Source organism: Pongo abelii, chromosome 14, assembly GCF_028885655.2.
Source record: "Pongo abelii isolate AG06213 chromosome 14, NHGRI_mPonAbe1-v2.0_pri, whole genome shotgun sequence".
In the NCBI taxonomy this organism is placed as follows: Eukaryota; Metazoa; Chordata; class Mammalia; order Primates; family Hominidae; genus Pongo; species Pongo abelii.
Window position 1 is genome coordinate 22,733,424 of NC_071999.2, and position 144,179 is coordinate 22,877,602.

General features: G+C 45.2%; 2 protein-coding genes, 1 long non-coding RNA gene and 1 other non-coding gene across 5 annotated transcripts; 1 reads left to right on the top strand and 3 right to left on the bottom strand.

Annotated features, from left to right (window-relative positions):
* Positions 1–1,278: 1,278 nt before the first annotated feature.
* LATS2 (large tumor suppressor kinase 2) lies at positions 1,279–89,023 on the bottom strand. Of its 2 annotated transcripts, XM_009248477.3 has the most exons (8): positions 88,854–89,023; positions 73,157–73,709; positions 19,527–19,659; positions 16,141–17,594; positions 11,447–12,029; positions 9,641–9,823; positions 7,851–7,957; positions 1,279–3,621 (listed from the first exon to the last, which is right to left on the bottom strand). In XM_009248477.3, the coding sequence occupies exons 2-8, from the start codon at positions 73,496–73,498 to the stop codon at positions 3,127–3,129; spliced, it is 3,297 nt and encodes a 1,098-aa protein (XP_009246752.3). In that variant the 5' UTR covers positions 73,499–73,709; positions 88,854–89,023; the 3' UTR covers positions 1,279–3,126. The 2 variants fall into 2 exon arrangements, with proteins under 2 accessions (XP_009246752.3, XP_063571181.1); XM_063715111.1 differs by lacking the exons at positions 73,157–73,709; positions 88,854–89,023 and adding an exon at positions 23,232–23,342.
* Positions 65,793–65,931, bottom strand: LOC112128686 (U4 spliceosomal RNA). Its single transcript, XR_002911163.1, has one exon. It is a non-coding gene; the product is annotated as a U4 spliceosomal RNA (small nuclear RNA).
* Positions 89,024–96,375: 7,352 nt separating the features above from the next.
* Positions 96,376–102,536, top strand: LOC134759845 (uncharacterized). Its single transcript, XR_010136689.1, has 3 exons — positions 96,376–97,546; positions 99,793–99,829; positions 102,189–102,536. It is a non-coding gene; the product is annotated as an uncharacterized LOC134759845 (long non-coding RNA).
* A 21,185-nt stretch (positions 102,537–123,721) lies between these two features.
* LOC134759920 (small ribosomal subunit protein eS12-like) lies at positions 123,722–124,173 on the bottom strand. Its single transcript, XM_063715073.1, has one exon. It carries the CDS (start codon positions 124,145–124,147, stop codon positions 123,722–123,724), a length of 426 nt encoding a protein of 141 aa, XP_063571143.1. The 5' UTR covers positions 124,148–124,173.
* Between the last annotated feature and the right edge of the window lie 20,006 nt (positions 124,174–144,179).

Sequence of the window (144,179 nt, forward strand, 5' to 3'; positions counted from 1 at the left end):
GGGTTCAAGCGATTTTCCTGCCTCAGCCTCCTGAGCAGCTGGGATTACAGGGGCACACCACCATGTGCAGCTAATCTTTGTATTTTTAGTAGACATGAGGTTTCACCATTTTGGCCAGGCTGATCTGGAACTCCTGACTTCAGGTGATCTGCCCACTTTGGCCTCCCAAAGTGCTGGGATTACAGGTGTGTGCCACCGTGCCCAGCCAGTATGTTTTGATTTCTAAACCATGTGACTGTACCTATTTAAAGTATACAAACTCTTATATTTTCCAGATTTTTAATACCATCAATCTTTATCATCTATCTTCTTTGAGACAGAGTTTGTCTCTTCTTGCCCAGGCTGGAGTTCAGTGGCACGATCTCAGCTCACTGTAACTTCCGCCTCCTGGGTTCAAGTGATTCTCCTGCCTCAGCCTCCCAAGTAGCTGGGACTACAGGCGTACACCACCCACAACCGGTGGGTGTTATTTTTAGTAGAGACAGTTTCACCATGTTGGTCAGGCTGTCTCGAACTCCTGACCTGATGATCCACCCGCCTTGGCCTCTGAAAGTACTGGGATTACAGGCATGAGCCACTGCACCTAAGTCTATTTTTTTAGACGGAGTCTTGCTCTGTGGCCCAGGCTGGGGTGCAGTGGTGCAATCTCAGCTCACTGCAACCTCTGCCTCCCAAGTTCAAGCAATTCTCCCTGCCTCGGCCTCCCGAGTAGCTGGGATTACAGGTACCCACCACCCTACCCAGCTAAGTTTTGTATATTTAGTTATTTAGTAAAGACACGGTTTTGCCATGTTGGCCAGGTTGGTCTTGAACTCCTGACCTCAGGTGATCTGCCAGCCTCAGCTTCCCAAAGTGCTGGGATTACAGGTGTGAGCCACCGCACCGGGCCTCATCAACAATTTAAAATGAAAGGTCAGGAGCTAAAACTGTCCTCTCAGTTTAACATATTATGCTGGGGAATTAGCTCTTATTCATGATTTATTTGATCACCTACCATATTTATTTGATATCCCACTTAAGCCACTCAGTAATCCTACTGAGGCATATTTTGTTCCCATTTTACATAAGTTGGTCACAGAACCACAGCCTGATTTGGACTTCACGTGTCTACCTGGAAAGCCTGCTTTTCCACACCCCAAGCCATTCCTGAGACAGCCCTGTCTGTGCTGTGCAACCCTGGCTCATGTGTCACAGGGGAAGCATGGGGGAGTTACAACATGCTGAGAGGCAAGGACTTACAAACTCCAGAGAGGCAAAGACATGACACCAACTACGGGATTTGGATTCAAAATTTTAATAATAAATTGTGCCAGTAGAAGCTTTTCAAAGGTAATGATATATCAATAAATAATAGTTAAACTGAGTTCCTGAGAAAGAACCTACCACATGAAAGTATGTCAGAGCGCTGTGAGTAACAACATGGCACGACTATAAAATAGCGAGAATACTGACAGTCACGACGGACAGGCACAGCAGACTTCAGAGTATGCCACTCACACAAATGTAAACCAGTACACAGGAATCTTTATTTTTTTAGTTTAAACAATGATAAACTTCTAAGTGTTGTTGCCTAGATATATACTAAGTAATGGATACATTATGCTAAGAACTTCAAGGAAAAATATGTGGAATAATATAATGAAAATTATGAAGCATCAGATTTTTTAAAAAGCAAAAAAGATTGAACTTTTTACTCAAATATAAATCACTTTAAATAGGAATCATACTAATTTGAAATAAGGAATATTGTGTTTATCTGTGTGTGTCTGTGTGTGTGTGTGTACACGCACATACATCTATACTTCTAAGAAAATACGTATGGCTTACTTTTTATTCCAATGTCATTTTGAAGAATCTTTGCTTTTTTACAAAGGTTAGAAATATGTATTGTTTAAACCGAGTTAAGATTTGACACTTCAAAGTACACTAAAAGAACAAAAAAAAAAGTGAGAGAACCATTAGATCACTCAGTTTCCTGACGGTAACAGAAGAAAACAGGACTAAGAACGTTCACTGAAGCTTTCAGTGTGGGCAGTCTGTCAGTAAAAAGGTAAGTAGTAGGGTCAGAGGTATGGCATTCCACATACCAGCTCTACCAAGAATGAAAGAGCATACGGACTAGAGAAACGGACGTGTGTCCGTGATTCAACATTTTTGGCATAGCTGTATTAATCCCTTTTGATGTACATAAGTTCAGTATATGACAAATGTTTCAGGTCCCCCCCCCCCCCGAAGAATCCAATCACACCCAAGACACACACACAAATCACTTCTCAGTTACACGTCTGCATTTCTTTAACAAAACAGTAAGAGATACAATCATAGCAAAGAGGTCACCCGCACAATACATTATCAGCACACTGTCTAGAACACCTCATTTAAAGACACTCCGTAAAAACGTATTCACAGGACCTGCTGTGAATGGCAAGATACGGTAACTTTATAATAGAAAAACTCTGCTCATGCAGTACTCTCCACACACCAGATATCGGAAATCACAGCCACATCATCACCTTGCTCACACTTCCTATTATACTAGATATGCAAAAAGCCAAAAAAAGCAGCTTTTAACATTGTATCATTGTATCACAATTTTGAAATGTGGGAAAAAATAAAAAACAAAAACCATTGTGTGGATAAAATGGTCTCCGTGACATTGAGCAGAGTGTTATCTTTTTTTTTTTTTTTTTTAACATTATTGCACAGAGATTTCTCATCAAATGTTCTTCAGTTTTTATGTCTTTTCCTAAACGTGAATAAGTGCTATGGATAAAATACAAATGTAGAAAATAACAGCAGCATGATTTGTCAAAGTTAATCCCTATAATTTAGTAAGAAAAAATGGATATAAACAAAATAAGTGCTCTTTCTAAACTGTACTAAATTTTCAAAAATATTGTTTTAATGCAGTGAAGGTCCTGAAAAGCCTATTGAAAGCGATGCTGAGTCCTGTTTTCAAAAGTGTCCTGTTTGGGTTTTCTTGGTGAAGAGCAGAATTTCAAGTGAAGCAATCGACGGACTAATTTAAAACAAAACAGCCCTCGGCTTCCCTATTGGCCTGTGAGGGCACCGGCTCCGGGACCCTGACCTGGGAGGCAGCGAGTGGTGGGGGTGCCTGGCCCCCATCTACACGTACACAGGCTGGCAGCCTTCAGTCTGATCCACCAGATCAGAGGTTTCTAAATCTGAGTTCTCAGCCTGTGAAGCTTCTGTTCCTGAAGGCTTTGGGCATCGAAAGGGGTAGCCATTGTCATCAAAGAACCTTCGGAAGGTGAATTCGTAAAATGCGTGCTCAGGATGCTTGTTATTGGGCGAGGTGAGTGTGTCCCAGGCCTTGGCGCTACCTTCGCTGGCATCGTTCCAAGGGCTTTCTTCATCTACGGGGTCGAAATTCGAGGTGTCCATGGGGTGGCTGATGGTGGGAACGTAGGGGGCTGGCTGCTTCCGGATGTCACCGGAGAAGTCAATGGCGCTGAAGAAGGGGTGGGCCTTCAGGTCATCGGCCCCATTCCGCCCCAGGCGGTGGTCTGCGGAGCAGCACAGCTTCGTGATGAGGTCCCTGGCCTCAGGGCTCAGCTTCACCTGGGCTGGAATGTGGAGCGTGTTCTCCCAGTTGATCACCTGAGGAAACAACAGAACCAACAGGTTAGCTCCTCCTCACATCTTGGGCAGTTCTGGGACAGCATGTGATGACGTGACTTTCAAATAAGTTTAGTTTCACAATAGGAGAGGAGTTAGAATAGACACAAGCAGCAGTTGTTGATCTCAGCAGCTATAAAGTCAGTGTCATTTCAGTCAATGGCTCACAGCCTGAGGCCAGGATGACCAGTCAAATATAGACAAAAAGATACTGATTTTCTTCTATCAGAAATACTGTTTAGTCAAAGAATTTTGTGCTTTTCACAAAAATGAAGAGAATGATGGTCTACAAGTTATTTCTTTCTTTCTTTCTTTTTATCTTTTTGAGATGGAGTCTCGCTCTGTTGCCCAGGCTGGAGTGCAGTGGTGCGATCTTGGCTCACTGCAACCTCCACCTCCTGGGTTCAAGCGATTCTCCTGCCTCAGCCTCCCGAGTAGCTGGGATTACAGGTGCCCACCACCACACCCGGCTGATTTTTGTATTTTTAGTAGAGACAAGGTTTCACCACGTTGGCCAGGCTAGTCTCAAACTCCTGACCTCAGGTGATCAGCTAAAGTTATTTCTTTAGCTATGGCAATGGCTTTCTGTCAAACCATCATGGCACTCATTCAAATACTTATTGTGGTCAAAAAACGGCCAACTGGGGTTTTGAAAAACAAAAAGGAAAAACTTCATAGAGAAGAATAAAGCTGACTGACCCCATGTGACCTTACATGCTCAACTGCACAAACCAGCCATCTGGACATTCAGTAAAAGCATTTGTTGTAGAGATGTGTCTACTGTGAAGACAAAACCTAGGGGACTTCTTTATTGTTTACACTTAGAATCAGGAGGAAACAAGGCCAACATGACTGGCTACCAGCTGCGGTAATGGGACAGCAGATAAGGCATGGAAGTTTGTGGGTGTATGGGTGGGAGGCTTGGTTTGAACCTAAGTAGTTGTTTTCATAGAGCTAAAACTGTAGAGCTCCTAGAAGAAAACATACGGTGAAATCTTCATGATACTGAGTTTGGCAATGATTTCTTAGACATGCCACCAAAAGCACAGGGAATAAAAGAAAAAATAAATTGGACTGCATAAAAATTTAAAACTTTTGTGCATCAAAGGACATTACTGATAGCAAAAAGGCAACAAAATGGGAGAACAGATTTCAAAACATTTATTTGAAAAGGGGTTAGTACCCAGAGAAAATACAGAACTCCTACAACTCAACAACAATAACAAAACCAAATAACTTGATTTAAAAAGGGTAATGGACTTGAGGAGATATATCCAAAGATATACAAATGACCAATAAGGACATGAAAATAAGCTCAATATAATTAATCACTAGGGAAATACAACTCAAAACCACATACCACCTTACATCCCCTAGGGTGGCTACTACTTAAAAAAAACAAAAACAGGAAAATACTTATTGAGGATGTAGGGAAACTGAACACTCAGCCACTGTTGGTGGGAATGTAAAATGGTGCAGCCATTATGGCAAACAGTTTGGGAGTTCCTCAAAAAGTTAAACACGGAACGACCATATAATCCAGCAATCCCACTTTCTGGTTTAGATCCAAAAGAATCGGAAGCAGGGACTCATACAGTGGAATATTATTCCACCTTAAAAAGGAAGCTACAACATGGATGAACCCTGAGGACATTACGCTAAGTGAAATAAACTAGACACAAAAAGACAAATACTGCATGACTCCACTTACAAGAAGTCCTGAGGCCAGGCACAGTGGCTCACACCTATAATCCCAACATTTTGGGAGGCCGAGGTGGGTGGATAACTTGAGGTCAGGCGTTTAAACCAGCCTGACCAACATGATGAAGCTGCATCTCTATTAAAAATACAAAAATTAGCTGGTGTTGTGGCAGACACCTGTAATCCCAGCTGCTTGGGAGGCTGAGGCATGAGAACCCGGAAGGCAGAGGTTGCAATGAGCCAAGATTGTGCCACTGCACTGCAGCCTGGGATACAGAGCAAAACTCTGTCTCAAAAAAAAAAAAAAAAAAAAAAAGTCCTGAGCATAACCAAACTCACAGAGACAGGAAGCAGAAGAGAGGTAAGCAGGGGCTGAAAAGGAGAGTGGGGAGTTTCTGTTTAATGGGTTTGGGATGATTAACACATTTGAAAATAGAGGGTGGTGATGGTTGCACAATATTGTGAATGTACTTAAATGTCACTGAATTATACACTAAAATAATTAAAAATAATTAAGATAATTATTAATCAAATAGTAATTAAAATAATTTAAATGGTAAATTTTAATTTACTATTAAAATAATTAAATGGTAAATTTTATGTTATATATATTTTACCAGAATAAAAAAATCTGAATTATCATGTGGGCAATTTAGTGAGTAGCTCAGCAATTCAATTAGGGTGCAGATAATGCCAGATTCCAATTTTACTGTTCCTAGAGTGAAACTAAGCCTTACTTTAGGATTTTTCTATTTTTCTTTTTTTGAAACAGAGTCTCGCTCTGTCATCCAGGTTGGAGTGCAGTGGCATGATCTCAGCTCACTGCAACCTCTGCCTCCTGGGTTCAAGCGATTCTCCTGCCTCAGCCTCCCAAGTAGCTGGGACTACAGGCGCCTGCCCCCATGCCAGGCTAATTTTTTGTATTTCCAGTAGAGATGGGGTTTCACTATGTTGGCCAGGCTAGTCTCGATCTCCTGACCTCGTAATCTGCCCGCCTCCACCTCCCAAAGTGCTGGGATTACAGGCATGATGCACCGCGCCCAGCCTTACTAGACAGTTTTTCTAATTAAAATCATTAATTTAGGCTCCCTGGTGGTCATGGCCACCAGGGCATGTGAAAACTCCAAGGATTCTGTGTCAATTGCTATGTCCACAGAAGACTGCAGATTCTTAATTCCAATTCTCAATTCAATCCTTAGTAACTCATTTCAGAAAGCAAATGGCTGTCATTTTAAAACTAATAATTTAGTATTAAATGACTGACAGAATTATTTAACTACTTTGAATGAATATTAGGAATATGCACAACTAGCCTGACCACATAGCTGACAGTTTGCGAGCAACGATATAATATCCAAATAAAGAAACTGATTTCTTTAGATACAGTTGACCCTTGAACAATACAGTTTGAGGGTCACTTACGCTAGCATTTTCTTCCACCTTTGCCACCCCTGAGACAGCAAGGCCAATGCCTCCCCTTCCTCAGTCCACTCTACATGAAGATGACAAAGATGGAGACCTTCATGATGATCCAATTTCAATTATTAAAATAGTAAACCTATTTTCTTTCTCTTCTTTATGATTTTTTTTCTTTAGACAGAGTCTCACTCTGTCACCCAGGCTGGACTGCAGTGGTGTGATCTCGGCTCACCGCAAGCTCTGCTTCCTGGGTTCAAGTGATTCTCTTGCCTCAGCCTCCTGAGTAGCTGGGATTACAGGTGCACACCACCATGATGGACTAATTTTTTGTATTTTCAGTAGAGATGGATTTCGCCATGTTGTCCAGGCTGGTCTTTAACTCTTGACCTCAGGTAATCTGCCCACCTTGGCCTTCCAAAGTGGTGGGATTATAGGCATGAGCCACTGCGCCCAGCCTATGATCCTCCCAAAGTAGTGAGATTACAGGCATGAGCCACTGCGCCTGGCCAACATTTTCTGTTCTCTAGCTTACTTTATTGTAAGAATACAGGATCTAATACATATAACATACAAAATATGTGCTCATTGACGCTATGTTACTGGTAAGGCTTCCAGTCAACAGGCTATTAGTAAAGTTTTTGGGGAGCTGAAAGTTATATGCAGATTTTTGACTGTGCAGGGGGGTTGGCACCCCAAACCCCTTCATTGCTGAGGGGTCAACTGTAGTTCCTGGAGTTCCGTGTGTTCTCTGCAGCGCAGGTGTGGGTGGGGGAGACAGTGGATCTGCAGCACACCTTTGCTGATCCTCACTGTTCTTGCCTGGAAATAACAAGGTGGCAGATGGCCAAGGGTTTAATAGAATTTCAGATATTAAAATGGGTCCAATTCCACGGCTTTGCTTATCAAAATAGAAAATTTAAAAATAGATAATAATTTAAAAAATAATGAGATTACTTTTAAAAATCCCATCCTATACAACTGCCATTCCTACCCTAGTCAGAATAAGAGGGCAAATGCTGACCAAAGATTCATGGGTACATGAGAAAATCAGGTGTCTACAGCAAGCAGATGCTTAGTTCCTCTCACATTACCTTCAGCTGGGTTTCTGTGGGAGTAGGTGCCAAAAAGGGCGGCTGCCCCACCAGCATCTCGAAGAGAATCACTCCAACACTCCACCAGTCACAGAGTTGAGTGTACCCTGCAAGATAAAGTTCACTCAATCCCTACACAGGCATGAATTCTCCTCCGAGGTGAATTTCATTAAGATGCTGAACATACACATTTCCTGTTAAGTGGGAAAGTGCGTTGAAGCATCGCACTGTACAGAAGATGGACCTATGTAAGTACCTGGATACTACTCGGTGGGGTGGTGCGGGGCGGTGGCCATGGCCGCTTAGGTTTTCGTATTTTTAATCATTGTAATAAAATACTTTTTAATTTAAAAAGATTATTTTTATTGTTAGCAAATAGTTACTAGCCAGAATTTTATATTCTTAAAGATCACAAACAGAGGCACCAATTAAAATAACAGAAACTGAAAAACATAAAGTGCTATAACCCGTGAATAATCAGGTGAGGGTCGAGGAAGGCTTCTAAGTCAGTTTTGGATGAAGCTGAAGAATATGGAGATGAGGAGGAGGTGGGCAAAACCCACCAGACAATTCCCTGTAAGCCAAACTCTCCTTGTGTGAGGCCCCTACGGAGCCGGGCCTTCCTCACAGGGCTCCCAGCTGTGCTGGGTCAGGGCTGGCCTCTGGGAGGCTGTAGGCTAGGCTCGTTTACCTTTCATTTTCTCCCACTTTTCCTTCAAAGCCTCATGACCCATCAAGCCAGGCTCGTCTTCATGTCACCTAATCCTTGCTAAGTATAAACTGGGATGTTAAGAGGTCAGTCTGGGGGTGCCTGCAGCTGCATATGCCAGGGTAGCCCCCTCAGGCCCCTCTGTTATCTCTCCGTCCCACCTCTGCCTGTCCAAGTTTGGCAACAGAGGCTGCAGAAAAACCCCAAGCAATGGTTTCTTGAGAATGCTGCACGTGGCAGAGGGAAGTAGACCTTCACTGGGCACCAAGGTTATTCACAACCTCTCAAGGTCGTTATTGCTATGTCTGTGGTCTGAGTAGTTAAGTAACTTGTGCTCGATTACCACAGCTAGCAAAGAAAACCCAGACTTGAACTGGGTCTGGCTGGCTCCAAAGACTTTAAACAATATGTGATGGCAGGGGTTGCCTGTCTCTGGATTAATTACACAGAATCAGATCAACACCCCACCGTCACTGGGGACCATGCAGGATCACTGAAAGATTCCTCCTATACTGAACCAGATGTTGTATTTGATAGAATGAAGCATCCATCCAGGAGGCAAATGTTATGAGCACTAGTCATTTTACACAACTGGCACCTGCCACTTTTGCTTATGGTCTAGCAGGGAGAATGAGAGAAAAAGGATCTTCCAATGCTGTCACATAAGCACCCAGCTGCACACGGCACAACTCAGCCAGGAGCCTGAGACAGAAGTGAAAGCTAGAGCCCAGAAATGTGTGGTCTGGGCAGACTGAGCAGAGGTCCTGTGGCCCTCAGAGTGGTTTCCATCATTTGACTGTGAGAATCAGGGCTGGAGTCATTCCCTTGGGTCTAGGTAGAGCCCGAGGGCCAGCAGACACTGGTCTAATGGTGCATGTCTTCCAACCACCTGAAGCAAGAGCACTTCCGGGACAGGAGGGAGGCTTGTATGTTGCGGAAATTAGTAGCTTTCAGGCTTCCATGAGGACAAAAATGTGACTGGAAGCATTAGATCCTTGGAAAGCTAGAGCCAGGGAGACTCAGCTCACAGGTCTGAAGGGAAGGAGACCTCCCGCGGGGTGGCTGGCCGTGGCGCATGTACCTTTGCGGAGGAGCACCTCGGGTGCGATGTAGTTTGGAGTCCCCACCAGTGAATGTGCCAGGCACCTCTGGTGCTGCTTCCGCGCCCTCTGCTCTAGGGTCTTCAGCCTGTCCCCACACCGACAGTTAGACACATCGTCCCAGAGGTCGCTGGGCTCCATGCTGTCCTGTCTGACATGGCTCCCTTCGCCCAGGAATCAGGGGTGGTGAAAGAAGAGAACAAAATACAAAGTGAATTTTCACTCTTCAATAACTCAACATATATTCACTCAACATATTTCACTCTTCAATAACTCAACATATCCACAGCTTAAAACAGCAAAGTCATTCCAATCAGCTCCTGACATATCAGGACAGAGAATCCCCGCTGAGCTGCTCCGTAGGGGCAGCCTGCTGTTCCTAGTTCGGAAACACGTGGTGAGGTTGGCACTAGCACCAAGGTAGAAATGACGGTGAAGAATCATAGGACACCACGCACCGTGCTGAGCTGGCAGGAAGGCAGTGCAGGCAGGAGAGGCTGGAAGAACTGTGGGGACAGCACCCCTAGCACTTAGGCCATAATCAAAAGGTAACAACTGCCTGACACGTTTTAAGATGAGCATGGAAAACTTAGGAGGATTTAAACAACACGAACAAAGGTTACTTCAATGCCAGAAAATGAGAATGAATTAAATGATTTAGAGTTAGTTTTGAGTTAGAGAAAAAAGACTAAGTGATGATATTAAAATAACTATTTCAAGAATCTGAGCCATAAAGAAGATAATAACCAGCTGTTTTTGGCTTTTCCAAATGGTAGAACTATAGGAAATGGAGTTCAATAATACACTACATAGATTCAGGTTGGCTATAAGAGAGGACTTCTTGGGAGGCTGTGACTCTTTTATTTATTTATTTTATTTTATTTTATTTGAGACGGAGTTTCACTCTTGTTGCCCAGGCTGGGGTGCAATGGCGCGATCTCGGCTCACCGCAACCTCCACCTCCCGGGTTCAAGCGATTCTCATGCTTCAGCCTCCCAGTAGCTGGGACTACTGGCATGCATCACCACGCCCGGCTAATCTTGTTATTTTTAGTAGAGACGGGGCTTCTCCATGTTGGTCAGGCTGGTCTCGAACTCCTGACCTCAGGTGATCCGCCCGCCTTGGGCTTCCAAAGTGCTAGGATTACAGGCGTGAGCCACCATGCCCAGCCTAATCTTTTATTTTTTAAGGCTTGCTTTAATGAGGGAGGTGATGGTTCCCCACAAAGGCTCTGTGACACCTTGTAGCCTACTGTCTTAAAAATATAGTAGGCCAGGCATGGTGGCTCACACCTGTAATCCCAGCACTTTGGGAGGCGGAGGCAGGCGGATCACCTGAGGTTGGGAGTTTGAGACCAGCCTGACCAACATGGAGAAACCCCGTCTCTACTAAAAATACAAAATTAGCCAGAGGTGGTGGCGCGTGACTGTAATCCCAGCTACTCGGGAGGCTGGAGGCAGGAGAATCACTTGAACCCAGGAGGCAGAGGTTGCGGTGAGCTGAGATCACGCCACATTGCACTCCAGCCTGGGCAACAAGAGCGAAACTGTCTCAAAAAAAAAAAAAAAAAAAAAAAAAAGTAAACCTGAAATCCACTACCTTAAAAAAAAATGCATATATCATACTATTCCTTTTGGAAGGGAAGAATGTCACACCAATTTATAAAATAATGGAGTGACAGATAAAAATTTCAAAATGATTAGGAGCCACTAGGACGGGAAATTTAGTTGCTTACAATGAGGTTAGTGACATCTACACATAGAAATGTGACACACTTCAGACAATACCTTTCTGGTAATATTTGGAATTGTGAGTCCACCTGAACCCAGTGCAGAGGCCGAAATCTGTGAGTTTAATGTGACCATCCAGATCTATCAAAATGTTATCAGGCTTGATGTCTCGGTGGATGAAGCCCATTTTGTGTACACTCTCAATGGCCAAAGTCAGCTCTGCGATGTAGAACCGGGCCAGGTGCTCGGGGAAGACCTCCATCCGGATCAGCAGGCTCATCATGTCCCCGCCAGGGATGTAGTCCATCACAAAGTACAGGCTGTCTTTGTCTTGGAAGGAGTAGTAGAGTTTGACCACCCACTCATTGTCTGCCTCCGCCAGGATGTCCCTCTCGGCCTTGACGTGGGCCACCTGATTCCGGTTCAGGACATCCTTTTTCCTTAGGGTCTTCATGGCGTACAGGGCATGAGTGTCCACCTTACAAGCAAGGCACACTTCTCCAAAGGCACCGATCCCCAGGGTTTTGATTTTCACAAACATAGACTTGTCCATCTTGGCCCTCTTTAACCTGTTGTAATTAGACTCTTTCTGGTAGAGGATCTTCCGCATCTGCTCCTGCTCAGCTTCACAGAGTCCAGCCTGCGTAGAAGGAAAGGAAGGAGGAAGAATCACATGAGAGAAGTCCCATGATAACAAATGACTGGGATGGGGATGCCCTGGAACTGAGAGGAACCTAGCTCATCTTACAGAAAGGAGAACAGAGAAGAATGGGTCTCACATACTACAAAGCAAGGTAACAATTGGTTTTGTTTTGTTTTGTTTTTGAGACAGAGTCTCGCTCTGTCGCCTAGGCTGGAGTGCAGTGGCACAATCTCAGCTCATTGCAGCCTCCGCCTCCCGGGTTCCAGCGATTCTCCTGTCTCAGCCTCCCGAGTAGCTGGGACTACACGTGCCCGCCACCACGCCTGGCTAATTTTTGTATTTTTAGTAGAGACGGTGTTTCATCATGTTGGCCAGGCTGGTCTCGAACTCCTGACCTCAGGTGATCTGCCCGCCTTGGCCTCCCAAAGTGCAGGGATTACAGGCGTGAGCCACTGTGCCTGGCCAGTTTTGTTTTTTTATATCCATATATAGACATGAATATGGAATGAAAAGTTAAGATAAAAAAGAGAGCTCTTTCTCTAGGAGACTTTTGGCTCTAAGAACTAAGGGAAACTTCTATTAACAAAAATCTGTGGAAAAGGGGACCACAGCATTCCTAGAACTCCAAGAGCCATCTAGTCTTTCAGTAACTCAGGGAAAATGGGAAAGCAGGAAGAAAAGTCAATGATCAGCATACAAAAATCAGTAGCATGCATTAGATAGACTTGTATATGGTGAGAGACAGGGCCTAGTTTCATTCTTCTGCATATGGATATCTGGATTTCTGTACACCAATAATGAATGCCGTTTACAAAAGCTATAAAAAAAATCTAGGAGTAAATTTAAATAAAAAGTGAAAGAGCTCTACAAAGAAAACTACAAACCACTGAAGAAAGAAACTGAAGAGGACACAAACAAGAGATCCCATGTTCACCGACAGAAAGATTTAATATTGTTAAGAATGACCATACTACCCAAAGCAATCTACCAATTAAATGCAATCCCTATCAAAATACCAATGATATTTTTCACATTACTAGAAAAAACAATACTAAAATTCACAGGGAGCCCAAATACTCAAAGCAATCCTAGGCAAAATGAACAAAGTTGTTATCTGACTTCAAAATATATTACAAGCCTAGAGTAACCGAAACTGCATGGTATTAGTATAAAAACAGACACACATAGACCAATGGAACAGAACAGAGAACCCAGAAATAAGTCCACGTATTTACAGCCACCTGATTTTTGACAACGGTGCCAAGAACGTACATTGAAAAAGAGACATGCTGGGAAAACCAGATATCCATATGCAGAAGAATGAAACTAGACCCCTATCTCTCACCATATAGGAATGTCAACTTAAAACAGATTAAAGACCTAGAAATAAGACCAGAGGCTATGAAAATATACTCCAGAACATTGGTTTGAGCAAAGATTTTTATGGCTAAAATCTCAAAAACACAGGCAAAAAACCCCCCAAATTAGACAAATGGGACTATATTAAGCTAAAAAGCTTCTGCAGAGCAAAGGAAACAAAGAGTAAAGAGGATGCCTGTGTTGAACAGGAGAAAATATTCACAAACTATTCATCTGACAAAAGGCAAACTATTCATCTGACAAAAGTTCCAGAATATACAAGGAACTCAAACAACTCAACAGCAAAAAAAAAAATCAAATAATCCCATTAAAAAGTGAGCCAAAAGGCTAGGCACGGTGGCTCATGCCTGTAATCCCAGCCCTTTGGGAGGCTGAGGGAGGCGGATTACTTGAGGTCAGGAGTTTGAGACCAGCCTGACTAACATGGTGAAACCCCATCTCTACTAAACATACAAAAGTTAGCTGAGCATGGTGTTGCACACCTGTAGTCCCAGCTCTCAGGAGGCTGAGGCAGGAGAATAGCTTGGATCCAGAAGGCAGAGGTTGCAGTGAGCCGAGATTTCACCACTGCACTCCAGCCTGGGCGATAGAGCAAGACTCCGTCTTAATTTAAAAAAAATAAATAAATAAGGCCAGGCGTGGTGGCTCACACCTGTAATCCCAGCACTTTGGGAGGCTGAGACAGGTGGATCATCTGAGGTCGGGAGTTCAAGACCAGCCTGACCAACATGGTGAAACCCTGTCTCTACTAAAAACATAAAACTAGCTGGGCGTGGTGGCGCATGCCTGTAATCCCAGCTGCTCGGTAGGCTGAGGCAGGAGAATCACTTGAACCCAGGAGGCGGAGGTTGTGGTGAGCTGAGATCGTGCCATTGCACTCCAGCCTGGGCAACAAGAGCGAAACTCTGTCTCAAAAAGAAGAAAAAGTGAGCTAATGACCTGAATAGACACTTGTCAAAAGAAGATACACAAATGGCTAAGAGGTGCACGGAAAGATGCTCATTAACCATCAGGGAAATGCAAATGAAAACCACAATGAGATATAATCTCTCCCCAGTTAGAACGACTATTATCAAAAAGGAAAAAAAAGAAACTAAAAATAGAACTACCATACAATCTACCGATCCCACTATTGGGTATTTATCTAAAGGAAAGGAAATCAGTATATCAAAGTGATACCTGCACCCCATGTTTATTGCAGCACTATTCACAACAGTAAAAATATGGAATCAACTTAAGTGTCCATCAACTGATGAATGGATAAAGAAAATGTGGTCTGTGTACACCATGGGATATTATTCAGCCATAAAAAAGAATGAAATCCTGTCACTTGGAGCAACATGAATGGAACTGGAAGTCATTATGTTAAGTGAAATAAGCCAGGAACAGAAAGTTCAGTAAGAACACCACATGTTGTTACTGATATGTGGGAGCTAAAATAATTGATCTCATAGAGGTAGAGAGTAGAATGAGGTGGGAAAAGGTGTCTGTGTGTTGAGGGGAGATGAGAGGTTAATTGGTGCAAACATACAGCTGGATAGAAGGAACAAACTCTAACTAGCATGACTATGGTTAGTAAAAATGTATTCAGTATTTCAAAATAGCTAGAAGAGAGGACTTAAAATGTTTCCAACACAGAAATGATAAATACACCAGGCAATGGATACTCTAAATACCTTGACTTGATCATTACATATCCTATGCATGTAACAAAATATCACATGTTCCCCACAAATATACAAATACTATGTATAAATAAAAAATAAATGGCTGGGTGTGGTGGCTCACGTGTGTAATTCCAGCACTTTGGGAGGCCGAGGTGGGCAGATCACCTGAGGTCAAGAGTTTGAGACCAGTCTGACCAACATGGCGAAACCCTGTCTCTACTAAAAATACAAAAAAATGGCCAGGCGTGGTGGTAGGCACCTGTAATCCCAACTACTCGGGAGGCTGAGGAAGGAGAATCGCTTGAACCCAGAAGGCGGAGGTTGCAGCGAGCCAAGATTGCGCCATTGCACTCCAGTCTGGGTGACAGAGCAAGACTCCGCCTCAAAAAAAAAACCTAAAAAATAAAAAAAAAAAAAAACAAATGAAAAGTATATCTTTAAAAAAATCAGTGAATACGGGACACTGAAAAGAACACAAATCTGGTTTTTAGGCTTTGGAATTATTGGCTTTGTGTAATTTAAATGTTACATTTTAATTTAAATAATTTCATGAATAATTACCTTCTTCAGCACTTCAGTGTCAACTAAGTATATTTAAATCATTAGTTACTAATTAAACACTTAAAAGAATAAATGGAATCACTACTAGATACATTTTTCTTCCAAAATCCCACAATATCAATTTACAAAACCTTAAACTTTGTTTCTACTCATTCGAATGCTCTATTATTAATCCGTGATGAATCCTGTTAAGCGAGGACACACCCTAAAACTTAACCTGTTAATTTACCTACAACGTAAGCTGTAGATTCCCTACATTGCGCTGGCTACATTATGCACGGCTCTCTCTGGTTCTTCAGAAGAGTCAAGGGGAAAGGAGAAAGGCAGGTCACACCATCTGCAACTTCTCCAAGTTGTCGGCCCCAGAACCAGACTGTCGCCCGTTAGCCGTGTTGATTATAAGGGGTATACAGTCGAAACAGAAAAGGGATTGTACGTGCTTCCTATTGCCAGTAGAGGGAAGAGCCGGGAACAAATAGAAAAACGAAGTGGGAAATTACTTTGGCCATTTCTTGCTCCAGCTGCAGCCTCCGGTTAACCTTCTGCTGGTAGGTTTTGATGACATTCTCCACGTGCTGCTCCATGAAGAACTTAAAGGCGTATGGCGAGTAGCTCTTGATGCGTGACTCTCTCTTCTCTTCGTCTCTGCTGTTTTTGCGGACGGGAACGGGAGAGGTCTGAATCTGCTTTTTATCCTTTCCGCCTTTGTCCCCCTTGGCGCTTTTGCGGCTCTTGTCGCCGCCCTCGGGCTCGCTGGGGCCCGCACGGAGGCTCTGCTCCATGCCTGTGCACAGGCTGTCCAGGTCGTACTGCTCGGACTTGCTGCGCAGTAGCAGGTGCTTCGGGTAGGGCGGAGGCGGGCACCTCCGGTCTGGGCCTCCGTACTCCACGTCCAGCGGGTAGGCGCCTGCGCCGCCCAGCGCCAGGGCATGCTCCTCCTTGGTGTCCAGGCCCTCCGCGGCCGAGGTGGGGGCGGGGGCGGGGGCGGGGGCGGGGGCGGGGGCCGGGGCAGGCGCGGGCACCCAGGCGGGGTGCGAGGGCCCCACAGCCGTCTGCGGCTCCGGCCTCAGCACACGCACGCTCTTCACCGGGTGCAGGATGTGCGCGGCCGTGACAGCCGTCACGGTGTTGGGGGCGGGCAGGGAGGGCTCGGCCTTGCCGGGCGCACCCGGCCGCGGCTGGTGGCTGTTGAAGGAGTTGGTCCTGCTGGGCACTGGGCAGTCAGGCCGGAAGGCCACGTGCACGCGCGGCGGCGCCTCCAGGCCCGGCTTCTGCAGGGAATCCCGGCGGGCCAGGGTGGCAGCCGGCCACTGCTGGACGGAGGTGCTGCTCAATTCATACAGGTCCACGTTGAGGCTGTTCCGCGAGGGAGTGAGCAGGCTCTGCGGGGGGCTGTCGCTGGCGAACACCTGGCTGCGGGAGCCCAGCACATGCAGCTGGTGGGCCGCGGGGCCGGCCTGCTTGTGGTGTGGGTGCGGCACGTAGAGCCCGGCGGCAGGGGGTGGGAAAGCGAGGCTGGCGCCTGGCGGTCCTCCCTGGCCCTTCGCGGGCAGGCTGGCGTAGCCCCCGGTCTCCGGCGGCGTCTTGCTCTGGAAGGAGGGGCTGCGCTGCACTCCGTAGCCCCGGGGTTCCCCAGGCACCAGCAGGTGCGGCCGGCCGTAGTGCGCGCCCTGCAGCGGGAAGTGTGTCCCTGCTGCTTCTACGCTGGCACCGTAGCCCTTGGGTGGGTGCTGGTGCTGGTGCTGGTGCTGGTGGCCGGGCCCGTGGGGGCCGACTCCGGGGAAGAGGTAGTCCACGTACGGCCGCGGCACCTCCTCCAGCGCCGTGGGGCCGTCGGCGCCGAAGCTTGGGCCCTCGTAGGGGGCACCGCTCAGCTGGTGGTAGGACGCGAACGAATCGCCGGTTCCTTCGAAGCTGGGCCTCCGCGTCACTGGGGTTGGCATGAGCCCCTTTCCTGCAGTGGAAAAAACAGGAAGACAGCATCAGAGTGGGTGTGATCAGTAGGTTCTGGCACTTTCAGGCTGGTCCCCACTCTAGCACTGGCCTCGGGGCTGAGGGTCTTGAACCCTGGGCTCTGACGTGCTGCATTCTGCCCAGCACAGGGTCCCTGCCAGCAGGACCAGTTGTCCTAATGTGTTAGCAGAGTGGAGACAAGCTGGAGGGCACATGGGAGGGCCAAGGGCAGAAGAGAAGACCGCGTCCACATCCTGAGGTGCATCCTTGCCCCCTGGGGACCCCACTGGGGTCACTCTCCTGTCAGGCTAGGGAGCCGTCTGCATAGCCAGTTTTGTTTTCAAAACCCTATCATGCCCAAATTGCGGGGGGCTGAGTTTACCACCGCAGGGTTCCCAAATCGCTGCTCCCTCACAGAAAGGGCAGAACTGTATCCACTGTGCAGCAACTGCTCCACTTCTCTTTCACCTCTTTTCCAAATTAAAAGATTTTCTAGTTTTTTTGTCTATATTAAAACAAAGCAGTATATACACAATAATAAAAACCACACAAAACCCCTCTACAAATATCCAGATTGATTTCATCTGCTGCTACCTTAACCCTGACCTCCATTTTGAACATCTCATCTGAAACAGACACCGGAAGGAAGGACAAAGGCTCCTTTCATTTCTTTAGGCCAACTGCTCCACTTGGCTCGACTTAGCAGAGGGTGCCGAAGGGTGGAAAGGCTGTGCCTTGCCCACAGGAAGACCACCCCGATACCTGGCAGAGTGAAGGTCCTGACAGCCTGGCACTGAGCAAAGGTCACAGGCACACCAAGGCTTTGTTTTCCCTGGGCCCAGAAGACGTCAGTGAAGAGACACACCAAAGGCAAGTGCAGAGAGAAATCAGCACGGAACATGGGCCTGGCCTTCCCTTTGAGCTGTGCTCTAAGGCCTCAAAACTGGAAGAATTCTGACATGGATGGCCAGCTGGGGGCTATTTAAGGAAGTTCCTTCTCTTAAGAAGAAAACAAAAATGTGTGTCCTTTTAACAAGGGAGATATAACTTACAAAGGTTGAGATTTTTCTCACCCACCACATGAAGTAGGTTTTATCCAAGGTCTTCCACAAAATAGGGAAAACTCTTGCTAATTACTAGGATTTTTTTTTTTTTTTTTTAAATACAGACGAGGTCTCCCTCTGTTGCCCAGGCTGGTCTCCAACTCCTGCCTCCATCCTCTGGCCTCAGCCTCCCAAAGAGTTGGGATTACACAAAACAAAACAAAACAAAACAAAAGCCAGACAGTGTTGGGATTACAGGCTTGAGCCACTGCGCCTGGCCATGAATCCTTTATCACAACCCAGGGACCTCAGGTACCAATCACAGGGCCCATGTGCTCCATATCTTGGGAAAGTAACATTCATCCACAGCCAGTAAACAGCAGGGGTGCCTCAGGCCCTTCACAGGGGATGCTGAAGGGGGCCCAGCGCTCTGCCCACACTGCCTGCCATTGAACCCCCACTCTCAGAGGCTACGATGTGAGAGAGGGGTGTTTTAGAATTGAGGAAAGAAGCCACCCTTGTCAAAGATCCCTCCACAGGCCCCAAGAGAAAGTGAAAAGACCATTTTTATGCCCACTTTGCTGACTTTTTTGATCTTTCATAAAACAAGCACACACCTTCCCCTAGGTAGGAATTACTAAGGTAATTTCAGACAAGGCTGGATAGGGCAAGCGCCAGGCGTGTCCCATGGTCTACCACTTGGGGCTGCTCCCGCCAGGGCCTGACTCTGTCAGGGCAGGGCAGGCTCAGCTTGCCTGTTAACTGAACGAGGCAATGTGCCAGGAGACTGGCTCTGGCCAGGCCAGGCCAGCTTGGACCCCTCTGCACATGGTTTTGTGTCCTTAAGCCACAAACCATCTTTGCCCACCATGCTACAGGCCTGGGCTCACCTGGGGAGGTTTGCTTAATGACCCGCACGATCTGCTCATTCCTTGGGTCCAGGTAGCCCATCTTGCTGATGTACTCCAGGGCGGCCTCGATGCTCCTGCTGCCAGTCTGCTTGAGAGCTCGGCCAGCCATCTCCTGGGAGGGAAGTAAGGGAGAGGTAAGTGCACGTCATCCTAAAACAAAGCCACCAAGGTCTCCCATCCCCGCTCTGTGCTTCTGTGCTGGGACACTTCGCCTCTGTACTGCTAAGAACCTGCGATACACTGCAGGAGACCCTCAGAATGAGTACAGGTGGCTGTGTGCTCTGCAGGTGCCTGATAGCACAAGCCACACCATAGACTATTTAGCCTTATGTCAAGGACATATGGGAATTTTAATGATGGGCCTGAAAGAAACTTAAATTCTGCTTCTCCTCAGAAAACTTTTGTGGTTGGACTGGTGAGTTCAGGATGAACCTAAAACTAGAAGCGTTTAAGGGGAAGAACTGTGGGAGTCAGGGAGCCTGGCTTTAACCTCAGCTCACCTCCAGGCTAACTTTGGGACTGGGAAACCTGTCCCCAGGGAGAGGGTGCAGCTGTTGAAGAGTCATATATTACACACCTACTGTTTACAACACCTCGTGCTGGCTATAGCAGCACAGGACTGGCCCTTAGAGATCTGACTCGTAGAAGAAAAGAAACAAAACAGGAGCCCATGGAGCCACACCGGCCCAGGACAGGTCCCTCAAACTGCTTGTGGGAAGAACACAGAGACTGGTGGCCACCACAGGAGAGGGCACAGGGCAGGTAAAATGGATGAGGGCCACAGGAGAAAGCCCCCTTCCACCCGAAAGATGAGGTGGTGGCATGGCTAGCTGTTCCAGACTGTGGGCAGGTGGAGAGCCCTGGGAGAGAAAAGGCATTCCTGGCAGATGGGACAGCCAGAGCAGAAGCCTGGGGAAAGATGGGCCCATGGCAGCAGCATGCAAGGGTAGGTGGAGATGGGGGGATGGACCCACAGATGGGGGCCAGGCTCTCCGGGGTTTTGCTCCTGTCTGCAGACATTCGAGGAAGCTTTCGAACTGGGACATACGGCATCAGCAGGTCAGGCTGGGGGCGGCTGTGGGTGCAGAGCTGGAGGCACTCAGATGGGGGAGACAGAATAGGCAGGAGGGTGCAGAAGAGATGCAGCCCAGTGGGGCGGGGCGGTGAGGCTCTGATGAAGGCGCCCCCTTCACCTTTCAGGACAGCTCCATAGAGCTGTAGGCAAACAGGGAGGGTGAGCAGAGAGAAAAGAACACCATTGAGGCTGGCTCTGGGACAAGGGTGAAACAGGCAAAGGCCACAAAAAGGGCTTCGGCAGGAGAAGGGAAGGCTGACCACTCTGAAGGTCAACGAGGAGGACAACCAGGCAGGAGGAAACTGAAAATGTAGAACGGGGAGCTCCAGAAAGGAGTCCACAGTTACCCAGACAGCAGAGAAGAAAGGGGTGGAGATGGCTGGGCGTGGTGGCTCACACCTGTAATCCCAGCACTTTGGGAGGCCGAGGCAGGTGGATCAAGAGGTCAAGAGATCGAGACCATCCTGGCCAACATGGTGAAATCCCATCTCGACTAAAAATACAAAAATTAGCTGGGTGTGGTGGTGCGTGCCTGTAGTTCAGCTACTTGGGAGGCTGAGGCAGGTGAACTGCTTGAAACCTGGGAGGTGGAGGCTGCAGTGAGCCGAGATCACGCCACTGCACTCCAGCCTGGTGACAAAGTGTGACTCCATCTCAAAAAAAAGAGAAAGGGGTGGAGATGCAGAAAGACCCCGGACAGCGGGGGAGGCCATGCAGGGCTGCTCTGCAGCAGGAAGCCTGGCCATGGTCACAGAGCCACTCTGCAGAGAGAGACGCAGCACTGAGTGTTCCCCACCTCTGGACAGGGCACTGTGGTGCCCATGATCTGAATCACACTCAGCTGTGTGTTTGTGGTTCCCTTAGGACAAGAAGAACCTGGCAGGGCCTGAAACCATGTTACTCATGGTTGCATCTGCCCACTTAACACAGTGCCTAGAACAAATTAAGCACTTATTGTCCACATATGATGGTCTAATACTGAATCAAGCTTTCCAGTCCTGGCCATACGCCAGCAGAATGGCAGCACAAAAAACACGGGCTGTAAACTGTGCCTGTGTTCTTAGCGATGCAAGCGTGGGTATGGCAAGATGGCAGGGACAGGGAAGGGGCTGCAGAGGAGCACGAGGTAGAAGTTTTGGGGAGGTGCTGCCACATGGGCAGGCCACATTGCAGTGGAGGGACATGAAGTGACAGATTGGAAAATGGTAATAACAACAGACCTGTTTGTTAAAGTGGCACCTGGATTACCAGAAAGGGCAAGTGTTTACAACTTGGAAGAGTTGCAGAGAGAAGGCAGCGGCGGTTCAGAAGGGAAGTCCTTCCTGGCCTCACCTGGGACGGGAGATAAGACTCCCACCACTGCCTACTTCACAGCTGTGCTATGCGATGAGATCACGTCTGCGAAGACTCAACAGCTTGGAGGAAGACACGATATAAGACCACATCTTTGTGGGATCACCCTGGAGCTTTTGGCGCCCATTAAAAAAATGTGCCAATTGGGGCCGACTCTAACCACAAGCCTTTCCATCGGCACTAACCGTTCAATTGCTTCGTCTGAAACGTGACCAACGCTGTCTCCTGCAGGGTGAATCATCAGCCTGTGCTCATTAACCCAGTACCTGCTGACTGCCAAGGAAGGGACACCTCCAGGACAGACTAGGTCAATGTGGATGTTCTCAAATTCTCTCCCTGTTTATGGAGCACCCACTACTCAAGATGTGTATGTTTACTGTGCATCAAATCTAGGAACTCAGAAAAATCAGCAAGGAGACCACAAGTGAAGACTCATGTTCAGAAGGGAGTTTCAAGTCCTAAAAGTGAACCGTACTCATGAGCCAGCTTGTTTATAAATAAACCCTTCAATAACCCACGTCCTTTGAGGCTTGCCCTTGTTATCTGTCCATCAACCCTTCTTTAGCAAGTAAGTAGTTCCTATCTGTACATTAACTCTCAGAAGATGCTACTGTACATATACATAGAGCTATGTTTTAAACACTGAAGGAAATGGGAATCCACTTCTAAATCCATCAGAAATACATGACCTCTGGGCACAAAGTACATGCAGAGTCACAGAGTGAAGACAAGCGCACAGTCTGGGGAATGGCAAGAGGTCGGAGCCAGGACGCGGGAGGAGTGTGTCAGAGAGATGCAGCTGAAGCCCAGCCGAGGAGCTTGGCCACCCACCTTCCTTTCTTAAGAATGTATGGAGACCAAGCTGGATGTGGTGGCTCACGCCTATAATCCCAACACTTTGGGAGACTGAGGCGGGAAGACTGCTTGAGCCCGGGAGTTTGAGGCCAGACTGGGCAACACAGTGAGACCCCGTCTCTACAAAAAAATAGCTGGGTGTTGGTGGCGCATGCCTGTAATCCCAGCTACTCAAGAGGTTGAGGCAGGAGGATTGCTTGAGCCCAGGAAGTAGGGCAGGCTGGGCAACAAAGTAAGAATATGTCTCAAAAAAGAAAAAAAAAAATAGAATAAAATATTTTTTAAAAGAAGAATGTACAAAGATCATCATTTAAGGGTCCTTATCTAGAATCGTAGGTGGCTATTCCAAAAGATGGCAGGATGGTGCAGTGGTACAGGGCGCAAATAGGGAGGCCACACACCTGGGTTCACCCCTCCTCTCTGCCGCTTAGCAGCTGTGTAACCTTCAGCAAATCATTTCCTTCCTTCGAGTGCCCGTTTCCTCATCTGGGAAATAAGGCTAATAGGTTGCTCTAGGGATGAAAGGAGATGTCATGCTTTGGCATCAGCATCACTTAAGGGTTAGCTGTTACAGTTCACAAAGGTATCTTATGTGTTTCTGGGAAAAAAAACATAAAAACTGTAATTGTAGATTTTATGCATGTTTGATATTTAATGGCTGTAATGTTTTACTGTGTATTATTCTTACAATAATTATACAAAGAAATGTAATGAGTTCTTTTCACCAAGCCTCAATAGACACCTCCAATCTCTTCCAGCTTACCTCAGGCTGCTGTGTAAACATTATCCACGTCTATGCATGCCAAGATGTGGAAAGGCTGAGCAGCCCTGCCCCAAAGCAAGAGTGAAGCTGCAAGCCAGCTGAAGGTGAGGACAGTTCAAGTATGTGTTCCGGTGTCTAGCGTGTAGAAAGAGATCAGCAGATATCTGTTCAATGAATGACTGAGTGACTGACTGAGTTAGATTGTGACATAGGATAGATGAAAGGAAGAAAGAGCTGCAAGCAGGGAGTGAGAAGATACTGCCTGTTCCACTGGGCAGGCTGCCCTGGTGTGTGGAAGATGAAGATGAGGTACACAGCAGAGATGCACCAAGGCACAGACTAAAGGGAATTTCAAATCAACATTAACAACAGCGGCAACCTCCAAGTTTTACTCCATTATCTAGTTTGCACACGTGCCATTCTTCAGCACAGCCTCTTCTACACAAGTTCACAAAATCTTAATACTCTTTGAATGTGTGTGTCATGCACTATTTACCAATTACTAATTACTTACAGAGTAATGTAGTAGGCTAACAAGACTTTGATGACTTTGTGTCACTTAGCCACGTGCAACAAGAAAATCCCTCACACACTAAATTTTTCTCCTAAAACCCTCAAGAAAGCTTAATTTAGGAAAGCTTAATTTAGGATTGGGCTAATGTCTCATAGAAAAAGGATGCTAATCCACTGAACTTGGTTACCATGCCCATAAATTAAGCCTTCTCTTCTAGACAGATATCAATGCTGGAGTTGAAGCCATCAGATGAGCACCAGATTTGGCATAAGATACCTGCAGTGTTCAACACTTGCTTCATCAGTGACCACTCCATGCCACCTGCTGCAAGAGTAAGATGACTCAACATGTGTAAAACCCAATCTCCTGCCTCTAACTTACCTGTTCTCTCAGGGCTCCCAACCTTGGAAGCATCTTGACTTTGAGATTTCATTCACATCTCACATCCAGTCCAGAAGCATTTTTTTTCTACCTACATTAGAGTGGTAGAAGATTCTTTTTTCTTTTTTCTTTCTTTTTTTTTTTTTGAGACAGAGTCTTGCTCTGTCCCCCAGGCTGGAGTACAGTGGTGTAATATTGGCTCACTGAAATTTCATCTCCCAGGTTCAAACAATTCTCCTGCCTCAGCTTCCCAAATAGCTGGGATTACACGCATGAACCACCATACCTGGCTAATTTTTGTATTTTTAGTAGAGATGGGGTTTTGCCATGTTGGCCAGGCTGGTCTCGAACTCTTGACCTCAGGTGATCCACCTGCTTCAGCTTCCCAAGGTGCTGGGATTATAGGTGTGAGCCACCGCGTCTGGGCTGATAGAAGATTCTGGATACTTTGAAGGCAGAACTGATACTATTATTCACACTCCATATCAAATTCAGCAAAACCTAACATGGCATAAACTATATGCCTCACAGTTTGGGGAGCCACAACGGTTACAAAATAAGAGTCTGACAGGCTCTTACCCAGAGCCCTTATCTGCTACCCTGTGGGCTATTCTTGCAGATTCATAAATATTAAATGAAAAATTATTTTGTCAGACTTGCTGTAGAATAGAAGCTAGTAGGGCTAAATACTATGGCATAAAGGACAGACACCCCGAGGGGCCTGGCAGCCTCATCTCTTCTGGAGAGCAGTGACATGCACTGCAGTGGGCTATTCTCAGCTTGGGTTGGTGGCCCTGGACCAGATAGAAGGAATTCTTCCCACTCCATTAAAGCAGAGCTCCTGAAGAGGTTTTCTGCCTCATGGCTAAAACTAAGAGATTGGGGAGGGATTGAGAAGGGCAAGACAAACTGAGGTTTCACTGGTTTACTGCTGCTACTGACAGCTCTTGTAAAACTCCACTTTAGGTGTGTGAATTACATACGAATAAAGCAGTTTTGAACATCTGTACCTTAGGTATCTTTCCCAAGAGATTTTTCCTCTTACATTTTGTCAACAAATTGGTGTTCACTTAAAACTGGACCTAACCACTACGAAGCCTGGAAAATGTGAGATTTGCCCATATGCTATCTGATATAGAAAGGACGGCAAAAGAGGCACTTTAACAAAATGGCGAGATGGCTGAGGGGTGGGACACCTGCCAGTATCAGGCCCTGCCAGTATCTTGAGGCTGGTCCTCTCAATTGCAAGGACCACACCCCAGCTCCAAACCTCCCCATGGGATGGTCCAGGCCTCTGTTGCAGGTACATCACTGTTTAATGATCTTCTCTGCTGTCCCTCGGGGAAGCTGGCCTCACCCAGCTCTCCAGCTGCTGACCAGCTGCCAGACAGCCTGGCATGGGCTCCTGACACACCCTCTGCTCTCTTGGCTTGGTCCCCCTCTACTAGGCACAGGGCTTACGAGAATGGGTGGGAACTGGAAGACACTCCTTCAATCTACCGCTCAGCTCCTAGCAAGGCAGGAGCTGGGCTTGCAATGTCTAAGCAACAGAAGTATTTCACGTGCATTGCCATGTGAATGCAAGTAATTTAAATGCAGTGAAAATTATTATGTGTGAGGGAAGGAATTTCCTATGGAGATCCTCCCCCACTCAGCCCTTCCTGGTAAGGAAGCATTTTTCAAGCCTTAGCAAAACCATATCCTACAGTTTTAACATTCCAACTATGAGGTTTGGCTGAAAAAGAAACAGAGCACTCTGGCCCTATCGTGTCTGCGTGGGCCTCTGTCTGTGTCTGCCTGTTTCTCAGGCTTCCTCAGGTGACTTCCACTTCAGCTGTAGCTGACGCCTGTAATCCCAGTGCTTTGGGAGGCCAAGGTAGGATTGCTTGAGGCCAGGAGTTCAAGACCAGCCTGGGCAAGACCCGCATGTTTGTAAAGAGTAAGAAAATTAGCTGGGCATGGTGGTGGGTGCCTGTAGTTCCAGCTTCATGGGAGGCTGAGGCAGGAATCACTTGAACCTGGGAGGTGGAGGCTGCAGTGAGCTGAGATCATGCCACTGCACTCCAGCCTGGGAGACAGAGCAAGAGAGCCTCTCTCAAACAAACAAACAAAAATTAATTAATTAATTAAATTAAGAAAAAACAAAGACTGAGGGAGAGAAGAGGAAGAGAGGGGCCAGTTGGCTGGCAGAGGAGGCTGCACTGTCTCTGGCAGGATCCTGTGCTTGCTTGGAGGATTGCCAGCGGGCTGGTCTTTCAAAAGAATCTCTGACCGAAAGGCCTAGATTTTTTGACGAGAACATAGGAGCCGAGGAGCTAGAATTTCCAAAGGGCGTTCCAACCCCACCCCTACGGAAAGGCGCCTGGAAGAATGAGGTCCCTCCGGGCCCAGGGCTCCTCTAACGGCCCCACCACTGCGTGCCTCTCCCCTGAGCGCGGCGCTCCCGGTGATCTTGGGCAGGTGGGGCCGCATGACCTTGTCAATGCAAGGCGAGGCGGGGCAGGGCCCGACAACCTTGGGCTGGTGGGGCAGAGCCCCGTGACCTTGTCCACACGGGGCGGGGGCCGCAGCGACATTGTGCACGCGAGGTGGGGGCCCCGCAACATTGTCCACAACCTTGTGCACACGGGGCGGGGGCCCTGGCGACGCTGTCCACGCAGGGCAGGGGTCCCGGTGACCTTGCGCACACGGCGCAGGGGCCCTGGCGACCTTTTCCACGACCTTGTCCACGCAGGACAGGGATCCCCGCGACCTTGTGCACGCAAGGCGGGGGTTCTGGCGACCTGGTCCACAACCTTGTCCACGCGAGGCAGGGGTCCCGGCGACCGTGGGCAGGCACAGCACGTGCCGTGTGCGAGCCAATTGTGACTGGAAAACAGGTGGAGGACAAATGGAAGAAGTGGCCTTTGGAGTTTAAATGTGTGCTTGAAGAAAATGAGTCGCCACCTTGCGCGGATGCAGCGGAAGCTCCAGCCCCAGCCGTGGCCGCCTCCGAACCTTGGTACACCAGACACGCGCCCGGAGGACACCTGCTCGGCACATACAGGTATAAACCATACGTCTTTTCGAAACGAATGAATAAGAAATTTGGCATAATGTTTTGTTTTTGTTTTGTGTATTTTTAAGGGCCACGCTAATCTCTGTATCGTTCCAATTTTCGTATTTGCTGCGGAAGCGAGCACTTTTTTTCTTTCTTTTTTTTTTGACAGGGTCTTGCTCTGTCACCCAAGCTGGAGTTCAGTGGCTTGATCAGGGCTCATTGCAGCCTGGCACTGCCGGGCTTAAGCAATCCTCCCATCTCAGCCTCCCATCTCAGCTAATTTTTTTTAAAAAATTTTTGTAGAGATGGGCTCTCACTGTAACCCAGGCTGGTCTCAAACTCCAGAGGCCAAGCCATCCTCCCGCCTCAGCCTCCTAAAATGCTAGGATTACGGACATGAGCCAGGGTGCCTGGCCTTAAATTTGTTCTAAAATAAAATGAACATGAAAAATCCTTGGCCTTGCCAATGATCACAAGACCAGCCTGGACAATGTGGTGAAACCTCATCTCTACTAAACATACAAAAAAAAAAAAAAATTAGCCGGGCGTGGCAGCACACACCTATATAGTCCCAGCTACTAGGGAGGCTGAGGCAGGAGAATGACTTGAACCTGGGAGGTGGAGGTTGCAGTGAGTCAAGATCACCCAACAGAGCAAGTTTCCATCAAAAACAAAACAAAACAAAGAAACACTGATAAAATAAAGAGCATTTTATAACTATTGTTAGCACCAAAATAAAATAAAAAATTATAAAGATAGGCTGGGCGTGGTGGCTCACGCCTGTAATCCCAATGCTTTGGGAGGCCGAGGCGGGCAGATCACAAAGTTAGGAGATTGAGATCATCCTGGCTAACACGGTGAAACCCTGTCTCTACCAAAAATATACAAAATTTATATTTTAGCCGGGAGTGGTAGCATGTGCCTGTAGTCCCAGCTACTCGGGAGGCTGAGGCAGGAGAATCACTTGAACCCGGGAGGTGGAAGTTGCAATGAGCCGAGATTGCGCCACTGTACTCCAGCCTGGGTGACAGAGCAAGACTCTGTCTTAATAATAATAATAATAATAATAATAATAATAATAATAATAATAAAGATAAACGGGCTGGTAAAACTATTCTTGGTCATGTATAAACCAAAAATATTCAGGGGTGAATATTTATTATCAAAAGTTATTAAAATTTTTGTATCCCGATTTAATGATTTTACTTCTTGAAATTTATCCTCAGGCTAAAATAATTCAGTTTTAAAAAACTGATTTCCATAATGATGTCTGTCAGATTTAGGTATAATATATTAGTCCCTCAAATAGGAAAGTGTGGATGGGAGTTAGAGGCCACATGGCCACTACTAAACTATAATTATAATTAATATAGTCCTTAGAATACACTTACCACAGCCAGAAATAATACTTTCTATAAGTAAAACTTTAACAAATCTACGGCTGTTCTAGATGCTGAGTATGTAGCAAAAATAAGCAAAAACAAAATAGGCAACTTTCAATAGTGTAAACAACATGAAAAAAATGCTGATTGTATAAAATGTTATGTCTCTTAGTAACTATGTACACAAATCAGTTATGCCTATGAACAAGGGCTTAACTAGAACATGAAAAAAATTAAAGTATGACTTAATTTTATGTTGAAAGAACAGTAATTTCTTTTTGTTAAAGAGAGCATGACAATAAGATGCTTACACATATATCAGATTCCATTATAACAAAACTGCCTGTACTATCTAGCTACATAATTGTGGACAGATCACAACAATTCCCCAGATCACAGTTGTGTCCAATAAAATGGCAAGGTAAGAATATACAAGCTAATCTCAAAGTTCCTTTTATCTGTAAAATTCCAGGATTTTGAGGGATGTTTGCTAAAATAAGACTTTTGTCACAATTGAGATAGGTGAACAGAGGTGAGCACATTCCACAGAAACTTAATATACCCAAAATTCCCTATTAGTACACACACATGGCATGGTTTCAGGGGTCCTGGATCCTATATTTCTATTCATGTGTAACAGTGCTACCAAAAAATGGGCACTAAAAAATTTCTCCCATCCCTGTATGTATGGGCTGCAGCTCCCAGTGCGAAGCAGAATCTACTTCCCCTCCCCTTGAATACTGGCTGGCCTGTGATTTTCTCTAATCAATGGAATGAAGCAGAAGTGCTGCTGTGCCAGTTCTGAGCCTCACCCTCAAGAAGCCTGGCTGCTTCCATTTTCAGTCCTCAGATCCCACCATGGCTGGAGACAGATCCAGTTAACTGTGTTGCAGTTCTAACCCATGAGTGAAGCCCTCTTGGGTATTCAGCCCCAGCTGAGTTCCCAGTGGAATGAGCTACATGGAACCCCAGCAGATACCACATGGAGCAGAAGAACTGCCCAGCTGAGCACAGCCAACCCACAGAGCCATAAGAAATAATAAGCCATTATTTCACTGGCATGTGCCTGTAGTCCCAGTTACTCTGGAGGCTGAGGCAGAAGAATTGCTTGAACCTGGCAGATGGAGGTTGCAATGAGCCGAGATAGCGCCACTGCACTCCAGCCTGGGTGACAGAGTGAGACTCTGTCTCAAAAAAATAGTAATAATAAAATAATAACAAATTTTAAAAAGTCATTTTTTTTTTGAGGCGGAGTCTCGCTCTGTTGCCCAGGCTGGAGTGCAGTGGCACTATCTCGGCTCACCGCAAGCTCCGCCTCCCGGGTTCACGCCATTCTCCTGCCTCAGCCTCCTGAGTAGCTGGGACTACAGGCGCCCACCACCATGCCCAGCTAATTTTTTGTATTTTTAGTAGAGACGGGGTTTCACCATGTTAGCTAAGATGGTCTCAATCTCCTGACCTCATGATCCGCCCACCTTGGCCTCCCAAAGTGCTGGGATTACAGGTGTGAGCCACTGTGCCCGGCCAAAAAGCCATTATTTTTAAGTCACTAAAAATTCTGGGATGGTCTGAGATGGTTGGTTACACAACAGTAGATAATTGATTACTGGTTCTACTTTGCTCTCTGCTATGTATAATCTGGAGAAATATGCCCATCTTTTTAAAAATTAACTAATTAATTAACTTTTTTTTTTTTTTTTTTTTGAGACAAGGTCTCACTCTTGTTGCACAGGCTAGAGTGCAGTGGTGTGAAAACAGCTCACTGCTGCCTTGACTTCCCAGGCTCAGGTGATTCTCCCACTTCAGCCTCCAGAGTAGTTGGGACTACAGGTGCGTACCACCACACCCAGCTAATTTTCTGTATTTTTTAGTAGAGATGGGGTTTTGCCATGTTGCCCAGGATGGTCTGGAACTCCTGAGCTCAAGCAATCTGCCTGCCTCAGCCTCCCAAACTGCTGGGATTACAGGTGTGAGCCATGGTGCCTGGCTATTTTTTTTTTTAATTTATAATTTATTTTTTAGAGACAGGGTCTTGCTCTGTCATCCAGGCTGAAGTACAGTGGTGCAATCAAAGCTCACTCTAGCCTCTAACTCCTGGGCTCAGACTTCCTGCCTTGGCCTCCCAAGTAGCTAGGATTACAGGTGCAGGCAATCACACCTGGCTAACTTTATTCTTTAATTTCTTTTTCATTTTTAGAGAAGGGGTCCCACTATATTGCCTAGGCTGGTCTCAAACTCCTGGCCTCAAGCAAACCTCCCCACCTTGGCCTCCCAAAGTGTTGGGATTATAGGCATGAGCCACTGCACCCGGCCTATTTTATCTTAAACTTTTAATGGTTTGGCCTCCTCAGTTTTTGTCCAAATAGACTCAATTGCTGTTCAGATCATCAAGTTTTCTGAAAAGGTAAATTTTCAAATAGGTAAGATGACAATTATTAACACAAAGATGTAACAAAATGCTTAGAAATAATATTTCTTCAAAAAATGAGACTGTTCCATTATTGATTGCTGGTGTGATCAGTGAATTTTGAGAACCTAAATAAATATGTATTTTAAAATTTATTATTATTATTTTTGAGAGAGGTCTTGCTCTATCGCTCAGAGTTTGGGCTGGAGTGCAGTGGCCCAATCTCTGGTCACTGCAAACCCTGCCTCCTAGGTCCAAGCGATCCTCCTACCTCAGCCTCCTGAGTAGCTGGGACTACAGGTGCACCACCACACACAACTAATTTTTGTCTTTCTTTTTTTTTTCCTTTTTTTTTAAAGACAGAGTCTTGCTCTGTCGCCAAGGCTGGAGTGCAGTGGCGCGATCTTGGCTCAATCCAACTTCCACCTCCTGGGCTCAAGCAGTCCTCCTGCCTCAGCCTCTCAAGTAGCTGGGATTACAGGTGCCTCGCCACCACACCCGGCTAATTTTTGTATTTTTAGTAGAGATGGGGTTTCACCATGTTGGCCAGGCTGGTCTTGATCTCCTGATCTCAAGTGATCCAGCCACCTGGGCCTCCCTAAGTGCTGGGATTACAGGCGTGAGCCACCATACCAGGCCTAATTTTTGTCTTTTTGGTAGAGAGAGGGTTTCACCATGTTGCCCAGGCTGGTCTCTCCTGGGCTCAAGCAATCTGTGCATCTCAGCCTCCCAAAGTGCTGGGAGTACAGGCATGAGCCACTGCGCCTGGCCAGGAATGTCTTTTTAAATAATCTTATATCTTTTAAGGCCCTAAAGTAAATAATTGGTTGGGTTAATATTCGACTACAAAATTACTTTTATTAATGTTTAAACACTTTTGTTCTTAAAGTGTGCTAAACTCTTAGCTATGGCTATTATTACGAGGTCAAATCTCCCTGTGAGAAAAACATATCCCAATTTTAAAAAGCAGCACACAAAGAACTTTTTAAAATGAATATAACATACAAAAGAATATAACATTCAAAAGCACTTTAAAATGCTTCTGTAATGGTGGCTGGGTGCGGTGGCTCACAGCTCATCAACCCAGCACTTTGGGAGGCTGAGGCAGGTGGGTCACCTGAGGTCACGATTTGAGACCAGCCTGACCAACATGGTGAAACCCCATCTCTGCTAAAAATACAAAATTAGCCGGGCATGGTGGTGCATACCTGTAATCCCAGCTACTTTGGAGGCTGAGACAAGAGAACCGCTTGAACCCAGCAGGCGGAGGTTGCAGTGAGCTGAGATTGCGCCATTGCACTCTAGCCTGGGCAACAAGAATGAAACGCTGTCTAAAAAAAAAAAAAAAAAAAAAAAAAAGCTTCTGTAATGCAAGGGAGAATCAAATTTTAACAGTATACATCCTGTTCAGTCCTAGTGTTTTGTACAGCATTACTGGGCACTGACCAGCACACGTGTGCGTCGGCATGAACTTGCGTGTGCACACAGCATGCTGTTCTGGGCATAGGAAACCAGCAATGCGGTGGGCTTCCTGGCCCCCTGCCTCCAACCTGGCAGGCATACGTCTGCTTTGGCAGGAAGTGCTTTGCTCTAACAGCACCATGGGGCTGTTCAACAGTATCCCGAATCCAAGGGGTCTGAGAGCCAAGCCCAATGTGAGATTGCACAAGAGCTTCATGAGGAAAGACTTTCTGTCTCCTTCTAAAACGTATAACAACCAAGACATTGCTGTTTTTAAAGAAAACAGGTACACTGAAATTTGGTTTGCACAAGGCACCAGGAAAATAAGTAATTCCACAAAATCCACAGGGGGAGTCATCATGTGCCAGGACATGAGCATGACTCCAAGGGACAGAGACCAGCCCCGGCGTTCTAAATGCTTGGGGAAAGCAGCATAGCCAGGAAGCCTTCAGCAGAGAGCACAGGAATGGGGCACTTCATGGGAAGGACCATGTTGGTCCCACAGAAGATGCGATTCTAGGAAAATTCTGGGAACCATCAGTCAAGAGGGCTTGGTGTCATGATTAGGTAGAGGTCCATGTTTTCCCAACACAAAAAAGGCAGCCCAACACTAAGTTAGAGAGACATCCACTTTAAAAGAATGAGCTGAAGGTGGTCAGATGGGAGGGCAGGGCTGGGGCTGGGGTAGAACTCAAAAGCAGGCTCAAAAAACTGTCTGGTGAACAGAAAAGATTGCACACACAGAAATCGGAGAAAGAAAATCACTTGACCTTGACAGGGTGTAGTGTAAGCCAGAGGGATGCTGGGACCCAGAGCCGGCCTCTGGCACTCCTACTGGGCAGGGCTCATGCTGGCCAGGGCTACACTGACCCAGGCAGAAGTGGGGCTTTCTCTGCCTTCCAAGGTAGGTTCAGGTGCAGGGTCAAAAAAGGGCTTGCCAAGTTCCTCTGCAAGCTTCATTCTGAACTTCCAGTGTTTTTCTGACAGGAAGAATAATAAGATATGGGTAAGACAAAGCCCTGTCTCTTGGAGCTCTAGCAGCAGAATTAAGAAAGGAATTAGTTGGGGTTTTAATTCACACTCTTGCTGGGAACACTACCTTAGGAGGAAAAAGGTCTTCATAAAGGAAAGGAAAACCTGTAATCCCAGGGCTTTGGGAGGCCAAGGCAGGAGGATCACGTGAGGCCAGGAGTTGGAGGCTGCAGTGAACTATGATTGTGCCACTGCACTCCAGCCTAGGTGACAGAGTGAGATCCCTACTCTTATTTAAAACAAAAAACAAACAAACAAAAAAAACGGAGGCCAGGCGCGGTGGCTCACGCCTATAATCCCAGTACTTTGGGAGGCCGAGGCGGGTGGATCACCTGAGGTCAGGAGTTCGAAACCAGCCTGACCGACATGGAGAAACCCTGTCTCCACTAAAAATACAAAATTAGCCAGGAGTGGTGGCGCATGTCTGTAATCCCAGCTACTTGGGAGGCTGAGGCAGGAGAATCGCCGGAACCTGGAAGGCGGAGGTTGCGGTGGGCCAAGATCATGCTATTGCACCCTAGCCTGGGCAACAAGAGCAAAACTGCATCTCAAAAAAAAAGAAAGAAAGAAAAGGAAAAAGGAAAGGATTCAGTTTCTGCCTCAGCTTATCATGTGTGAAGGAGAAAAAAAAATCACAGCAAGCAAGGTGGTGGGCCAGAGCCTGCAAGAAGCTGGGACAGCTGTCATTAGTGAGCAGAGGAAGAAGACCAGGCCCAAGACACACATGCAGCTCTAACAGGTGGCCACTCTCCGGCCCTGGTCTCCAGCGCCCACCGTGTACATCCCTGAAAAAAGCGAGCAGACAGCCAGCTTAGCCCTGTGGAGACTCGTTGTGGCACCTAAGTTATATGCTATGATGAGACTGAGTTTATAAAGGACTAACTTGTGCCATAATTGAGCATTAATAGTTAGCCAAAAGATAAGCCAGAATCATCAGAGCTGAAGCATGAACAGCTTAAATGTGACTCCGGAAGAGCAGACTTTTTCTGTTTGGGCTCCAAGCCACTCCTGGCTCCTGAAATTAAGTAGGCTGAATATGTGTGAAGACATTGCTCTTCACTTCCAGACACAGGCTGCCTGGAAAATTCTGCCATTGTCTCCATCAAAAAGATCCACTTACTCGACAATGGCACATAGGCATGCCTCACTGCACACACACCTGTCTCCGACTGTAGGGCTTTAGGAGAGTAGCTGTGCATGTTTGGGGGCTCTGGGGCTCTCCGTGCCTCCCACAGGTCGCTCTGCTGGAGACAGGCAGCCCGTGAGTGCCCAGGGAAAGGGACATTTGGATGCAGACTGAACAGAGCTTGCTTCCTTGTGGTTATTTTTTAAATGCTGTCAAGTAGGTTGGAAGATCTGACAAATTATAGGTTCACCCAAGAAGGAAGACAGTAATCTGCTGCTTTCACAAAGTGCCCTCAAAGGGTCACTGACAAGGTAATTTGGTAAAGTATACAAATATTTTAGTTATGAAGTATGGTAGCAAAAACTGCAATTCCCTGGCTATGCAATTTTTATGTATTTTTCTGAAAAAGTTACAGTATAACTTTGAAATATATACATATTATGGGTTTAATTTTTAAGTTATATTTCCAAAGGCTCAGAATCTCTGTAACAAGTTTCCATTTTCCAACAATGCTTTAAAATCCAACCATTTTGTTTAAAACTTGGCTGTTACCCTACCAGTTAGAATTTCTTCTTTTAGTCTATGTTTCTGACAGTGGAATGTCAGGACATGCATCCTCCATACTGATTATAAACCAGCAGGCTTTTTCTTTCTAAATGCCAAAAATTGTGTCTACAGACCACAGCCTGTTTTCCAGGCACTGAGATATAAGGAGGCTGAGCCAATAATCAGGTTTCTTCCAATCAGAGCCAAGGATAAGGGAAGGAGTAGTTAGTCGTAGGGGATATATATATATATATATATATATATATATATATATATATTTTTTTTTTTTTTTTTTTTGAGATGGAGTCTTGCTCTGTGGCCCCAGGCTGGAGTGCAGTAGCGCAATCTTGGCTCACTGCAGCCTCCACCTTCCCGGTTCAAGCGATCCTCCTGCCTCAGCCTCCTGAGTAGCTGGAATTACAGATGCACATCATCACACCTGACTAATTTTTGTATTTTCAGTAGAGACAGGGTTTGCCATGTTGGCCAGGCTGGTCTCAAACTCCTGACCTCAAGTGATCCACCGACCTCAGCCTCCCAAAGTGTTGGGATTACAGGCGTGAGCCACCGTGCCCAGCCCTGACTTCTGTTTTAAAAGGCCCACTCTGGCTCCACTGTGGGGAGCCAGGTACAAGGGCAGAGGTGGATGAGGAGCTGACAGGCCAGTAGGATGCCACAGAGGCGCAGTGGTGCTTGCTGCTGCATTGCCAGCTACTGTGGGACAGACACTCGAGCGCTGCATCCAGGGGTGGGTGGCTCTCCCGGGACTCCTGCTGGGGTTCTCAAGAGGCACCCCCTGCTCTCACAGGACCTCTTTGGCTCCTGCTGCTCCAGACTACAGCCTTGGGCGCGGGGTGGGATGGGGTCTCCTCAGTGGGAAGGGGCAGCCCGCTGGGTGGTGGTGGTAGAATGACTTCAGACTGAGACACAAACAGCCAGGAGCCATGCGTGTGGTCCCTCCGCCTCATAATAACGCTAAATGTAGGTATTTATGTTTCACCAAACCAGGAGACTGGTTTGGTCTCCTGAACATTATGAACATTTATGAACATTTCCCAAGTTCATAAAGGCAGTGGTAAAGTCTGAATTCAAAACTTAAATAGTCACAAGAAGTCCAATGTCACCGGCAATCATAGAACTTCACTCAAAAAATAAGGGAGCATTTCGCACCCATTAGATTGACAAATACTTTAAATGTCTGACAACAGCAAGTGTTGGCAAAGTTAGAGAGACACTGCATTTTGATAAACTGAGGAAAGGTGTGTAAATTGGTACAATCACACAGGAGAATATTTTGACCATATCTAGTAAAGTTAAAGATGCTGAAATCCTACAACCAAGATTCCACTTCCACCCCCTAGGTAAGTTCCCCACCTTTGCAAGAAGAGACATAAAGAAGAATACTCACTGTACTTATGTCTGTAGTGGAAAACTGGAAACTATCTAAATGTCCATCACCAGGAAATCACAAAACCCATAATGAATGAAAAAAGCACGTTACAAAATCACATCGTATAGAGTTTTAACAGTACAACAAAGGCCCAGGTTGTTCGTCCCACCGCCCATGCTCTTTCTTCACAGTCTTGCCCCCTTGTCCTGCCAGCGATTTGGGCCAAAAACTGAGTGCATATTCACTGTGTCTGGCAAATAGGAACTGCTCAGTCACGTGTGGTGAGTGATGAATGAACAAAAGAACAAATGAATGAATGAATGAAGAAGCAAATGTGCAAAGGTACAGCTCTTTTGTGCCTTGGCTCCCCCACCACATGGTCAGCTCTTGGAAGGCAGGAGCAAGCATGCTGCACATCTGACCCAGAGCCTTGGAGCATTTTGCAAAGTGCTGAACAGCCATCTCTCCCTGACACCTGCTCCTCTCCTCTCCTAAGCTTTGCAGAAACTATTCCTGCAAACTGATTCCAATTTGCTGCTGGACCATTGGTCCCAAACGATTCCCATACTCTTTGGGCCCAGCAAGTCATGTCTGGGAATTTATATTTATCCTAAGGGTAAGCTAAAACAATTAACAGACTGTTAAGTAAAAATACAACAACAAAAATGTAGGTAACAAACACATATATGTGGGATTTCCAGGTATATGTGGTGCATTATCCACATCAAATCACTCTTAACTATTCTTAATTTTTCATCATAGCTGTTACGTAACAATCACAGTGTAAGAAGAAAATTCAATACCTTTTAAAATACAGAAACCAGATTGGAGGAACAGCTGCTACCTCCATATAATAGATGACAATACACCAAGGACATGCTGTGAGCCCACAGGGCGGTGAGGATGAGGTATGGGTGGAAAAAGAGGCCTCCCTGGAGGTCTATATGAGATCAACTGGGTCCTTAGGTCTCCCCAGGCCCCCGCCCCAACGCCAAATCAGACTACAACACAGTGAGGGCAGACGGCAAAGAAATAACACAGAAGGGCCAGGCGTGGTGGTAATCCCAGCAATTTGGGAGGGCGAGGTGGACAGATCGCCTGAGGTCAGGTGTTCAAGACCAGCCTGGCCAACATGATGAAACCCTGTCTCCACTAAAAATACAAAAATGAGCCGGGCGTGGTGGTGTGTGCCTGAAATCCCAGCTACTCGGGAGGCTGAGGCACGAGAATCGGTTGAATCTGGGAGGCAGAGGTCGCAGTGAGCCAAGATCGCACCACTGCACTCCAGAGTAGGCCATGGAGCTACACTCTGTCAAACAAACAAACAAACAAACAAACAAAAAACCCACAAAGGAATAACACAGAGAGTTAAGTGAGCATGGAAGTACTAAATCAACCACACTGGCTTCAACTCTCCTCCCCTGCCAACCCCCACACACCCTGCAGATCTGAAGATCTCCTCTGGTAAAACCGAAGGGCCCCAGGGACAAGCCTCCAGCCCTCCACCTGGTCACCCTACAGCAAAGCCCCCACTCTACAGGCCCCACCCTATAGTCCTTCCAATCAGCTTTTAGTACATCACTCCCAAACATGAAGAGCCAAGAGTACTGAATATTCAAGGAAGTTTTCCAAACAAAGCCGGAACAAACAAACAAAAAATCAAACAGTGCATATAACATAACTGTGTTTTCATAAAATTACAGCAGTAAAAAAAGCACTGTCAAAGACACTGTGAACTCTGGAAGAGCCAATCCCTCAAGATGAATCCTGAGCAGCTAACTGGGCCTTAGTTGAAATTAGAACCAAGTGGCCATTTGCTGACTAGTCGTCACACATGTACTTTGAATTCCTGTAAAACCCACACCTCTGCTTAACTTGGGGACTTTCATAGCTGCCTGTTTCTGTTTACCCTGCCTGAATCAATCAATAAGGTGTGACTTATGTTGACCAATCAGAGCTCAGCAAACATCAACCAATCAGAACTAAGCAAGTCCGACCTCCCCCCTTCATTTGCATAAATGGGCCTGAGTGAGAACATGGACAGAAACTTTATAAAACACATACACTCCTTAGATTCTCTGGAATGTACCTTCAGTTTATATTGAAGGCTGCAGCTCCCTGGTTTGCAAACTGCTCATTGGAGTAAAGTCTTTTTAAATTCCTTTCCAGAAAACTTTCGTTCACACATACATCAACATGGTAATGGTAGCTACCTCATAGTGATGGTGGCATGTTGATTTTTGCCGAAATGCATGCCAATTAACCATCAAATCATCTTATATCAGGACCACGGCCCTTCCTAACCCCTTTCATCTCTTTCTTGGCGGTATTTTGAAGTATCTGCTTTTCCTCACTTGTCCTGAATCAAAAACTGCAACTAGCTACTAAAGAAGGTGAGTATGTATCAACTTCTGGATGAAAGTTGGGATCCATAGGTCCCCTCCACCCAATCCACAGGCCTTAGACCTCCATGAAATCTGGGCTCTGATACTTTGCTACAAATGATCTAGACGTATATTTCTCATGCTAGGAAACTCATGTTTTTAAACTGGTGACTGTACCCACAAGTGGCAGAGAGCTAGGAAACTAAAAAGCAGAAAATGTATCTTACAGTTCCTCAGGTCCAGCAACACTTTCTCTGAGAAAATGGTAATTTTGCATGGCTGAGTGACACCATGTGATGGATGACTGAACACTGTTCTCATCACATGCTACTGGTGGAGACTTTGCCTTGGCCTAGGAATTTAAAAAATCTATTCTGTTTCTTTCCTGACTCTGGAAAATATAGGGGCAAGATACCAGCTGGCTGTTGTAGACTTAACAAGAGTTTCAAAAATGATAGAATGTACTAATACAGTCATGCATTCCTTAAATATGGGGATATGTTTTGGGAAATTCATCATTAGGTGATTTTGTTGTTGTGTGAACATTATAGAGTGTACTTACACAAACCTAGATGCTACAGCCCACTACACACCTAGGCTAGATGGTATAGCATATTGTTCCTGGCTACAAACCAGTACAGTCCTCACTTAACATCGTCATTATGTTCTTGGAAACCTGCAAGTTTAAGCAAAATGATGTCTAACAAAACCATTTTACCATACAGAGGGAGAATGTGCAAACTCCACACAGTGGCCCTGGCCGGGAATCATTTTTTTTCTCATCAACACTATAACAAAATGATCTTAAATGAAGCATGTTATTCAAACACCTGTTGCACAGCCTGAGATTGTAGTGAATACTGTAGGCAACTGTAACAGAATAGTGTTTGTGTATCTAAACATCTCTAAACATAGAAAAGATAATGTAAAAATATCATATAAAAGATTTAAAAAATGCATGTCTATATAGGACACTTAACATGAATGGAGCCTGTAGGGACTGGAAGTTGTGGAGGGTGAGTCAGTGAGTGAGTGGTGAGGGAATGTCAAGGCCTAGGACATTACTGGACACTTTAAAAGACCGGCAGTGCCCAGCGCTGTAGGTTTGTTTACGCCAACATAAACCACACATGGATAAGTATGAGTTGGGCTATGATGTTATGGCTACAGAGTCATTAGCTAATAGGAATTTTCCAGCTCCATCACAATCTCATGGGACCATCATCATACAGGTGGCCCGTGGTTGCCTGAAACATCGTTATGCGGCACTTGACTGTATTTATTACCAGGTGCTTCATTCAACTAGGACCTTTTCCAGTCAAATTTTCTACCTAGTAGTGTTTCTATCTTATGATTCTTTTCTCCTAGAAAATGCTATTCATGGCTCTGTTGGATGGTAAACAAGTATGGCATAAGCTCTTTGCAGATTTTTTAAGGGAACGAGCAGAATGAGAGGAAGATGGAATGAACAGCGCTAGCACAGGGCAGGAGCTGTGCGAGAAGCTGTGTGTGATTGGGTGAATCACAGCCCCATCATCTTCTAGGAAATAAGGGTTCCTAACCACATTTCAAAGATGAACAAACTGAGACTAAAATAGATTAGCTTTTTACCTAAAGTTACAAAGATAACATGGATGAAAGAGGAGAGGTAAGGAGGTGGGAAGAGAAAATGCTCCAAGTACTTGTTTCTATTGCAAAGCAATTAGTTAAGGTATTGAGACCTTTTCCAACTCAGTAACTTCATGGTCTCCGATGTAATATTTCCTTCATTCAGAACTGGTGCTGAGGAATGCCAAGCAGTGTAAGGCTCTGTTCTAGGCACTGGGGATGCAGTGGTGACAGAGCAAATGAACATACCTGTGCTCATGGACATGCCACCCTGGTGCTGGGGTATGTTCTTGTATATGAAAGTTCTCATATGCTTGCCTGCTTGGGTGAGTTAGGCCCATCCGCTGTGGTGACTGTGATGCAGGCTGCCTCCCAGGTTACCAACAGCTGCTCACCAGTTACAGCCTTGCATGTTCTGCCCAATCGGACCTGACAGCTGTCCTGGCTCAGTACTTATCCTGGCTTGATGCCTAATAATCATCTCATTTCTTGGACTATGACTAATGTGCATGAGGGAATATTAATGATTATACCCTATAAAAGTAAAAATTAGTATTTGCTGATTCCAAAGTCTGTGGAAAAAGTCCAATTTTCTGTAGACAAGATCCAAACGGCCAGGAAAGGCAATGGTAGGGTTACTTGGAAGGCTGCACACAGCAAGGTAGAAAGTCCTGGCCTTTGTTTAAAGGGCTTGACAGAGTTCCATGTTATCTACATCCCTTTCCCGTTTATGTTGGAACGTTCTCTTTATTTACTCTCTGAAATGTCCTTTTTCTTGTCCTCCCATTAAATTTGTACAGATCACTTAAAAATAAAATAAGGGCCGGGCGCAGTGGCTCGAGCCTGCAATCCCAGCACTTAAGGAGCCTGAGGCAGGAGGATCACTTGGGGCCTGGAGTTTGAGGCCATCCTGGGCAACACAGCAAGACCCCGTCTCTACAAAACAATTTAAAAAGGAATTAGCCAGGTGTGACCACACATGCCTGTGGTCCCAGCTACTCAAGAGGCTAAGATGGAAGGATCGCTTGAGCCCAGGAGATTGAGGCTGCAGTGAGCTATGATTGCACCACTGTACTCCAGCCTGGGCAGCAGAGCAAGACCCCCAACTCTAAAACGAAAGAAGAAAGAAGAAAGAAGAAGAAAAAGAGGAGGAAGAGGAGGAAGAGGAAGGAGAGAGAAACAAAGAGAGGGAAGGAAGGAAGGAGGAAAGGAAGGGAGGGAGAAAGGGAGGGAGATTAAAATGCCAAAGAATGTAGGAAAAACAGATAAAAGTATTTTTAAAAAGAACAAGAACAGGGTAATATGAGTCGGGGGCAGGGGGAAAGGTGTGCAGGTCACTCCCAGGTCACTCCAGATGGACGACAGGGCTCTCCCAAACCCAAGGCCTTTTCTTCTTGTTCTCCCACAGATGACAGCAAACCAGGAGGACAATTAGCAATGCAGCCGGCCACTCTCTCAGGCTAAACCACATCTCAATACAGAGACACATGAGCCAAAGACAGCCCTGACAACCAGAGTCAGCAAACCAAAGGACCCACTCCTCACTACCACTGTGGTTTGGCTTAGCCGATCCTGAAGTATGAATAAAGCACGGCCTTGGCTAAGGAACTGCCATAAAGTATTTCTGAGTGAAATGTATATGCTAGATAATATTTTCTTAGAAAACTACGCACCGGGAAGGTTTTATGGCAATGCTGAGGATAGATGCTAGGAGGACATGAGAAGGAACGAAGCTGATCATCAATGCAGCAACTGAAACAAGCTCTGCTGATTTCACTGAAGTGGAAAAATCTGTTTATGCAGCCAGCACTGCTGCCATCAGCCTTAAAGTCCAATGTGAGCAACAAAAATAAACATCACAGGGTCAAGGAAAGAAGAAATATGATACCTTTTTAAAAAAGAATGTTTGTTGAGTGGTTTAAGTTTACAGATTCAACCAAATGGAAACTCCTTTCTCAAAACTCACAAATACCATGCAACATTCTTTTTCCAGCTGGGATGATTTAAACTATTCTAAGATCTTGTCTGTTTTATGACAAGTTAGTTTTCAAAGGAGGTACTGACAGCATGTTTGTTGGCAGGTTGATGAGCCTTGACTGTGAACTCCGGGAGGGCAGGCCAGGCCTAGTGCGCTCACCGCCGTATCCCTGGAGTCCAACACATGGCCTGGCACTGCTGGCACTCACATGTGGGCTGAGGCAATGACTAACACTGATACAGAATTCTTCTTGAGTGTCACATGTACAGTGTTCCAGGGAAACTGTATAACTCTCTTGGTCCAGTAATATTTAGATTCCTATTGAAATGACCTATCCTGTACTTTGTCATGAATGGTTAGATACACATTTTCTTACTCTTCTTCCATCATCAAATCTTCTGTTCTGAAGGGTTCTGCCATCAGCCTCTGGTGTGAGTGGGATTTGGGCTGTTTTGTTGTGACTGTCAGGATCCCGCCCTGGAAGAAGGCTCACACTGCAGACACACGAAGGACCAGGACCCTAGTGGGGACTGGACATCATACTCCCTTGTGGCACAATTTCTGCTGTGTATTTAAAGACATGTCCAATACATAGTTAAGAACAGCTAACAGTATAATTATCCATACTACATGCACTGATTCACCACAAAACCCAAGGAAAACTTATTCATAAACTTGTCATAAGAAGATAAGCAAAATAATTTGGCTTCACTAATGCCCAACTTTTAAAAGTTTCCTAGGTAATTGTTTTAAATAGGATTTGGGGAACTGTGAAAAATTAATGATTTTTTACAATCAGCAGTTTGCAAAAAGCTCCATTTACCTCTTTATATCAGTTCATCCCTTATTTCATTTATTTATTTATTTTTGAGATGGAGTCTCACTCTGTCACCCAGGCTGGAGTGCAATGGCGCGACCTCTGCTAACTGCAACCTCCGCCTCCCAGGTTCAAGCGATTCTCTCGTCTCAGCCTCCCGAGTAGCTGGGATTATGGGCACCCAGCATCATGCCCGGCTAATTTTTGTAGACATGGGGTTTCACCATGTTGGTCAGGCTGGTCTTGAACTCCTGACCTCAGATGATTTGCCCACCTCGGCCTCCCAAAATGCTGGGATTACAGGTATGAACCACCGTGCTCAGCCAGTTCATTCAGCCACCTACCTTGGCCTCCCAAAGTGTTGGGATTACAGGCATGAGACAGTGTATCCGGCCTATTTTTATTTTTATTTTTTTTTTGAGACAGACTCTTGCTCTGTCACCCAGGCTCAGTACAGTGGCGTGATCTCGGCTCACTGCAACCTCAGCCTCCCGGGTTCAAGCAATTCTCCTGCCTCAGCCTCCTGAGTAACTGGAATTATAGGCGCATACCACCATGCCTAATTTTTGTATTTTTAGTAGAGACAGGGTTTCACCATGTTGGCCAAGCTGGTCTCAAACTGCTGACCTCAAGTGATCTGCCTGCCTTGGCCTCCCAAAGTACTGGGATTACAGGTACGAACCACCGTGCTCAGCCAGTTCATTCCTTTAAAAATGGCCAGAAAGCTCTCCAAGAGACTTGATATGAAATTTCTTACACTTCACCCCAGCCAACCCCCAGGAAACAGCAGCTCTCTGCTGCAAATACTGAGGCACCAAGAGCAGCCTCTCAGGCAACCCAGAGCAAAAACCAAGTGCTTCTCCAAACCAAGGGCAGGGGACTGATTTGTTAATTTCCCACTGTGAAATTCATCAGAAAACCTCTCACTAATAAAACTCCACAGAACACCTGAACTAACTCTATCATGGCAGAGTCCTTAACTGTCTACCTTGTTCCCGTTGTTAAGCCCAGTTCCCCAAAGATAAGTAAAACCAACTTGCCCGATCCATGGCCATGCATCTGTTCTCAGACATAAGAGGGATTACAGCATCAAATCACTTATGAGAAAAAAACATTCATAACAACTCCCACAGAGGAAAATATGGCGGAACCGGAAACAAATTCATCTTCATTAGTGCTTCTTACCCAGATTTCTAAGGACTGGGAAGCAACCCAGTGGTGGTTACTGGAGGTGACCAGCCATGAACAAAGCGCCTGGCACTTGAATGGCAGCCAGCACAGTGAAATAAAACGGAGTATGGTCATTAATCACCCAACTGTGCAGAAAAAGTTAGCATTCTATCTAGAGCTGTGTTTTATTGATGTTTGGTAGTTTTTTTTCTTTTGTACTATGACTCACAATTTCATAAAAACACTTCCCTTACATAGAGGTGATGCAACCCTTTTTCTTTTTTTTGTTTTTAATTTTTGTGGAAATGGGGTCTTGCTATGTTACCCAGGCTGGTCTCAAACTCCTGGCCTCAAGTGATCCACCAGCCTCAGCCTCTCAAGGTACAGGGATTACAGGCATGAGCCACCACACCCGGATGATTCTTTACATTGTTACGTGCAACCCACAAAACTGATTATTTGATCTACTCAAGGATCTTACTGTGTAGTCTGAAAACCACTTCACTAAAAAATGCTTGGGTGTTGTCAGCAACCAGTACCTTCCCTTCAAAAGATGACTCATTTTTTTCTTTCTTTTTTTTTTTTTGAGATGGAGTCTCACTCTGTCGCCCAGGCTGGAGTTAGTGGCACCATCTCAGCTCACTGCAACCTCCATCTCCCGGGTTCAAGTGATTCTCCTGCTTCAGCCTCCCAAGTAGCTAGAATTACAGGCGCCCACCACCACACCCGACTAATTTTTATATTTTTAGTAGAGATGGGGTTTCACCATATTGGCCAGACTGGTCTTGAACTCCTGACCTCAGGTGATCTGCCTGCCTTGGCCTCCCAAAGTGCTGGGATTACAGGCGTGAACCAGCAAGTTCAGCCTGATTCATTTCTTCATACTAATAATGTGAGACTATCCCTTCAATTAGGTGCCATGGTTTTCTTTATATCCTCTAAATTTAAAGCTACCATGCGGAAGTGGGAAATGTGAGGCCAATTTAGTTTCATTCTTCTGAATCAATGTCACTCAGCTTCAGTAACATGTAGGATCACTGGCTAGTTTTGATCTGAGACTTTTAGGTAGAATATATGTAAACTGACAGTTCACGAAGGTCTCTAAAACCTAAGGCATTCCTTCAGGCAGGTGTAAAATACTTAGAATTCACTTAGAAAGTAAACACTTAATTAAAAAATACTGTATGAAAATAAGTGAAGGCAAGTTTCCTTCAGACTTGGGACAGACCACATCACCCTACACAGGACATTTGTTACGTGGGTGTTGGACGAGGTATGTGGCAATACTGAGGGGCGTGCTACTGTCCATCTGGCAAGATGAGGAGACAAGGCGTTGACATGGAAAAACAAAATTCTGCCCTGGGGCAGATGAAAAGTACTGCATGAGGCAGCTAGAGTTCAGAAGGGGAAGGGCTGGCTCCAGCTGGGTCCACCTGGCCTTTGATGAAAGGACAAGCAGGACCACCCTGGCAGACCACACCCTGCCTGCACAGCAGGGCCAGGAAGACTGTGGTCACTTCCCTGATGTCCTTCACCCAGGTGCCTGAGAGTGACATGCTGTTTCATACCAAGACTCTCAAAGCCTTCATTTCTCAGAGTCCCTCTTTTTTTTTTGACACGTTGTCTTGCTTTGTCACCTTGCCTGGAGTGCAGTGGCTCGATCACAGCTCACTGCAGCCTCCACCTCCCAGGTTCAAGTGATTCTCCTGCCTCAGCCTCCTGAGTATATAGGCATGCAGCACCATGCCCAGCTAATTTTTTTATTTTTAGTAGAGAAAGGGTTTCACCATTTTGGCCAGGCTGGTCTTGAACTCCCGACCTCAATCCGCCTGCCTTGGCCTCCCCAGGTACTGGGATTACAAGGTGTGAGCCACTGCGCCTGGACCCGCGTCCCTCTTTACAACTAATTTTCCTTTCTAGTCTTCTGCAGCCACTCTCTTACGCCCCTGTCCTGTAAGTAGCCCAGTAGCTCTGTGCGTGGGAACCAGATATCCTAAGTTTGAATCCTGGACCAGCTGCCTTCTCCCTATGTGGTCTAAGGGAGTTCCCTAATTACTCTGTGTTTCCATTTCCTCCTGTGTACCTAATTTTTAATACATCATAAGCACGTAAGACAGTACTTGTTACCTGGTGGGCACCCAGTAAATGTTAGCTATTACACAGTCACAACATACAGCTGAAAGGCTTTAAAAAATGAACTGTACATATTAAATCACTTTGAATTCTCACTTGGATTTGTTATTATTATTATTATTATTATTATTTGAGACGGAGTTTCACTCTTTTAGCCCAGGCTGGAGTGCAGTGGCGCAATCTCAGCTCACTGCAACCTCTGCCTCCTGGGTTCAAGCGATTCTCCTGCCTCAGCCTCCCAAGTTCAAGCGATTCTCCTGCCTCAGCCTCCCAAGTAGCTGGAACTACCGGTGCGTGTCACCACGCCCAGCTAATTTTTTTTTTTTTTTTTTGTATTTTTGTATTTTTAGTAGAGACAGGGTTTCACCATGTTGGCCAGGCTGGTCTCGAACTCCTGACCTCAGGCGATCTGCCTGCCTCAGCCTCCCAAAGTGCTGGGATTATAGGTGTGAGCCACCACGTTCAGCTGGATTATTTTTAATCTCTCCAAAAAAAAAAAAAAAAAAAAAAAAAAAAAAAAAAAAAGGTGGCTGGGCGTGGTGGCTCATGCCCATAATCCTAGCACTTTGGGAGGCCGAAGCAGGTGGATCACCTGAGGTCAGGAGTTCGAGACCAGCCTGGCCAACATGGCAAAACCCCATCTCTACTAAAAATACAAAAATTAGCTGGGGGTGGTGGTGCACTCCTGTAATCCCAGCTACTCGGGAGGCTGAGGAAGGAGAATCGCTTGAACCCAAGAGGTGGAGGTTGCAGTGAGCTGAGATCGTGCCACTGCACCCCAGCCTTCGTGACAGGAGTGAGACTCCATCTAAAAAAAAAAAAAAAAAAAAGCCCTTAACTCATTTGTCTTCTCATTGGCATATTTTTCTAGAGAACAGGGAACACAAATTTTCATGCAAATGGCTCCCCACTTTACGAAAGTGGTTGAGGGAGAGTGGATGTACATCCTTTCCTTTCTACACAGCTCCTAAAGTCAGTCAGTTCACATAAAATATACCTGAAAACACAACACCAATTCCCACTGTGACATAGGGAAGCCAGGCAAGATTCTTCATCAAAGCAAGGAGCTTCTGATGTGAGCAAGTCTAGCTCTCCACTACATCAGCCAAGTGAATATCTGAAAGTACATGCCCCCTTTCAGAGCTGACACGAACAATTCAATTATTATTCTATTATTTGCCATTAAAAGTAATGACAAAAACCTCAATTGCTTTTGCACCAACCTAATACAACCAGAAAGAAAGCCAAAGCCTCACTGCACTGCCTCTAGGCACAGGGCAATTTACCCAGGAAGTACCCAAGGGAAGTTAGGCCAGGAAGTAAACTTTTGTAACCAATATAGCATTTTTAATTTACGAGACCTTACATCTACTTACTAAGGAATGTTAAGGGAAAAAAATCACACTAATTCCTCTCAAGTACAGCTAGATGGCCACAAATGTTGTCCTGCTGAAAACGCAGGACTTTAGACCGCCTTCGTGTAGTCAGAATTCCTGCCATCCATCAAACAGCCAGGCCAGGTCTGCCTCTCTCCATGTAGCGGCGCTGTCTGTCCAGGGGCTAAAAGGTTGAAAACGGTTTTTTTCCACTAGGAAGGCTGAGGGGACATAAGCTGACACCTACCCTACATGGAACAGGCAACCCTGTCATGCAAGCAGCCTCTCTCCCAAAGGCACCGCCATCCCTGCTGTCATGTGGCACAGATGAGCACACCTACTACGTCACAATGCAGTGTAGCCATGCCAGACTGGACCAAGGACACACTCTTAGCCTTCTCTCCAAATTCACTGTATTATCTTTAAGCCACACATCCGTGGTTGGGAAGGTGTCCTTGATTCTTCAAAAATCAAAAGGCATCTCCTGATATGCTGTCTGGGATTTATTTTAAGAGTCTGAAAGGAAGAGAGGTGGGAGGGGTGTAGATGAAACAAGACAGGCCGTGTGTGGGTCACTGTCAAAGCTGGTCAGTGAGTATCTAGGAGTTCATTATTTCATTGTTTACTTGTGAATACGTTAAACATTTTCCATAATTAAAAGCTTTCTTGGTCAGGTGCAGTGGCTCACACCTGTAATCCCAGCACTTTGGAAGGCTGATGCAGGTGGATCACTTGAGGTCAGGAGTTCAAGACCAGCCTGGCTAACAAGGTGAAACCCCGTCCCTACTAAAAATAGAAAAATTAGGCGGGTGTGGTGGTGCGTGCCTGTAATCCCAATTACTCAGGAGTCTCAGGCAGGAGAGCTGCTTGAACCCGGGAAGCAGAGGTTGTAGTGAACTGGGATTGCGCCACTGCACTCCAGAGCCTGGGCAGCACAGTGAAACTCTGTCTCAAAAAAAAAAAAAAAAAAAAACCTTTGTAAAAGGCATTTCTGATATGCACGTTTAAGTTTCTGGAGAAAACAAAACTCTTTGCCAAGTTCTTACTCCAGTGTGTTTAAATTTCACATTGTTAAGACATTCAGGTTTCTTGTCAGCATTGCTCAAAGCTGCCCATGGTCAGCAGCTTAATTTTTGAAGAATTGAGGACACCTTCCCAACCACTGATGTGTGGCTTAAAGATAATGAAGTGAATCTGCAGAGAACAGTGAGGCTAAGAGCATGCCCTTGGTCCATCCGTTGTGAACAGTGCTGCTCCTGGGGTCCACACTGCAGTTACGCACTGTAGCCCTCACAGAGCCCCAGGGCACCTTTCACAGTGCCACAGAGACCAGTTCTGTCACTAAGCAGCACAGGGTGAAAGCTCCTCAGACTTCTCAGCTCTACAAACTGTTCTGACAGAGAAAAACCAAAAATCTTTACTTGGACTATCTGTTTCCACACCTTCCTCCTTAGAGGAGCTGATTTTTTTTGTGACTGAACTGAAAGTATAGTGGGCCCTGGGTGAATAGAAAGATGAAATAGGAGAGAAGACTATTTTCGTGGGTTCTCAAACTTGTGGAGGAGCTTTGAAAAATACCAATGCCCAGAATCCACCCTGGACCAATTAAATCAGAACTTCTAACAGAGGTATATGTGTGCCTGTGTGTGCATACATGTGTGCCTGTGTGTGCATACATGTGTACATGTGTGCAACTACATAAGTGTGTGAATATGTGCATGCATGTGTGCCTATGTGTGTGGATGTATGTATATGTGCGCGTGCATGTATTTGTATGTGCGTGTGTGTGTGAGTGTGCATGTGTGTGAATATCTGTATATGCCTAAGTGCGTGTACTGAGTCAGGACTGAGAACCATTGCTCAAGGCCATGCATGTACCTAGATGGTTGAGTTCCTCAAACACAACCCCCACTAGCCCCGAAAGCCTAAAATCCCTGACATCTCACTTTTGGAGTGCATGGTAGAAGGTTCCTCCTGTATCCTGCAAAGACTGGTCCAGATGGACCTTGGACCCACTGGCCCTTGTTCTAACCACACAAAACACATCTTGTCCCTCATTCAAAATGTTTGAAAGATCAAATGAACTGTACCAAAGTCAGAGGAAAGCTTTTTGTTTATTGTCAGGGTGCTTTTAGGAATCCCGTGTTTACTGCCTGAGCCACAAAAATGTAATACTGAAGGGGGAGAGAGATGAGGACTATGAAGCAAACACACACAAGGCCAATTTAGATATGAGAGTGGGGATTTATGTGTTTTTATAATACTGGAGTGGGTATAAACAGAGCTATCCACCCTGCGAGAGAATAAAAGATCCTCATTATGTTCATAAAGGGATTTTGCAGATTATTTCCTGCTTTAAAGGAAATAATCATGTTTCCTAGAACACATCTATAATCTTCATCATATACAAATAAGCAATAAAGATTCTCCTTCTTCATTCTCCACCTGGACGCTTGGGCAAGAGCGGTTTGATTTTCTCTGATTAGCCAGGAAAGCGGGTGTGGGGGAAGCCGCCCTCACCCTCTAGTCCAGCCCAGCAATCCCGCTGCATGCACCCGCAGAGCCCCAGGGGGGCAGTGTCGCTCGAGCCGGGGACTCCTTTCCAAAGATCGCTCCTAGCATCCATAGCGCTGCACCGAGGGCACCGAGGACTCCGAAGGCCGGGGAGTGGGAAAAGCTCCCACACAGGAGACGCAGCTCAGGGCTTCTACATTTCCAGGAATGCTAAAAACCCAATTTTCTTAATTCCTTTTTTTTTCTTTTTAGAGATAGGGTCTCACTATGTCCCATCCTCCTGCCTCAGCCGCCCGACACACTGGGATCACAGGCGCTCACCCCCTCGCCAGGCCCAATTTTCAATGTGAAAGCTCTTGGTTCTTAAAAGTTGGAAACACATTTTAAAAAAACTTGTAAGACACTGTGTGGGTAGAATAGAACCCAACTGCAAGTACACGGACCCCTGCACTTCCCGTCCTTGGCCTCTGTTCTCGAGGCGGGGCCAGGACTCCACGCTGCCGGAGAGCCCAGACAGCGTCTGAGATTGAGGGTCAACAACCCAGCAAGGTCTTAGGATTTCAAAAGGATGGGAGGGAGGTCCACCGAATGACACATTTTCTATGATTGGCTTTAAAAAAAAAAAAAAAAAAACTCGGCCGGGCGCAGTGGCTGATGCCTGTAATCCCAGCACTTTGGGAGGCCGAGCTGGGTGGATCACCTGAGGTCAGGAGTTCAAGACCAGCCTGACCAACCTGGAGAAACCCCGTCTCTACTAAAAATACAAAATTAGCCGGGCATGGTGGCGCATGCCTATTATTTCAGCTATTCAGGAGGCTGAAGCAGGAGAATCACTTGAACCCAGGAGGCAGAGGTAGCAGGGAGCCGAGATCGCACCATTGCACTCCAGCCTGGGCAACAAGAGTGAAACTCTCTCTCAAGGAAAAAAAAAAAAACACAACTCAGGGGCTTTGGAAAACAAGCAGGCATCCTCGGGAAGGGCCCCCCAGGGAGTTTACAGACCTTCCCCAGAAAGGTTAAAGTGTCTCGCTGTGCCAAAAACAAACAAACAAACAAACAAAAAAACAGCTTGAAAAATAACAGGAATGGGCCGGACGTAGTGGCTCACACTTGTCATCCAAACACTTTGGGAGGCTGAGGCGGAGGGATCATTTGAGATCAGGAGTTCAAGACCAGCCTGGCCAACATGGTGAAACCCATCTCTACTAAAAATAAAAAAAAATTATCTGGGCGTGGTAGCACATGCCTGGTAATCCCAACTACTGAGAAGACTGAGGCAGGAGAATCGTTTGAACCTGGGAGGCGGAGGTTGCAGTGAGCCGAGATCGCACCACTGCACCCCAGCCTGGGTGACAGAGTGAGACTCTGAATGATAATAATAATAAATGATAATAAATAATATAAAAGTTAACCCTTTTTAGGTTGGCTGAACTTTCAGTGGGGTTCAGTGGCGGTTCTGGCCAGGGCATATCTAAAAGTTGAGGACGGCCCTGCGGGAGCTCTTCCTGCATATTGCCTCAACTGATGACATCTCACCTTGATGGTCATCACTGACCAGCACCGTGCTGTCCCACAGAAATATGACTCGAGCCACATGGGGAATTTTCCATTGTCTTATACCCCCATTAAAGAAAAAAAAAAAAAACAAAAGAGTACTCATGTTAAAAGATGTATATTTCAACCCAATACATCCAAATATTAACATTTCAACAAGTAAGCAATGTTAGAAACACTGACATTTTATATTCTCTTTTTTGCACTATGTCTTCCAAATCGGGTGTGTATCCTATACTCACTGCACACCTCAATTGAGATGAGCCCCATCTCAAGGCCTCCACAGCCACGCATGGCCTGGGGCTGTCCCCACAGGCTCAGCCAGGCCCAGAGACACGCACATTTATGTACAGCCCTGTAGACCAGGCTTCCCCCATAACTTTTTGCCTGGTTTTGTTTTTTGATTCATGGATTTTATATATTTAACAGGTTACTATCAATTATAATCAGTATTCCTTTATGGCTGATCTACTACTTGCTACTCCCATGAAGTCTGTAAGACACCTTTAATGAGGTATAATTTATGGTCATGGGGCCAGGTGCGGTGGCTCACCTGAGGTCAGGAGCTCAAGACCAGCTTGGCCAACATGGCGAAACCCCGTCTCTACTAAAAAAAAAAAATACAAAAATTAGACGGGTGTGGTAGCAAGCACCTGTAATTCCAGCTACTAGGGAGGCTGAGGCAGGAGAATCACTTGAACCCGGGAGGCGGAGGTTGCAATGAAATGAGCCGAGATCATGCCACTGCACTCCAGTCTGGGCAACAAGAGCGAAACTCCATCTCCAAAAAAAAAAAAAAAAAAATTATGGTCATGAGTAAGAAAGAGTTTCTGGTTGGCATCTGAGGGGGTCGGACATGGACATGGGATCATTTTCTGGAAGACCTGTGGAGGGTTTCTTGGAAGGAACAGTACCAGCTTGTTCAATAACTCTACCTTTTGGTGTCATGTAGGACAGATCACTTAGGTTTTATCCCTCTTCATGACACGTGAGGTAGTATGCCATGAAACTCTGTCTCATCGTCATTAGGTCTGCACTCATTGACCCAGACAGGTTCAGATCTTGACTGACACTGCTCACAACATTATCTGGACATACTAAATGTATGCTGGTCAGCTGGTTCATACATGGTGAGGTCTCCCGTCCTCAACACAGAGGAAGAAGTGAAATTATTGCTGTGACCCCTCAGTGTTCCAGGCTAGACAAAAGCAGAGCTGTGGAGATGCTACTGATGGCCATGCGGCCCTGTACGTCTGCGTTGATTTTTTCACCAACCGTGACTCTCTGACTAGGACTAGATTAGGGACCCCTGTTGTAAGGTTTGTTTAAGTACAGCCTGGTTTTGGCCTTGATTTTGCCTGATGTTTTGGAAGAGACTCTCCACCCAAGACCTAGCCTGACCATCCTTAAGCCACCTCTGAAAGCATTGGCCATAAAGAGGGCTGTCCATGAAATCAACACCAATCCCTGGAATACCCATCTTATGCCTTACCCTCCTCTAGGCATAAGAAAGAAGAGAAGGAAACGAATTATTTGCACCCACTGTAACTGGACCGTTCAAGTATGAAAGATGTATACACCAGTAAAATCACCATCACAACAAAGATACAGAATATTTCCATCAATCCCCAAATTTTCTTAGTGCCCCTTTATAGTCCTCCCTCCACCCCACCCTAAGTAACTAATTATCCACTTTTTGTCACTATGAGTTACCATTCTCTAAACTACAAAATAAATAAAACTGTGCAGTATGTACTTTTTGTGTTCAGCATCTTTCATGCAGCATGATTTTGAAGCCCATTGATGCTGCTGTATAAGTGGTCCCTCGGGTTTCTTTGTTTTGGTTGGTAGTATTCTATTGTAGGGATGTGCCAAAATTCATCCATTCAACTGTTGATGGACACTGGGGTCGTTTAGTTTTTTGCTATTACAAATGAAACTACTATAAATATTTGTGTACAAGTCTTTTTGTAGACATGTTTTCATTTCTCTTAAATAGATATATAGGAGAGGAATGACTGAGACATATGGTAGGTATGTTTGACTTAAATTGTTTTGGCCTGGCACCATAGCTCATGCCTATAATCCCAGCACTTTGGAAAACAGAGGCAAGAGGATTGTTTGAGCCCAGGAGATGGAGACCAGCCTAGGTAACATGGCAAAACCTCATGTCAATTTTTAATTTAAAAAACATTAGTAAATAAATTGCTCTACAAGTCTATGTGAATTTTAAGAAAATTCCAATTGCTGCACATTCTCACCAATACTTAAGTATTATCAGACCTTTATACTTTAGCCTTTCTAATGAGTACATAGTAGTATCTCATTGTGGTTTTAATTTGCATTTCTCTGATGATGAATGATGTTGCTTATCTTTTCATGTGCTTATTTGACATTCCTGTATATATTTTTTGTGAAGTGTCTCCTCAAATCTTTTGCCCATTTTTAAAGGTTTGCCTTTTTATTACTGAATTGTAGTTCTTTATATATTCCAAATGTGAGTTCATTGTCAGATATATGTATCAGTAATATTTTTTCTCATTCTGTGGACTGAGTTTTGTTGTTTTAATGTCCTCTGAAGAGTAAAGATTTTTCATTTTGTAAACATCCAATCTACCAGTTTTCCTTTTATGTCCCATGAATTTTGTGTTGGATCTAAGAGATCTTTGCCTTTCTCAAGGTTGCAAGATTTTATCCTATGCTTTTTTCCCCAAAGTTTTTAGCTGTAAGTTTTATATTTAGTTCTACAATCCATTTTGACTTAATTTTTGTGAATGGTGTGAGGTCAGAGTAAATGTTAATTTTGACTCATCAGGCTATCCAGTTGTCTCAGCACCATTTGCCGAAAAAACAAACAAAAAACCTCAACCTCTGCCCTTTTCCTCATTGAATTTTCATGGTACTTGTGTTGAAAATCAATTGTAGTAAGTCTCATGTAAGTGTGGGTCTATTTTTGTACTCTGTTCCACTTACCTGTCTATCAAGTCTTATGCCAGTGCCACACTGTCTTGCTTAGCTTTAGAGACTACCCACAATAGTCTAGTCCAAAGTCAGGACCAGCAGTTTTGAAAGTAAGGTAGTTTAAGGACTTTACCTGTGTTCTTTTTTAAAACATTGCTTTTGCTATTCTAGGTACTTTGCAGTGCCATATGAATTCAGAATCAGCTTGTCAATTTCAATTAAAAAAAATAAATAAACCTGCTGAGATTGTATTTGGATTCTGCTGGATCCATAGATAACTGTGAGAACTGCCGTCTTAACAGTATTGAGTCTTCTCATCTGTGAACATACTGTCTCCATTTATTTTGATATTTAATTTGATCAGCAATGCTTTGCAGTTTTAAGTGTACAGATCTTACACATATTTTGTTAAATTTATCCCTAAGTATTTTGTATTTCTAAATACTACTGTAAATGAAACTGCATCTTAAATTTAACTTTCTGGAGTCTCGTTCTGTCACCAGTTTGGAGTGCAGTAGCGCGATCTTGACTCACTGCAACCTCCGCCTCCCGGGTTCAAGAAATTCTCCTGCCTCAACCTCCCAATTAGCTGGGACTACAGGCATGCACCACCACGCCCTGCTAATTTTTGTATTTTAGTAGAGACGGGATTTCACCATGTTGGCCAGGATGATCTCGATCTCTTGACCTTGTGATCCACCCGCCTTGGCCTCCCAAAGTACTGAAATTACAGGTGTGAGCCACCGCGCCTGGCCAAATTTCAACTTTCAAGTGTTCATTGCTAGTTCACAAAAAAACTACTGATTTTTGCATACTGACCTTGTATCCTGTGACCATGCTAAATTATTAGAGGAAATTATTAGTTCTGGTGACTTTTAAAAATAGATTCCTTAAGGTTTTCTATAAAAAGGATCATGTCAAATGCAAATTGTTATACTTCTTTTCCAATATGTGTACTTTTATTTCTTTTTTTCTTTCCTTACTGCACTAGCTAGGACCTCCAACAGAAGATGAAAGAGGACATCACACTTTACTACTAATCTTAGAGGCAAGTTATTTGGTTTTTCACCATTACATGTTGATGTTACCTGTGGATTTTACACAGATGCCCCTCAGCAAGTTGAGGAAGTTGCCTTTTATTCCTAGTTTGGTGATAGTTTTTGGTACAAATGGCTGGTGGATTTTTCTGAAATGCTTACTCTATCTATTGAGATGATGAAATGGTTTTATTCTTTATTTTGTTGATATGATGAATTACATTGATTTTCTAATGTTAAACCTTGTATATCTGGGATATATCCCAGTTGATCTGATGTATCATCTTCTTACCAAATGCCATTTACTAATATTTTGGTAAGGATGTTTGGATTTATATTGCATTTATAAAAGATATTGGAACACCAGGTGCGGTGGCTCATGCCTGTAATCCCAAGACTTTGGGAGGCCAAGGCAGGCGTATCACGAGGTCAGGAGTTCCAGACCAGCCTGGCCAATATGGTGAAACCCCATTGCTACTAAAAATACAAAAATTAGCCAGGTGTGGTGGTGCACACCTGTAGTCCCAGCTACTCGGAAGGCTGAGGCAGGAGAATCTCTTGAACCCGGGAGGCAGAGGTTGCAGTGAGCCAAGATTGCACCACCACACTGTAGCCTGGGCAACAGAGCGAGACTCTGTCTCAGGAAAAAAAAAAAAAAAAGATATTGGGGCTGGGCATAGTGGCTCACGCCTGTAATCCCAGCACTGTGGGAGGCTGAGGTGGGTGGATCATGAGGTCAGGAGATGGCAGGCAGATCATCTGAGGTCAGGGGTTCGAGACCAGCCTGGCCAACATGGTGAAACCCTGTCTCTACTAAAAATACAAAACTTAGCAGGGCACGGTGGCACGCACCTGTAATCCCAGCTACTCAGGAGGCTGATGCAGGAGAATCGCTTGAACCTGGGAGGGGGAGGTTGGACTGAGCCGAGATTGAGTCACTGTACCCTAGCCTGGCAAAAGAGTTACACTCTGCTTCAAAAAAGAAAAAAAAAAAAAAAAAAGGAAAAAACAAATCCACCCCCATGATCTAATCATCTCCCACCACGCCCTACGCCCTATCTCCAACACTGGGGATTACATTTCAACATGAAATTTGGGTGGGGACAAATATCCAAACTATATCAACAATCTATTTAAATGTTAATTTTGAGTTACGCTAGAAAAGGAACTCTGCTGGCCAGGCACGGTGGCTCACGCCTGTAAACCCAGCACTTTGGGAGGCCCAGACGGGTGGATCACAAGGTCAGGAGATCGAGACCATCCTGGCTAACACGGTGAAACCCCGTCTCTTACTAAAAATACAAAAAATTAGCCAGGCGTGGTGGCGGGCACCTGTAGTCCCAGCTACTCGGAGGCTGAGGCAGGAGAATGGCGTGAACCCGGGGGGCGGAGCTTGCAGCGAACCGAGATTGCGCCACTGCACTCCAGCCTGGGCAACAAGAGCGAGAGACTCCATCTCAAAAAAAAAAAAAAAAAAAAAAGAGAAAAAAGAAAGGGAACTCTACAATAATATATTTCCATCTAACTCCCTCAACTCATAGTGTTGTATATCAGATCTATAGGTATGATAAACCTATCAATAAAGTATTGTTTTTACTTTAAATATTGATGTCTTTTAAAGAGATTACAAGAAAGAAAATAAAAAATAAATTAGTATTTTATACTTATTGATATCTACTGTTTCTAGTGCTCTTCATTCCTTCCTGTATATCCTTTAGCATTTTTCCCCCCATATCCCCAACCCTTTAGTATTTCTTTTAATATAGGTCCCCTGGTAACAAATTTCCTCAGATTTTTGTTCCCCCAGAAATGTCTTTACGATACTTTCATTTCAGAAGGACAGTTTTGCTAGATATAAAATTCTTGGTGTATTTTTTTTCTTCAGCACTTTGTGTCATTTCAATATATGCAGCATTTATACTGTCTGATGAGAAGTCAGCTTTTAATCTTATCATTCTTCTGTATGTAACATCATTTTTCTCTGGGTGCTTTCAAGATTTTGTCTTTATCTTTGGCTTTCATTAGCTTAAATATGATAGGTCTATGTGTTCATCTGTGTTCATCCTGCTCTTGGTTTATTAAGCTTCTTGGATCTGTACATGAATGCTTTTCACCACATTTGAGAAGTTTTTAGCTATTACTGTGTCAAATGTTTAGGTGTTTCCTTTCTATTTGTCTTCTTGGATTCCAATTTCACATATACTGGACAACCTCATATCATCCCACAAGTCACTGAGATTTCTGTTCAATTTTTTCTATGATTTTTGGATTGGGTAATTTCTACTAATTTATATTTCAGTTTACTGGTTCTTTCTATTGCCATACCTAAAGTTATGTTGAGACCATGTAGCCAATAAAAATTTTTTCACCTATTTTGCTTGTCAGCTTAGAGTTTCCATTTTTGTAGTTTCCATTTCTCTGTAAAGATTTCCTGTCTGGGGCTGGGTGTGGTGGTGGCTCATGCCCGTAATTCTAGCACTTTGGGAAGCTGGGGAGGGGGAGCAGGGGATCACTTGAGCCTAGGAGTTTGAGACCAGCCTGGGCAAAATAGTGAGACCCTATCTCTACAAAAAAGTTAAAAAGTGAGCTGAGCGTGGCGAAGTGTGCCTGTAGTCACAGCCACTTCAGAAGCTGAGATGGGAGGATTGCTTGAGCCCAGGAAGGCTGCAGTGAACTGTGATGGTACCCACTGCACTCCAGCCTGGGTGACACAGCAAGACCCTGACTAAAAAAAAAAATTTCTGTCTGTGCATCACTAACCCTGTATTTTCTCTTAATTCTGACACATTTCTCTTTCATTGTCTGAACACATTTTTAATAGCTTTTTAAAAAATTGTTTAAAAAACTAACAAAATTTGTCATTTTAACCATTTCATGGTAGCTGTTTAAATTTGCTGTCTGCTAAAGCCAACATATGGTTCCTCCTGGTGCTATTGACTGCCTTAGTTCCTAAGGATCTCACCTTCCCTTTTCTTTCCATGTGCAGTAATGATGGATAAAAACAATATTGTTGATAATACGTTGCAGCAACACTGCATTCTAATGGGTTAGGTACTCTGTTTTATAGGTAAGAGCTATGTGCTGCAATTTGACTAAATTCACTTACAAACTGATTTCTACTCTGTTCTTATGGCTTCCACTTTTTATTTTATTTTTTTGAGACAGTCTCACTCTGTCACCCAGGCTGGAGTGCAATGGCATGATCTCGGCTCACTGCAACCTCTGCCTCCCCTGGGTTCAAGCAATTCTCCTGCCTGAGCCTCCTGAGTAGCTGGGATTACGGCACCCACCACCATCTCTGGCTAATTTTTGTATTTTTAGTAGAGATGGGGTTTCGCCATGTTGGCCAGGCTGGTCTGGAACTCCTGGCCTCAAGCAATCGTCCACCTCAGCCTCCCAAAGTGCTGGGATTATAGGCGTGAGCCACTGTACCCAGCCTTTTTTTTTTTTTCTTTTTTAAGCCCATCAGCTATCATTAGTATTAGTGTATTTTATGTGTGGTCCAAGACAATTCTTCTTCTTCTAATGTGGCCCAGGGAACAGACTGGACACCCCTAAATAATCCCTAAGACCCTGAGAGGCCTACCATGGTTCCCTGGATGGTACCGACACAAATGGGAATTCAGAAAAGAAGGAACTTAGCGGGCACTGGGATGAATGGCCGTGGAAGGCCATAAGGATGGGTCGTGGAAGTGGGACTCGAAGGGTGGACCATGGCTGGCTGGGGAATGCACTCCAGGGGGTGACAGCATGAGCAAACCCAGTGTGGGAGAAAATCTCACAGCCTGGTGGCAGGGGAGGTGCAGAGGGCAGACCTAACGAGAACAGGGAGGCTAGGCCGGTATAAGAAATAAGTGGAGATCAGATTGGAAGAGGATGGTGAGGACAGTGGTTACCAAGACACTTGCCATTCAGGAAAAGCCCACCGGGGGAATTACTGGATCAGGGAGAATCCAGGTATAGTAGAGCAGGGTGTTAGCAGCAAAGACACTTAAGAGAAAAAAAAAATTGCAGGCCACTGGAGAAAGTACTCATTAACAGAAAGACTGGAAGTGGAGCCTAGAGCCAAAGACAACGTAAGCTAGGAACCTTTGTTAGATCAGACCTGGTTGAGAAAGAGAAACAGGGAGGATGGGAGCGAATAGGGGGTAGAGGGGAGAGAGAACACACCTTCCTGGTGTAGAGGAAAGAATTTGGAAACTACCAAGGAAATCCTGAAAGGAGGAGTCAGCTGAGTCCCTGCTGACTTGGTTTCTCTTTCTATTGTGACCTCAGACAGAGAGGTAGAGATGTGCACAGGAAGACTGGCAACGAACACACTGAGTTCAATGCAGAAATACCCAGTCACAGGCTGGGGCTTCTTACTCTAACAGTTCCAGCCTAAAACGCCAGAAAAATAGTGGAAACACCAAAGCAAGAAAGTTGAATTAAGCCACTTGGCATGGAGAAGGTGACAGACACACACGGTATCGCTGAAGGCTCTTGTAAGCGTCTCCAAGGTTGACAGCCGGCACAGAGTACAATTTGTTCCACTACACTTGGCCACATTCTTGGGCCTACTAGATGCCAAATGCCACTAGCTTTACAACAGCTCTCTGCTGACTAAAAGCTTTTATAAGCCAAATGAAGTTGCTTCCAATTTACATTAAATGTGTACTTCTTGGCTGGAGAAATTTGTCACTGTTAATCATTTACTTTCGTACAAAACAACCTTTATTTCTATTACATGATTAATAATTCTTCTAATGTCATAACCACCCAAATATATATCAAAACCACAAGGACACACACATTCCACAAGTTTGAGCAAATCTTCTCTATGTTATTTCTGTGGGACATGGGACCAGTCGCATCCAGGCTGGTAGGACAACATTCTTATTATTAAGTAAAGCATGTCACAGCACCAGGAAGCCCAGCTCTCCAGCAACTTCACAAGTTTCTGAGCACTAATGACACATGGCATTGTGGTCAGACTGCCACCTCTGTATACCAACCACGGGCCAGTTACTTTACATTCTTTCCGGTCAGTGGGACAACTCATAACATAGGAGCAATTATCATCCCGTGTGTGTGGATGAGGACTCCTGAGGCTCAGAAGGTGCATGGTATGCCCTGGTTGACACAGCCAAGGTGACACATGGCTACACTATGGCTTTCTAACCAAGGTCCAGCTTCCCTTTCTTCCTAACCGTGCCCAATTGCATTAGGGGTGGCCATGTGCCCAGCTGAAGTACACATTTCCAAGGCTGCTTAAACCCCCATGACCGAGTAACTGGGTCCTGACCGGGGAGGTGTTGGGGAAGCTCCTTGACAAAAGAGCCAGAGCCAGAGCCAGAGCATCCTTCCCTGGCTCAGACCTGGAACACCATTGCAGAGGTGCCGTCTGGTGCACGCCAAGACGGAGTCACTTGCTAAGGGTGGCAGAGAGAGAGAGAAGGTGCCTATTCCTGATGACGCTGTGGACTGCCGTGCCACCACAGCCTGCTCATCTTCAGCATCCTTCTTACTCTACCTCTGGGCGTTAGGCCTCTGCAGTGGCATCAGCTACCAGTAGCTTGATTTAGTGCTTCTGTCTGCTTCTGACACCTGGGGCCGCTGCTGAGCCTACACAGCTAGGCTTGTTGCTGGGGGAGGATACAGAAGGGAGAAGAATTTCCTGCCGTTTCCCACAGTACAGGAAAGTCATCAAGAACTCTTAGGAAAAAAAAGGCATCCGCTAACAAATAAGTCAATTATAGAAGACTACAAATTGTAAAAATTTAACTATGAAAAAAATCTCCCTTCTAAATACACTACTACAAAATAACTATATCTAAGATGGGGCTGAGCACAGTGGCTCATGCCTGTAACGCCAACACTTTGGTAGGCCAGGGCGGGAGGATCACTTGAGGCCAGGAATTTCAGACCAGCCCGAGAAACATAGCAAGACTCCATCTCTATTGACAAGAACAAACCAAACCAAACCAAAACAAAATAAAAAAGCAAGAAAAATCTAAAATGAGTAAAACCTAATATATAAAAGATTGCATGATAAATGTGGCTTTAATTCAAGAGCTATGAATTTCTGGCAAGTAAATTTTAAGGCCAAAATAAAGAGAAGCTGGGTAGTGACTATGATAATGGATGTGGCATTTTTTTTTAATTTTGAAATCATCATAACCCTATTAAAAATAGTTCTAAAAGATAGCATTGTTAAATGTCATAAAACATTCTACTGCCTTGTTGGTTTTTCCCCTATTTACATCTTTGTTGGTTTTCTCTATTTACATCCACAAGCGGTTTGGCAATGACAGAAACAGTTTAAATGAAGCCCCCACACAGAATTGCTTGCAGACTGGAGACCCAGAACTCGGAGCCCCTCTCCCAGGGCCCCATCCATCAAGCCAGGCAAAATCGGGGTTCCAGGCAACAAAAACCATCAATCTTGACTGTACACGAGTTCCCGCCTAGATCTCTACAACCACATGACAGCAAATAATCTCGGCAGTAAACTGTTTGGTGTGACACAACAGGCATTAAGTGAACAATATTTATGATCTCCAATATTTTTCACATTATAGCCCACATAAAAAATGCTAATATCTGTACTGCACACTGGGATAGAAGAGCAGGTTGCTCGCAATGGAGGGACCCAGCTCCCAAAGGGCTGCAGGGACCAACACCACAGCACACAAGTAGCCAGTGATTCCTAGAGCCCACCTAGGACCTGCGCCACTCACAAAGGTAAGTCATTCAGGGAGCAGAGAAAAGGCATTTCCTCAAAAGCCCCCTCCCCCTTTTTTCAGGGAACAGAGTCTTACTCTGTCGCCCAGGCTGGAGTGCAGTGGCGCGATCTTGGCTCACTGCAACCTCTGCTTCCCAGGTTCAAGTGATTCTTGTGCCTCAGCCTCCTAAGTAGCTGGGACTACAAGCGTGTGCCACCACACCTGGATAATTTTTGTATTTTTAATAGACGGGTTTCACCATGTTGGCCAGAGTGGTCTCGAACACCCGACCTCGGATGATCCACCCCTCTCAGCCTCCCAAAGTGCTGGGATTACAGGGGTGAGCCACCGCACCTGGCTTAATTTTTGTATTTTTAGTAGAGACGGGGTTTCGTCATGTTGGCCAGGCTATTATCAAACTCCTGACCTGACAAGATCCATCCACCTCAACCTCCCAAAGTGCTGGGATTACAGGCGTGAGCCACTGCACCTGGCCAAAAACCCATTTTAACAGGAAAGTGGGTCCAGTCTCAGGCAATAAGAGCCTCCCCACTCACCGCCAAAATGAGAGCTTTCTAGTACTTAAAACTGGAGAACCATTACCACTTTCTATTATCACACACATCCATTACTGCAATTAAGAATACAAAGCCCAGCCCTTGCGGTGGCTCACGCCTGTAATCCCAGCACTTTGGGAGGCCGAGGTGAGCAGATCACGAGGTCAGGAGTTCAAGACCAGACTGGCCAGCATGGTGAAACCCTGTCTCTATTAAAAATACAAAAATTAGCCCGGCATGGTGGCGCGTGCCTGTAATCCCAGCTACTTAGGAGGCTGAAGCAGGAGAATTGCTTGAACCCGGGACACGGAGGTTGCAGTGAGCCGAGATGGCGCCACTGCACTCCAGCCTGGGGGACAGAGCAAAACTCCGTCTCAAAAAAAAAAAAACAACAACAAAAAAGCCAACTATTAAACCGACAGTTGCTTCTAGTTTTTAGTAGTAGTAGTGATAATATTCATCGTTAGCAGTGTTGGAAGTATAAATTCAATTGAATGATTTTTAAAAACCCACTTGACACTACAAATAAGAATGGTAAAAATGCTCTCAACATTTATGCTAGTAATTCCATTCCTAAAATGTATTCTAAGGAAGTCAGTAATATCCATAAGAATGTGTGTAGAAGAATGTTCGTGACCAGCTCTTTACAATAAATTATGGGACATCTATTTGAACAATGGAATACAATGCAGATGTTAAAAATCATATTTTAGGACCCGGTGTGGTGGCTCAGGCCTGTAATCTCAGCACTCTGGGAGGCCAAGGCAGGTGGATCACCTGAGGTCAGGAGTTCAAGACCAGCCTGGCCAACATGGTGAAACCCCATCTCTACAAAAATACAAAAATTAGCCAGGCATGATGGTGGGTGCCTGTAATTCCAGCTACTCAGGAGGCTGATGGGGGAGAATCGCTTGAACCCCAGAGGGGGAGGTTGCAGTGAGCCAGATCGTGCCATTGCATTCCAGCCTGGGCAACACAGCAAGACTCCATCTCAAAAATAATAATAATTTTAAAAATCATATTTTAAAAGACTATTTAATGGAATGAAAATGTTTATGACGTAATGCTTGTCTCTGTGCTTCTCTGTCAGGTGTTTTTGAGAGCTTGCACAGGTCTCGGTCTTAGAAAGTGGCGACTAGAACAAAGCCACTGTCTCACAGGCCTTAAAATCTACGCAGGGAGACGCACAACTACTTAACAGCAGATTCTGATAAACACTGGGGGAGAAAATTATGGTGTCATGGGAGAGAACGAGGGACCTAATTTTGACTGGGGGCTCAGAAAAGGCTTTTCTGAATCACAGACCCAAAGATGAGCCCTGAGGGAGAAGTGGGCCTGGTCCTGCAGCGGGGCTAGCACTGGGCAGCCTGAGAGACAGGCAGAGTGGGCAGGGCCAGGGCAGGCAGGGCCAGGGTGGTCAGGACCAGGGCGGGTAGGGCCAGGGTGGGCCTGCCAGCAGCTGGGATCCTGCAGCTACAGGTGGGTCCTGCCTGCCAACTCCTGGGCACCATCCTGAGGCCAGAGAAAAGGTTTCCAGAAGGGAAATGACAGAATCTTCCCTTTTCAGAATGAGGGGGGGCCAGCCACGGTAGCCCACGTTTGTAGTCCCAGCTACTTGGGTAGACTGCTTGAGCCCAGGAGTTTGAGGCTGCAGTAAGCCATGATCATGCCACTGCACTCCAGTCTGGGTGACAAAGCAAGACCCTGTCTCAAAAACCAAAACAAATCAGACTGAGGAGGGTATTGTGCAGGGAAGGCCGGAGAAAGACGCAGAAGGGGCAGCCAGGAGCCACCAAGATTCCAGGAGCAAAGGTGGTGCCTGTACCGGGGGCAGGAGAGGCCAGTACACGAGGTGCTTCTGAGGAGAACTGACTGGGGTGATCTGATGGGCCACAGGACCTCAGTTCTGTTACACAAAATGTGTGTGTGTGGTATATGTATTATATAGTTTAATATATAATTCCATCTTTTTTTTTTTTAATTAAAAAAAATAGGGTCTTGCTGTTGCCCAGGCTGGCCTTGAACTTATAAGCTCAAGCAATCCTCCTGCCTCAGCCGACCAGGGTGTTGAGATTACCGGTGTGAGTCACTGCACCCCACCTATTATATCTCTCTTTTTCTTTTCAGTCTCTGTAGAGACCGTCAAAAATTGCCAGTGCTGACTACATTTCAAGTTGTTATGGCGGGGTATTGGAAAGTCTCCAATTAGCAATAATCGCACCTTGGATAAACCTCATTGGCTATGATACTGCCACTGTGCAAAGCTTTATCTACTTTTGTAACTAGAAAAAAGTTGTCCAGTTTTATACCAACATGTTAACAGCAGTCTTACCAGGAGGCCGAGGCGGGCGGATCACCTGAGGTCGGGAGTTCTAGACCATCATGGAGAAACCCCGTCTCTACTAAAATTACAAAAAAATTAGCGAGGTGTGGTGGCGCATGCCTGTAATCCCGGCTCCTCGGGAGACCGAGGCATGGCAGATTGCTTGAACCCGGGAGGAGGAGGTTGCAATGAGCTGAGATCGCCCCACTGCACTCCAGCCTAGGCACAGAGCGAGATTCCATCTCAAGAAAACAAAAACTAAGAGAAAGGCTTAAGGGGAGAGGGGATTATGACACAGAGGGGCATGCTTTGCTTGTGTCTTGTCAAAGTAATTTAAATTCCTACATTAAAAAGATATGTGGTTTGCCTTTTGGAAGAGCCAAATTTAATTTGAAAGCCACTAAGAAAAAAAAAGGGGAAAAGGCAAGGAACTGCTACACCCAAAAGCCATTGTAATACAATTTCCTGTTACATGACCGACATTCCTAAACTTAAGTGTTTCTTTCTTCCTTCTCCTCTTATTAATATTTCAGCATGAGTAGTAACACCAAACGGTGGTTCCCTTTCAAGAGGAAGTGAGAAAGAGGAAATGTACATGTTATCTAAATTCCTTTTATCTTTTTCATTAGCAAAATATCTTTAGTACAATGAAGCAATCCTGTGGCAGGATCTTGTCACCAAGACAAAGGGCTGAGAAATTAGTGTTACCATTTCTCTATAGCTTTTTTGGTGATGCATATTGTTAGAATTAAGCCAAATAAATATCCCGAGGAGATCTGCATTTCTGGTTAGCATCTTTTCCAGTGTCTGACAACTGAGGTGAGGGTTTTGGCTGGACTAGTACACAGAACTTTCACTGGTGAGCAAGCACTGATTGAGCACATGCTCTGCAGCATGGGAGGCCTTGTGGGCACAGAGGGATAAACTCCCAAGATCCAGGCCTCCAGAGACACCGCCTAAGACAGGGAAAGCAAGACGGGAACATGACAATCTGCCAACACAATGCCCAATGCATGGAGCATCCTTGGGGTTAGAAATAAATTTCTGAGGCCAGGTGAGGCAGCTCACACCTGTAATCCCAGCACTTTAGGAAGCTGAGGTGAGTGGATCCCCTGAGGTCAGGAGTTCGAGATCAGTCTGACCAACATAGTGAAACCCCCATCTCTACTAAAAATACAAAATTAGCTGGGTGTGGTGGTGCATGCCTGTAATCCCAGCTACTTGGGAGGCTGAGGCAGAAGAATCACTTGAATCCGGAAGGCGGAGGTTGCAGTAAGCTGAGATAGCGCCATTGTATTCCAGCCTGGGCAATAAGAGCGAAACTCCGTCTCAAAAAAAAAAAAAAAAAAAAAAGAAAAATTTCTGGCCAGGCATGGTGGCCCACGCCAGTAATCCCAGCACTTTGGGAGGCTGAGGTGAGCATATCACTTCAGACTAGGAGTTCAAGACCACGCTGGGGAACATGGTGAAAGCCCGTCTCTACAAAAAATAGAAAAATTAGCCAGACATGGTGATGTGCGCCTGTGGTCTCAGTTACTTTGGAGGTTGAGGCGGAGAATTGCTTGAGCCCAGGTCAAGGCTACAGTGAGCTGAGATTGCGCCACTGCAATGTCTGCGCCACTGCGCCCACAGCCTGGGTGACAGACCTTGTCTCAAAAAAAAAAAAAAAAAAAAAAGAAAAGAAAAGAAAAAGAAAAAGAAAGAAATGTCTTTGCTGTGGAAGTTTGAATAGGAACAGCTCGTATCCAGGTAGAAGAACCAGGAAGAGCCTGTGTAAAAAGGAATCTGAGTGGAATCACAGCAGATACTAGAATCCAGATAGGTGGTGATACTTCCAACCAACAAAATCATGTCAGAGAGCCCCAAAGTAAGCAAGCAGGAAGAGCTGTCTGGGAGGCCATGCTGCGTGGCTGAGACACTGCAGAGAGCTCCTCTGTAGAGGGGGACATGTGGGGAGGATAAGACCAGGGTCTGGGAGGCCCCAGAAGCTGCAGCAGAGCCAGCTGCCAGGGACGTGGGGGGCAGCCATGTATGGATGCCCAGGGAATGAGAGGAGGAGAGAGCGACCCTGATAAACTCCATGCCCCACAGACATGAGGGAAAGGAGAAGCAACCCCTTATGAGGATGGAAATGAGAAAAGAATTCTTTTCTGAGGAATCTGAGTCCTTTTAAATTATTAGGCCCAGAGAGACATTAAACTGAGAGAACAATCACATTCTACTTCCCCCTTGAGGCATGTGTTCACCTTTTTTTTTTTTTTTGAGACAGAGTCTGGCTCTGTCGCCCAGGCTGGAGTGCAGTGGCGCAATCTCGGCTCACTGCAAGCTCCGCCTCCCGGGTTCACGCCATTCTCCTGCCTCCCGAGTAGCTGGGACTACAGGTGCCCGCCACCATGCCGGCTAATTTTTTGTTTTTAGTACAGACAGGGTTTCACCATGTTAGCCAGGATGGTCTCGACCTCCTGACCTCGTGATCTGCCCGCCTAGGCCTCCCAAAAGTGCTGGGATTACAGGTGTGAGCCACCGCGCCTGGCCCACTCCCTTTTCTTATTAAGCAAATTGCCCCTGATTCACTGAGCGGCTGGCGTGGCCACTGTTCTCAGGAAGGCTGCCTCTCAGAGCACATCCTGACCACTGGCTGTCTTCTTTATGCCCTTCCTTATTTGATCTAATATAATCAGTTTATCAGTTTGTTTGTTTACATTTCTTCCCTATCCTCATTCCATTAAAGTTTTAAATCACTTAAACATGATAAAGTGGGGGGAAAGAACTGGATTAATCAGGATTAGGAAATTACAGCTGACACAATATTCAGGATCAGGAAAATGTATCAATGCTGAGCCACAGACTGGGCACCCCTCAGCAGATAAGAGGGAGGGTGGACAGGCAGGATACAGGTCGTCCACAGAGAAAAAGCACATGCCAGTTTCTCAAGGAAAGCAGAACCCTTTCCTAGCACTCGCATCCAAACAAAGTTCTCACATAAGTCTTCCTAGAGGGGACACCACGTGATAAAGTGCTTTGCTATTCTAAGGGATCCAGGGGCCATGGGCCTCCCCTGAGAGTTACTGAATTGGAACCTCACTCTCACAGGACTCATAGGCACCATCCTGAGTGCTATAATTAAGAGCAGTGAGTGCAGTGAGCTGACGACACCCCCCCTACCCACACCATGCAGATGTTCCCCCTATAACCCACTGCAACCAGAGAGAAAACAAGTCCCAGGCTTCCGTGGGACAGAAATATTTTGCATATTTAAATGCAAACTTAAATGATCACTTATGCCAATAATTATCCAATGCTCAAAATATGATACTTATAACCAAAAAACTTACCTTTCCAATTCCTTAAATCTATATTTAAAGAGCAGCTTCTCCCATAAGAAATATTCATCTAGTGGCCTAGTTTTCTTCTACAGGAATTTTTGTAAGTTTTCAGCAATTTATGTGCAAAAGATTAATAAATATATCATTTGACATACACATTATATCCTTACACAGAAAATACCCTTAAGTATTTTACTTTTTCCAGAAATTTCCATTTTAAAGTATTTTAATTAAAAATATACCCAAACATGCTAGTTACATAGGTGGGTTTAATATGCAAAAATTGACTATGCTTTGTGCTGAGAAATTGTGCACTTTTAAAGTAAATTTTACTTTAATAAAGAGTTAACGCTGGGTGTGGTGGCTTGAACTTGTAATTCCAGCACTTTCGGAGAGTAAGACAGGCGGATTGCTTGAGTCCAGAAGTTCCAGACCAGCCTGGGTAACATAATGAGATGCCATCTCTAGAAAAAATTTTGAAAACTGGCCAGACGTGGTGGCATGCCTGTAGTCCCAGCTACTTGGGAGGCTGAGGTAGGAGGATCGCTTGAGCCTGGAAGGTCGAGGCTGCAGTGAGCAGTGACCTCACCACCGCACTCTAGCCTGTACGACAGAGCAAAACCCTCTTAAACAGACAAAACAGTAGGAGTGGCTGGGCATGGTAACTCACGCCTGTAATCCCAGCACTTTGGGAGGCTGAGGAGGGCGGATCACAAGGTCAGGAGATTTGAGTCCATCCTGGCTAACACGAAACCCGTCTCTACTAAAAATACAAAAAATTAGCCAGGTGTGGTGGCACGTGCCTGTAATCCCAGCTACTCGGGAGGCTGAGGCAGGAGAATTGCTTGAACCTGGGAGGCAGAAGTTGCAGTGAGCCGAGATCGCGCCATTGCACTCCAGCCTGGGCCACAGAGCGAGACTCCGTCTCAAAAAAAAAAAACAAGAAAGAAAAACAAAAAACAGTAGGAGTGAAAGGGGTAAAGCTGCAACAATAAGAACTCTCGGCCAGACGTGGTGACGCACGCCTGTAATCCCAGCACCTTGGGAGGCTGAATGAAGCAGGCAGATCACTTGAGGTCAGGAGTTTGAGACCAGCCTGGCCAACACAGTGAAACCCTGTCTCTGCTAAAAATACAAAAATTAGCCAGGCGTGGTGTTGTGTGCCTGTAATCCCAGCTACAAGGGAGGCTGAGGCAGGAGAATCGCTTGAACCCAGGAGCCCAGGTTGCAGTGAGCCAAGATGACGCCACCGCAGTCCAGCCTGGGCGACAGAGCAAGACACCGTCTAAAAAAAAAAAAAGGACTCTATTATACTGAATTCAAATCATCTTTTTAACAAACTGATGCATACAACTCTAAAGGTACTGTTATCTTTTTCTCTCTTATTATTTGGCTTCACATAATGACTTTCCTACCTGAATTTTCTGAAAGCAAATGCATTTTTTATCCAGACCAAGAAAAGTGTGAGATGGAGGGGAAAGGTGGAGGCACAGCTGTTTTAAGTTATAAAGTAACACCACACACCAAACTGACTGAATTATTTCAAGGGCATTAAATATGGTAAATGGAGGCCTTTCTGCTAGCAATTAACATAAATTAAATGTTGATGGAAACTTCATCGGTGTCATGATCCTTACTTTTATTGTATTTGTGTGTTTCTGTATTGGAAACAGCACTGGCTTTATTACTTCTTGCACTATAATTATCACTAATGGATTTTACCCTAATAAGATCCCACCTGTATTTGGGATTATTTGCTTGACTTGTTTCTTTTTCTCACAGCTGAAACGCAACAGCAAAGAACACAGGGGCTTGGCTTGCCTCCTTTGTCTGCAAGTGATTTACAGGAGAAGATTTTAAGCTCTGCTGTTGGCCTGAAAGTTTCTCTGGAATCTTACTCCAGATTTCCCCACGACTGCTCCTTCCCTACTTTCAAAACTGTTGGGTTCTGTACATCAAGGGATAATGCTTGGCAGCATATTTAACTTCATGCTTTCACAATGAGAATGGCTGTGCCTTTGCTGTCAGCTTCACTGCTGAAACACTCTGCACCACATTATTCATGACCCTGTGCTTTATCAAAGCAGCTCGACCTAACAATCCTCATTATATACAAGTTAATCCCAGTATGGCCCAAAGTATCAAGGAAGCCCTCTACAAAACAGCAGGATTCATTTCACAAACATCTCCTCTGAGAAATGTAAATTCTCTATTTAAGGTCTATGGTAATAAACTACAAGAGAATTGAGAGTGGTTTTGGAAATAACAAATAACACTGTTAGCCTTTTCCTATGACTGCAACACCAGGAGTATGTAATTAGGTTATTTCTAAGAAACTAGAAGTGCTCAGGCCATTCTGATGTACTCTGGGCATGAAATCTTACTACTTTTCCAAGGTACCAAAAATACTTAGCTTATTTCCGCTTCATGCAACTGTAATTTTTAAGATGACAGACTGTAATAAAGCACTGGCTTTCATGAATCATTTCATAATGCAATTATATTTTACTTGTTACATTTCACTAATTACATTTTTATGTGGTTGGACACTAGTTCCATTTTATATGGTCCTGTCCCTCAATTTGGATTGTAGTCAGGTATATGAATTGCTAAGAGATCATAAATGTATGGCTATGAGGTGTAGGGGTGTGTGTGTGTGTGTGTGTGTGTGTGTGTGTGTGTGTGTGTGTGTGTGTGTGTGTGTGTGTGTGTGTGTGTGTGTGTGTGTGTGTGTGTGTGTGTTTTAAATAGAGACAGGGTCTCGCTCAGCAAGGTATATGGTCCTGTCCCTCAATTTGGATTGTAGTCAGGTATATGAATTGCTAAGAGATCATAAATGTATGGCTATGAGGTGTAGGGGGTGTGTGTGTGTGTGTGTGTGTGTGTGTGTGTGTGTGTGTTTTAAATAGAGACAGGGTCTCGCTCAGCTAACCAGGCTTGGAGTGCAGTGGCTATCATAGCTCACTGCAGTCTCAAACTCCTAGGCTCAAGCGATCCCTCCTGCCTCAGCATCCCATGTAGTTGGGACTACAGGTGCACACCACCACGTCCAGCTTTTTATTTTTTGTAGAGATGGGGAGTCTCGCTATGTTGTCCAGGGTGGTCTCAAACTCCTGGCCTCAAGTGATCTTCTTGCCTGGCCTCCCAAAGTGCTGGGATTACAGGCATGAGCCACCACACTCATCTCTGTAAGTTGTGTATTAATGTATAACTGGTGCCACCTCCACTAATGTATCCTTTAATCCTAAACAACTGAAAAGTGAGACTGTGTTGCCATAATTTCGACGATTTCTCAAGCTTTTTCTTTCTAGTTTTTCCCATTTCCTGAACATGTTAATAGTTACACCCCCGTAACAGCATATACGCTATTTTTTTAAATAGGAGAAAACCGAGTCAGAGAATAGCCAATGCATGTTGCTCAACCCTCCCATTTCTAGAAAAAAAAATGCACAAACCAAAACAAGAAAAGGGAAGCCAGTCTCTTTGCATGATAGCTCAGAATAACCCGAATAAACACCAAAAAAAGGGGCTAAGCATGAAAGCCCTTTTCATCTCCACAACAACAGATCAGAAAATACACGTTACAATTTCAGGAGACCTCAGCAACTTCTGGAACTTGCCTGAAAAGGAAAAGCAGCTCAAAAGACCCTTTTAGAGAGAAGGTAGAGAACTTTCAATTGTGAGTTCAATTATGTGTTAAAAGGGCCTTGCATTTTTAACCTAGAAACACTTGTATAAGTAGTAACCAATTCAAAGCCTTCAAGTAGTTGCCAAACCATTCTGACTGCCCCAGCTGTCCCATAGCTGCCTCTGCACATGGCCCTACAGAGGTCTGTACCCACCTGGTCGCATCCTGCGTTCACCAGTTCCTGCAGCATTTGCCGGTTCACTTCTGCAGCTGAAGAGGTGCCCGATTCATTAGCAAAAGGCAACAAGGAATATCTGATTTCCCTCAAGGCTTTCTGATAAGGTCCGAACTTCGGGGTGGCTCTCATCTGCTGCTGCTGCCTGGTGGCATCTTTGCTCCCCAGGACTTTGGCATCCAGAGAAGTGTCACTGTTTGGTCCCGCAGGTAGCCCCTGAGCCGAAGACTTGGATGGCTGCTTTAATCCCTCACGAATCTCTTGCAGTCGCTGCCGGCTATTTCCAGAATAAGTCGTGGCAGGAAAAGTCTTTGGCCTCATTGTTAGTCCAGTTTCCTTTTACCATAAATACAATCTTCTTAAAGTGTTTTATTATTTAAAAAAAAAAAAAAAAAAAAACTGTCAATAGTATCAGTTTGTTGTAAACATACTTTCAAAATAATTTCCTTTTGAAAATGTTCTTTCCTTCCATTTTTGTTCCTATAGAGAACCTAAAATTTTCCAAAGTCTTCATTTTGAAGATTATCACTCTCTGAAAAAGAAAATAAATGGGAGAGAACTGTTCATTTGTCATTTTCACGCAACGTTAATGCTACTTTTCAGAAATAAACATTCATCGTGGAAATACACCGCTTGGAAAGAAAAGAAAGAACGCATCACCTCTCAGAAATGACAAAAATACTGTTCAACCATGGTTAGAGCACATGACATCTACGGCTGTCCCAAAATGTTTCCTGTAATACGTAATCTGCAATAAAGTAAATTGCTATAAATATTCAACTCAGGGCAAGAACAGTAGTATTAACAACTGACAGCTCATTTAAAATACTTCATTATAATAAAATTTTATTTTGAAACCCACAGCTTGAGGAGTATTTAAATTTTCTACATGGGATCTTGGATTTCTGGCTTGTTCCTAATAACCAATCCACTCCTTGTCCTTCATCCCCATGGCTTTACTAATCTCTCCCCCCTCACATGAGATGTGGTCCTTCCATATCTTTAGAAAACTTTCTGAACTTTTCCTTATAAAACCCTCCCAATTTTCCTAAAAGACACCACAAAGCCTGTCACATTAAAAGTGTCCCATGTTGCAAATGTTTCAATTGCAGTTTCCACACACACATTATGAGACTTTGAAGGTAACTACTTCCTTCGTTTTTTACAAGGTGGCCACTTACCGGCATTTTGACCTAAATAGTAAAATTAAAATATCTTTCTTGTAGCAATTGATACTGACACGGAAGGGGACTGGTAACAGCACGTAGGCAACTTCTCAGAGTGCACCAGGGCCACATGAACATCAAATGATCATGTGGGTAAGAGTTACTAGTAGAGAACTATGATTGCAGCATGGAAACCACCTTGTTATATGGAACACGATGTCACAAAGGCACTTTCCAATAGTAAATTCTACCTACCCAGGCCTAGTTCACGGCCTACTCTGCTGTTCTTTGATTCAGAAAGCAAAATCCAGCCCAAGTCGACACCGCCCTCAGCAGCCAGCACAGGTCACTTGTCACAAGGCTGGGTGACCCTGGACCAGTCCCTTCGCCTCCCTCAGCCCCACTCCCTGCTATGTAACAGAGACGGACGCTTAGGACAGTGGTGAGCACTGGGTCAGATGACAAGGGTGCCAGGCCCCGCAGTACTTGGAACACACAACATCCTCCCTATTCTTCACCCTGTGATGACTGTTTATATAACCAGCTGCTCTAACCCAGGCAAGGTGCCTGCTGGTGGGAAAGGCAGGGCCGGCACCCCACACCGCACCAAAGCCCTTAGTGGCTGCCCCTTCCCTCATCCATTCCCCCTTACTCCACAGAACTCAATGAGCCGATTTCGAAGGATAATCATTTTAGTTTTAACAAACGAAGAACAACTGATCCAAAAAGAATACCCTTTAAACGGGGATGGGCAGAGCGATCTGGATGTTTAGCTTCCATAAGGAACTTTATAACTGTAAACCGCGACCCTGCTTCACAGACTTTTTCAAGTGGATTAAAAAAAAAAAAAAGGATAGCTAATATTCACCCAGCCTTACACTATGTGTCAGGTGCGGTTCAAAGAGTTAATTTACATAAATCTACTGCACAACCATACGCAATAGCAAACACTAACAGATGACATTTGAATTCCTAGTCCTTGCTTAGATGGGAAGGGGATTGTAAGCGTTTTAACTATCCCCTTTCACAACGTAATTGTGAGAAGATTCCATTTAGAAGGTAAAAGAGAGACTAAATAAATTTCTCAACATGAAATCCCTACTTTAATACACAATATAATATAGTAAAGTCACTGAAATGACTGTGTTAAGACTGTGCAGATATCGAGCTATTAGATCCAGGGACAGCCCAGATCCCCTGGGGCCTGTACTGGCCACATACCAGAAGCCTAGAGCTCTGCTTAATTGATGTAAAATGGGGCATATTGCAGCCACACTAATTTCAGTGATTTTGTGCTCTAAGCATCTGTTTTGAAATACCTAACTTTGTAAAACCGTAACTTCACATTCCAACAAAAACAGAGGTTCTGAAGATGATGCCAAGCAGTATGGAGGATCCTAGGAGTCACTCGGTATGTCTGGGAAGAGGCAGTAGAGTTCTTTCTTTTCCTATAGGAATTCACACAAATCACTTTGTTTCCAATCTTAAGTTTTCTTCCCTTTCTTTGAAAACTAAAATAGAGAAAACACAGCCATACTATCTTCACAAGAACAATCAATGCAAGGGAGGGCCTGACAATAAGCAGTTTCTTCATGCTCAAAATACATTCACTCGGCCATCTACTCATCTAGCCCATCCACCCTCTATCTACCATACAAACATTTCTTAAATACCTACTCAAGGCTGGGCGTGATGGCTCACGCCTGTAATCCCAGCCACTCTGGGAGGCCAAGGCGGGCGGATCACCTGAGATCAGGAGTTCGAGACCAGCCTGGCTAACATATAGTGAAACCCTGTCGCTACTAACTAAAAATAAAAAATTAGCCAGGCATGGTGGCGGGTGCCTATAATCCCAGCTACTTGGGAGGCTGAGGCAGGAGAATCACTTGAACCAGGGAGGCGGGGGTTGCAGTGAGCCGAGATCGCACCATCGCACTCCAGCCTGGGCAACAAGAGCGAAACTCCGTCTCAAAAAAAAAATTAAAATAAAATAAAAAAAAACCTACTGAATCTCAGGCACTGATAGGATAAATGAAAACAAAATCTTGGCTTCAGCAAGTTTACTGTCAAGTGAAAGCTGGGGTGAGGCAGGCAAATAAATAGCTTCAAAAAAAGAGAGATGCCTGGAGAATAAAAAAGAGCTCTAAGGTAGAAATAATTAGACCTGAGTGTCAGGAGGAATGGAATTCCAGCTAGAGGGAACAGCATATGCAAAGAAGCCTTTAGGCTCTACCTACCACATTCAGGTCTGTGCAATGCAGGCTCTTCCTGGAGACACAGGAGGTCAAAGGACTGGGGGGTGGTGGGGGTGTCTCGTGGGATGAAACCATGGAGGTATCCAGAGGCTCAATTCCCGGCCATGTTGAGTCTGGACTCAGTGCAGAGGATGGGCAGCCACTGCGTATGGTTCAGCTAAGAAGTAACAAGGCCTGAGTGGAAGGTGGGCTTAGAAGGGACAAGTGCAGCACTTCCTGGGTGAGGAGCAGCAGCCCCGGGGAGCAAGGGGAAGGTGTTTCAGGTCTGGAATGAAAGGCACAGATGGGGGATGGTGGGGAGGGGTGCTGGCATCTGCATATGGGACATTTGCCCAGCCAGTGGCCTGCCTGCTCAGCCATGAAATGGAGCTACCAGGTGAGTGGATGGCTGAAGGCCCTCCCGGCTCACTCACATTCCTTAGAGGAGCAGCCACCTGGGATATGTCTCTTTTTATCAGCAGTGACATTAGCAGGGCACAGAAGGAGCAAGCTGCTTTTCACTCAGCTATGAAAGGGCAAGAGCCACAAGAGACAATGCAGACTGAAGAAAAAGAACCATGAGAAAGTTCCATGTTAAAGCCAGGATGCAGGGATGTTCTCTCCCCCATCACTGGGAGTTGGGGGTGGCTGAAGGAGGTCCTAGTTGACTCTGAGGCTGGAAAGCTCTCTCTGGAATCTGCTCTAAAGAAACGAAGCTGGCCGGGCGCTGTGGCTCACGCTTATAATCCCAGCTCTTTCGGATGCCGAGGCAGGCAGATCACTTGAGGTCAGGAGTTTGAGACCAGCCTGGCCAACACAGTGAAACGCTGTCTCTACTAAAAATACAAAAATTAGCCAGGTATGACAGCACACCCCTGTAGTCCAGCTACATGGGAGGCTGAGGCAGGAGAATCCCTTGAACCCAGGAGGTGGAGTTTGCAGTGAGCTGAGATTGTGCCACTGCACTCCAGCCTGAGCGACAGAGGAAGACTCTGTCTCATAGATAGATAGATAGATAGATAGATAGATAGATAGATGGATGGAAAGCTGCTAAAAGCCAGGAGGAACAGTAAGGCTTTTGGGGGTGGAGGGGGTAGGGGCAATCCACTTATTTAACATATATTTTTTAAACTGCACAGATTTTAAGATTGACAAATGTTCACCAAGAGAACACACTCTTGTAAATAGCGTCCAGATCAAGAAGTGTATCATTATCACAACCCCAGAAGCCCCCAGGCCCCCACAGACCAAGGGGAACCCTCAAGGGGAACCACCTTCATGTTGTCTAACACCAAGGATTAGTCTGACCAGTTTTTGAACTGTATATCCAAGGAATTATGCAATCTCTACTCTGTAGTTGAGCACATTTCGTTCAACACTATATTTGCAGATTCATACACGTAGTATGTATATAGCAGAAGCCTGTCAGTTGTCACTGCTGAGTAATATCCCCTTGTATGAATACACCATAACTTAGGCATCCATTCTACCTAATGGACGTTTAGGTTGCTCCTGGTCTGGGCTATTACAAATGGCACCGCTGCCATTCAGGCTGCCATGGCTCCAGGCCCAGAGCTGTGAGGAGCTGCAGCGTGGGTGCTCAGCTCAAGGCCTGGCTTCCACCGTCGTGCCAAATACTTCCCAGTAAAAACACTTGCTGAAAAGCAACTGGAGAGCCCCTGGAGAGGCTGTAAAAAGGCACCCCTTCCTCAAGAAATGTTTTGTTTCTATATTATTGTACAGCACCAACAACTCTCCCTGGGGAGCTTTCCGGAGCCCTGTGGGCAAGAGGCCCTGGCCCATGCACAGACACGCCTTGATACCACAGTCATGGGGGGGGGGGGGGAAGGCTGAGTCAAATGGAAGGCGTGAACGGGACCTCTGAGGCACAGGAGAGAAAGAAATGGTCTTAGTGCAAGTCACAGAGGAGGGTGATCATGTGCGCCCTCTAGAAGATGTGTGACACATACGCTGTGTCAGGGGAGGTGAGGCTCTACTGCCACCCAGGTCTTCTGTGAGTGGCTAAAAGTCTCCAAACAGACTGCACATGCCCTCATATAAATGTGTATACATGTGATGTGAGACAAGCCCTCTTATATGTAGGGCCCTTGAGCAGTGCACAACCTGAACACCCATACAAGGTGACCCTGTTACTTGGTCCTGAGGATGCAGAAAGACTGATTTGCCTCTGACTTTAAGGAGCTCATAGCTCAAGATGGGAAGGCAGAGGAGAAAATCAATTATTTAAATACACTACAGGGTATGTGTCACAATGAAAGTTTGCCCAAAGAATTATGGGGATCTGAAACAGAGGGCAGTTACAGGATAGAGAAAAGTGGGTGTATTCAATAGCACTAAGAGGTAGAACCCATAGGAGTAAGTAACGTTCACTGGAAAGGACTGATATGAAAGATGAGCCCAAGTTTCTGGTTTGAAAAATGGGGCCAGTGGTGGTGCCATTCTCTGAGCCAGGAAACCTCACCTGTCTGGGCAATGCGGCCCACCAGGAAAGCAGCGTCAGTGGTGGACGAGGAAGGCAGTGACCAAAGGTGAAAAAGCACAGGGCAGGCTGGGTCCAGTGGCTCACACATGTAATCCTGGCACTTTGGGAGGCCAAGGTGGGAGGACTCCTTGAGCCCAGGACCTGGAGACCAACCTGGGCAACACAGGGAGATGGTGTTTCTAAAAGTAATTAAATAATTAGCCAGGTGTGGAGGCACACCTATGGTCCCAGCTGCTCAGGAGGCTGAGGTGGGAGAATCACTTAAACCCAGGAGGTAGAGGCTGCAGTGAGTCAAGGTCACACTACTGCACTCCAGCCTGGGAGTCAGAGCAAGACCCTGTTTAAAAAGCACAGGGCGGGGAAGCTCACTGAAAACTGGGTGTGCAGTGCTAAAGTGGCTGGAGGTGGGAGGCCTGTGTCCTTCCCCAGCTCTGGCACTGAGCGTGTGGTCTGAGCCTGTCACTTAACCTTGCTGAGCTTCAAGCTCCTGCACGGTACCAAGGGTCTAACACCTGCTACTATCTGACAGGCTTGCCTTGAGGATCGCAGTGGTGCTGTGTGTGACAGCAGGCTCAATCTGTAATGCATGATATACTGATCAATTATCACCATTACTAATTAAAGATTTATAATAAATCTTTAATATAATAAATCTTTAATAGGCAAAAAAGGTTTAATGAGGCCAGGAGATAAGACCATGGAAAAATTACCAAACTGAACACAGAAACAGGTATTTCATGTTTGCTCCAAGTGACTCCTCTTTATTTTTTATTTATTTATTTATTTGAGAGAGTCTCACTGTGTCACCTAGACTGGAGTGCAGTGGCTCAATCTCAGCTCACTGCAACCTCCACCTTCTAAGTTCAAGCGATTCTTGTGCCTCAGCCACCCGAGTAACTGAGATTACAGGTGTGCACCACCACACTCAGTTAATTTTTGTATTTTTAGCAGAGATGGGGGTTTCACCCTGTTGCCTAGGCTGGTCTCAAACTCCTGATCTCAAGTGATCCATCTGCCTCAGCCTCCCAAAGTGCTGGGATAACAGGTGTGGGCTACCGTGCCCAGCTGAGTGACTCCTCTTTAAATCAGTGTTTGAGAATGATGCTTAGAAAGTTAAAGTAGCTTTCTTTTAACTGTAAAGACAGAAAAGCACAAAGAAGAAAAGTTTAAGTCTTTCCTCTCTGAAACGTGCCTGCAGCCAGGCGCCAGGTTGCTCAGTTCTGAGCAGCATCTGAGCCTCAAGATGCTGACTGCGGCTCAAACACCAGGTCTGGGTTGACTCTGTGATCCCGTGTATGGCAAAGGCACCAATGCTTCCTGTCCTCCCCAACCTGTAAAACCTTTCTCTCAGCTAGAAAAACCCAACCCTGGGCCGGGCACAGTGGCTCACGCCTGTAATCCCAGCACTTTGGGAGGCTGAGGCGGGCAGATCACGAGGTCAGGAGATCGAGACCATCCTGGCCAACATGGTGAAACCCTGTCTCCACCAAATATACAAAAATTAGCTGGGCGTGGTGGCACACACCTATAGTCCCAGCTACTTAGGAGGCTGAGGCAGGAGAACTGCTTGAACCCGGGAGGCGGAGGATGCAGCGAGCAGAGATCATGCCACTGCACTCCAGCTTGGCAACAGAGTGAGACTCTGTCTCCAAAAAAAAAAAAAAAAAAAAAAAAAGCCCAACCCAACCCCACCTGCCTGGCTCACTCCTACTCCTAAAACCTCAGCCTAGAACACCTACCACAGAAGGACCTTCCTGACCTCCCCAATCTAAGGGACCATACATGTTCACTCCCAGCCCTTCCCATAGCACCATCACTGGCTGGTGTGCTTCCTCTTGAAGAACCTGATAGCACCATGAGGGCAGGAGCATCCTGTTTGGTTTACCCCCATCTACTCCCAGGCATGCACACACAGGCCCACGCAACATCTGTTGAAAGACACAGGTTAGTCACTCAGCACTGAGTCTGCGTCCTCAGTTCCACACTGAGGACAAAGCCTGCCAGTGCCACCCCAAAGGTCTAAGGTGATAAAGGAGAATGAAGCCTCAGTCAACAGCAGCTCCTTCTCTGAAGTTTAACATGCAGGTCTAAATGAAATGTGCCCAAGGGAGGTTCACATAGAACAAAAGTCGCAGGACTATGGCATATTATTCAGCTATAAAAAGGAAGGAAATCCTGTCATATGCAACAATAAAGATGTACCTCAAGAACATTATGCTAAGTGAAATAAGCCAATCACAAAAAGGAAATATTGTATGATTCCAGTTATGTGAGTTACCTCCAGTAGGCAAATTCATAGAGACAGAAAGAAGACAGATTACCAGAAGAAAGGGGAACAGGGAATTTTTATATAAGGGGTACAGTTTTTGTTTGGGATGATGAAAAAGTCTTATGTATAGACAGTGATGATGTTTGCAGTAATGGTGCATTTAATGCCACTTAACTGAACTGTATACTTATGAATGGTTAAAAGGATAAATATGTATATTTTTCCTCAATTTTTAAAAATGGGGAAAAAAGTCTCCTAACTATTCCTATTTAGCAAACTCGTGTTTGAACAACGGCTCCCTTTTTAAACATAGCTACACGGCTGGGTGCAGTGGCTCACGCCTGTAATCCTAGCACTTTGGGAGCCGGAGGCAGGAAGATCACTTGAGGTCAGGAGTTCAAGACCAGCCTGGCCAACATGGCAAAACCCTGTCTCTACTAAAAATGCAAAAATTAGCTGGAAATCGCTTGAACCTGGGAGGCGGGGGCTGCAGTGAGCCGAGGTCATTCCACTGCACTCCAGCCTAGGCAACAGAGCAAGTCTCCACCTCAAAAAAAAAATTAAATAAATAAATAAACATAGCTACACAATGAGAAGACTGGACCTAGGGACTGGGTAGAATATAACAGGGCAAAGTCTCCACGTGAAGTCCAAACCCTAGGGCAGCTGCACCTCCCCACCCCACTGGCCCTCCACCACACAGACACTGACTCACAGCAGAGCCACGCTCCTAGAGACACTTGGGGTGTTAAGCATCTGTGGGTGCCGCAAATATTCAAATAGTAAAATCAACCAGGGTAGTCGAGTCTGGACATTTCTATGTCGATGTCTGTTTATACCTGAGCAAAGAAATACTAAGTGGCTGTGCCCTTAAACAGAAGCCAGATCACGAGTCCTGGTTTTTCTTTCCTTTTCCATTCCCCCCTCAACATTTGCTTATGAAAAATTTCAAACATACAAAAAGGTTGAGAGGATTATTCAGTGACATCCCTAAACCTACCACCTGGTTTTGTTTGGTACGGAGGGAGGGGGAGGACCGCACACCCTGTTCTGATTTTTTCTCCATCTCCCACCATAGTGAGGTACTAGTCTAGGGATACCACAAGGGCTGTCCCTGTCTTAAGCGAATATGCAAAATAGTACCTACGGATAAACTGTGTTCTTGCCTGAGTACTTTAGAAAGGATGAAATGTTCCTTCAGTTTCATAAAGAATGAAAGCATTTTTTCAGCTTGAGATTGTGTATTTTAAGCTTTAGTTTGAAGACAGTTGATTTCATGGCCAAATTATGAACTTTTGAAAGAATTTTCATGAGAATACTCCCATCAGTCAAGACCGCAGCTAGAAATGAACAACTCTGACATACTACTATATCATTTTAATGAGACTTCACATATGGGAAATTTTTCTTTCATCAAGAGTTTTATAAATATGACCCTCATGGATGTGGACTTTAAAAAAATGGGGATATCAAGCAAAGTAAATTAACTTTGGAAATTTCTTTGGCATCACCAATTGATTAAAACACATTTTAAGTAAGAAACTACAAACACTGGAATTTTAAAACCGTAACAACTCACAAAACAAAAACACCTCATTCTCTAAATCCAGAGCTGAGACAACTACTAAATCCCATGCTTAATATAGGTGGCCTGTGTAAACAATGTGAGAGCAAAATTTTAAGCATGCCTTTAATTTGGTCCTACCAAACCCAGTTCCAACCCTCAATCCAATCCTGGAAAATGCTATCAGATGTTCAAGAATTTTTATTCTAATTTCTCCTAGTGCTTCAGAAACCCACACTGGCTGCCAAACACACATCAAGCACCAACCAAGGAACCAACCAAACCAATGTCTCATAGGACCTGCACTAATGACACACGTTGGCATTTTCTGAAGCAGGATTTCTTGAACCTAAAATTCCAGCTATTATTTAAATCATATCCCTACTATAATTAACTAGCAAAGCTGAAACTAAATCAGGCAGATGGGCCAGGCCTCTAGCCAGATGCTAAATGTCAGAATCATAAACCACTATGTGGATGTACCACTCCAGCACTGTCAGGCCAGGAAGCCACAGGCCAAGGGCTACCTCTCATAATGAGGGCCTTTGAAGAAGGCAGTGATTGCACTCCTCTGGGAATCCAGGAAAACACACTTTAGAAGAATTCCCACTCTCCAATAGCAGCATCATCACAAGGCTCAGAGAATCTGTCATTGCCATATGTGTACTGAGCATTGTGCTGGACACTATAAGGTCTCACCCAGGTAGAATCGGGTCTTTTTTTTTGGGGGGGGGCGGGGCAGGGTCTCACTCTGGTTGCCCAGGCTGGAGTGCAGTGGCAAGATCTGAGGGGGAGTTTCGCCATGAGATGGGGTTTCGCCATGTCACCCAAGCTCGTCTCGAATTTCTGGACTCAAGCGATCCCCCTGCCTCGGCCTCCCAAAGTGCTGGAATTACGGGCATGAGCCACCATGTCCAGCCAGGGTATCACTTCTACATAAGCTTACAGTATCAGGGAAAAAGACACCATCACATTCTCTATTAGACAGCTTTGTACATGATATTTTTATGATATACATTATGCAAATATAAATGGCATAAAAAAAATTGAGCTACAGAAGTCTGTACTCAAGATATCGCAACAGAGTGACAAAGTTGCAGATACATTATTAGTTCTTTGCAGCTTTCCTAATAGCAAGCGACCCAACAGCATGGGCCATTTTATATTCAATTTCATAGCCTGGCAGGGGTTCTCAATCGTTAAGAAAGCCTTGCCTCCTCTGCACCCCTCCAAGTTTTGGATATGCTCCAGCTAGGGAGTTAGAACACCCCTCCCATTTGAGAATCACTGCTATGGACTGAAGTAATAAATACTGTGACTGTCCAAAGAATCCCTGCCTACTTCCATGGAGGAGCACAATTCTTCAAGAAGGTGTTGAGATTATTTGGAGAAGGTATCTTAGAGAAAGGGATGTTTCACCAAAATTAGAAAGGCTGAAGGGCTATGATTTGATGGAGAAAGTGTGAAGCTATTCTTGGAGCCTGGAACTTCCAATGAAAAGGCTCAAACGTGGGAGAGAAAGATGAAAAAAACAGCCAAAAAATGTTGAGGGGGCAGGTGTCGTACGGGTACATTTAATGAGAAAAATGAGTGAGACTCCTGAGTAAGAATGGAGTTAACTAGCAAAGAACCATGTTGGCCCTTAGCATTCCTGCTCAAGATAACTGCCTAGGGGCAGGGAGGCTCACTATTCCAAACAGAGGCCCACTCCTTTCAAAATCCAGCTTACATTCTTAAGATCCTTACCATCCTAACTGATCAAGGGTCTATAGGATCTAAACTACACTACGAGATTCTAACAATCAGTGTTAACAAGAAATACGAACCATGGCTACAAAATATGGGATTTTTTCATTTTTCTCCCAGAAAAATTCCCATGTATGTCAAATATTGTCACACAAACAAAAAGTATTTGTGAATTAACTTAGAACACTTGTCACAATTAACTTCACACGATCTAGATGATAACCAACAAAGTCTTCCCACGGTGAACGGCAAACATTAAACAATGCCAAATTTTCATTCTAATTTTAACATCTTAACCAATGTCTTTATTTCCAATATTACCTTGCTGTTTTCATACTTTCAAAATAAAACTAATAATCATGTAACAGGCCGGGCGCGGTGACTCATGCCTGAAGGTGGGTGGATCACGAGGTCAGGAGATCAAGACCGTCCTGGCTACCACAGTGAAACCCCGTCTCTACTAAGAAAAAAAAAAAAAAAAATTAGCCAGGCATGGTGGCGGGCGCCTGTAGTCCCAGCTACTCGGGAGGCTGAGGCAGGAGAACGGTGTGAACCTGGGAGGAGGAACTTGCAGTGAGCCGAGATTGTGCCACTGCACTCCAGCCTGGGCGACAGAGCGAGACTCCATTTCAAAAATAAAAAAAAGTAAAAAAAAATAATCATGTAACATTACGTAACATTAGCCTTAAAATACTGAGAGAACAGCTAACAGTGAAATGAACATCCCAAGCAGGGCTGCCCTCACACTGGGGCCATCACAGGGCACTCTATGTAATAAAGCCCATTACAGAGAGCAGCAGTGACCTAGCATACAATGGGAACAATGCCCCTGGACTTGTGTAATTTGAAGGCCGATTCCTTCTAGAGGAATTACTGAGCAATAGACTTTTTAAAAGGAAGAAGATTCAGAGAATGTTTAGAGCTAGAAGTCAGTCACTTCAATCAAGCCTTACCCTTCTTTCTGTTCATCAGAATATTTCGGTACTTTTTAGAACAGATTTAGTCAAGACAGAGTCAATGCATTTGAATTTATCTTCTGTATTTCTTCACGCCAACTGTTTTTCAAAAGTCAGTAAGAAATACTGTTTAGAAGTTTCACATGATTTTAACTACAAAATAAAATACAAAAGCAGCTTTTCAAAAATGGTGTTGGTACGGGTTTTTCCAATACAAAAAAGAACATCTCTCCCATAACCCCAGCTTCCTGAAATCCTTCCTCTGTTTATGGTCAATTTATCAGCTTCAATCCCCACCCTACCCCACCCCTCGGTGGAGTTTAGGAGCCCAGGGCTGGCTATTTACAACATAGCATTTAAAATAACAAGGAATCTTATTGTAACATCATTCCCCTCCCACCAAAAGAAAGCCCCTCCCACCAACCCTGTGATTTGCTAAAGAACATGTACAGCTCCAATTTACACTTAAACTATTTCAAACTCGATGGAGAAGCCAGAAGAATCCCTTCCAGTTCTATAATTCAATGATTCTAGTAATTCACCTTGGTAATTTTGCAAGACAGGCTAGCCTCTGCTCAGATACCTTAAACTGCCTGAGATTTGGAAAGTTATTAAATGTTCACCAACTTATTTTCAAAGGAATGCTGGTATATTCATTACACTATTGTTATTATATTCAGTGCCTTCTATACCTGCATGAGACAAAATTTTGTGAGACACTGACTTGCTAATTACAGTTAAATAGACGTCATAAACAGTTTATACGTTCTCATTTTGGAATATTTTTTTCTGTTAGGACCTTATTACAACAGTTGTTACAGAAAAAAAAAACTTAAAACATACAAAGCAGCTTACCAAAAATATACAAGATTTAGTACAAATTTCCTAATAATCAGCCATGAGTTACTTTTTCCATGATTAAGGGAAGGCCCCTCATCTTCTAAGTTAAAATTTTAAGCAGAACACTTGTGCAAGATCACACACATTTTTGTGATTTCCCATTCAAATTTCAGTATATTTGTTTCTTATTAAAATATGGGCAAACTTTCCTTTAAAAATGTACATATTTGTTGAATACTTTGTGAAAAGAGCTGTTCAGCTATTAATTTGAATTATTTGCCGGCCAAATGTATACTCTATGGCTTAGTAGTTAAGGTGAAATAATTTTTTTAATGCTATTACATTAAAAACACTCTTGGCTGCGTGCGGTGGCTTACGCCTGTAATCCCAGCAGTTTGGGAGGCCCAGGCGGGCGGATCACAAGGTCAGGAGATTGAGACCATCCTGGCTAACACGGTGAAACCCCGTCTCTACTAAAAATACAAAAAATTAGCCGGGCGTGGTGGCACACGCCTGTAATCCCAGCTACTCGGGAGACTGAGGTAGGAGATCGCTTGAACCCAGGAGGCGAGGTTGCAGTGAGCCGAGATCGCGCCACTGCACTCCAGCCTGGGCGACAGAGCAAGACAACGTCTCAAAAAAAACCCAAACAACAACAACAAAAAAAAACACTCTTATATGATCCTAGAGAAGCGTGAAAATGTAAAAGTTCTTGTTCAAAATTCTTGTCAGGTGGGGCGCGGTGGCTTCACGCCTGTAATCCCAGCACTCTGGGAGACCGAGGCAGGTGGATCACCTGAGGTCAGGAGTTCGAGAGCCTGCCTGGCCAACACGGCGAAACCTGTCTCTACTAAAAAATACAAAATTAGCTGGGCTGGTGGCGTGGGCCTGTAATCCCACCTCCTTGGGAGGCTAAGGCAGGAGAATCCCTTGAACCTGGGAGACGGAGGTTGCAGTGAGCCGAGATCCCACCACTCCCCTCCAGCCTGGGAGACAGAGCGAGATCCTGTCTTAAACTAACAACAACATTTTTGTCAACAAAATCTGCAAGTTAAGTTCTTTCATGGTGATCCTCGCAAAATAGCATTTCTCATCCAAAGGCCTCAGAACAGCCGCCAGCCGCCGAGCTAACTCGGGACCCTGTTACCGGCTGCTTGGCGCCCTGGTCGGGTGGGTTTTACCTTCTTCAGGGTCCATTCCTCGCCTCGCCCCCCGCTCCCAACCCTCGGGACACTGGAGACTCGGATTTCACAAACGGGTTTGCTCCAGGCCGCACTCCATCCCCGAGGGAAAGCTCCCCAGAAGTTCTGGAGTTGGGCTGAAAGATGTGATGGCAAGATGTGAATGATGTCAGAATGCCCATCTCCAGAGTCCGGCAGAGGAGCTAAGCGCAGGTGAGCTTACATCAGAAGAGAAAGCCAAGCCCCGCACACGTCGCTAAACTAGGGCACGGGAATGGCGTGTTATGCAACGGCCGCCGCTCGCGTGGCCACGAAAGCGCTCCTGCGGCTCGGGCCGCGTCCCGCCAAGACCGTGAACAAACTCGCAGAGTTGGCGCGGCAGCCGGCCGGGAGACGCCGAGCAGGGCCTGGCCGCCCGCGGCCCGGGAGGAACGGCGCCCCCAGGGTCCGGTGGCCTCTGAGGAGCTGACTGGCCCGTGGGCCGGCGGCGCGGCCGCGGGGCACGGGGTGGGAACCGCGCGGCGGTGGGTGAGGCGGCGCAGCCACCGGGGTCTGAGAGGCGGCGCGGCCTCGACTGCGGCACGGCCGTGGGTCCGTCGGCTCGCGGGACGACGGGGCGGCCGGCGGGGGCCAACAGGGAGGGCCCCGAAGGACTGATTGGCCCGTGGGACGATGGCGCGGCCGGGAGGACGGCCCCGGCTCCGTAGGACCGCTGCGCCGCCGGACGCGGGGGTCCCGAGGCTGTCAGGGGCGCCCCGCCGGGCGTCTAGTGGAAAGCCGAGCCCCCGGGGACAGCGGAAGCAGAGGCGCGCCCGGCGCTACGGCCTTTCGGGTCTAGGACACCGCCCCCGGCCCGCGCCGCCCCTGCCCCGCCGGGATCCCGGCCGCCCCCGTCGCTGCACAACAAAGCGGCGCAGCCCGGCTGCCCCCGCCCGACGCCGGCCCCCAACTTCCCCGGCTCCTCTGGAACCGGCTCCGCGGGCTCCGTACGGCCTGGACTACGCGCCGCCGGGCGGGGGCGGCTCCGGGCGGGCGCCGACCGTGGGGGCAGGGCGCAGGGCTCCGTCCGGACAAACTTCCTCGGCCGCCCAGCCGGGCGCCCTTCCCGGAGCCTCTGCCCCACGGTAGGTGCGCGGAGCCGCAGGGCTCGACCGCTTCGCTGAAACTCTCGCCACCCTCCCGGCTGTCGCCCCGACCCCAGCTCCCAGCCCCCTCACCTCCAGGGGCGCGGTCTACACCCTCGGGGGCGTCCTGGCCCGCGGCTCCCGGGCCTCGCGCGCCGGGAGACCGGGCACTGGTGGCTGGAGCTGCTGCTGGCCGCGCAGGGACGGGGGAGCCCCGGGCGGCGGCGGTGGCGTGGACGGCGACTGCTCCATCTTCCCGGGGCGCTCACGCCGCGGTTCCAAAGCGCAGACCCAAGTGGGACATTCGCTACATTGTTGGCATTCCACGGGCGTCACGTGACCCCGCCTCCCGCGTCACTCTCGGCCGCATACCAGTCCGGGCGGGGCGCCTGCGGCCCCCTGCTCCTCCGCGGCCGCTCCGCCCAGCCCCGCCCGGCCGCGCTTCCTGCCTCCGGCCTCGACCGCCACCTGCCCACGGCCTCCCTACTGGCCTGCGGTAGCTCGCCAGGGCCTCTCGGACCTATTTGACTCGCTGCTATCCGCCCCCAAACTTGAGTATTTGCCTTCTCGACTGCATTTGTATTAAAAGTTGGTAACTGTCGTTAAAGCCACCATTCTTAAGTATCTCATACCAGTCTTGGTGGAAGAAAAAAAAAGTTAGCAGGCCTGAAGGAGCCACCAAGTTACCAACTAGGGGCTGGACACTAAAAATAGGGGCAGAAAAGACAGATGGCTATTGGGACAGTGGAATCAAACAATTAAGAAGAACGTTTGCCAGGAGCGGTGGCTCACGCCTGTAATCCCAGCACTTTGAGAGGTCTAGGCGGGCGGATCGCCTGAGGTCGGGAGTTCGAGACGGGCCTGACCAACATGGAGAAACCCCGTCTCTACTAAAAATACAAAATTAGCCAGGCGTGGTGGCGCATGCCTGTAATCCCAGCTCTTCGGGAGGCTGAGGCAAGAGAATCGCTGGAACCCGGGAGGCGGAGGTTTCGGTGACCTGAGATCGCATCATTGCACTCCAGCCTGGGCAACAAGAGCAAAACTCCGTCTCAGAAAAAAAAAGAACGTCTGATGCACACCCAAATTTAATCTGATTTAATTTAATCAACTTCCCCTCCCCGTGTACATTTTGTTTCTGAGAAGTATTTTATGGTGTAGGGAATAGTATAGTACCGTATATACCAGCAAGTGAGGTCGTGGGTTTTGAACAGCTTCACTATCCATTTGAGGATTGTGGATCTGGTACAGGGACAGAAGCAGGGATGGTGCAAAGATTCAGAGTAGAAATAATAAACTGGAAGCCAAATCCTCAGTCTACTTCTGGCTCTCCTAACATCATACTTCCTACCACCTACATCTGTGGCAAGTGATGCTGAGGGTCAATATAGTGTTTAAAGTCAACTCGATTTCCTCTTTAATTGACAAACTTGTGAAATTTTTAAATTTTACTCTCATGGGAAACAGTAGTAAAGGTCATTATCTGTGCACTATTTTGACAGTCTCACCCAGCCTTCACTCCCTGGTCCATCCTCCTCCCCTCCTTCTTCTCTTTCAATCTCTTAAGGCCTCAGCTCTTCCAGGGAATCTTCTCAGATCTCTATTTTCTCTCTTCTTTGGGCTCTGATAATCAAACCGTAATCCCTTCCTGCCAGCGGAAGTGTGCAAAAAAAAAAAAAAAACAAAAAAAAACCATCATCGTGCAGCTTAGAATTCAATTTAATTTTTCGATAGTATCCTGTATGCTACCCAGATATCTTGCACAGTACTGGGAGCAAAATAAGTCTCCAGCCAATATTCTGCAATTGAGCCCTACTGGCATTACCTATGTACTTTTCCACATTTTTTCCTTTTTTTCTTAGAGACAGAGTCTCACTCCATTGCCCACGCTGGAGTGCAGTGGCACAATCATAACTTACTGCAGCCCACATCAGCCTTGAACTCCTGAGCTCAAGCCATCCTCCTGCCTCAGCCTCTAGGGTAGCTGGGAATACAGGCGCACACCACCATGCTTGTCCTGTTCACTCTTAAGCTGACTATACTTTCTCCACCCCAACCCCAAGCCACATGGCTGCTAATCTTTTTTTGTTGTGTGTTTAAAGATCCTGCTCCTGCTCTGCCCTCAAAGATGTAAACATAATTTTAAAAACACTTGTGGAATGAAAAATATTATAAAATAGATTTAATGGACCTTAAAATTTGTGCATAAAATACCTAATAAAAATGTCGCAGTTACAATGATCATTTCAGCATTGTTTGCAGTAGTGAAAAATTGAGAAAAACCCCAAATGTCCAGTCTAGGGGTAGGAAAATAAAAGGTAGATATCCAAGTGATGGAATATACACAGTAGCTAAGTTAATGAACTAGCTCTGTAGTTGTAAAGGATAAATGATGGTAGAAAGAATTCAAAAGCAGTGTGGAGTGAAAAAAAGCAAGTTGCAGAACTATATATACACTGTGATACCATATTTATAAATAATCAAAATCCCACAGAACCTAAAATGATCACATACTTTATATAAGTATAGACATAGAATGCAATATCACACATCAAATTCATGACAACTGTTGTTTATATTAGAGGGAAGGAGGGAAATTGAGCAGAGAAAAAAAATGAAGACTTCAACTTTACAATGCTGTCTTTTATTTAAAAGTGGAAACAAAACTGTCAAAATCTTAAAAGTTGTTGGTTCTAGGAGGTTGGGTTCAATAATGTGTGCTATATTATTCTTTGTGCCTTTTTAAAAAAACATTAAAATTATATATATATATGAATTGAGACAAATTGGAAACAAGTTAAGTTTCCAAGATAGGGGCTTAGTTGGGAAAGCTGACACACTCACATGGAAGAATGTTGTGATTAACGATTTGTGTTTATTAACATGGAGTCATTCGTTCCTTCTCATTTTTGTTTGTTGTTGTATGTTTGGGTTTTTCTTTTGTTTTGTGTTTTGTTTTGTTATTGGTACCTGCTATGAACCATGTGCTAAAATAAACAAACTCATGTTTGGGTTTTTGTTTTGTTTCTGTTTTGTTTTGTTATTGGTAGCTGTTATAAGCCATGTGCTAAAAAAAAATCATACTTGGGATAACATGGTAAGCAAAACCATAAGATTTATCCCCTGGTGGGTTTATAGTGTGGTAGAGGTGTTCAAGAAAAACAACATGCTGGGCATGGTGGCTCATGCCTGTAATCCTAGCATTTTGGGAAGCTGAGATGGGTGGATCACTTGAGGCCAGGAGTTCGAGACCAGCCTAGCCAACAGAGTAAGATCCCATCTCTACTAAAAACAAAAAAAGAAAGGAAAAACAGCAACAATATAAGTTTATTTTATATGTATATACAATAAACTATGTACACATATATATTTTTTAAACTATTTTTAAAACCCAGAAAATTACACAGCCAAATGTTGAAAGTGGTAGTCTCTGGATGTAGTGTAGTGATTCTGAAAGATTTTGTCTTATAATTCCTGATACTTCTATAGTAGGATAGTTAACATAATTCTTTTTCTTTTTTTTTTTTTTGAGATGGAGTCTTGCTCTGTTGCCCAGGCTGGAATGCAGTGGTGAGATCTCAGCTCACTGCAACCTTGCAAACTCCATCTCCTGGGTTCAAGCAATTCTCCTGCCTCATCCTCCAGAGTAGCTGAGATTACAGGCATGCTCCACCACGCACGGCTAATTTTTGTATTTTTAGTAGAGATGGGGTTTCACCATGTTGGCCAGGCTGGTCTCGAAATCCTGACCTCAGGTGATCTGCCTGCCTTGGCCTCCCAAAGTGCTGGGATTACAGGCTTCAGCCACCATGCCTGGTCCAGAAAATGTTTTAAAGTTAATCAGTTAAATAAGCACATCTACGTAATGTATCTAGCTGAGAAGAGGAGAAAAAGAGACAACACAAGACCAGCTGAGCATAGAGCCGACAGTAGTAACAAAATTGGAGTGTATAAATTAACTGACATAGTATATACATATGTGTATGTGTGTGTCCTTATTTTATTTTATGCCAAGTATTGCTCTAAATTTGTATATTATATCGTTTAATTCTCAAAACGACCATGTTATTCAACCCATTTTATAAAAGAGGATCCTGAAATGCAGACAGCTCAAGTAACTTGTCCAAGATCAAAGAGCGGAGATTCAGACCTTCATAGATCTAACTCCAGAGCTTGGAAACACTGAATTATAATGCCCTCTCTAGATAATCTCAAGAAGTCATGAGGCTGGGGCATGGTGGCTCATGCCTGTAATCCCAGCACTTTGGGAAGCCGAGGCAGGTGGATCATGAGGTCAGGAGTTCGGGACTAGCCTGGCCAAAATGGTGAAACCCTGTCTCTACTAAAAATACAAAAATTAGTTGGGTGTGGTGGCAGGCACCTGTAATCCCAGCTACTCAGGAGGCTGAGGCAGGAGAATTGCTTGAACCCAGGAGGTGGAGGTTGCAGTGAGTGGAGACTAAGCCACTGCACTCTAGCCTGGACAACAGAGCAAGACTTCAACTCAAAAAAAAAAAAAAAGTCACATGATTACAACATACTCATAAGTAACGAAACTGAAAACAAATTAACTCCCTTATACTTCCTCTGAAAGAGGAATGGACTCTGTGGAGTGAGGAAGAGGGGAACTCAAAGACTTGTGTCTCCAGCCTCAACCAAAGTGGAGAACGATTCCAGGCCTAGCAGACACAGAGAATCCACTTGCTCGTGAGGCCTCTGCAGTTGTGAAGCCAGGATAGTGTAGGGGTTCTCTCCCTGAGGCTCCTATAGAATATCACCTATGGCCGGGTACGGTGGCTCACACCTGTAATCCCAGCACTTTGGGAGGCCGAGGCGGGTGGATCCCTTGAGGCCAGGAGTTCTAGACCAGCCTGGCCAATGTAGCAGAACGCTTTCTCTACTAAAAATACAAAAATTAACCAGGCATGGTGGTACATGCCTGTAATCCCAGCTACTCAGTAGACTGAGGCACGAGAATCGCTTGAGCCCAGGAGGTGGAGGTTGCAGTGAGCCGAAATGGCGCCACTGCACTCCAGCCTGGGCGACAGAGCCAGACTCTATCTCAAAATAAAATAAAATAAAATAAAATCTGCCTAACTACAGAAGAATGTTCTCTATGGGCAGTAGCATAAAAATAGAATAGGATCAGATCATGCAAGACCCAGACAACCGAGAAGAAAATGAAACATTGACTTGTTTCATTTGTTTTAGAGTCGTTTTATATCCATATACAGTAGTTTATGTCCTTAACTAAATTATACATTCCTTAAGAACAGAGAAGATATTCTCCCCCAAAAACCATATGTAAAGAACATTTTAATGGTAAAATTCAAGGCCAGGTGTGATGGTTCACACCTGCAATCCCAGCACTACGAGAGGCTGAGGTGGGAGGATCACTTGAGTCCAGGAGTTCAAGGCCAGCCTGGGCAACATGGCAAAACATTGTCTCTACATAAAAATACAAAAAAATTAGCTGGGCATAGTGGCGCGTGCCTGTTGTCCCAGCTATTTAGGAGGCTGAGGCTGCAGTGAGCCATGATTGCTCCCACTGCACTCCAGTCTAGGTGACAGAGGCCCTGTCTCAAAAAAAAAAAAAAAAAAAATTGCACTTAATACATTCAATTTAACAGTTTTGGGAGGTTTTTTTTGGTCTTTTTTTTGTTTTTTGTTTTTGTTGGGTGGGGGAGAACATAGGCGTATGCCATCCCACCAGGCTAATTTTTTTGTATTTTTTGTAGAGATGGGATTCTGCCATGTTGCCCAGGCTGGTCTTGAGTGTTGTGATTATAGGCATGAGCCACCGCACCAGGCTTTGTCTGTGTTTTGAGGAATTGTTGTTGTTGTTGTTGTTAGTTATTATGAAATGTATATCTATTAGTCTGTGCCTCCAGTTCCTGAAACAGAGCTCTTAATATCCTTGTATGTAGGGATGCTAGGAGAATCTTCTGTTCTAATATTTGGTCTTTGACCCCAATTCCTGACACAGAGCTCCTGAATCCCTCAGAATTTCCTTGGCGATAGGAGCATCTTTGTTCCAATCAGGTGACTGTTGGTGGCTCCTGGATGGAGGCTGGTTGCCAGAAAGACCAAGTCATGATTAGACTCTTGGAACTTTCAGCCCTATCTCCCATCCTCTAGGAAGGGAAGAGGGGCTGGCGATTGAGTTAATAGTCATGCCAACATCATAAAGCCTCCATAAACTGCAGTGTTCAGGAGCTTCTGGGTTAATGAATATATCTGCATGCTGGGATGGTGGCACACTCCAGCTCCATGGGGACAGAAAGCCCAGCACTCAGGACTCTTCCGGACCTCAACCTATGTATCTCTTCTGTTCATCTGTATCCTTTATAGTATCTGTCATTAACCTGTAAATGCAGGTGTTTCCATGAGTTTTATTATTTTCATTTTTATTTTTATTTTTTGAGACAGAGTCTCGCTCTGTCGCCCAGGCTGGAGAGCAATGGCATGATCTCAGCTCACTGCAACCTCTGCCTCCCGGGTTCAAGTGATTCTCCTGCCTCAGCCTCCCGAGTAGCTGGGATTACAGGCATGTGGCACCATGCCTGGGTAATTTTTGTTGTTTTTAAATTTTTTTTCAGTAGAGACGGGGTTTCACCATGTTGGCCAGGCTGTCTCAAATTCCTGACCTCAAGTGATCTGCTGGCCTTGGCCTCCCAAAGGCATGAGCCACTGCACCCGTCCTCCATGAGTTTTATAAGCCATCCTAGCAAACTAATAAAACCTGAGAAGGGGTAGTGAAAAGTGATTTACAGCCAGTTGATCACCAGTATAGGTGACAACCTACTATTGGCATCCCAAATGGGGGCAGTTTTCTAGGACTGAGCCCTTAACCTATGGGGTCTGCACTAACTCTAGGTAGATAGTGTCAGAATTGAACTGAATTATTCTAGGACACCCAGTTGGTGTGTGATGGGAAAAACTCACACATTTTGATGACCAGAAGTGTGTTGAGTGTTGAATGTGAATGTAGAAGGAAAAACTTTTTCCTCAGTTGGTTTTTCTTTTAGAGTTGTTTTGTCTCTGTTAGGTAATCAGCTATTTTTTTCTCTGCTATTAAGAATCCAGCCTTTAGTAATATATCATACTTTATTAATTTTCAACTTTTAATCTATTAGCAAAGAAACATTGCTTAGCTTATTAAAATTATATGTAAAGTAAAAACTAATAGAACTTCTTATCCTTAAAACCTTTTTTTCTATGCAGAGAACTAGAACTTTCTGACAGCTATTTCAGCTATCAAAAGACCTTTTGCTCCCTCAGTTCCTAGACATTTTCCACAGAGTTTATAATATTGGACGTCAGATTTAGGGAAAAGTGCAGTATTACTGTTTTGTTTGTTTTTGCTTTTTTGAGACAGGGTCTGGATCTGTCACCCAGGCTGGAGTGCAGTGGCACGATCATGGCTCACTGCAGCCTCGACCTCCCAGGCTCAAGGGATCCTCCTACCTCAGTCTCCCCAGCAGCTGGGACTACAGACGCATGCCACCACGCCTGGCTAATTTTTGTATTTTTTGTAGACACTGTGTTTCACTATGTTGTCCAGGCTGGTCCCGAACTCCTGGGCTCAGGTGATTTCCGCCTCTCGAAGTGTTAGGATTACAGGCATGAGCCACCTCGCCCAGCAAGTATTATTATTATTATTATTGTTTGTTTGAGACAGAATCTCACTCTATCACCTAGGCTGGAGTGCAGTGGTGCAATCTCAGCTCACTGCAACCTCTGCCTCCCATGTTCAAGTGATTCTCCTGCCTCAGCCTACTGAGTGGCTGGGACCACAGGCCTGCGCCATTATGTCCGGCTAATTTTTGTATTTTTAGTAAAGACAGGGTTACGCCATATTGGCCAGGTTGGTCTCAAACTTCTGAGCTCAAAGTGATCTGCCCACCTCGGCTTCCCAAATTGCTGGGATTACAGGCATGAGACACCGCACCTGGCCTATCTTGTATTTTTAAAAAGCCTTTATTTAATAGGTTTTGCCACTAGTTTTCTTTCTTAATTTAAATTGTATTTTTAAATTTGTGGTAAAATATACATTACATAAAATTTACCATCTTAATCATTGTAACCATTACAAATTCTCATTTTGTACAATTATGAAAACAATTTGGGTACCAGGGGAGAAAATCTTCAGTATTAAATTTCAATTCTTATGCATGTTTTCCAATATTAAAATCATGAGATTGTACATTTTCCTCTGATTTTAATTTATTTCTAATTGCTTTGCTTTTAGCTATTTTGGAAAACTGAATCTCCAGGAAAATACAGCAACAGCCTTTAATGCATAGTTAGGGAAGGCCCAGGGTTCCAGCAACTTTCCAGGGCAACCACCTGACCAGTCCCCGCAGACCTCCCTTTCCAGCCACCTCCAGAGACTCCAAGTGTAGCTTCATTCTCCAAATAGCCACTCTGCTTCTCAGATGAGTAATAAAGTATGTGGTTGCGTAAGTCAGAATTGCTCAATAATTTGAGAAGATTCATTCCCAGAAAAGCTCAAAGATACACTATGAAGATACAAATCACATTCTGCATTTAAAGAATTCTTGTGTTGACACTTACGTTAGTAAGAGAAGAATTGCTAAAACAATTTTTTTTCTTACCACATCCCCCGAAAGCTTACTCTTTCTGCTGAGTGAGCTATGACAGCAACACCAACTATTTACTTATTTCTCATTACGTTTACAGTTGGCTGCAACTTCCATTTCATTTGCAGACCTGAGCAGAATGCTGCTTTGTCTATAATTAAAAAGAAACATCCCATTGAAAAGGTGACGTTTTAATTCTATATGCTTCAAAACCTTCCATTTAAATTTTTTATCAAACGTTTGCAGTAAACATTGGTAAAACTTGCTTTAGGAGCAACAGGGTAAGGCCCAAACTCTCATCTCAACAAAAATCCATTTCCGTAACAAAATTAATATTTTCAAAGTCATCTGAGTTAATCTAAATTGACAATATATATTTAATTGTGTAACTGTAAAGGAAACATTTTCATGATATGTTTTTAAAGTTGAATTTAAAATTAACTACTAAATGTTGTTTTGGTTGTTATTTTACAGCTCCTTTTAAGACCAGTATTTTTTTTTTTTTTTTTGAGATGGAGTCTCGCTCTGTCGCCCAGGCTGGAACGCAGTGGTGCGATCTCAGCTCACTGTAAGCTCTGCCTGCCGGGTTCACGCCATTCTCCTGCCTCAGCCTCCCGAGTAGCTGGGACTACAGGCACCCGCTACCACGCCTGGCTAATTTTTTTTTGTATTTTTAGTAGAGAACAGGGTTTCACTGTGTTAGCCAGGATGGTCTTGATCTCCTGACCTTGTGATCCCGCCTCGGCCTCCCAAAGTGCTGGGATTACAGGCGTGAGCCACCATGCCCAACCTTAAGACCAGTATTTTGCTTTATCAGCCGGGCGCGGTGGCTCACGCCTGTAATCCTAGCACTTTGGGAGGCCGAGGTGGGAGGATTGTCTAAGCTCAGGAGTTCGAGATCAGCCTGGGCAACACGATGAAACCTGTCTCTACTAAAATACAAAAAAAAAAAAAAAAAAAAATTAGCTGGGTGTGGTGGTGTGTGCCTGTAGTCCCAGCTACTCGGGAGGCTGAGGCAGGAGAACCGCTGAACCCGGGAGGCGGAGGCTGCAGTGAGCCAAGATCATGCCACTGCACTCCAGCCTGGGCGACAGAGTGAGACTCGTCTCTAAAAAAAAAAAAAAAAAAAAAAAAAAAACCTAAGTATTTTGCTTTATCAACCAGAGCTGATAAATAAAAACCGAGTGAGTTATCTTCGCCTGCTTGATAAATGGGTTTGATAATGAAAACCACGATGAGATTATGATAAGGTGATTCACCTGCAGAAGTGGAAGCCGGCCCGTAACCGAGAGGCTGCCAAATTGCAGAGAGCAAAGGGAAATCTACACAAATCAGGACGCAGTCTCTGCAGATTGTATTTGATAGTTGGTAACCCCGGGCCAAAAAGAGTTCCTGGGTTTGAGGTTAAAGAGCTAATAGCCTTCAGAAAGACATTGGTGGGAGGAAGAACTAATGTTTGAGGTAAAGATACTTGGAAGGAGAAAAGGACAGAACAAAGTCACAGAGAAAGCCTGGTATTTGAGGCATGCAGATAATGGACTTCTGAGAGAGTAGGGAGGATGTTAGAGAAATAGGGAAATGAAGTAAACAAAGAAGAAGACAGATGAGATGGCACAGCTCTGCGATTATGTACAGTCAAACTAATACTTGGGGAGTAACCTGTAAAAATTATTTCGGAGAGCCCGGCATGGTGGCAAATGCCTGTAGTCCCAGCTACTTGGGAGGCTGAGGCAGGAGGATCACTTGAGCCCAGGTCCAATAAAATGGCTATTTCTTGCATAGGATCTGTCCCCATACCCTGCTTGTGCCTTTCCAGGCCTGGATGTCCCCTCCCCAGTTTCTCTTTTGGTTGAAATCCTTCTCATTTGCAGTAGGCAGAATAATAGCCACCCCCAAAGACGTCCATGCCTTAATGACTGAAACCTGTGACTATGTTACCTGACTTGGCAAAGGGGGAGCTGTGGATGTGGTTATGGTTACAAACCTTGAATGGGGGAGACTATGCTGGATTATTCAGGTGGGGCCCAGCATAGTCAAATGGGTCCTTAAAAGCAGTAGAAGGCAGAAGGGGAGGCTAGAAAGATGCAACAGCAAAAGAAGGCCTTGACCCTGCTGCTAGTTTTGAAGATGGAGGCCACAAGCCAAGGGATGCAGCAGCTTCCAGAAGCTGAGAACAGCCAGCAAGAAACACTCCCCAGTCCTAAAACCACAAAGAGCTGAATTAGGCTAAAAGCCCAACTAGCAGGAACAGCCCCTTTGCTAGAGCCTCCAGGAAGGGATGCAGCTCTCCAACTCCTTGGTTTTAGTCCAACAAGATCCACATTGGGCTTCTGACCTACAGGACTATAAGATAATTAAGTTATGTTGCTTTCAGCCACTAAGTTTGTGGTTCAGTAGTCCCCCCTTACCTGTGGCTTTGCTTTTCACAGATTCAGTTACCTACTGTCAACCAAGGTCAGAAAATAGGTGAGTACAATACAGTAAGATATTTTGGGAGAGAGAGACCAAATTCACATACAGTATATTGTTATAATGGTTTAATGGTTCTATTTTATTTTTAGTTATTTTATTTTATTTTATTTTTTCTGAGATGGAGTCTCACTCTGTTGCCCAGACTGGAGTCCAGTGGCACGATCTCAGTTCACTGCAGCCTCCGCCTCCTGGGTTCAAATGATTCTCCTGCCTCAACCTCCCGAGTAGCTGGGACTACAGGTGCGCACCACCATGCCCAGCTAATTTTTGTATTTTTAGTAGAGATGGGGTTTCACCATGTTGGCCAGGCTGGTCTCAAACTCCTGACCTCAAGTGATCCACCCATCTTGGCCTCCCAAAGTGCTGGGATTACAGGTGTGAGCCACCGCGCCCGGCCAGTTATTGCTGTTAATCTCTTACTGTGCCTAATTTATAAATTATCATACGTAGGTATGTATAGGAAAAACTTAGGGTTCAGGGCTATCTGCAGTTTCAGGCATCCACAGGGGGATGAACGTATCCCCTGCAAATAAGGAAAACTGTATTTGTTACGGCAGCAACAGGAAACAACTACACCATCCTTCATGGCCTGCTTCTTGCTTAGTGTCTCTGAGAAGTTGTTCTTGATCTTAGACAGAACAGCCCCCTTTGCTTTTTCCTGAATTCCCAGGAGCTCTGTGGGACTTCTGCCCCCTGAGAAATGGTCTGGCGTCATGATTCCTTGTAGACCTGTCTCATATTATTAGAGTTTTAGCTCTTTGAGGTAAGAGGTTAGTATGTAGGCAGGTATGGTAGCTGCCGCAGTATCCAACCCCTTGCCTAGTACATAGAAGCCACTCAACAATTTTTGTTTAACATAAAAAAGTGGACAAATGGAAGCCTCCATAAACACGGCAGAAACAAAATAACTGTAGTTGGTACAACCTTTCTCTTCCCTTTTCCCACAGGTTAGTTATTATTATTTTATCTCCGAAATTAGAAGCCATTTCTTTACCATCTATTGTCTGTGGCCCCAAAATTATTTGAATACTTCCTGTTAACAAGAAATGTTATTCTTGTCACATAATTAGTTATATTTCATGTGTTTCCAAAGAAGAGGACCTTAGAACTTTAAGGAATTAATAATAAATAAGAATGCCTGCTTGGCCGGGCGCAGTGGCTCACGCCTGTAATCCCAGCACTTTAGGAGGCCAAGGCAGATGGATCACCTGAGGTCAGAAGTTCAAGACCAGCCTGGCCAACATGATGAAACCCCGTCTCTACCAAAAATACAAAAATTAGCCGGGCGTGGTGGCGCACACCTGTAATCCCAGCTACTCAGGAGGCTAAGGCAGGAGAATTGCTTGAACCTGGGAGGCAGAAGTTGCAGTGAGCCGAGTTTGAGCCATTGCACTCCAACCTGCGTGACAGAGCGAGACTCTGTCTCAAAAAAAAAAAAGAATGCCTGCGGCTGGGCATGGCGGCTCACACCTTTATCCCAGCACTTTGGGAGGCCGAGGTGGGAAGATCACTTGAGGTCAGGAGTTTGAGACCAGCCTGGCCAACATGGTGAAACTCCATCTCTAATACAAATAGAAAAATTAGCCAGCTGTGGTGGCAGGTGCCTGTAATCCCAGCTACTCAGGAGGCTGAAGCACAAGAATCACTTGAACCTGAGAGGCGGAGGTTGTAGTGAGCCAAGATGGCACCACTGCACTCCAGCCTGGGAACAGAGTGAGACTCCATCTCAAAAAATAAAATAAAATAAATAGAATAGCAGGGTGCGTGTTTCACGCCTGTCATCCCAGCACTTTGGGAGGCAGACGCGGGCAGATCACTTGAGGCAGGAAGTCAAGACCAGCCTGCCCAACATGGTGAAACCGCATCTCTACTAAAAAAAAAAAACAAAAAAACAACAACAAAAAAACTGTGCATGGTGGCCTACATCTGTAGTCCCAGCTACTGGAGAGGATGGGGTGCGGGGAGGACGGAGGCTGAGATGGGAGGATTGCTTGAGCCCAGAAAGTCGAGGCTGCAGTGAGCTTCAACTTGGGCGACAGAGTGAGACCCTGTCTCAAAAAACAAAAGAAAGAAATTTAAGAAGTCAAGACAAAAAGAAAATATTTGTTAAACATTTTAAACAGCTGAAACTACACTAAAAATCACAACTCAGAGTGAAACTAACAGGCTCGTTTTCTAAGGGGAGATCGGACGTGATAGATGTTTTTCCCAGCCAGTCTTCTAAGCATCCACATCACACTCGCAGATGGCCCTTCCATCTGACAAATCGTGTACTAATTATTTTTCAAAATGTGTATCAGTTTAAGATCTCTCTAATGACTGTGCAACTATTCAAATGTTGAACACAACTTAGCTGGAGAAATCTGGAGAAGTCTGGCTTGGAAGGGAAGAAGCAGCAGGAAAACAGGGCTAAGCCAAGACGTGCAGCTGGAGCAGAAGGAGTCAGAACGGGCTGGCAGAGAGCGCTGAGCTCCCAGCAGGGGAAGAAACCAAAGAACATGGAGGCTCCTGCGACGAGAGGCCTGGAGGTTTTGGGCGCCCACCCTGCTACTGTAGAATGGTTCTTGGCAATAGATTTCTCAATTTCCCTCTCCAGTTTAATTTTTTAATAACTGAGTACAGTTAAAAATAGAGCAAATTCACAGTCTCCCAAGCCCAGTTCCTTTTTTATTTGTGGGCCCCAAGAGGAGTCAAAAGTAAGAGCAGGGACTGGGGGGTACCCTGTGTGTCCTGGCATCATTTCACGGAAGGTAAGGCCATGTCACCACATCCCCAGTACAGGGCTGGCCCGGCATGGTATCCGCAGGAAACAGTGATCGAGCCCTCCTTCCTCCTACGTCCCCACCGCATCCTGGGCAACATTTTCTCTCCTAACTAGTAACCGCTGAGTATTTGTATTTTTCAGGGAACCTCAGGAGACGTAAAGCCTTTAAGGTTTAAAGGACTGAATCTCTTCCGGTGCAATTTCTGGAATTATACGTATTTTTTTCCCTTTCTTCATTCATTCATTCAATACGTGTGTTTTGAATTCCAGGCATAGCGCTAGCCATGGAGACCATAGTGGTGGGCGACGCAGACACGACCCTGTCGCCACAAAACTTAAAGTTTAGAGAAGACAGACGTAATAAAATAATCACAGAAACGAATATGTGCTGCGAAGCAGTAGGAAGTGCCCCGCAGTCTGATTCCCCTAGCAGAGAGACTGGCCTTGTGGCGGGAGACCCCCGCGCGTAGGGAGGGCCGGTGCGGCGACTCCGGGCGGGGCGCGCTGTTGGTGTCCAGGGCGCGGAGCCTGCGCCAGCTCCACAAACGCGGTGTGGACGCCTGAGCCAGTCCGCTCTTGCTGGACGGCTCCCCATAGTTTAGCCCAAAAATCCCCCTCTGGGGGGCGCTGGCAGGAGTGATTTAGGGCCACAATTAGGTTGGACGAGGAATGGGGACTTGCCCCGAGCTGCCTTTGCAGACCCGGCGGCGGCGTTCTCCCCGAGGCTGCCCGCTTGGCTGCGCCGCTGAGGCGAGGTGAGGACCCAGCCGGTCCCCAACTCTCCTCACCCCTTCGCCCCCCGCTCGCCTCACCCCTTCGCCCCCCGCTCGCCTCACCCCTTCGCCCCCCGCTCGCCTCACCCCTCTGGCCCCCGCCCACCCCCCTCCGCCCCCACTCTCCTCACCCCTCCGCCCCCCCACTCTCCTCACCCCTCCGCCCCTCTCGCTCCTCTCACCCCTCCTCCCCCCGCCCCCGCTCTCCTCACCCCTCCGCCCCCCGCCCTCCTCACCCCTCCGCCCCCCGCTCTCCTCACCCCTCCGCCCCCCGCTCTCCTCACCCCTCCGCCCCCCGCCCTCCTCACCCCTCCGCCCCCCACTCTCCTCACCCCTCCGGCTCCCGCCTGCCCCCCCGCTCCGCGCCCCCCCACGACCCCTCCGGCCCCTGCTCCCCACACCCCTCCTCCGGCCTCACCCCTCCGCCTCGACTCTGGGTGGTGACCTGCCCGACTCTGGGTGGGGACCTGCCCGGGCGGCTTCCCCATAGGCCAGTGCCAGGCCCGCGGTGCTTCTAGTGGCCCGGGGAAACGTTTTAATTTTCATTTCTTTTAAAATCAAAATAAATAATTGAATATGATAACATTGAATCTATAATAATAAAAACTCCAGTCTGGGTCATGTTCGGCTTTATACACTAAGACGTGAAACCACTTACATCTTCAGGAGGAAGGGCACGTGGAGGCTGCAGTCCTTGCACAGTGCAGGGGCGGAGGGGCGGTGGCTGAGGCTGCAGGGAGGAGAGGGGATGCCCGGGGGTCAGGGGGCGGCCCGGCCAGGCCCTGTGAGAAGGGAAGGATGGAAGTCACTGGAAGGCTTAAGGGGGCGAAACTTGATGTTATAAAGAGCACTCTGTGGCCGGGAGCGGTGGCTCACGCCTTTAATCCCAACGCTTTGGGAGGCCAAGGCGGGGTGATCACGTGAGGTTGGGAGTTCAAGACCAGCCTGACCAACGTGGAGAAACCCCGTCTCTACTAAAAATACAAAATTAACTGGGCAGGGTGGTGCATGCCTGTAAACCCAGCTACTCAGGAGGCTCAGGCAGGAGAATCGCTTGAACCAGGGAGGCGGAGGTTGCGGTGAGCCGAGATCGCGCCATTGCCCTCCAGCCTGGGCAACAAGAGCGAAGCTCCTCAAAAATAAATAAATAATAAATAAAATAAAGAGCACGCTGAGGCAGGGCTCACACCCATAATCCCAGAACTTTGGGAGGCAGAGGCGAGCAGATAGCTTGAGGCCAGGCGTTTCAGACCAGCCTGGGCAACATAGCAAGATCCCATCTCTACAAAAAATACAAAAATTCCCCGGGCATGATGGTGCGGGCCTCTGGTCCCAGCTACTCAGGAGACTGAGGCTGGAGGATTGCCTGAGCCTGGGAGGTTGAGGCTGCAGTGAGCCGAGATTGCCGCCCTGCACTCCAGCTTGGGCGACAGAACTAGAACCTGTAAAAAGAAAACAAAACAAAACAAAAAAAAAACAAAACCGCACTCTGGCTACTGAGTGGGAGCAGCAGGTGTAGGGAAGAGGCAAGCGGAAGTAGACAGAGCAGAGAGGTCCCATGGCAGCTGAGCACCGAGAGTGAGGGCTTCTCAGGGCAGGTCCTGGTAGTCAGCTAGGGAAAGCTCTGCCAACATCAGGGCCCTAAACAACAGGAGTTCACTCCTCTCACACTCATGGAAGCTGGAAATCCGGAAGCAAGGTGTGGGTAGGCTGGGCTCCTGTGAGGCCGAGGGAGGATCTGTTTCAGGCCTTTCTCCTAGCTTGACGTCTCCTGGTCATCTCAGGCATTACCTAGCTGGCTGGTTGCTGTTTTCTCCCTGTGACTTTCTCCTTTCTTTCCTTTTTCTTTTTTCTCCCTCTCTCTTTCGACAGGGTCTTGCTCTGTTGCCCAGGCCGGAGTGTAGTGGCCCAATCTCGGCTCACTGCAGCCTCTATCTCCTGGCCTCAAGTGATCCTCCCAACTCAGCCTCCTGAGTGCTGGGATCCCAGGTGCGCGCCAACGCACCTGGCCCCACCTTCCCTTTTGAATGTCTTCGGGATGCAGCTTTGGCACTTTCTCTAGCCATCCCCTCCTTTGGTTCCCAGGGCCAGCTCTCCCTCCTCCCTCAAACCGGATCCAGCCCTCCTGCACCCCGGCCTGTGTGCAGCCTCAGGAGAGGAGTAAGCCAGCCTCTCCTGTGCGGTGCTCTCTGCATAGGTTTAGTGGTGGGGACCAACACGCAAGCTGGCGCTTTCCGTGCGAGCCCAGCATCAGGCGGAGGCCCAGGGCCAACCGGACTCTGAACAAAGGGAGCCGACAAATGAGAAAGCAAAGGTACCTCAGAGACTAGGAAGCCCTTCAGATGGAAATGGTCATCTCCCAACAGCCTCCCTGGACCTCTGCCTGCAAGCCGGGCCCAGGCTGGAGACACAGACAGCCGGGTGGTGATGCCTACGCGCAGCTCCACGACCGCGGGGAGCCTCCGCCTGGCCGGAACCTGCGCCAGGCTTCTCTGGAACCTTCTCTCCAGGACGCTCTTCTGCGGTTCCTGAAAAAGGGAGTCTACGTGAATTAATAAGTGAAGGTGAGGAAGGGAGGGAGGGAAGAAGGGAGGGGGGGAAGGAGGGAGGGAGGAAGGAAGGAAGCGGGGGAGGGACGGAGGGCCTTACCTCCTACTTGACAACAGCTGTATGGCAGGGATTATTGTAGTCTTGGTTCCATCCCAGCACCTAGAAAAGGGCCTGGCAAGTAGGAGGTGATCAATAAATGTGATAGAACAATTGAAATTAATGACTTTCTAAAGAACCAACCAGGCAAATGACGTGAACTCATAGTTCCTTCAGCTGCCCAGGAATGCTGTGTTTGTGTTTCTGTTTATTTTCCAGATGGTTTTGATTCTTAATACATTTTCCCACTTATTGCTCTGAAAGCTCCCATTGCTCTTGTCTTAATAACAGCTATCTATGACAAACCCACAGCCAATATCATACTGAATGGGCAAAAACTGGAAGCATTCCCTTTGAAAACTGGCACAAGACAGGGATGCCCTCTCTCACCACTCCTATTCAACATAGTGTTGGAAGTTCTGGCCAGGGCAATTAGGCAGGAGAAGGAAATAAAGGGTATTCAATTAGGAAAAGAGGAAGTCAGATTGTCCCTGTTTGCAGACAACATGATTGTATATCTAGAAAACCCCATTGTCTCAGCCCAAAATCTCCTTAAGCTGATAAGCAACTTCAGCAAAGTCTCAGGATACAAAATCAATGTACAAAAATCACAAGCATTCTTATACACCAATAACACACAAACAGAGAGCCAAATCATGAGTGAACTCCCATTCACAATTGCTTCAAAGAGAATAAAATACTTAGGAATCCAAATTACAAGGGATGTGAAGGACCTCTTCAAGGAGAACTACAAACCACTGCTCAAGGAAATAAAAGAGGATACAAACAAATGGAAGAACATTCCATGCTCATGGGTAGGAATAATCAATATCGTGAAAATGGCCATTCTGACCAAGGTAATTTATAGATTCAATGCCATCCCCATCAAGCTACCAATAACTTTCTTCACAGAATTGGAAAAAACCACCTTAAAGTTCATATGGAACCAAAAAAGAGCCCGCATCGCCAAGTCAATCCTAAGCCAAAAGAACAAAGCTGGAGGCATCACGTTACCTGACTTCAAACTCTACTACAAGGCTACAGTAACCAAAACAGCATGGTACTGGTACCAAAACAGAGATATAGATCAATGGAGCAGAACAGAGCCCTCAGAAATAAAGCCGCATATCTACAACTATCTGATCTTTGACAAACCTGAGAAAAACAAGAAATGGGGAAAGGATTCCCTATTTAATAAATGGTGCTGGGAAAACTGGCTAGCCATATGTAGAAAGCTGAAACTGGATCCCTTCCTTACACCTTATACAAAAATTAATTCAAGATGGATTAAAGACTTACATGTTAGACCTAAAACCATAAAAACCCTAGAAGAAAACCTAGGCTTTACCATTCAGGACATGGGCATGGGCAAGGACTTCATGTCTAAAACACCAAAAGCAATGGCAACAAAAGCCAAAATTGACAAATGGGATCTAATTAAACTAAAGAGCTTCTGCACAGCAAAAGAAACTACCATCAGGGTGAACAGGCAACCTACAAAATGGGAGAAAATTTTCACAACCTACTCATCTGACAAAGGGCTAATATCCAGAATCTACAATGAACTCAAACAAATTTACAAGAAAAAAACAAGCAACCCCATCAAAAGTGGGCAAAGGATATGAACAGACACTTCTCAAAAGAAGACATTTATGCAGCCAAAAGACACATGAATAAATGCTCATCATCACTGGCCATCAGAGAAATGCAAATCAAAACCACAATGAGATACCATCTCACACCAGTTAGAATGGCAATCATTAAAAAGTCAGGAAACAACAGGTGCTGGAGAGGATGTGGAGAAATAGGAACACTTTTACACTGTTGGTGGGACTGTAAACTAGCTCAACCATTGTGGAAGTCAGTGTGGCGATTCCTCAGGGATCTAGAACTAGAAATACCATTTGACCCAGCCATCCCATTACTGGGTATATACCCAAAGGACTATAAATCATGCTGCTATAAAGACACATGCACACATTATGTTTATTGCGGCACTATTCACAATAGCAAAGACTTGGAACCAACCCAAATGTCCAACAATGATAGACTGGATTAAGAAAATGTGGCACATATACACCATGGAATACTATGCAGCCATAAAAAAGGATGAGTTCATGTCCTTTGTAGGGACATGGATGAAATTGGAAATCATCATTCTCAGTAAACTATCGCAAGGACAAAAAACCAAACACCGCATGTTCTCACTCATAGATGGGAATTGAACAATGAGAACACATGGGACACAGGAAGGGGAACATCACACTCTGGGGACTGTTGTGGAGTGGGGGGAGCGGGGAGGGATAGCATTAGGAGATATACCTAATGCTAAGTGACGAGTTAATGGGTACGGCACACCAGCATGGCACATGTATACATATGTAACTAACCTGCACATTGTGCACATGTACCCTAAAACTTGAAGTATAATAAAAAAAAACAACAAAAAACTCCTCCCAATCCTGCCACTTCCTTCAGGAAGCTTTTCCTGATCTTATATTGCAAGCATATGGCCTCTGGTCTGGGAGGCTGCTGAGTATCTGGGAAAGACCCGGGCTTTGGAGCCAACACATTTCGCTGGTTGTGAGATCTTAACCAAGTTTCTTAAAACATCAAAGGCTTGTTTTTTTCATTTGTAAAGCAGGTATTTATATCTGTTTCTTAGTGATATGAGGATGAAATGAGGTAGTATATGTGAAGTCCCTGGCATGTGGTAGGTGTTCATTGAATAAATAAACCTTTTATCCAAAGAAAAATTGGGAAGAGCTGGAGCTTACCAAGTATCAACAGAGTGAAAACAATATTTTAGAAGGAAAGATAAGCCAATAACCTTTCTGTGAATTTTAAGTCTAATGAATCAAATTATTAACATCAAATTTGGGGAGGGAAATGCATTTCTACAGAAGGTAATGGCACCATATGCTGCCAATTAAAGCCCATAGCTGTGCGTTCCTAGGATTGTGAACAGAACGTCTAAAAAAAAGGCATTTATGATGATCTTAAGTAAGGCATAGTTGTGACAAACATCCCACTGATATTGAATAGTTTTTAAAATAAAACTACTTAGCTATATTAAATTCTGCATGCTGTACATGCCAGAAATCTAAAAGAATTTGGGGACTTTGAATGGAATTTCCCTAACCTTAGGAAGGAACACCACAACTTGAACATCACCACTGCCAACTGTGGAATTAATTCTAAGCCATTCTAGGGCCTGAAAGTATTTTGTTTGGCAAGAGTAGAGCAATGTATTATGGAGGATCTCTGAAATTCAGGGTTCTGGTTCAGGGATAATCCTAGTTTTTCTTTAGCGCTATCATACAAAGAGAAGAAATATAGGATTTACAGGTTAGACTGGAAAATACGAGAAGATAACTTTGAACTTGCTGGTATCCCATGTATTATGTTACCACTTCACCCTTTTTGGAGGTTTGTTTTTATATCCATCACGTAATTAACTGAATTGATCAAATTAATGCTATCCTTTGTCAAGAGAAGACCTACACACACACACACACACGTGTGTGTGTGTGCACGACGGCCTCTCTCTCAGCTGGAAATTAGAGGTGAGAGTGGTTCAGGCAGGCAGCTCCCTGCAACATGCTTTGTGAGGCAACATCCCGTTTGGTCAGTTCACATACCCAAAAGAATGTGTCACTGCAAAACTCAGAATGTCAGGAAACTGAGACTATGGGTGAGGAGAAATGGTCAAATGATTTCAATTCCTTCCTTGAGAAGCAATTCCTCACACCACGGAGAATGCTTGGAGGAATTTGCTCTTTCACTTCAGGAAACAGTCCTCCTATCTAATGGGCATTATCACAAATGCCAGTGGGCTGACCCAGGACAAATGCCAGTTCGAGGGGCTCAGCCCTGAAAATTCCCTGGCAGTGCTGGACGTTAATCTGCAATGAAGTCATCATATGTGAGTTTTACAAAAAAGCACAAATGACAAAACACTGACGTACAGGTTTTCATTTGTGTAAAAAACAAACACTTGTCTGCTCAGCTGAAAACAAATCTCATATTTAAAGTTGCGTTCATTGCTCCATGCTAAATGCTGAGCATAAATCTGGGCAATGCAGGGGTAATAAAACAGCCATTGGGTGAAAGCTCTCCTAGCCTCTTTGGCATATAGTTACTGTGTTCTTTAAAATGCCTTCAAGATCCCATAATAATATAATACTTAGTTTTTGTAGGTGTGCCAGTTAATAAGATTGTCTAGGACTGGATGTCAGCCAATAGCATCTACTGAGCACTTTTGTGCCAAGGGACTATGAAGTGAACGAGCAGAATAGACCGATGGAGAGAGCCCCCCCATAGGAGAGAGGTAATGACAGGATGCTTTTTATAGAGCAACAGAACAACAAGAAGCTCAATGTAATACGCTGACAAAGCAAGGGCTTAAGTGCTCAGAGGATATCATATAGAAATCCAGGGCTCCATCAGAATCTAAAGTTCAAATGGGGCCAGCTGTACAGAAAGCACAAACGAGGAACTCAGGGGCAGCTCTGGTGGACAGTTTGCGTGGTTTAAACACAGGTTCCTAGGCTTGGAAACGTGATTTTAAAATAGCAACCCAAAAATTAGCTTCAGAGAGCTAGCTATTTCACCCCCAAAATCTGGAAGGCAGAAATAAATATTTTTTCTTATTGAATTCTAAAAAGAAAAATATGCTTTTGTTAAACTGCTATTGGTAAGAAGCAAAAAAAAAAAAAATCAGTTTGTGTGACTGCACAGTTAACTGATATTTGGTTTGAAGACAAATTACCACTTAAGGTTGTGGTATTTGATAGTGATAAGACAGAACGTATGAATAAGTGGAATATGAATTTAAAAATCAATTCAACAATTTATGCTTGACCTCACAGCTTTGTTTGTTTGTTTGTAGAAGTGGTCTAATTATTGACTGGTAAATTAATAAAATTTACCATTCCCAGCAAAGAAAATATACAATAGGTTAATATATAAATAACACTGCGCTAAATCACAGCTTTTTGTGAAGGTGAAGGGAAGGGCTTCATCACCGCTTCCTGAACACAGGTCTGGGTTTGCCAAAGGGAGCCGACAAATGAGACAGCAAAGGCACCTTTCACCAGTGTGGTGAAAACCTGGAATGTATCCTAGACTGGGATACGAGAAACTCTGTTCATTTGTAATTCACAGACTGGGGCTGGAATCTTCAAACAGTATTGTCTGTAGGCATAGTCGGAGGAGCTTGTTAAAAAAGCAGATTCCTTAATCACTTATCTCAGAGATTCTGAGTTCAAAATCTGTGATGGCTTGGGCCAGGCACGGTGGCTCACGCCTGTAATCCCAGCACTTTGGGAGGCCCAGGTGGGCAGATCATGAGGTCAGGAGATCGAGACCATCCTGGCTAACACGGTGAAACCCCGTCTCTACTAAAAATACAAAAAATTAGCTGGGCCTGGTGGCAGGCGCTTATAGTCCCAGCTACTGGGGAGGCTGAGGCAGGAGAATTGTGTGAACCCGGGAGGCGGAGCTTGCAGTGAGCCGAGATTGTGCCACTGCACTCCAGCCTGGGTGACAGAGTAAGACTCCCTCTCAAAAAAAAAAAAAAAAAAAAAAAAAATCTGTGATGGCTCTAGACATGTCCATTTCATTTTTAGTGAAAATTTTATTTTGTTTTATTTTATTTATTTATTTTTTTTGAGACGGAGTCTCGGTCTGTTGCCCAGGCTGGAGTGCAGCCATGCAATCTTGGCTCACTGCAACCTCCGCCTCCCAGCTTCCAGCAATTCTCCTAACTCAGCCTCCTGAGTAGCTGGACTACAGGTGCATACCACCATGCCCGGCTAATTTTTTGTATTTTTAAGTAGAGATGGGATTTTGCCACGTTGGCCAGGCTGGTCACGAACTCCTGACCTCAGGGCATCCGCCCGCCTCAGCCTCCCAAAGTGCTGGAATTACAGGCATAAGCTACCACGCCTGGCCTTTAGTGGAAATTTTAAAGCATTCACAAAAGTAAAGAGATTAATATTATGAACCCACATGCCCATCACCCTGCTTCAACAATTAACAACTGATGGCATATCTTCTTTCATCTATACTTCTTGCTTGCCTCCACTACCCCATTATTCTGAAGCAAATCTCAGATATCATTTTTGTCTGTATTTCAGTATTTATTTCTAAAAAATAAGGACATTAAAAAATAAAAGGTATCCAGATTAGAAAGGAAGAAGTAAAATTATATTGATTTCATGTGACATGATCTTCTCCATAGAAAACCTAAATAATACACATGTACATACACAAAACTATTAGACCTAATAAATGAGTCCAGTAGCAGGATAGAAAGGCAATAAGTAAAAATCAATGGTATTTCTATACACTAGCAATGGAGCAGCCTCGTCTTAGTCCATTTTATGTTGCTATATCAGAATAACTGAGACTGGGTAATTTATAAAGAAAAGAGGTTTATTTAGCTTATGATTCTGCAGGCTGGAAAGTTCAGGGGTATGGCACTGGCTTCTTGTGATGACTTTTCTGCTGTACCGTAACATGGTAGAAAGTCAAAGGGAGAGGAGGTTTGTATGGAAAAGGGACCAAACAGGAGAAGAAACCTCATTTTATAACAACCTGGTCTCATAAGAACGAATCCATTCCTGAAAAAGCAAGAACTCCCTCGCTCCCATGAGCTGGCCTTAGACTATTCCTGAGGGATCTCCCCCCATTACGTAAACACTTCCCACTAGGCTCCACCTCCCAACATAGCCACATTGGGAATCAAATTTCAACATGAATTTTGGCAGGGACAAATCACATCCAAACCATAGCAAATCTGAAAATAAAATTAATTAAAAAATCCACACGATAACATCAAAAAGAATAAAATACTTACGGATAAATTAAAGCAAGAGGCACGAGACTTGTACACTGAAAACTGCAAAACGTTTTTGAAAGAAATTAAAGTACATAGACCTAAATAAATGGAAATACGTCTTTGTTCATGGATTGAATAATTTAATATTGTTACAATGAAAGTAATTCCAAAATTGATCTACAGATTCAATGCAACCCAATCAAAATTCCAAATTTTGAATTATGGAAATGGATAAGCTGGCCCTAAAATTCATATGGAATTGCAAGGGACCACAACAGCTAAAACAATCTTGAAGACAAAAAGTTGAATTATTAATTTCAAACTCTACTACGAAACTACAGTAATCAAGATAGTATGGTACTGGCATAAGAATAGAATCAATGGGCCAGGCGCGGTGGCTCACGCCTGTAATCCCATCACTTTGGGAGGCCGAGGTGGGAAGATCACGAGGTCAGGAGATCAAGACCATCCTGGCTAACACAGTGAAACCCCATCTCTACTAAAAATACAAAAAATTAGCCAGGCGTGGTGGCACCTGCCTGTAATCCCAGCTACTCGGGAGGCTGAGGCAGGAGAATCGGTTTAAACCAGGAGATGGAGGTTGCAGTGAGCCGAGATCGCGCCACTGCCCTCCAGCCTGGGCAACAGAGCAAGACTCCATCTCAAAAAACAAACAAACAAGGAATAGAATCAACGGAATCAAATTAAGAATCCACAAATAAATCCATACATCTATTACCAACTGATTTTTCTTTTTTTTTGAGAGTTTATTAAGGGGAGTTTATTAAAGGGGAGTTTATTAAGGAGTATTAACTCACATGATCACAAGGCCCCACAATAGGCTGTCTACAAGCTGAGGAGCAAGGAAGCCAGTCTGAGTTCCAAAGCTGAAGAACTGGGAGTCCAATGTTCGAGGGCAGGAAGCATCCAGCATGGGAGAAATATGTAGGCTGGGAGGCTAAGCCAGTCTAGTCTTTTCATGCTCTTCTGCCTGTGTGGGAGGCTAAGCCAGTCTAGTCTTCTCACGTTCTTCTGCTTGTTTTTATTCCGGCCTTGCTGGCAGCTGATTAGATTGTGCCCACCCAGATTGAGGGTGGGTCTGCCTTTCCCAGTCCACTGACACAAATGTTAATCTCCTTGGCAACACCTTCACAGACACATCCAGGAACAATACTTTGCATCCTTCAATCCAATCAAGTTGGCACTCAGTACTCAACATCACAAGGTATAAAACTCCTTAGAAGAAAACATAAGGGTGAATCTTTGTGACCTTGGATTTGGTAACGTTTCTTAGATATGACAGTAAAAGCACAAGCAACAAAAGAAAACATAGATAAATTAGACTTCATCAAAATTCAAAGCTTTTGTACATCAAAGGAGTGTCAAGAAAGCACAAAGACCACACAGAATGGAAGAAAATATTTGCAAATCATATATTTAGTAAGGATTAGTCCTCAGAATATATAAGAAATCTTACAACTCAACAATAAAAAGACAAATAACCCAATTAAAGCATAAATAAAGATCTGAATAAACATGTATAGAAAAATATATAAAAATACCAATAAGACTGGGTGTGGTGGCTCATGCCTGTAATCCCAGCACTTTGGGGGGCCGAGGTGGGCGGATGACCTGAGGTCAAGAGTTCAAGACCAGCCTGATCAATATGGTGAAACCCTGTCTCTATGAAAAATACAAAAAAATTAGATGGGCCTGGTGGCACACACCTGTAGTCCCAGCTACTCAGGAGGCAGAGGTGGGAGGATGGCTTAAGCGGGGAAGGCAGAGGTTGCAGTGAGCCAAGATTGTACCGCTGCACACCAGCCTGGGAGAGAGAGCAAGACCCTGGCAAAAAAAGAAAAGAAAAGAAAAAAGAAGGAAGGAAGAAGAAAGAGAAAGAAAGAAAGAAGGAAGGAAGGAAGGAGAGAAAGAAAGAAAACCAAGTATCTTTTCCAGCCACAATGATCTATTGATCAGTAACAAAGGAAAACTGGAAAATTCACAAATACATGAAAATTCAAAAACGTACTACTGAACAACCACTGGATCAAAGAAGAAATCAAAAGGGAAATTAGAAAATTAATCTTGAGACACATAAAGTTAACAAGTGAATCTTGAGACAAATAAAAATGAGGCCCGGTGAGGTGGCTCATGCCTGTAATCCCAGCATTTTGGGAGGCCGAGGAGGGAGGATCATGAGGTCAGGAGTTCGAGACCAGCCTGGCCAACATGGTGAAACCCTGTCTCTACTAAAAATACAAAAAAATTTAGCTGGGCATGGTGGCACACACCTGTAATCTCAGCTACTCGGGAGGCTGAGGCAGGAGAATCATTTGAATCCAGGAGGCAGAGGTTGCAGTGAGCTGAGATCCTGCCATTGCACCACAGCCTGGGCAACGGGGTGAGACTCTGTCTCAAAAAAAAAAAAAGAAAAAAAGAAAATGAAAACACAACATACCAAAACTTATGGGATATAGCAAAAGCAGTACTAAGGGAGATGTTTTTAGTAATAAATGCCTATGTTAAAAGGAAGAACTATCTCAAATAAACAACGTAACTTTATACCTCAAAGAAATAGAAAAAGAACAAACTATCCAAAGTCAGAAGTGGGGCAAAAATAAAGAATAGCACCGAAGTAAATGAAATAGAGAACTTAAAACAATGGAAAAAATAACAGTTAAGAACTGGTTTTTGAAGAGGTAAACAAAACTGACAAATGTTTAGCTAAACTAAATTAGAAAAAAAGAGAAAACACTCAAAATCAGAAATGAAAGAGGAGGCATTACAACCGATGCCACAGAAATGAAAAGAATCATAACAGACTACTATGAAAAATTATATGCCAACAAATTAGATAATCTAGAAGTGGAGAATTTTCTAGAAACATACAACCTACCAAGACTGAACCATGAAGAAACAGAAAATCGGATCAGAACTATGACTAGTAAGGAGAGTGAATCGGAATCAGAATAAAGCCATGGATCAGATGGCTTCACTGGTGAATTCTAGCAAATATTTAAAGTAGAATAAACACCTTCTCAAACTCTTCCAAAAAATTGAAGAGAAAGAAATACCTCCAATTTCATTTTATAAGGGCAGCATTACCTGATACCAAAGCCAGACAAAGATACTATAAAAACAGAAAACTACAGACCAATATCACTAATGAGTAGGGATGCAAAAATCCTCCACAAAATGCTAGCAAACTGAATACAACAATACATTAAAAGGACGATACACCATGACCAAATGGAATTGGTCTCTAGGATGCAAGGATAGTTCAGCATATGAAAATCAATTAAAGTGATATACCACAATAAAAGAGGGAAGAGTAAAAACCACATGTCATCTTAACAGAGGCAGAAAAAGCATTTGCCACAATTCAGCACCTTTCATGATAAACACTTTCAACAAATTAGGAACAAAAGAAATTACCTCAATATAATAATGGCCATAAATGAAAAGCCCACAGTAAACATCAAATTCACAAGGCAAGGACACCTACTCTCCTCACTCTTATTCAACATAGTACTGGAAGTCCTAGCCAGAGCAATTAGGACTTCACAAAAGAAATAAAAGGCATCCACATTAGAAAAGAAGAGGTAAAATTATCTCTGTTTGCAGATGACATAATCTTATATGTAGAAAACACTAAAGGCCCCCCAACACCCGCAACACACACACACACAGAAAACTGTAGAACTAATAAATTCTATAAAGATGAAGGATAAAAAATAGACATACAAGAATCAATTGCATTTTTTTTTTTTTTTTTGAGATAGTCTTGCTCTGTCGCCCAGGCTGGAGTGCAGTGGCATGATCTCGGCTCACTGCAACCTCCACCTGCCGGGTTCAAGAGATTCTCCTGCATCTGCCTCCTGAGCAGCTGGAATTACAGGTGCACACCACTATGCCCAGCCTAATTTTTGTATTTTTATAGAGATGGGGTTTCACCATATTGGTCAGACTGGTCTCGAACTCCTGACCTGAAGTAATCTGCCTGCCTTGGCCTCCCAAAGTGCTGGGATTATGGGCGTGTGCCACCACGCCCGGCCATCAGTTGCATTTCTATACACTAACAATGATCTATTTTAAGAGGAAATTAAGAAAACAATGCCATTTACAATAGCATCAAAAATAATAAAATAGAAATAAACTAAAGAGGTGAAAGATTTGTGTACTGAAAACTATAAAACATTGATGAAAGAAATTAAAGGATACATAAATAAATGGGAAAAAAATCTCATGACCATGGATTAGAAGACTTAATATTGTTAAAATGTCCATACTACCCAAAGCAATCTACAGATTCAATACAATCCTTATCAAAATCCCAATAGTGTTTTTCACAGAATTAGGAAAAAAAAAACCCTGAAATTCCTATGGAACCACAAGGGATCTGGAATAGACAAAACAATCTTGAGAAAGAAAAAAGCTGGAGGCATCACATTCCCTGGTTTCAAAATATATTTTAAATAAACAATTATTAAAATAGCATGGTATTAGCATAGTGACATAAATATAGTATAATGGAACAGAATAGAGAGCCTGTAAATAAACCCACCCATATAGGATCAACTGATTCTCAAGAAGGATGCCAAAAATACACAATGGGGAAATAATAGTCTCTTCAATAAATGATACTATAAAAACTGGATATCCTCATGCAAAAGAGTGAAACTGAACCCTTAACTTATATCATACACAAATATTAACTCAAAGTGGATTAAATAGTTAAGCATTAGACCTGAAACTGTAAAATTTCTAGAAGAAAACATAGGGAAAATCTTCGTGACATTGGTCTTGGCAATAATTTCTTAGATATGACACCAAAAGCACAGGCAACAAAGGCAAAATTAAATAAGTGAACTACATTAAGCTAAAAAGCCTCTATGCAGCAAAGGAAACAACAACACAGTAAAAAGTCAACCTATGGAATAGGAGAAAATATTTGCAAACCATGTATTTGATAAGGGGTTAATATAAAAAAAATAAGAAACATCTTCAACACAGTAACAAAAAAACAAATAACCTAATTTTCAAATGGCCAAAAAAACTTGAATAGACATTTCTCCAAAGAAGACATACAAATGGCCGACAGGTGCATAAAAAGATGCTGAACATCACTAATCATCAGGGAAATGAAAACCAAAATTACAGTAAGATATCATCTGGCAGCTGTTAGAATGGCAATTTTATTATTTATTTATTTATTTATTTATTTATTTATTTATTTATTTATGTTAATTTTTGAGACAGGGTCTCACTCTGTTGCCCAGGCTAGAGTGCAGTAGTGCAGTCTTGGCTCACTGCAGCCTCAACCACATCCAGCTAATTTCTTTTGTTTTGTATAGACCGGGGTCTTGCTAAGTTGCCAGAGCCGATCTTGAACTCCTGATCTCAAGCTATCCTCTTCCTTTGGCCTCACAAAATGATGGGATTACAGGCTTGAGCCACAGCACTTGGCTAAAAATGTCTATTTTTTAAAAGATAAAAAGATAAATATTAGCAAGGATGTGGAGAAATTGGAACTGTTCCACACTGTTGGTGGGAATGTAAAATAGTGTAGCCACTATAGAAAATCATATGGAGTTTCTCAAAAAACTAAACATAGAACCACCATATAACTCAGCAGTTCCACTTTTGGATATTTATCCTAAAGAGTTGAAATTAGGATCTTGAAGAAATATTTGCTCTCTTACGTTATGGCTGCTCTATTCACAAAAGCCAAGATGGAGAAAGAGCCGGGCATGGTGGCCAGTGCCTGTCATCCCAGCTACTCAGGAGGCTGAGACCAGAGAATTGCTTGAACCCAGTAGGACGAGAACAGCCTTGGCAATATAGCAAGACCCCTCTCTCAAAAATAAAACAACCAACAAACAACAACAAAAAGATGTGGAAACAACCTGATGTCCATCAATGAATGGATGGATAAATAAAGTATGATCCACATATACAATGCAATATCACTCAGCCTTTAAAAAGAAGAAAATCCTGCAATGTATGACAATATGGATGAAGCTTGAGGACATGAAGCTAAGAGAAACAAGCCGGTCACAGAAGGATAAATGTGGCATGATTCTACAACATGAGGGATCTAAAATGGTCAAACTTGTAGAAGTGGAGGGTAGAGGGCTGGGTGCGCTGGCTCACATCTGTAATCCCAGCACTTTGGGAGCCGGAGACAGGCGGAATGCCTGAGGTCAGGAGTTCAAGACCAGCCTGGCCAACATGGTGGAACCCTGTCTCTACTAAAAATATGAAAATTAGCCAGGCCCAGTGGCGGGTGTCTGTAATCCCAGCTACTTGGGAGGCTGAGGCAGGAGAATCGCTTGAACCCAGGAGGCGGAGGTTGCAGTGAGCCGAGATTGTGCCACTGCATTCCAGCCTGGCTGACAGAGCAAGACTTCATCTCAAAAAAAAAAAAAAAAAAAAAGCAGTGGAGAGTAGAATGGTGGTTGCCAGGAGCTGCAGGAGGAGGAGATGTGGAGTTGCCCTTCAAAGGGTTTAAAGTTTCAGTTATGCAGGATGACTAAGTTCTAGAGATCTGCTGTACAACATTGTGCCTGTGGTTAACAATACTGTATTGCATGCTTGAAAATCTGCTAAAAGAGTACAGCTCATGTTAAATGTTCTTACTATAGTAAATAAAAGTTAATCAGAGGGTGTCAATCAGCAAGCACCTTTAGTTTAAAATGCATTTAGTAAACAGGAATCTCTTTCTTTCTTTCTTTCTTTCTTTCTTTCTTTTTCTTTTCTCTCTCTCTCTCTCTCTTTCTCTCTCTCTCTCTCTCTTTTCTTTTCTTTTGTTGGAATCTCGCTCTGTCACCCAGGCTGAAGTGCAATGGCGTGATCTCCACTCACTACAACCTCTGCCTCCTGAGTTCAAACAATTCTGCCTCAGCCCCCCGCGTACCTGGGATTACAGGTGCCCACCACCACTCCTGGCTAATTTTTGTATTTTTAGTAGAGACAAGATTTCACCATATTGGCCAAGCTGGTTTCTTGGCCAGGCTGGTCTTGAACTCCTGACCTTGTGATCTGCCTGCCTCGGCTTCCCAAAGTGCTGGGATTACAGGCGTGAAGCACTGTACCTGGCCCTTTTTTTTTTTTTTTTTTTTTTTGAGATGGAGTCTTACTCTGTTGGCCAGGCTGGAGTGCAGTGGCAGAATCTCGACTCACTGCAACCTCTGCCTCCTAGGTTCAAGCAATTCTCCTGCCTCAGCCTCCCGCATACCTGGGATTGCAGGCGCCACCACCACGTCCAACTAATTTTTGTATTTTTAGTAGAGATGGGGTTTCACCATGTTGGCCAGGCTGGTCTCGAACTCCTGATCTCAAGTGATCCACCCACCTTGGCCTCCCAAAGTGCTGGAATTACAGGCGTGAGCCACTGCGCCCGGCCTCTTTTTCTTTCCTTCTTCTTCTTCTCCTCTTCTCCCTCCCCTCTCCTTCCTTTTATTACACACATTATATTCATCTTGAGCGTGGAAAAGCTTCCAGTTAGGTTGCACAGCCAGCAAAGGGAAGCAGGGTTTATTTATTTATTTATTAAATGAGATGGGGGCCTCACTGTGTTGCCCAAGCTGGTCTGGAACTCCTGGGCTTAAGCAGCCCTCCTGCTTCGGCCTTCCAAAGCCCATACCTGGGATTATAGGCATAAGCCACCTTGCCCAGCCCAGGAGCAGTTTATCATGCATTTCTGTATGATCGGCTAAGGTGAACTTCAGTGAAAACTATGCAATACGTTTGTAAAAAATCTACTCTTGTTTTGGTACCACAAAAATACTGAGGCTCATACCGAAAGTGAGGAATTTGAGGATTATTATCTTTTAATAGAAAAGGATATTACTGTAACAACGAAATACTAGGAAATCACCAGGTCCAGTCCAGATGGGAGGCACGGTGGAACATTGAAGGAGGTGACAGGAAAGAACTGAGGTAGATGCCTCCTCTTCTGGTCTGGTTTCTTGAGCAACTGTTGTTTTCCATTGTCCTGCACTTTGCCATCATCCCTTCATCCAACTCCTCTGAATTCAGAATAATTGCTGAAGTCTGTCTGGCAGATCCTTAAGAGGAGTTTCCAATCTTTACATGCTTCAGAAGTAAATTTCAGCAAAACACCTCTCAGTCTGGCTAGGCAGGGATTCTGAATCTTTTCTGAGCCATGAACCCTTTGACAGTCCAGGGAAGTCTGTGGACACTTCTCAGAAGATTTTCTAATGCATAAAATAAGATAAAATACATATGATTACAAAGGAAACCAATGTTATTGAAATAACCACGATCATGTGTATTAGTCCATTCTCCCGCTGCCAATAAAGACACACCTGAGGCTGGGTAATTTAAAAAAGAAAGAGGTTTAATTAACTCACAGTTCAGCATGACAGGGGAGGCCTCAGGAAACTTACAACCTCGGTGGAAGGGGAAAAAAACGTCCTTACTCATACGGTGGCAGGAAGGAGAATGAGTTACAGCGAAGGGGGAGGCCCCTTATAAACCATCAGATCTCGTGAGAACTCACTATCACAAGAACAGAATGAGGGAAACCGCCACCGTGATTCAATTACCTCCACTTGGTCCCTCCCAGGACACATGGAGATTATGGGAACTACAATTCAAGATGAGATTTGGGTGGGGACACAGCCAAACCATATCTTCATACATTTTAAAAATCTGATTATGTAGTGATATGTGTGTGTGTGTTTATTCATGCATTAGAATCTGATGGGAGATCTAGCAACTTCCATAGTTTTGAAGTAAGATTAACCATAAATGGTATTTGAAGAATAACTACAACAATTATAATGTCATATGAAAATATCTATGATTTCTCTGGGAGACAAAGTCACAGGTACTGCTAATATACTTGGATGTGCTGCCTACATTCATAACAAAAGAGAATGCTGAATTTCAGCTAGAAATCCCTAGACTTGTGTCCCTTTCATGAAGGGGCAGCCTGGTAAAAGGCTTAATGTAGAATTAAATATTAGGCATGATTACAATATATGGCAGGTCATTTGGTTTCCTTCCGAATGCAATGACATTTCTGGAGTAATCAGTAAATATTTTTCAAAAATTTGGAAAAAGGAGAAGTCTGGCTAACAAAAGAAGGCTTTAATAAATCCTAACTAGATTTCAAAAAAAACAAAACAAAACCCAAAAGCCATGTATTTTTGCAGTCAGTGCTTAAAAAGGGATTTTAGGACAGGCACGGTGGCTCATGCCTGTAATCCTAGCACTTTGGGAGGCCAAGGTGGGCAGATCACTTGAGGCCAGTTCGAGACCAGCCTGGCCAACATAGCGAAACCCTGTCTCTATTAAAAATACAAAAATTAGCCGGGCATGGTGGTGGGTGCCTGTAATCCCAGCTACTTGGGAGGCTGAGGCAGGAGAATCGCCTAGGAGGTGGAGGTTGCAGTGAGCTGAGATTGTGCCACTGCACTCCAGCCTGGGTGACAGAGCAAGACCCTATGTCAAAAACAACAACAACAACAACAAAACGGATTTTAAAAGTAGTAGCAGTAAACAGCTGAACTTCTGGTGAAGCAACCACACAAATTTTCCAAAACTAATTGGATATCAAATAATCTGTTTTCTACTGATATAATTGACTTAACTAGATCATAGAGCTCCTAGGTTCATTTTGGTAGGTAATGGTAACTGCCAAAGAATTCTGAAGTGATTAGGATTACCTGTTCTCCCATATCTCACTACCAGCTGATAAGGAAAGCAAGTCTCAGCCCAAATTCAGACACACACACACAGATAGTTATTAGACAGACATTTATTAGCAAAGCAAGCACAAAACAGTTCATAAAACCTATTCTGTAAGCTTAAAGAAGTTCTAGCACTCTCTCCTTTTTGTTGCTCTGTCCAGACCCTTGCTGTGGTAGTTGCAACAACATTCCTAGGATGCAAAGGTTGGCCCCTGGGCTGAGAAGCCCTCACAACTCAGGCCAGACCCCCAGAGTACAGTCTGCAGACCTCTCCACTCTTTGCAAGAGACCAATCCATACTCAAATGTCTTTAATTTCACCAAATGGTGCCCTATTTCTATCATTTATCTTGCCAAATGACAAGACACTATTTTCGTCAATAAAAGCCCATTTTTGATACCCAGTATGCTTGTTAGAGAAGTTGAGGTTGCTGATGGAGACAGAGAACAGAGGGACCAGTCATAACCACCTGAAAAGGATCTTCCCTCTGATGTGATGCTAGCTGACCACTCCTGCACTACGCATTCTTCTGTCTGCCCCAACATTTTATTACAAAAATTCAACAGCAAACTTGATAATGTACAATGAACACCAATATGCCACCAGCTACATCAAGAGTTCTCAAATTTTAACTAGTACCAGAATCACCTGGAGAGCTGGTCAAAATACAGATTGCTGGGCCTCCCCCAGAGTCTCTGATTCAGTGGGTCTGACCTGAAAATGTGCATTTTTGTTTGAGTTTTATTATTATTATTACTACTATTATTTTGAGATAGATGGAGTTTCACTCTGCCACCCAGGCCGGAGTGCAGTGGCACCATCTTAGCTCCTGCAACCTCTGCTTCCCCAGGCTGAAGCAATCCTCCCACCTCAGCCTCCTGAGTAGTTGGTACCACAGGCCCGCATCACCATGCCCAGCTAATTTTTTGTATTTTTGGTAGAGACAGGGTCTCGCCATGTTGCCCAGATTGCTTTCAAAGTCCTGAGATCAAATGATCCGCCTACCTCAGCCTCCCAAAGTGCTGGGATTAGAGGCATGAGCCACCGCACGAGGCAAAATGTGCATTTCTAGTAAGTTAGTTAGCTTTCTTCCTTCCTTCCTTCCTTCTTTCTTTCTTTCTGAGCCAAAGATTTATTTCTTCATTTCTTGCATTTGAAGTACTCTTCGAGGGACATCCTTGGCCTGAGGATGCCATAGCAAGGATGCCATATAGCAAGGATGCCATAGTCCTTAACTACTACACAACTGCAACCAACCACTTTACCGGGTTTCCCCTCTCTGTCAATTTTACAGAGGCCTACCCATTCCCCTAGTTTCTTGTTGCCATCAACCTTAATGAAGTTGATTTGGTGTTTAGCACAAATGGCTTCCGCCAACTTGACATACACAGTCTCATCACAGTTGGATGCAAGCACATAAAAATGGGCTTGGCGCTTGTCTAAGGGTTTGGCAGCTTCGCGAATTCCACGTGCTAGGCCATCGTGGATGAGGGCAGTCTTCAGCACCTCTTGTAAAGCAGTATTAACGTCCATTACACCTCCAGCAGCAATGCCTTCCTTGGCCATGGCGGTGGGTTACCGGTGAAGCCGAATCTTGATCTCACCCAAGCCTCTGCCTCCGCATGACTTCGCAGCGACAGGGAAAGAGTGCATTTCTAGTAAGTTTCTAGGTGATACAGATGCTGTTGGTTCCCGCACATCACTTTGAGAACCACAGACCTTGGTTCTGGTTTTGCTGTATTTATATCATCCCACATCTATCCACTAATCCCTCCATCCACCCATTCATCAGTCTTTTTTTCTTTTTTGACGGAGTCTTGCTTTGTCGCCCAGGCTGGAGTGCAGTGGCGCAATCTCGGCTCACTGCAATCTCTGCCTTCCGGGTTCAAGCGATTCTCCTGCCTCAGCCTCCCGAGTAGCTGGGATTACAGGCATGCGCCATCATGCCCCGCTAATTTTTGTATTTTTAGTAGAGACAGGGTTTCACCATGTGGCCAGGCTGGTCTTGAACTCCTGACCTCGTGATCCACCTGCCTCGGCCTCCCAAAGTGCTGGGATTACAGACGTGAGCCACCATGCCCGGCCGGGATTTTTTTTGGGGTAAAATTTACCTACAGTGAAATGTGGTATTAAAAATGTTCTAATTGGGAGGCCATTAGATTGTGCGGGGCGGGGGGGGCGGGTCTTAGCAGTTTAAGTTCCTAGTAAGCAAACAGAAGCCCCATGTAAAGAGTGAAAGAGAACTAGAGACTTTACCAATCAGAAACCACCAACTAACCTCTAATTAGGGCCTTTACACTTTAACCAATCAGATATGCTTTCTTTGTCTTGCTTCCTGGAACACTTTATAGAGGTTTCCTCTGCCACCCCTCCCAGGGGAATGCTAAGCTGCTTCTGGTTTCATGCTGTCCAATTCATGAATTGATGAATGCTCAAATAAACTCTAAAATTTAAATGTGCCAAAAGTTATCTGTTAACAGTGGACTGTGCAGTCTTTTTCTAAAGTTTATTGAAATATAATTTACATATGGTAAAATTCACTTTTTTTGCATATAATTCTATGAGTTTTGGCAAATACATACAGTTAGGCACCAAAATCAAGACACACAGCATTTCCCTTGATAAAAATGTCCCATGCCTGTAATCCTAGTACTTTGTGAGGCCGAGGTGGGCAGATCACTTGGGCCCAGGAGTTTGAGACCAGCCTGGGCAACACAGTGAAACCCTGTCTCTACAAAAAAATACAGAAATCAGCCTGGTGTGGTAATGCCCACCTGTAGTCCCAGCTACTTGGAAGGCTGAGGTGGGACTATCGATTGAGCTTGGTAGGCAGAGGTTGCAGTGAGCCAAGATAGTGCCACTGCACTCCAGCCTGGGTGACAGAACAAGACCCTGTCTCAAAAATAAATAAATAAATAAATAAAAATATAAAAGAATCATTTAACAAAATATAGTAATTTTTGTAGACAAGGAAGAACATTTAATGCCGGCAAATGAGGCTGCCACTCTCATACATTAGTCTTGAAGGTCTGGACTACCTTTCTGGAAAGCCATTTGTCATCAGGATATTTAAATGTTACAGCTTTATAAATAAAATGTCCCATCATGCCACTATGTAGTAAATAACTGCCCCAACTTTCAGCCCTTGACAGCCACTGATCTGTTTTCTACCTTTATAGTTTTGCCTTTCCCTGAATGTCATACTAATGAAATCATACAGCATGTAGCTTTTTGAGTCTAGCTTCTTTCACTTAGCGTACTGCATTTTGAGATTCAGGCATGCTACTCTGTATATCTGTAGTTCATTCCTTTTATGCTGATAGCACACTGTTAGCTAGAACTTCTTATAATTAAATTTGAATCCGATTGGCACACACATGATATCACAAAGTTGGCTGAAGTATTTTATTTATTTTGTTTTTTACTTTTAAAATATTTTGATACTAGAGACCTCTCTATGGCAGGTTTGAACTTCTGCCTCAAGCGATCCTCCTGCCTCAGCCTCCCAAAGTGCTGAGAATGTAAGCATAAGCCACCGTGCCCAGCATTTTTTTTTTTAAGACAGGGTCTCACTATGTTGCCCAGGCTGGAGGGCAGTAGCACAATCATAGCTCATTGTAACCTCAAACTCATGGGCTCAAGTGATCCTCCCCTCTCAGCTTCCCAAAGTGTTGAGGTTACAGCGGTGAGCCACCGTGCCTGGACAACTGAAATATTTTAAAGTAAATTACAAGGCCAGGTATGGTGGCTGGTTCCTATAATCCCAGCACTTTGGGAAGCCAAGGCAGGAGAAATGTTCGAGACCATCCTGGGCAACATAGTGAGACCCATCTCCATAAAACATTTTTTAAACATTAGCTAGGCATGGTGGTACATGTCTGTAGTCCCAGCTACTCAGGAGGCTGAGGTGGGAGAATAACTTGAACCTAGAAGGTCAAGGCTTCAGTGAGCTGTGATCATGCCACTGCACTCCAGTCTGGGCAAAAGAGTGAAACTCTGTCTTGAATGAATGAATGAATGAATGAAGTAAATTACAGCTATCTTCACACCTGTTGGCATGATAATGCCCATGTGCTGGACTCTGGCCTTAGTCACAGCCTGCCTCTCACCTTCCCTGCTCCCTGGTGATGTTTGCTACTCTGCAGCCTGTGATTTCCTTAAAATGACTTAATGCAGCCTGGCGCTCTGTGTACTCTCTCCACCCTCTCCTAGTAACTCTTGGGCAAATGCTTTCTATAATTCCATGGGTTGCCAGCCATGCTGCCTGAAATTTAGGTAAACTCTCCATGTAATCATAACATTACCCTTTCTCTTGGACCAATTTCTCCTTCTCTTGAACCAATTTCTCCTTCAAGTCAACACATTTCTCCTTCTCCTTTTTTTTTTTTGAGACGGAGTCTTGCTCTGTCACCCAGGCTGGAGTGCAGTGGTGCGATCTTGGCTCACTGCAACCTCTGCCTCCCAGGCTCAAGCCATTCTCCTGCCTCAGCCTCCCGAGTAGCTGGGATTACAGGCACCTGCCATCATGCCCAGCTAATTTTTGTATTTTTAGTAGAGACGGAGTTTCACCATGTTGATCAGGCTGGTGTTGAACTCCTGACCTCAAATGATCCACTCGCCTCAGCCTCCCAAGGTGCTGGGATTACAGGCATGAGCCACCGCGCCCGGCCAAATTTTTGTATTTTTAGTAGAGATGGGGTTTCACTATGTTGGCCAGGCTGCTCATGAACTCCTGACCTCAGGTGATCCACCCACCTCGACCTCCCAAAGTGCTGAGATTACAGGCACGAGCCACTACGCCTGGCCCATTAAGCCATTTTTTAAAAAGGAGAAAAAGAGTGAGATTAATTTTAGGGATATACTTTATTTAACCTAAAATTTCAACATGTAATCAATATCCAAAAAAGTATTAATTTACTTCCTGTTTTTTGTATTAAGTCTTCAAAATCTGATATATATTTTAACCTATAGCACATCTATAATAAAATTCAGACTAGTCACATTTTAAGAAACAAACGCCACACGTGGCTAGTGGCTATCATATTGGACTTCATCAGTCTAGAAGCAACCATTAACCAGGACCCCCTTAGTGGGAGGGAAAGGGTTGGGCTGTGAGTAATAACAATAACAAGAATAATATTTTAGAGCAAGTTTTGCTGTGCAGAGACTTTCATAGACATTTCTTGTGTGGTCTTTGTAGTATTGCTGTGAGATCATTATTTTCACCATCATGGTTTTGCCATAAGAAAATTAAGGCTCTGTGGCGTGAAAGTGGCTTTCTCAAGGATGCTCAGTAGGTGTTACAGCCTGGCTTCTCTTCCCACACAACCTCCCATTAGACAAACAGACTTCAATCTAGGTGCTACTGAGGAACATCAAAGCAAGTGGGACACCATCTCAATCATTTCCGATGATGAGACCCCAAGGAGGAATGCTCACATGAAAATGCCAAAAGGCCAGCGGACTTTAATGCTCATAAGAATTTCCAAGACACATTTGCTTATAATAAAGATTTTTGGGTCCCAAACCCTGGCATGCTTGTTCAGTAAGGCTCAGGTGGGAACCCCAAAATCTACATGCTTGTTTAGAGTTCCAGGTGATCCTGATACAGGTAGTCCTAAGAACCACAAATTTGGATACACTGGTGTGGAAGAAGGTACTGGACCTTCAGCCACAGGTCCAACTGATGAAATGAAATTCATGGCAGCTGTTCAGAAAGTTGTTTGACCTTAGGCAATTCAAGAAGCCTAGAGAGGTGGTATGTGCACAAAGTGGAATACTACAGAATTATAAAACATCATACTGTAGCAGATTTAATGACATGTCAAGATGCTTGTTAGGAGCGGTGCGGTGGCTTACGCCTGTAATCCCAGCACTTTGGGAGGCCAAGTTGGGCAGATTGCTTGAGCTCAGGAGTTTGATACCAGACTGGGCAACATGGTGAAACCCGTCTCTAATAAAGATACAAAAAATTAGTCCGGCGTGGTGGTGCATGCCTGTGGTACCAGCTACTCCAGAGGCTGAGGTGGGAGGCGGAGGTTGCAGTGAGCTGAGATCGTGCCACTGTACTCCAGCCTGGGTGAGAGTGAGACCCTGTCTGAAACAAAACAAAAGAAACAAACAAACAAACATACATACACACAAACAAAACCCCCAAAATGTTTTTTATATATTGTGTAAAAAGGAGGTTACTAGGTTTATTTTTTATTTTTATTTTTGTAGTATGTTATACTCTAATGAAAAGTTTTTTTAATCACACCTGTAATCCCAGCACTTTGGGAGGCCGAGGAGGGCAGATCACTTGAGGTCAGGAGTTCGAGACCAGCCTGGCCAACATGGTGAAACCCCATCTCTACTAAAAATACAAAAATTACCTGGGCATGGTGGCAGGTGTCTGTAATCCCAGCTACTTGGGAGGCTGAGGCAGGAGAATGGCTTGAACTGGGGAGGCAGAGCTTGCAGTGAGCCGAGATTATGCCATTGCACTCCAGCCTGCACTCTAGCCTGGGCAATAAGAACGAAACTCTGTTTCAAAAAAAAAGAAAAGAAAAGTTTTTTAAAAAGGAGATTACCAAATGTTACAGTTTCATTCTATATTTGTAGAAAAGGTTATATACGTATGTTATTTATTATATAAAATTATACATTTAAGGCCGAGCGGTGGCTCATACCTGTAAACCCAACTCTTTGAGAGGCTGAGGTGGGAGAACTACTTGAGGCCAAGAGTTTGAGACCAGCCTGGCAACAAAGTAAGACTGCGTGTCTAAAAAATAAAAATAAAAATAAAAATATAATATAATAAAAATAAAAATAAAAAATAAGCCCAGCATGGCGGTGCGTGCCAGTAGTCCCAGCTACTTGGGAGGCTGAGGTGGGAGGATCTTGAGCGTCATGATTGTGGCACTGCACTCCAGCCTAGGTGACAGAGGAAGACTCCATCTCTAAAAAATAAATAAATAGATAATATGCATATATTGATAACTTCGAGATAGATACCGGCATGTGTGCCTGTGTCTGCATATATGTAATATTAAGGACATTTTCTTGAAAATGAAAGCATCTTCTAAAGGAAAAAAGAAAAGTTTTCCCAGCAGCCCTAGCTGGGAAAGCATTAATAAGGTCAAGTAGCTCTTCCAGAGCGAGCCTCTCCTCGCTGCAGTGCAGGGACAAGTACTGACTGCTGAGGACTCCCAGCTTCCTGGACACCTTGATGCCCCCACGGCACAGGAGGGCCCTTCTGGGTGTTGACCTGGCTCAGCCCTTCTCGGAGAAAGCAGGGCCCATCCCGCAGGCACGGGAAGCTTCAGTGGTGGAGAATTAAAGCAAACGGAAAAGCATCTTCCGAAAAGATGTGCTCTCCTGTCATGCTGTCCTGAATTTGTGACCCAAATCTTCTCAGACAGCTTTAGACATTAGTGAAAGCATCAGTCTTAAGAAAACTTGTTCATGTTTCCAGGGAAATGTCTTATTTTCATGCACAGGTTAAAATTCCACACATTTCTGACAATTAAATGTCAGAAATCTATCATTTTTTCTCAATTTAAGGAAATACCTTTGTTAGAGATTCAACTGTGTCCCCAAAAATGTTGGAGTTCTAACTTCCAGTAAGTTCAGAATGTGACCTCTTTTGGAAATGGGGTCTTTGCCGAGGTAATCAAGAAAAAATGAGGTCAATCCAATATGACTGGTGTCCTTGTAAGAAGGGGATATTTGGGCCGGGCACGGTGGCTCATGCCTGTAATCCCAGCACTGTGGGAGGCCGAGGCAGGCGGATCACCTGAGGTCAGGAGTTCGAGACCAGCCTGGCCAACATGGTGAAACTCCATCTCTACTAAAAATACAAAAAAATTAGCCAGGCATGGTGGCGCACTTGGCAGGCTGAGACATGAGAATTGCTTGAGCCCCGGGGTGGAGGTTGCAGTGAGCCGAGATTGCCCCACTGCCCTCCAGCCTGGGCAACAGAGTGAGACTCTGACTCAAACAACAACAACAACCAAAAAAAAAAAGAGGCGATTTGGACAAAGATAGGCAGAGACAGGGTGATGTTTGTACAAGCTGAGCAACACCGAAGGTTACCAGCAACCACCAGAAGCTGGGGGAGAAGCCTAGAACGGATTCCCCTCCCAGCCACAGGAGTCAACCCTGCCCATACTTTGATCTTGGGCTTCCAGCCTCCAAAACTGTGGGGGAAATAAATGTTGTTTAAGCTACCCCGTGTACAGTGGCACTTTGTTGTCACAGCCTGGGCAAATAGTACGTTTATTCTGTCTTGAAAAAATTATTATAATGGTAATATATGCTCATTGTAAAACATTTCAGAAAATGAAGGAAATTATGTGTTTGTCCATTTGGTTGTTATAACAAAATAAACATAAGAAAATTATTTCTGGCATTACTGGAGGCTGGGAAGTCCAACAGCAAGGCGCTGGCAGATTCCATGCCTGGTGAGGGTCCACTCCTTGGTTCCTAGACAGCCCTCTCCTGACTGTCTCCTCACATGGCCAAAGAAGTGAGGGTCTCTGAGGGCCTCTTTTTTTTTTTTTTTGTATTTATTCAAGCAAGTATAATTCTCAAGTTATCACAAAATTCCCCCCCCAAAAAAAATTTACAATCAGCAAAATAGCTTCCTTATTTCTAATGTATCATTTTCATATAATTCCATGGTTTCACTAATATTATATGTTATAATAAGCCTCCACTAGTCCCTCAAAACGATGATATAAATAATCAGTCTGTACAACCTAGCCTAGAGTAAAAAACTGAAACCAAGATTCCCAACGTTTTTCATAGCAGCCGGGCACACTTTGGTGACCCCAGCGAGAAACCTCTAGGCAGCAGCCAGGAGCTGTTCACCTTCCAGAAGCAGGGCCTGTGGCAGCCTGACAGGGAGAGGACATGGGGTCCAAAAACACAACTTGTTTCAAGGCAAACCTGAGGGAGGAACTTGGTCCGGAAGGAAGAGAAAACTAGTTCCTCAACCACCCCAAACACCGGAGTGTCAGGAAAGCAGTGAGCTGTCAGGGCACACTGTCCAGCCCGGACACAGCAGCTCAGCCAGTCACAGCTCCACCTCCAGCTTCTACAGCAGCAATTTCCAGTGGGAAAGAACACCTCATCTCCCCCTCATGTGAAAGATAAAATCATAAACAAAAAAATTGGTCAATGCTCGCATGAGTGGTGTCCATCCTGACCTGAGTCTCGCACTCCCTGCTGCCCCACCTGGAGCCGTGGGCTTCAGCACGTCCACAGGGACCCTGAGTCTACACTGCTCAGAACTGGCATCTGCATGACCATGAGGTCATGCTCTGCAGCAGGGTACCACCTAAAAACCTGTGTTGATATGTGGCTTGCACTGAAGAAGTGACCATGTAACTCAGCTGGGGAAAGTTCCAGTAGTATCCATGTTTTCTTAAAAGTCCAAACTGTAAAATGTATGTGACAAGTCAAGTTTTCTATGTTAAGAGTCTGGTGGTAGCAGATCAAACCTTAGGTCTTAGAATAAGGCTTTTCGCATTAGATAATCAGAGATGAGCACTGATTGGGAAGGAAGAACTACCCAGAAGGTCTTCCCAGGGCTTAACGGACACTTCCATTTTAAGTATGAGAGCAGCTTCCTGGGACACAGCACTCATGTCCTACATTTCTTGTCCAGGAAGATGTTTCTAGTGCTCTTCAATTGCATGTCTCCAAGAGGCAATCCCACCTCAACAGGGGTTAAAAGCAAAAACATTCACGACCAAAGTTCACCCAACCCAACAGAAAATAGCTCTATCATTCAACCTTCACATTTTATGTTCAAGTTTCAAAGACACTGCAGGGAAAAAGTTAGATCTTGTGGAGAACTAATGTGCAATCTTCACTTTCCTTGAACCGAGTTGACGTCATGGTGTCGTCTTTGGCACGTACAGTCTTTGAATAATAGTTGATGATCTTGCCATCCAGTTTATACTGATAGGGAATGCTCTCATAGGGCTTGAGGTCAAGGTCCACCACAGACATGGAGAAAGCAAACCTGGGCCTCGATGAAGGGATGACAGGCCTTTGATCAGATCTGGCATCCTGCAGACAGGGGGAGAGTGCGATCATGATGGAGCAGTCCTTGGCAGTCATGGCGATGCGGTACTGCTGCACCTTGAGGCCAAGGAGGGCGGATCACTTGAGGTCAGGAGTTAGAGACCAGCCTGGCCAACATGGTGAAACCCCATCTCTACTAAAAATACAAAAATTACCTAGGCATGGTGGCAGGTGTCTGTAATCCCAGCTACTTGGGAGGCTGAGGCAGGAGAATGGCCTGAACTGGGGAGGCGGAGCTTGCAGTGAGCCGAGATTATGCCATTGCACTCCAGCCTGCACTCCAGCCTGGGCAACAATAATGAAACTCGGTTTCAAAAAAAAAGGTCTGTCACAGTAACGACAGACAGTCATGCGTGACATCACTCGAGAGAGGAATAAACTCACGTTTTGGCTTAATCTCTACACACAGAATCTGCCGATGGTGCTCTGCAAAGTGGTAGGTCGGAAGTCTGGTTAAATGGAGAAGGCACATAGTGTAACCACTGAGAGTGTCCAGGTCCTTGTCACAGCGAGACTCTGGTCTTTCAGATTGTATCTTTATTTTATTTTTATTTTTTAAATTTTTTTGAGATGGAGTCTCACTGTGCCGCCCAGGCTGGAGTGCAGTGGCGCAATCTCGGCTCACTGCAATCTCTGCCTCCCGGGTTCAAGCGATTCTTCTGCCTCAGCCTCCCGAGTAGCTGGGACTACAGGCACGCACCATCACGCCCGGCTAACTTTTATATTTTTAGTACAGGCGGGGGTTTCACCATATTGGCCAGGCTGTTCTCGAACTCCTGACCTCGTGATCCGCCCACCTCGGCCTCCCAAAATGCTGGGATTACAGGCGTGAGCCACCGCACCCTGCCCAGATTGTATCTTTAAACGAAGCTGTTTCACAAACTCTAAAGGTGGCTGAACAACTTCCCCACAATGAACATAGTTCTCCCCCAAAAACTCCTTTATGACATTTTTGCCAAAGTCCACTATGTTCTGCAGGTGCTGAAATATCTCTTCCGAGGTCTTCTTCCTACTTGGAGGAAACTTCAGAAAACTCAGCAAGACACAGCGCTGCACGTGTGGTAGGTACCCCCATTAATTCGCGTCCATTAGCCCCTCTTCCATGCCCTGGCGCAGCCCTGGCGCCTCGCGGGCTGGGACGCAGGAACGCAAGCTGGGGGGCGGGAACGCGAGCTGGTGGCTGCCCGCCTCACTGGGCACCAGCCGTTGCCATCGGAGGAGGAGTGCCTGTCAGCTGCCGCCACCCACCCGACCCCGCCGCCGCGACTCGCAAGCTGTGGCCCTTTGGGGCTTCTTTTATAAGGGCACAAATCCTATTCATCGAGGCTCCACCCTCATGACCTAATCACCTTCCACAGGCCCCACCTCCTGCTACCATCACACCGATGGTTAGGATTTCAACACGTGAATGGGGCTGGGGTGACACAAACATTCACACTGGAGCAAGATGTAGAAGGAAGAAAAGGAACATCACCAGTGCTACCACCAAGAGACTTACTCCTCTGTGCACTCATTTGCCCATTCGGCAAATCTCTCATGGAGCAGGTGCCGCGCTGGAGGCCAGGGAGGGGCGGTGCAGCAGAGGCCTCGGCTTTGAGGAGTCAGGCAACAGACAGCAGTCAATCCACAAACACACCAGGTAGCTTAAGTGCGAGGAAGAGAGAGGAAGCAGGCATGAGCCACAGCGCCCGGCCCAGAATGTACATTTTTAAAGTTTGCTACAGTTGTCTAGTGACCTTCCAGAAGGTCATACTGATTTGCCCTCCACACAGCACTCTGTGGGTGTGCTTGTTTCCCTACATGCTTTCTAGTGCTATATCCAGAAATCCACCTTCAACAGTCTTATTTTCACTGGCACTAGCCAGTATAGTTTAAAAAGGAGATTTGGGCGGGGAGCAGTGGCTCACGCCTGTAATCCCAGAACTTTGGAAGGCCGAAGTGGGCGGATCACGAGGTCAGGAGATCGAGACCATCCTGGCTAACACGGTGAAACCCCGTCTCTACTAAAAATAAAAAAGCCGGGCGTGGTGGCGGGCGCCTGTAGTCCCAGCTACTCAGGAGGCTGAGGCAGGAGAATGGCGTGAACCCGGGAGGCGGGGCTTGCAGTGAGCAGAGATCACGCCACTGCACTCCAGCCTGGGAGACAGAGTGAGACTCCGTCTCAAAAAAAAAAAAAAAAAAGGAGATTTGGGGCCGGGCACAGTGGCTCATGCCTGTAATCCCAGCACTTTGGGAGGGCGAGGCAATCGAATCACTTGAGGTCAGGAGTTCAAGACTAGCCTGGCCAACGTGGTGAAACCCTGTTTCTACTAAAAATATAAAAATTAGACGGGCGTGGTGGCACACGCCTGTAATCCCAGCTACTCAGGAGGCTGCGGCAGGAGCATTACTTGAACCCGGGAGGCAGAGGTTGCAGTGAGCCGAGATCACGCCATTGCACTCCAGCCTGGGCGACAGAGCAAGATGCTGTCTCAAACAAACAAACAAACAAAACAACAACAACAAAAAAAACCCACTGTGGCTGGTGTCATCATTATTATTGCTGTTGTTCCTGCTGTTGGAACAGTACAAATGGGAAAAAAGTAAAAAGGAAGAGAGTTTACCAATTGTCTAAAATGAAATACCTAACAGGTTACAGAGTCAGGACTTAAACCTAGAAATTCTGACTCCTGCTCCAGTGCTTTTTCCAATTAAGCTGCTTTTTTTTTTTTTTTTTTTTTTTTAATTTATTAGTTTCCCTCTGCCTTCTTTTGTCTGTGACACACTGGGGTTCAGTGTGAGTGGGTGTAAATGAGCCTGGAACAACTCCTTGTGCCAAGCAGCAGGGAAGCCATCAGACACTGACAGGCCCATGTCAGTGAGTCCCTGGATGGAGTTGAAAGTGCCACTGGCTAAGGAAACATTTGAAAATTTCTAAATCTATGAATTCAAAAAGAGACTAAAAACAATGATGACCACAACTTCGTTGCTCACCCTTGAAGAATGCTAGGAACCAGCGTTTAAATTTGAAAACCGGCAAATAAAAGGAAAGCAGTAAGTATTTATTCTGTGCTTCCAATATGAACTGTACTACTGGGTAACCAGAGAGCTGACAGAGGGGCAGCTCCTATTTATAAAGTAATCCAGCTGATTAATGAAGAACAGAAAAATGAGAGTACCACCACATGCCACCCTTGTGTGAGATCTACCCAATGGCACACACACGCAAAGCACACAAAACCGAGCAGATGTTCTGTGTGAAAGTGCACACCACCACTGGTGAAGTGTTTCTGTAAAAGTTTTAAATTTAAATCTGACCCAGCATCTCAATCAATTTCTGGGAAATATAGGGGAACTTGCTAAGTGATGCATTGAAGTGAGGCTGCCATTGGTAAAGTCCAGGAGCTGAAAAACTCCACAGGACAAACAACCTGGCTTCTTCATCTGAAAATTTGCAAGGAAAAAAAGAGATGGAGGGCGAACTTATGGATTAAAAGAAAATTAAGTTGGGTGACTTTTATGTAATAGAAATGACACCTCAATCAAGCTGCTACAAAGAAACTAATTAAGAAGCTTATCAACCAGGACTCATAGGGCTCTTATTTGGATCCTGATTAGAAAAAAAAATGTACTAAAAAAGTTTTATGAGACAATTGGACATTTAAACACTGATTTCCAATTTGATAATCTCAAGGGATTAATGTTTTAAAAAATTATGTATAATAATGTTATTTTGGTTATGTTTTAGAAGAATCCTATCTTTTAGTGACGCTGAAATATTTATGGATAAAAGTAGATTATTTCTGGGATTTCTTCAAAATAATCTGGGATTGGGAAAGTAGGTGGGGTAGAAATGAACCAGGACAAACCCCTACTTGATACTTGTTGAAGCCGGATGAGATACCTGTGGGGTCATAGTACTATTCTCTCTACTCTTGCATATATTTGAAAATGTCCATGATAAGATCCAAGGTTTCAGTGTGCAGAGATTATGTAAAAGAATACTTCTCAGTCTGGGCATGGAGGCTCACACCTGTAATCCCAGTACTCTGGGAGGCCTAGGTGGGTGGATCATCTGAGGTTAGGAGTTCGAGACCAGCCTGGCCAACATGGTGAAACCCCGTCTCTACTAAAAATACAAAAATTAGCTGGGCATGGTGTTGCATGCCTGTAATCCCAGCTACTTGGGAGGCTGAGGCAGAAGAATCACTTGAACCCAGGGGGACAAAGGTTGCAGTGAGCCAAGATCACATGACTTCACTCCAGCCTGGACGAAAGAGAGAGAGAAAAAAAAAAGAATACTTCTCCCACCTTAACTGAAATTTTTAAAATTAGAGACAAATCAAATGGAGTCTAAGTTAATATTTTTGGTACATTCTTGGGATGAAATACCCTGCTCCCATTACAAATGCATATGTCCACAATATGTTGTAAGCAATAAACCAGCTTACAAATGTAATTTTAAATTTAATTTTAATTTAATTAAAACAGAAAAAAGGCATTATACGCCCATTGTAAAAAGCAACTCAAATAATACAGAGGGGAAGAAGGGAAAACTTCACCTCCTTTCTCCATCCCTGTTGATGGGACTCAGATTCCTCTTTCTTGTGTATTTCCTACAGACCTTTTCTGTGTGATTCATAGTTTTGGATTTTCCAGGTTGTCAGAGTTGGAATCATACAGTATGTTGCCTTTGCAGATGGGCTGCTTTCACTTAACAATATACATTTGAGGTTCCTCCATGTTTTTTATGGTTTAATAGCTCAGTTCATTCTAACACTGAATAACATCCCATTGTCGGGATGAACCACAGTTTATCCATTCACCTACAGAAGGACATCTTGGTTGCTTCCAAGTTTTGGCAGTTGTGAATAAAGCTGCTGTATTCCATGTGCAGGTTTTTGTGTGCACATAAGTTTTCAATTTATTTTGGTAAATACAAAGAAGCACAATTGCTGGATTGTATAGTAACAGTATGTTGAGTTTTCTAAGAAACCATCAACTGCCTTCCAAAGTGGCTGTTGGCTGGGCATAGTGGCTCATTGCAATTTGGTAGGCCGAGATGGGAGGATTGCTTGAGCTCAGCAAGGAGTGCAAGACCAGCCCCGGCAACATAGTGAGACACTCCATCTCTACAAAAAAAAGGAGAAAACAAAACAAACCAAAAAACTGATAGTGTTTGATATAGCAAATTTTTATTTATTTATTTATTTATTTTGAGATGGAGTTTCACTCTTGTTGCCCAGGCTGGAGTGCAGTGGCGCGATCTCAGCTCACTGCAACCTCTGCCTCCCGGGTTCAAGTGATTCTCCTGCCTTAGCCTCCCCAGTAGCTGGGATTACAGGCGCCCGCCACCATGCCCAGCTAATTTTGTATTTTTAGTAGAGATGGGGGTTTCACCATGTTAGTCAGGCTGGTCTTGAACTCCTGACCTCAGGTGATCTGCAAGTGCTGGGATTACAGGCGTGAGCCACTGTGCCTGGCCCACGTTTTTACAGTTAGTTTATATCTTACAATTTTCATTGGTAGTTTCATTGTAGGTTTAAGTAATAAACCAGGAAACTTTAAAAAATAGATGATAGATAAATCCCTCAAGGGCTTCCCGGTGCCCTCGGGATAACATACAACTTTCTTACTGGTACTTTCTATGTTCTTTATAACTGGTTCCTGCTCACTCTCCAACCCCAACTCTCCTCTGTAGCCAGCCCCCTAAGCATTCCATCCTCTGTCCTTTGCACATATGTTCAACTCTGTCTGAAGGCCAGCCCTGCACACCTTCCCCCAGCAATCTCTATTTATCCTTTAAGTCTCGATGTAGAATCATTTATTCCATGAAGCTGCCCTGGTGTTCCCCTCCCCCAACCCAACACTTTGAACTTCCCTAGTATAGCGCTTTTCACCAGATGACAGTTGTCTAGTTGTTTGATGTCTTCTGAGGAGGTCAGCCAGCCCTGTGACCAGAAGGCATGAGCCCTGAGTTAAGTCTTCCTCACTGTTCTGTTCCTAGCCCCTAGCAGAGGAAGCCCAGCTCCACCATGGGCTCTGGCCAAATGTCTGTTTTCTGACTTCTTCTTGTCCCTATTGTAAGGTCCCTCTCTCAGAGAACTCCACGTGTCTTTCATGGGGCCCAGGCTCCTTTAGCTGCTCTCCCCGTGGCATGGAGGGTGTGCGGGACAGCACGAGGCTGCTCGGGCCACGTGTTCGGGAGCCTCACCCTGCCACGGCCGCTGCACTACCCTCGTGCCCTGAGGAGCTCTGGGCTCCCTGAGCTGTGGGATCCCCTCAGTCTTTTCTGAGGTTTCTACCAGCCTTTATCTAGTCTGAGTCAGGTTGCTTTTCAGAGACATCATCAAAGTTTAACTCTATCAACATCACCAATTAGGATGGTGCAAATCCAGAGCACAGACTTATGACCTGGCGAGGATGTGCAGCAACAGGAACTCTCATTCACTGCTGGTGGAATGCAAAATGGTGCAGCCACCCTGGTCTTTTTGTTTGTTTTGTAGAGACAGGGTCTCTCTCCATTGTCCAGGCTGGAGTGCAGTGGCATGATCATAGCTGACTGCAGCCTGGAATTCCTGGGCTGAAGCCATATCCTCCTATCTGGGCCTCCCAAGTAGCTGGGACTACAGGTGCATACCACCACACCCGGCTAAGTTTTGTTTTTTTTTTTTTGAGAACGAGTCTGGCTCTGTCGCCCAGGCTGGAGTGCAGTGGCGCGATCTCGGCTCACTGCAAGCTCTGCCTCCCGGGTTCACGCCATTCTCCTGCCTCAGCCTCCTGAGTAGCTGGGATTACAGGCACCCGCCACCACATCCGCTAATTGTTTTTGAACTTTTAATAGAGACTGGGTTTCACCGTGGTCTTGATCTCCTGACTTCGTGATCCGCCCGCCTCGGCCTCCCAAAGTGCTGGGATCACAGGCGTGAGCCATGGCACCCAGCATTTTTTTTTTTTTTTTTTTTTTTTTTTGAGACAGAGTCTTGCTCTGTCGCCCAGGCTGGAGTGCAGGGGTGTGATCTTGGCTCACTGCAACCTCTGCCTTCTAGATTCAAGTGATACTCCTGCCTCAGCCTCCTGAGTAGCTGGGATTACAGGCATGCACTACCACGCCCGGCTAATTTTTGTATTTTTAGTAGAGATGGAGTTTCACCATGTTGGCCAGGCTGGTCTCGAACTCCTGACCTCAGGTGATTCACCTGCCTCCCTCCCAAAGTGTTGGGATTACAGGCGTGAGCCACTGCGTCCGGCCAACATTGAATATTATTAGTATTTGTAGAGATGGGGGGGGTCTCACTATGTTACCCAGGCTAGTCTCGAACTTTTGAGCGATCCTCTTGCCTCAGCTTCCCAAAGTGCTAGGATTACAAGTGTGAGCCACCACACCTAGCCAAAAGCCACAAGTTATTGATATAGCAAGAAGAACTTCACATAATTTAAACTAAAACAATGCTACTGTTTGAATGTGTTCCCTTCAAATTTCAGGTGTTGACATTTAATGGCCAATGTGATAATATTAAGAGGTGGCCTTTTAAAAGGTGATTAGACCATGAGGGCTCCTCCCTGGTGAATGGGATTAAGACCCCTATTAAAAAGGTTTCTCTTTCTCCCTCTCCCTCTTCCTCTCCCTCTCCCTCTCCCTCTCCCTCTCCCGTCTCCCTCTCCCTCTCCCGTCTCCCTCTCCCGTCTCCCTCTCCTTTTTTCGGTCTCCGTCTGTTGCCAAAGCTGGACTGCAACCTCCCTGCCTCGGGATCCTGTGATTCTCCTGCCTCGGCCTGCCGAGTGCCTGGGATTGCAGGCGCGCGCCGCCACGCCTGACTGGTTTTTGTATTTTTGGTGGAGACGGGGTTTCGCCATGTTGACCGGGCTGGTCTCCAGCTCCTGGCCTCAAGTGATCTGCCCATCTCTGCCTCCTGAGGTGCTGGGATTGCAGACGGAGTCTCGCTCACTCAATGCTCAATGTTGCTCAGGCTGGAGTGCAGTGGCGTGATCTGGGCTCACTACAACCTCCACCTCCCAGCCACCTGCCTTGGCCTCCTAAAGTGCTAAGATTACAGCCTCTGCCCGCCGCCACCCCGTCTAGGAAGTGAGGAGCGTCTCTGCCTGGCCGCCCATCGTCTGGGATGTGAGGAGCCCCTCTGCCCGGCCGCCCCGTCTGGGAAGTGAGGAGCGCTTCTGCCCGGCCGCCCTGTCTGGCAGGTGTACCCAACAGCTCCGAAGAGACAGCGACCATCGGGAGCGGGCCATGAGGTCGATGGCGGTTTTGTTGAAAAGAAGGGGGGGAAGTGTGGGGAAAGGAAGGAGAGATCAGATTGTTGCTGTGTCTGTGTAGAAAGAAGTGGGCATAGGAGACTCCATTTTGTTCTGACTAGGAGAAATTCTTCTGCCTTGGGATGCTGTTGATTTATGGCCTTTCCCCCAGCCCCCCGCTCTCTGAAACATGTGCTGTGTCAACTCAGGGTTAAATGGATTAAGGGCGGTGCAAGATGTGCTTTGTTAAACAGATGCTTGAAGGCAGCATGCTCTTTAAGAGTCATCACCACTCCCCAATCTCAAGTACCCAGGGGCACAAACACTGCAGAAGGCCGCAGAGACCTCTGCCTAGGAAAACCAGAGACCTTTGTTCATGTGTTTATCTCCTGACCTTCTCTCTACTATTATCCTATGACCCTGCCATATCCCCCTCTCCGAGAAACACCCAAGAATCATCAATAAATACTTAATTAAAAAAAAAAAAAAAGGTTTCATGTGGCATTCAAGTCTTGCCTCTTCTGCCTTCTGCCATGTGAGGACGCAGAGTCCCTCTGCTCCAGAAGACGCAGCCACAAGGTGGCATCTGGAAGCAGAGTCGCCCTCAGAGACTACACACCTGCCAGCATCCTGATCTAAGACCTCCCAGCCTCCATAGAACTGTGAGAAATAGAGTGTGAGACATCAAGTGTATTGGTTAAAAAAAAAAAAAAATTAGAACTGTGAGAAATAAAGTTCTGGGTTTTTTTTGTTTTGTTTTGTTTTTTTGATGGAATTTTGCACTGTCACCCAGGCTGGGGTGCAGTGGCACGATCTCAGCTCACTGCAGCCTCTGCCTCCCGGGTTCAAGCGATTCACCAGCCTCAACCTCCTGAGTAGCTGGGATTACAGGTGCCTGCCACCATGCCTGGCTAATTTTTGTATTTTTAGTAGAGACGAGGTTTTGCCATGTTGGCCAGGCTGGTCTTGAACTCCTGACCTCAGGTGATCCACCCGCCTCGGCCTCCCAAAGTGCTGGGATTACAGGTGTGAGCCACCGTGCCCAGCCTGTTCTTTATAAATTACCTAGTCTCAGGTATTTTGTTACAGTGGCAGGAACAGACTAATACAAACAGCAAAAGTAATTAACGATTTAAGATGTGATGGCAATGATGTAATTGAAAGTTTAAGATGACCAAGAAGCACCGAGTGGTTTGAAGCCAGGAATGCCATGATTAGCTTGATGGATTAAGCAGATGCTTGGGCTGTAGTGTGGAGACTGGAAGGGAGAAGGCAAACCTGGGACCTGGGAGGCCAGGCAGGAAACTTGTCCACCAGGCAGGAGGGAGGGAGCCCTGAGCCAGGCTATGGCAAGGGTGACCAGAGAGCCTGACCAGGACCTGGTTTGCATAGAACAAGCCCTATTTACACCTGTTGTCCTGGGGCCCCACGCATTCTCAAATGAATCCCAGTTGCAAGGCTGGGCGCGGTGGCTCATGCCTGTAATCCCAGCAGTTTGGGAGGCCGAGATGGGCGGATCATCTGAGGTCAGGAGTTTGAGACTAGCCTGGCCAACATGGTGAAACCCCATCTCTAATAATAACACAAAAATTAGCTGGGCATGGTGGCGCACACCTGTAATCCCAGCTACTTGGGAGGCTGAGACAGGAGAATTGCTTGAACCCAGGAGGTGGAGGTTGCAGTGAGCCGAGATCATGCCATTACACTTCAGCCTGGGTGACAAGAGTGAAACTCCGTCTCAAAAAAAAAAAAAATGCATTTAATACACTTAACCTAAACAAGGTGTGGTGGCATGAGCCTATGATCCCAGCTACTCAGGAGGCTAAGTCGGGAGGACCACTTGAGGCCAGGAGTTCGCTGTGTGCTGTGATCACACTTGTGAATAGCCACCACACTCCAGCCTAGGCAACACAGCAAGATCTGTCTCTTAAAAAAAAAAAAAAAAAAAAAAAGACACCTAGCTGGGCACAGTGGCTCATGCCTATAATCCCAGCACTTTGGGAGGCCGAGGCGGGCAGATCATTTGAGGTCAGGAGTTTGAGACCAGCCTGGCCAACATGGTGAAACCCCATCTCTACTAAAAATACAAAAATTAGCTGGGCTTGGTGGCGCACACCTGTGGTCCCAGCTACTCAGGAGGCTGAGGTGAGTGAATCACCTGAACCCGGGAGGCAGAGGTTGCAGTGAGCTGAGAGCATGCCACTGCACTCCAGCCTGGGTGACAGAGCAAGACTCCGTCTCAGAAAAAAAAAAAAAAAAAAAGACACCTAACTTACTGAACATCATAGCTTAGCCTCGCCTATCTTAACATCTACAGACACTTACATTAGCCTACAGTTGGGGAAATCATCTAACGAAAAGCCTATTTTGTGATGAAGTGTTGAATATCTCATACAGTTTATTGAATACTGTGCTGAAAGTGAACACAGAAGGGCTGTATGAGAACTCCAAGTACATACGGTTCCTACTGAATGAGTGTTGCTTTCACGCCACCACAAAGTCAAAAATCTTAAGTTGAACGTCAGGGACATCTGTACGATATCACGTGTTATACTGGGGACAAGGGTGTCTTGGGGTGAAGGGGAGGGCAAGGAATGACCAGGGCTAGGGCCATGAATTTTAGCAGGTCCATGGCCATGCAGCCTGAGACTCGCCCGCAGCGCACGGTGGCTCTGTGATTGAGTTCCTGCACTGAGATGTGATTGGAAGAGACGTGACAACGTCCTTGCAAATGATGGTGAGGCCTTCCCCCATTGCCCCTTCTCCTGCTTTTTTGCAGAAAACATCAACAACCAGAGCCTTCCCCCAGGGAAGGATGGCAGAGCTGTCCCACAAGCCTGGGGCACCACATCGGGACTGTACGTGAAAGCAAAAAGAGCTCCTCTATTATTTAGGCCTTTGTTTTTCTATCTTCTTGTTACAGCAGTGTAGCCTGTGCACTAAAACACAGTAGGCATTTGCTTAATAGACTGTGTAGGAGTTTTAGATGGAAGTCCCCACTCATCACTACTGTTACCCTTAAATAGGTTTAATCTCTTAGATTCCCCAAGTCTTGGACTCAACTGTAGACCTTTTGCTCTGGACTTCTTTTTTTTTTTTTTTTTTTTTGAGATGGAGTCTTGCTTTGTCACTGCAACCTCCGCCTCCTGGGTTCAAGCGATGCTTCTGCCTCAGCCTCCCTAGTAGCTGGGACTACAGGCATGTGCCATCACTCCCAGCTAATTTTTATATTTTTAGTAGAGATGGGGTTTCACTATATTGCCCAGGCTGATCTCAAACTCCTGACCTCATGATC

Excerpts from the sequence above, each read along its gene's own strand:
- LOC134759920 (XM_063715073.1), bottom strand. The coding sequence starts at position 124,147 with ATGGCCAAGGAAGGCATTGCTGCTGGAGGTGTAATGGACGTTAATACT.
- LATS2 (XM_009248477.3), bottom strand. The coding sequence starts at position 73,498 with ATGAGGCCAAAGACTTTTCCTGCCACGACTTATTCTGGAAATAGCCGG. Across the intron at positions 17,595-19,526 it reads CATTAAGCAAACCTCCCCAG|GAAAGGGGCTCATGCCAACC; the intron begins GTGAGCCCAGGC and ends TTTCCACTGCAG. Across the intron at positions 3,622-7,850 it reads CCACAGAAACCCAGCTGAAG|GTGATCAACTGGGAGAACAC; the intron begins GTAATGTGAGAG and ends TTGTTTCCTCAG.